Source organism: Miscanthus floridulus, chromosome 2 (assembly GCF_019320115.1).
Source record: "Miscanthus floridulus cultivar M001 chromosome 2, ASM1932011v1, whole genome shotgun sequence".
Lineage (NCBI taxonomy): Eukaryota > Viridiplantae > Streptophyta > Magnoliopsida > Poales > Poaceae > Miscanthus > Miscanthus floridulus.
In genome coordinates this window covers 179,993,674-180,137,852 of record NC_089581.1, presented here as the reverse complement: position 1 = coordinate 180,137,852, position 144,179 = coordinate 179,993,674, and the positions used below count along the sequence as shown (strand labels likewise).

The 144,179-nt window shown below is 46.5% G+C and overlaps 6 protein-coding genes and 1 pseudogene across 6 annotated transcripts; 5 read left to right on the top strand and 2 right to left on the bottom strand.

Annotated features, from left to right (window-relative positions):
• Window positions 1–22,031: 22,031 nt before the first annotated feature.
• LOC136535925 (UDP-glucuronic acid decarboxylase 6) lies at window positions 22,032–25,891 on the top strand. Its single transcript, XM_066528370.1, has 13 exons — window positions 22,032–22,263; window positions 22,390–22,497; window positions 22,601–22,687; window positions 23,331–23,418; window positions 24,061–24,152; window positions 24,247–24,311; window positions 24,390–24,478; window positions 24,579–24,656; window positions 24,770–24,863; window positions 24,946–25,012; window positions 25,098–25,161; window positions 25,297–25,337; window positions 25,430–25,891. Exons 2-13 carry the CDS (start codon window positions 22,402–22,404, stop codon window positions 25,619–25,621), a joined length of 1,053 nt encoding a protein of 350 aa, XP_066384467.1. The 5' UTR covers window positions 22,032–22,263; window positions 22,390–22,401; the 3' UTR covers window positions 25,622–25,891.
• Window positions 25,892–29,288: 3,397 nt separating this feature from the next.
• On the top strand, window positions 29,289–33,349 carry LOC136535924 (trifunctional UDP-glucose 4,6-dehydratase/UDP-4-keto-6-deoxy-D-glucose 3,5-epimerase/UDP-4-keto-L-rhamnose-reductase RHM1-like). The gene is made up of 3 exons (XM_066528369.1): window positions 29,289–29,542; window positions 30,824–32,411; window positions 32,509–33,349. The coding sequence occupies exons 2-3, from the start codon at window positions 30,846–30,848 to the stop codon at window positions 32,959–32,961; spliced, it is 2,019 nt and encodes a 672-aa protein (XP_066384466.1). The 5' UTR covers window positions 29,289–29,542; window positions 30,824–30,845; the 3' UTR covers window positions 32,962–33,349.
• Window positions 33,350–42,012: 8,663 nt separating this feature from the next.
• LOC136535923 (trifunctional UDP-glucose 4,6-dehydratase/UDP-4-keto-6-deoxy-D-glucose 3,5-epimerase/UDP-4-keto-L-rhamnose-reductase RHM1-like) lies at window positions 42,013–45,401 on the top strand. Its single transcript, XM_066528367.1, has 3 exons — window positions 42,013–42,387; window positions 43,026–44,614; window positions 44,704–45,401. Exons 2-3 carry the CDS (start codon window positions 43,058–43,060, stop codon window positions 45,154–45,156), a joined length of 2,010 nt encoding a protein of 669 aa, XP_066384464.1. The 5' UTR covers window positions 42,013–42,387; window positions 43,026–43,057; the 3' UTR covers window positions 45,157–45,401.
• A 3,678-nt stretch (window positions 45,402–49,079) lies between these two features.
• On the bottom strand, window positions 49,080–51,562 carry LOC136535922 (THO complex subunit 4A-like). Its single transcript, XM_066528366.1, has 5 exons — window positions 51,236–51,562; window positions 50,960–51,103; window positions 50,235–50,303; window positions 49,966–50,144; window positions 49,080–49,437 (listed from the first exon to the last, which is right to left on the bottom strand). The coding sequence occupies exons 1-5, from the start codon at window positions 51,422–51,424 to the stop codon at window positions 49,257–49,259; spliced, it is 762 nt and encodes a 253-aa protein (XP_066384463.1). The 5' UTR covers window positions 51,425–51,562; the 3' UTR covers window positions 49,080–49,256.
• Window positions 51,563–65,273: 13,711 nt separating this feature from the next.
• LOC136537530 (uncharacterized) lies at window positions 65,274–67,939 on the top strand. Its single transcript, XM_066529468.1, has 4 exons — window positions 65,274–65,838; window positions 65,955–67,181; window positions 67,290–67,408; window positions 67,508–67,939. Exons 1-4 carry the CDS (start codon window positions 65,274–65,276, stop codon window positions 67,937–67,939), a joined length of 2,343 nt encoding a protein of 780 aa, XP_066385565.1.
• A 1,107-nt stretch (window positions 67,940–69,046) lies between these two features.
• On the bottom strand, window positions 69,047–71,867 carry LOC136535920 (probable ADP-ribosylation factor GTPase-activating protein AGD6). Its single transcript, XM_066528365.1, has 3 exons — window positions 70,959–71,867; window positions 70,208–70,297; window positions 69,047–69,779 (listed from the first exon to the last, which is right to left on the bottom strand). The coding sequence occupies exons 1-3, from the start codon at window positions 71,754–71,756 to the stop codon at window positions 69,291–69,293; spliced, it is 1,377 nt and encodes a 458-aa protein (XP_066384462.1). The 5' UTR covers window positions 71,757–71,867; the 3' UTR covers window positions 69,047–69,290.
• Window positions 71,868–72,012: 145 nt separating this feature from the next.
• On the top strand, window positions 72,013–115,468 carry LOC136535921 (polyadenylate-binding protein 7-like; annotated as a pseudogene).
• The last annotated feature ends 28,711 nt before the right edge of the window (window positions 115,469–144,179 follow it).

Here is a 144,179-nt window from a genome sequence, read left to right as displayed (position 1 = left end):
ATCCTGACCCTTCCGAAATTATTGAGAAGGAAACCCAAAGAATTCCTTTCAAGTCTGGGATTACCTCGCCAAATCGATGGCCAAACACGTTCAAGAATTGGCCATTTCCCCCAATCACCGGATGGCGTAACTGGTACAGGAGAATGCTGGAGAAAAGCAGCAGCCACTGGGAAAGTCAGGACATCAGTCATTGTCTGGAGTTATCTTTAGCAGAGACACCCAGGAATGACTCCCTTCTGATAGCAGCTTCTCATTTTTGGTCTGACGCCATCAATGCTTTATCTTCGGTCATGGTATTATGACCATCACTCTAGCCGACTGTATTCATGATGACTGGCTTGAATGTGTCATTGCCAGTATATCCCTACAAATACAAAAGCAAAAGTAACCAAAGAGCCGTCAGCTCTGGATGTGGATGGGTCAGACATATTCAGAACTACATGAATGCATCTGGCGCCTGTTTCTGACAAAGAGTTGAAAGCCTTCATGAATATGTGGCTATGCAGATTCATCTTCTGTGGAAAATCCAATGAACCAACCCTGAATCACATGGTAATGGCTGAAGACTTAGCTGTAGGCACTCAGATCCCACTAGGCAAATATCTCTTAGGGTCTGCTTATCATATGATGCATCAGATCACCCTTCAGATGCGCCAAGGTGGAGAAATTTCTTGTGTGAATGGTCCCTGGTGGCTAATTCAAATGTGGCTCCAACTATATATGCATCAGATAACCCCTGTGAGCCTCTTCAACCTAAGTTTCCCCTCAGTTAACTATGCTGAAGGCAGCACAACAAAGGTTAAGGCTTGTCAGACTTACGGGGAAGCAGCAGCATCTATAAGCATTGATATAGACATTGGTCATTTCTTCAAGCTATTTTTCAAAGGATTCGGCAATGTGCTCTGGTTTCCTTACAGAGAAAATGAAGATCTGACTTTGCCCTGCAAGTTTAGCTATGAAATTGGTTGTTCAGGCCAAGAATCCACGGAGATCTTCAACTCCTTTATCAAACCTTGCACTCTGCCAGCTGAATTTCATCATGGGAGATTAGTACAATCAACCTATGAATTCTATTACCCAAACATGGTGGCCTAGACAATTAGGATGCGGCCAACTGCCTCCAAAATTCCTCTTCTCAACAATCATAAAGTCAAGGGAAATAATAACAGAAGGAATGGAAGCCAAGAAGGTCTTTGAATTAGGATGGGAATTGCCAATATACGAACCATCTCCATTTGGGCTAATAGATGTTGCTCATCCCTTCTTTGTTTCTTGGTGGCAAGAATGGCATGCTCATATCTTCAATATATCAGTTCATTCTTTATGCAAAAATTTGCAACCCGATTTTGCTTCTGACAGTGAGGTAATTTCATTATGCCCATCATTTCTCGTTCTTGAATCCACTTCTCACTTTAACATCTGGTCATGCACAGGATCTTGAGCTTACTCCCCCTAGCCAAAGCAATCCAGTACTATTCGGCTGGTCCCAAGCCTGCTCTGGGGTTTGATGCTCCAGACTTGAAGGAATTCATGAAAACTCCTGTAACTTTGGATTCAGCACCTTTAAAGGCATTCATGAAAACTTCTGCTACTTCAGCTGCTGCATCTTCAAGAGGAAAAAGCAAAAGGAAAACACCTGAAAGTTTCCTCTTACCCAAGAAACCAAGGACCAAGAAAGCCAGATTACCTCCTAAGGTATGAACCTTTTATTTTCTTTATCAAGTTAACAACCTTACTTAGCAGTAAACTTGACCATCTCTACATTCACTTCTTCCATTGCAGCCACAAGTCGAAATTCCCACACTAGGGTAATACCTCAGCGCCTGCAGAACCAACCCCTGAAGTTTCTACTGAAGATGAAGAAATTCATGATAGCGAAATTTCAGAGACTCATGAAGCTGAAGGTTCAAGGGCTTATAAACCTGATGAGACTATAGGTAACATTGTTCAACCAATTCTCTTTTCCTTTCCTTCAATAACATCTATTCTCTTATGCTCATTATCATTTACTTTACTAAAAACAGATGAAATCTTTGATGAACTGGCAAGGGAAACCTCTCCTGATCAAGCTCCAAACCTGTCCCCTCTGAATCTTCAGCCAAGTTCCCCAGCAAGCCATGGTATAACCCATCCTAATGATCAACCAGCTCAGCAGGTAATCCTTTGTTTTAACCTATATTTTTAGCAAAATTACCCAATCGGCTAACACCTTCTTTCTTTTCTTTTCTTTAGAAGAACATCACTAAACCGACCACCAGCTACTCCTTCTCTATTAAGGACTACGTCATTGAGAAAGGTGAAGAGATCACTTCCCATCAAACCTTATCACTGGAAAATCAGGCTCGGCTAAAAGAAGTGATCATTCTGCTGAACAAGGATACCATCAGTCTGGTTCAGGATGCAGACCAGATAAAAGACCTCCTTGAACTCATTGATCAAGATATCCCATCTGCTCTCAAAGCTCCCCTAGAATCTGCAGCCCATCTTGACGACCATTTTGCTATGGTGAGAAGAGCAACCAAAAATATATCTTCGAGGACCGCTCTGCAGAAGGATAGATCTCTGAAAAAGTTGGAGATTAAAGATCTTCACTCTCATATCCAAACTACGAGAAATTCCTTAGCAACCTTGGAGCCTGAACTGAAAGCCATGGAGGATGAAAAAAGCAGACTAGAAGCTCAACTAGCCGAACTGAATGCCAAAATTCAGTCTCACAAGGCCCATATAACTAATTTGCCAAAGAACATAGAAGCAGCTTCACTGAAGATAGCTTCAACCATCAAAGAAGATCAACAGATCAAAACTAAGTTATCCAGCATCCAGAGCTTCCGAAGATGAAGATCAAAAGGTGCTAGATAATGTTAGCCGAATCAGAACTGAGGCTATAGAGGCAATCAATCACCTTCTGAACCAGTAGACATTGGATTTGTAATAAACTTAAGTGTGATATCTTCTTTCCCTCGATTAACCAGCTTTATGTTTACTTATTTTTATTCATTCAAAAGCAATCGGCCCCTTTCCCTTAAATTACTCGATTGGAATGTAGCCAATTGTCTCCATTCTTTCGATAACCGAACGAGTCCAATTCAAACATTGTGAGGGTATAACCGAACAACGTTGGCTCCAACAAACCAAGGAGATACTCGAGCGACGTTCGACTTAACCCATGCCTGGCCCAGCCCAGTAACGGCCCAGCCAAAAGGGAGAAAACCTACTCCGCCGTTCGGGATTCAACAAATAGTGCCATGATTTGGTACATGAGTAATATACACACAAGCAAAGTTTTTCTGTAGCCGAATACCTTGTTTCTGGGTCTAGTAGTTTTCGGCTAAGATAAGCTATGACTCTTTCTTTTCCTTCAAACTCTTGCATAAGGGCCGATCCTATCGTTAGGCCATCAGCCGCCACATACAACTTAAAAGGCTTGTCAAGTTGTGGAGGTACCAGCACAGGTGGTGCTTTCATATATTGTTTGATCTCATCAAAAGCCTTTTGTTGTATGTCACCCCATATAAATTTTTGATCTTTCTTGAGTTTTAATAAAGGGGAAAAGGGTAAAACTCTTTCTGATAGATTGGATATGAATCTTCTTACAAAGTTAACTTTGCCTAACAATGATTGCAATTCTGTAGATTAGTTGGCGGCACAACTTTGTCTATTGCTTCCATGCTCTTTTTCCCAACTTCAATTCCTCCTTTATGAACTAAAAATCCCAAAAACTCACCAGCCGAAACTCCAAAGGCACATTTGTTTGGATTCATCTTCAAGCCATGCTTTCTTGTGCACTCCAGAGTCTTTCTTAAATCGGCTAAATGTCTTTCATGATTTCTAGACTTGACTACTACATCATCGATGTAGATTTCTACCATCTTGCCGATCAGCTTAGTGAAAAATATAATTCATAGCTCTTTGATAAGTTGCACCGGCATTCTTTAACCCAAACGTCATGACTATCCACTCGAACAAACCAATATGACCAGGACATCTGAAAGCTATTTTCGAAATATCTTCTATTGCCATAAAAATTTGGTTATAGCCAGCATTACCATCCATAAAACTAATGACCTCATAACCTGCTGCTGCATCTACCAGCAAATCGGCAACTGGCATTGGGTAACCATCCATGGGAGTAGCCATATTAAGATTTCTAAAATCTATGCAAACTCTCATATTTCCATTTTTCTTGTATACCGGTACTATATTTGAAATCCACTCTGCATACTTGCATGGCCGAATGAAGTTTGCTTCTATTAACCTTTCAACCTCCTTCTTCACATCGGCCAATACTTCCTCTTTGTATATCTTCCTTGGAGGTTGTTTATAAGGACGAAATCCAGGTTTAATGGGTAATCGATGCTCAACAATGGAACGATCCAATCCAAGCATTTCCGTGTAATCCCAAGCAAAACAGTCTTTAAACTCTTTCAACAAATCTATCAACTTTGATTTATATTCTGGGTCTAACTTTGCACTAATATACATCGGCCTTGGCTTAGAACCATCACCAACATTAATTTCTTCCAATTTATCAGCCGACATAAAACCACGTCCCAACTTTCCTTTGTTGCCATCGACAGGATTTCCCATTAAAAATTGCTATGAGAGCCGACTGCTTGGATCGGCTGTTGGCCCTCGCTGAAAACATTTACAGGACCTTCTTTCCACACTTTTCCAGAGAAACAATCGACGCCCTCATATTCCCAATAGGTAGATTCTGTGGCAGCAACACTTACCGAATTATCAGCATGTACAACTTCAACATCATCTCCAATCCATTGAATGAGAATTTGATGCATAGTTGAAGGAATGCAACAATTAGCATGGATCCAATCTCTGCCCAAGAGTAGACTATATGCCCCCTTGCCATCAATGACAAAAAAGGTAGTAATCAGAGTTTTTGACCCTAATAGTCAGCTCGACATGGACAGCACCTCGGGTATCAGAAGGATTGCCAGCAAAGTCCCTAAGCACCATGTCAGTTTTCAACAATTCTTCATTATTCATCCCAAGTTTCCTGAAGGTAGTATAAGGCATGATATTGATAGCAGCTCCCTCCATCGACAAACATCTTAGTTAAAGGCTTGCCATTGACATATCCCTTTAAATAGAGTGGTCTCAAGTGACGATTCTTGATTGGTTTATCAAAAATAGCCTGCTGTGTTAATACAAGCTGAGCCATCAAATCCTGACATTCACTTTCATCAAAATCAGAGTACACCTCTTCTTGGACATCTTGGCTTTCGGGAGCTATAAATTCTGATGGGAGGAAGAAAGCCATACAAGCATTAGCCGAAGGATCACATCCATCAGGCTTCTTTTTTGGACGCCATATTTGTTTTGTTTCGGTAACTTCCAGTTCTAACTCCCTATTCCTCAACCGTTGCACTCTTCTTTTCTGACTTTTCCTCAGACCTGGAGGACACCACTATCCTTTTTGCCATACATATTTATAGAAGTCAGCTTCTTCATCATGCACTCTATCATGAATCCAACCTGAACCTACAACTCTTTTCCTTTGCTGACTCTCAAAGCCACCTATTTTTAAACGCCGATCATCCTCAGGAACCTTCGTTCCAAGTCTTTCATAGACGGGACGGCGGTTGACTCGAGATTGCCTATACTCGGAGTACTGAGCACTACACTTCGGACAATTATTTCTTGCAGGCAATCTCAAACCTTCATTCCAACAATGCCTAAAGAACTGAACAACCCCAATGAGACTGCTCCTGTTCTGTCATGTATTCTTCTTGCTCCCTTCGGTATACTTCTTCCTCATACCTCCGGCGTTCTTCCATAAACCATTGCTTCTTACAGTATTCCTTCTCTTGTTCCCTCTGCCACTTGTTTAGCAAAATACGTGATGTAACTCTGGGTTCGGAAGTTTGACCTTTCTCGGTTTGGCTATTCTGAAACCGAACTCTTTGCTGCAGCTCTTTACTGGTGACTTGCCGATCCGGGTCAACAGCACCACTCTCCTTTGCCCTATCAGAAGTCAATACCTTCACCTTGCCTTTACCCTTGAGATCATTGGCAGAGACCATATTCACAGAGAAAGAAATCATATTTTGTGGAAAAGGCTGATCATCAATTTTCATCTTGCCATCAAACCTCAAATGTCCCTCTTGGATAGCTTTCTGGATTCGTATTCTGAACACTCGGCAATCATTGATAGAGTGAGAATTAGTGTTATGGAAACCACAATACTTTTTGTCTTTCACTCCTTCAGGACGTAGCATAGGATGTCCTTCTGGCAGCTTGATGCGTCCTTCCTTTATCAACAATGCAAAAAGTCTGTCTGCTTTAGTAACATCAAAATCATAGGTTCCCTTTTGTTGTTTCAACCAACGTTGACTAACTTGAGTGGGTTCCTTTGCCCAATTTAACTCAGCTGCAGCTATTTCATCTTCATCAATATACTCAGTCGCTTCATCCAAAAAGCCTTGATACACCTCATTAGTGGCATTGTTTTTCTGAAAGCGATTATCTCTCCTGAATCCTTGGGCTTGATTACTCATAGCTGCTAAACGCTGTGCAAGTTGGCCTAAGATCATCAAACTCTAAACCGAACAACTTCTCCCTGATATTCGGCAACATTCCTGCTATAGCTATTCCAGGTAGTTGATCATCTGGTAAATTTAGAGAATAACACATATTCTTAGTCTCCCTAAATCTGCGAAGATACTCCAATGGTGTCTCATTTGTTCTCATCCTCAGACTCATGAGATCAACCAACTTCTTCTCATTGGTACCCGTATAGAAATATGAATGAAACTTCTGCTCTAGTTCTGCCCACGTACCAATAGAATGAGCTGGTAGAGACGTGAACCATGTGAAAGCTGGTCCTGTAAGAGACAAAGGAAAATATCGAATCCTCCAAGCTTCATCTGAAGTAGCTTCTCCAAGCTACATCAAGTACCGACTGACATGCTCTATGGTACTAGTATCATCTTGACCAGAAAACTTGGTCAAATCTGTTGGAGGCTTCACCCTTGGAGGCAATGCCACTCTGTTGTACCATTCTGGATAAGGAGACTTGTATGAATAGGATTGATTCTTTGGCTTTTAAGCCAAACTGATTTTGCATCATATCAGCCATCCTGTGCATCAAAACATCAATACCTGGATCCTGATTTCCTTGTACTTGCATTCCAGAAGGCAATCCTGAAACACTTCTATACCCTGGATTTGGCACAGCATTGATAGCACTGTAATCAGTGAATTCTTGATATCCATCTCCATACATATTCCTCTATAATCTGTTTGATGCTGGAGAAACTCTATAAGCTGAAGGTGGCACTTCTCCTGTGGTACCAAATGTCACCTGACCATAGGTGGGATGTGATTGCTTTTCAGTGTAAGTCAATCCACCTATATTTGAAGGCGACGCTACATTCTTTTCCAACAGGCTTCTCTTGATGCTTTGGAACATTGAAAAGCGTCGGCCCACTGAGTGGTCCAACATTTTCTTCGAAATATTTATCAACCATTGGACCAAAAGTACTGATCATGATTGCTCGAAAGGTATTCAGGAAAGCTGTGTGATGGTTTGTCATGGTTTCTCCCATAGCTTTATAAACTAGGGCTGCCATCTTCTGAGCATCCTCCTCTTCAGTGTAATCAGTTTGATGCAGAAGAAGAACCCTTGGCATTGACTGCTTTTGAAACACTTTATTGCTCTTGTTTTTGGAAAAAGACATCAAGCATTTCTGTTGGTATTGCTCACATGCTTGTAGCACTAAATCCTTGTAATTATCTGGCAATTCTGCCATGCTTACATCCAGAACATGATCATTGTTGATCTCAGACGCCATCTCGAACTAACAGATTGTCCCACCGGGCGTGCCAAAAAGTGTGTTGACACAAAATGTGACGCACTGTGCCTCACACACAGCAAGCCGAAAAGCGTAGCTTCAATCGGGTTCCCGGGTGCTTCGTTATCCGGAAGCGTGCCAGTCAGTTTGACCTGAAAAACTAACAAGGGATAAAACAATTAAATGTCAAACCGGAACATGTCGGGTAATACCAGACAGTTCCACATATACGGCCCTGAAGCCACTTACAACGACATACAGCTATAGAGAGCTGTCTGCCAATGAGTTCATAAACCGTTCAGCTAATCGTAAGATGAATACACGTTGAGACCTGATTGCCGAATACACGTGCATGGGAAGACATGTTTGAACAAGTGAAATTAATTATGAGTTAATGCATAACCAAGCTCGGCAGTTCAGCCGAATTGGGGTTCACGAAGAAGGAACGTGCAAATAAAAACGATTAAACTAATCTAAAACCTGCGTCTGCCGCACGACACCTGGTTTTGTTAAAGCTTAAACATGATTAACATGCATGAACCCGCAACATGTGACAACCTAGATTAAAATAATTCGGCCATTATAAGCACGCTATCTAGTTGCAAAGATATTATGAAAAAGCAATGATCGTTGAAACACGAATAAAACCACAAGAGAGAGAATGCCGAACAATATCAATCTAGATTGGGCAGAAGTGTGTTACAAATATATATATATATATATAAAATATTCTGTAACATGCAACACTGGATAACTTAATGAATCTATTTAGATTTTGCCATATCTAAAAGAGCCGATAACTATCTTGCTTTTACTGAGCATATTGAGCAAACGCCTGCCGCACGGTATCTACTCATAAACAAAGCATAAGCAAAGACTTCTTGATTGTCAAACAAAGATCCGCCGCACGACCATTGAAAACAAACAAGACTACTTGCATCATGTCTAAATCCACCGCATGATACTAAACATGATAGCAAGGTTGTCGGAACTTACGGAGGTCGACGGATCGATGACTCCTCTCGAAGAACTCGATGACACGACAAAAGGACTCGAAAGTTGGCACGGGGCCGGTTGTATTGATTTGGTTGTGAACCCCTATTACAATGGTCGAGGGTCAATATTTATACCCTAGACAAAACACGAGTCCTGGAGGACTACGATTTACAAAGGAACCTTAAAATAAACTTGGAAACTCATGATTCCTTACCCTAAACTCTTAGAGTCCTTTACTATTACAACTTTCACCTCTTCGATCGGCCTTGCCTGCCATCCTCTGTTTTTCCCGAATGGAATCACCGCCTTCTGGAGTAACCGACCGCAATGCATTTAGCCGACCGCTTGCCTCGTTTGCCGAATACCTTTCCCCCCGCACGTGGGTCTACCTGTCATCTTCCAGAATCGACCAAAATCTAGTGTTAACACAATCGGAGTGCACCATTATACCATCTTTAGCATCATGGTTAGCTTGATACCACTTGGAAACAACACTTGGAAATGAAAGTTATCTAGTGATTTCATTTCATCATTTAATCTTACAACTAGCATACATCACACAAGCATGGATATTTTAAACTTAGAACTTATGCCATGCAAGCAAACATATGAAATGCATATTCAAATGCACCATACAAGTTCATGAGCTTGCTCCCCCTACTTGTGTGCTCAAAATTTTAATTGATCCATTTCCTTTGTCATATCTCTCCCCCTATTACTTATATCTTTGTTTCTCTCCCCTTTGTCATCAATGACCACAAAGACTTAAATTATAGATAGGTTGAGATTTATCAATGTCAATGAATAGGGTGAGGATCATATTCCCAAATTTGGTCCAATCTAGATAATTTGCCAAAGATATTTAACTCGGTTTGATCCAAGGATAAGCTTCTTCACACCTCCAAATAAGGGTTATCTTGTACCATGTTGAGTTAAACACTTAGAGCTCATTTTCTAGATCAAACACTAGGTTTACAAGCCCATAAACATGTCATATGCTACCACTAGATCAAGTCAAGCATAGAAGCAATAGTGGTACTATATAAATATCAAAATAATTTGATTTTCATGAATGAGCCTAATAAAATGGAGAGATGACTAGATGCACTAAACATGTCCTTAGCAAGGATGTATGTCATGCCAATCATCTTTTATTTTGGATTGCTCGAAGGAGAGGCATGTCATATGAGTGGGGGTTGTATCAACACATATTTGAGAAATCCAATATGTTCAACTCATTCCTTAGCTTGCAAAACCTTTTCTCATCCAATGGCTTAGTGAATATATCGGCAAGTTGATCTTCAGTGCCTACACTCTCAATGCAAATGTCCCCTTTTGTTGGTGATCTCTTATAAATAGTGGCGGATATCAATGTGCTTTGTTCTTGCATGTTGAACCGAATTGTTGGTTAACTTGATTGCACTCTCATTGTCACATAGCAATGGCACTTTCTTGAACTTGATTCCAAAATCACTCAAAGTGGCTTTCATCCAAAGTACTTGTGCACAACAACTATCGGTGGATATGTATTCGGCTTCGGTGGTTGATAATGCAACACTATTTTGCTTCTTTGATGACCATGAAACAAGTGATCTTCCTAACAATTGACATGTGCCCGAGGTGCTCTTCCTTTCAACCTTGCATCCCGCATAATCCGAGTCAGAGTAACCAACTAGCTCAAACTTTGATCCTTTGGGATACCACAAACCAACATTTGGTGTATGCTTCAAGTACCTCAATATCCTCTTTGTAGCCTTCAAATGACTTTCTCTTGGTGAGGCTTGAAATCTTGCACACATGCATATACTAAACATGACATCTGGCCTTGATGCAGTCACATAAAGTAGGCTTCCAATCATAGACCGATACAATTTTTGATCCACCATGTTGCCACTTGCATCACTATCCAAGTTACCATTTGTTCCCATTGGTGTGCTAATGACTTTACTATCACTCATGTCAAACTTCTTGATCATATCCTTGATATACTTGCCTTAACTTACAAAAGTAGCATTCTTCATTTGCTTGATTTGTAGACCAAGGAAGTAACTCAACTCTCCAATCATGGATATATCAAACTCATTAGCCATCATTTTTTTCAAACTCATCACAAAAATCTTGATTGGTTGATCCAAATATGATGTCATCAACATAGATTTGCAACACAAACAAGTCTTTTCCAATCTTCTTGATGAAAAGAGTGGTGTCAACCTTGCCCATTATGAACCCTTTAGAGAGTAGGAAATCCCTCAATCTCTCATACTATGCTCTAGGTGCTTGTTTTAATCCATACAAAGCCTTATTCAACTTGTATACATGGTTGGGCTTCTTGTCATCTTCAAAACCGGGAGGTTGCTCAATATATACTTCTTCATTGATGTAGCCATTGAGAAATGCACTCTTAACATCCATTTGATAGAGCTTGATGTTGTGGGCACAAGCATAGGCTAGCAAGATTCTAATTGCTTCCAATCTAGCAACCGGGGCATATGTTTCTCCAAAGTCAAGACCTTCAACTTGTGTATAGTCTTGTGCTACCAATCTTGCTTTGTTCCTTACTATTATCCCATCTTGATCTTTCTTGTTTCTAAAGACCCATTTGGTTCCAATCACATTGTGTCCCTTTGGTCTTTCTACCAACTCCCATACTTGATTTCTTGTGAAGTTATTCAATTCTTCATATATAGCATTTACCCAATCAACATCCTTCAATACTTCATCTATCTTCTTTGGTTCAATGGATGACACAAATGAGAAATGCTCACAAAATGAAGCCAATCTTAATCTAGTTTGCACACCTCTTGAAATATCACCAATGATAGTGTCCAATGAATGATCCCTTGTAACATTGGTTAGTTGGAGGATTGAAACTTGATTGCTTGCACTTGCTTGATCATTGGATTGAGATGATGTACTAGCCACTTTATCTTGTTCATTATTATGAGATCCACTTGCACTAACTTGATTTGTATCATCTTGCATATTTGAGTTAGAGAGCACTTGCACTTGATCATCTTCATCATCATTCACTTGCCTAGGCCTCAATTCACCAACATCCATGTTCTTCATGGCATTTGAAAGTTGAATGTCTCTAACATCTTTCAAGTTCTTATTCTCTACTTGTGAACCCTTGGTTTCATCAAATTCATCATCATGAACTTCCTCAAGAGTACCACTATCCAAATTCTAAACTTTATATGCTTTACTTGTAGTGGAATAACCAAGTAGGAATCCTTCATCACATTTCTTGTCAAACTTGCCCAATGTAGTGCCTTTCTTTAAGATATAACATTTGCAACCAAAGACCTAAAAATATGCAATGTTGGGCTTTCTACTATTCAAGAGCTCATATGGTGTCTTCTCTTTCAATGGGTGACACTAGAGACGGTTGCTACGATCGCAAGCCATGTTGATAGCTTTGGCCCAAAAGGATTGACTCACATTGTACTCACTAAGCATAGACCTTGCCATATCAATGAGTGTTCTATTCTTCCTCTCAATAAGGCCATTTGACTGTGGAGTGTACTTGGCCGAGAATTGATGTCTAATTCCAAATTCATCATACAACTCATCAATTCTAGTGTTTTTGAACTCACTATCATTGTCACTTCTAACTCTCTTGATGGTTATTTCAAACTCATTGTGAATGCCCTTGACAAATGATTTGAATATTGCAAACACACCACTTTTGTCCACTAGAAAGAATATCTATGTGTATCTAGTGTAGTCATCCACTATCACAAAGCCATATTTGTTTCCACCGATACTAGTGTATTGTGTTGGCCCAAATAAATCCATGTGCAATAACTCAAATGCTTTGCTAGTGCTCATCATGCTTTTCTTAGGATGGGTGTTTCCAACTTGTTTGCCCACTTGACAAGAGCTACAAAGCTTATCCTTTTCAAACACAACATCTTTTAAGCCTTTAACTAAGTCATGCTTAACCAATCTATTCAATTGTTTCATTCCAACATGACCAAGCCTTCTATGCCATAACCAACCCATGCTAGACTTAGTGAACAAGCATGTAGATAATTTAGCTTCACTAACATTGAAATCAACTAAGTATAGATTCTCATATCTAAAGCCTTTGAAGATCAAATTAGAGCCATCTACACTTATGATCTCTACATCATCTACCTCAAATATGTATTTGAATCCAAGATCACATAATTGAGCCATGGATAGCAAATTGAAGTTCAAGCTCTCTACTAGCAACACATTGGAAATGCTCATGTCATTGGATATTGCAATCTTACCAAGCCCTTTGACCTTGCCTTTGCCATTATCACCAAATGTGATACTATCATAACCATCATTGTCATTGGTGTTGATTGAGTTGAACATTCTTGCATCTCTGGTCATGTGTTGAGTGCACCCACTATCAAGAATCCAATGCCTTTCTTCGGCTTTGTAATTAACCTACAAAAGAAGATTAATTCTTTTTAGGTACCCAAACTTGCTTGGGTCCTTAAAGGTTAGTCACTAAGCTCTTTGGTACCCAAATGACTTTCTTCTTTGAGCCCATCCATGGTTTACCAATGAACTTAGCCTTCACACCATTTGTACCCTTAGTAAGCATATAGTAAGAATCAAGCTTTATGAAGGATACATTAGCTTGTGATTTCTTGTTCATGCATTTTTGCTCTATATGACCAACTTGCTTGCAACTAGTACAAAACCGACCATTGTTCTTCACAAAACTAGTCTTGTGAGGAGCAAAGACCGCCTTGCCTTTCTTAGGGGTGTAGCCCAATCCCTCTTTATAGAGAGAAGCTCTTTGGCTACCCAAGCACATAAGCAAGCGGTCCTCACCACTATAAGCCTTAGCTAAGGTGTGAGTGAGCTTGTTGACCTCCTTCTTGAGGTTCTCATTCTCAACCACTAGTGAGGCATCACAAGTGAGACCGTCACTACTAGATAAGGTGGAGGTGGAAGTACTACAAGAAGAGTTAGTGGGAGCAACAATGATAGGCATAAATAATGATTCATCAATTATATCACAAGTTAAGCCTATATTGCAAGTTTCAACAAGCTTCTTTTTATTTTGCTCATTAAGCAAAGAAGAATGAGCTTTTTCAAGCTTCTTATGAGCCTTGCCTAGTTTCTCATGGGCTTCATCTAGCCTCTCATGAGTTGCTTTGAGCTCATCAAGGGCTTGCTTAAGGGCTTTTACCTCTTTATTCAAGCTCTTGCATTCTCTTCTCTTAATGTTAAAATGTTCTTTAGCATCTTCTAGCATGTCAAACAATTCATCTTTGGTAGGCTCATCATTATCACTATCACTATCATTTTCATTTTCATGTTCATTTTCATCATCATGTTCTTCATCACTTTCATCATCACAAGATTGTACCTTAGTGACCTTAGCCATGAAGCATGATGAAGATTTGAAGAGAGAAGGCTTCTCATTGATAGCAATGCTTACAAGAACCTTCTTCTTGGTGGTCTTGACATCATCACTATCAGCATCATCATCACTTGATGAAGCATCGCTATCTCAAGTGACTACATATGAACCACCCTTCTTCTTCTTGAATACCATCTTGTCCTTCTTCTCTTTCTTTTCCTTCTTGTCCTTCTTTTTGTTCTTCTTGTTGTCATCATCATTGTCTCTATTGTATGGACATTGAGCAACAAGATGATCTTTGCTTCCACACTTGAAGCATCTTCTTGACTTTTCTTTGTTCTTGGATGAAGACTTCTTTCTCCTAGCACGATAGCCCTTCTTCACCATGAACTTGCCAAATCTCTTGACAAAGAGAGCCATCTTCTCATCATCATCATCATCCCATGAATCATCATCTTCACTTGATGTTTCTTGCTTAGCTTTGCCCTTGGATGATGTGGCTTTGAATGCCAGGCTCTTCTTCTTGTCATCCTTCTTCTCATCTTTCTTCTCCTTCTTTTCTTCTTTCTCATCATCATCTCTATATGTATCATCAGTCATTATATCCCCCAATACTTGGTTTGGTGTCATGGTGTCCAAACCGCTTCTCACTAGAATGGTGACCAATGTACCAAATCTTGAAGGCAAACATCTCAAGAACTTATGTGAGAAGTCCTTGTCCTTCACCTCTTCACCAAGTGCTTTAAGATCATTGATAAGCACTTGAAGCCTATGGAACATCTTCAGCACACTCTCATCCTCCTTCATCTTGAAGCTTGCAAACTTCTCTTTGAGGATGTATGCCTTTGCACCCTTTACGGCTTGAGTGCCCTCAAATGATTCTTCCAACTTCTTCCATGCCTCATGAGCCATCTCAATATTCTTGATTTGCTCAAATATTCTTTCATCAATTGCATCATGAATAGCACTTAGAGCAATGCCATTGTTTTGGAGAAGCACTTCTTCGCCCGCAGTGGGATTCTCTGGATCTTCAATCTCAATTTTGATTTCTACCACCATCCACACTCTTCTATTGATTGACTTGATATGTGTGGTCATCTTTGACTTCCAATATGGATAATTTGATCCATCAAATTGGGGTGGCTTCTTGGTGTTGTTGATTTCAACCATTTTTACATCGAAGGTTGTTAAGCCTCAAATTATGGTGACCTCAGCTCTAATAACATTTGAAAGGTCCTAATGGCTAGAGGGAGTGAATAGCCTAATAAAAATTTTTACAATAACACTTAACAAATGGTTAGACAATTATGAGGCAAATCAAGTGTTGTGCTAGCCTACTCAAAATACAAGCCACCTACCATAATTCTAGTTTAGATAGTATCTATTCACACAATAGCTATGACACTACCCTATGTTAGTATGCTCTCAAAGGCTAACTAAAGAGCCACACCAACCAACCAAGCAAGCTCTCACAACTAACTACACTAAAGAGCTTGACAACTAGTTTGCGGTAATGTAAAGAAAGTGATCAAGAAGGTTATACCACCGTGTAGATGAAGGAACCAATCAATCACAAGGATGAATAACAATAAAGACCAATCACCTCGGAATTAATGATGAACACAATGATTTTTATCGAGGTTCACTTGCTTGCCGGCAAGCTAGTCCTTGTTGTGGCGATTCACTCACTTGGAGGTTCACGCGCTAATTGGCTTCACACGCTAAACCCTCAATAGGGTGCCGCACAACCAACTCAAGATGAGAATCACACAAGCCACGAGCAATCCACTAGAGTACCTTTTGGCTCTCCACTGGGGAAAGGTCAATAACCCCTCACAATCACTATGATCGGAGCTAGAGACAATCATCAACCTTCGCTTGACGATTCTCGCTGCTCCAAGCTGTCTAGGTGGCGGCAACCACCAAGAGTAACAAGCGAATCCCATAGCGAAACATGAACACCAAGTGCCTCAAGATGTAATCACTCAAGCAATGCACTTGGATTCTCTCCCAATCTCACAAAAATGATGAATCAATGATGGAGATGAGTGGGAGGGCTTTGGCTAAGCTCATAAGGTTGCTATGTCAATGCAAATGGCTAAAAGTGTGAGCTTCAACTGGCCATGGAGCTTAAATAGAAATCCCCATAAAATAGAGCCATTGTACCCCTTTACTGGGCACAACGCGGGGTGACCGGGCGCTCTAGTCCGATCGACCAGACGCTGGCCCTCAGCGTCCGGTCACATGATACACGCCACGTGTCCCCTGCTTTAAATATTGTTCGTCAGATTTCAACGGTCATCTATTGACCGGACGCAGTGTACAAACTGACCAGACGCTCAGCCTCCAGCATTCAGTCATTTCTAGTAAGGTTCCATAAACGAATTTCTTCGACCGAATGCATCCAGTCATGCTTGACCGGACCCTTTCAACGTCCGGTCACATAGTGACTTTCTTCTATGCTGTCCGACAATAGGACCAGACGCTGGACCTCAGCATCCGGTCAGTCCAAGACCCAGTATTCGGTCGATGACCTACGCTAGCGTCTACACTGCCACACTTGATCGGACGCGCCGGTCCCTCTGAGACCAGCGTTCGGTCACTCAGTGACTAGCAAGACTAACTCCTTTTCACCTATAACTTCTTCACCCTTGCTCAAATGTGCCAACCACCAAGTGTATCACCTTGTGCACATGTGTTAGCATATTTTCACAAACATTTTCAAGGATGTTAGCATTCCACTAGATCCTAAATGCATATGCAATGAGTTAGAGCATCTAATGGCACTTTGATAACCGCATTTTGATATGAGTTTCACCCCTCTTAATAGTACGGCTATCAAACCTAAATGTGATCACACTCTCTAAGTGTCTTGATCACCAAAATAAAATAGCTCCTACAATTTATACCTTTGCCTTGAGCTTTTTGTTTTTCTCTTTCTTCTTTCCAAGTCCAAGCACTTGATCATCACCATGGCATCACCATCATCATGTTATGATCTTCATTTGCTTCACCACTTGAAATGTGCTACCTATCTTATGATCACTTAATAAACTAGGTTAGCACTTAGGGCTTTATCAATTCACCAAAACCAAACTAGAGCTTTCAGGGGCTCTGCCACCACAGCTACCTAGAATCAAACGGTGAGCTGCACATTGTGGGTGCCATGGTGAGCATGTTCCACGAGACATAGAGCTTCACCTACAGCAGCGCTATCTACAAGTGCAACATCCACGACCGTACGCCGAAGTGGTCCAGGATGAGGGACATCGATGATCAGACATTGTTCGTGTCTACATATTTCAATGAAAGCTTTAGTAGAACAAGTGTATCCAAGTACAAGAAGAACAAAATCTACATGTCTGAGCCATTGTATGGGGAACCATACGACTTGGTCCATCGACTGGAGGTCATTGATATCCGAAGTGAATCCTGTCCAGGAAAAGATGCAGGGGTTCGAGGCTCTAGGTTGGATTTGACCTGATCTTTGGAAGTTCTAGAGTTTGTGAGACTACGACGCCACGCACTCCATGACTGTGTTAAATTCATAAACTTTACTTTTTGGATTAAATGTCACTTTAACATTGGTATTTAATTTAACAGTATTGTTATCTTATCGTGCGATCCATATGTTTTTAGTATAAATTGTTAGTTATCCTGTAGTAACATACAGACACGCTACCTAGTAAATAATAACACAAACCTACATAAGAACTGGCTTCGCGATCGGCGATCGCGATGAGTTGATACTTGCGGTGGGCACTGTGGTGGACCAGGTACAAGCGCAGCAGCACTGAACTCGCCTCTGGCTCTGGGTATTTTATCACCAGTGATAGTAGTATGACCTCGGGACCTCCCCAGGTCAAGCTCAGCGAGTCGGTGAAACACCCGAATTTTTTACATTTTAGCCCTTTTTTGAAAGTTTATCACAAATAGACCTCTAGCGGAAAGAATTCAGAAAATGGACCCTTAGCTTGGCATCATTGATGCTGGCGCCAAGTTGACATGTCTCGACGCTAGCGTCTCTGGCGCCGAGCTCCTGGGCACATGGCAGTGAGCTCGGCGCCAGTCACTCTGGCGCCGAGCTCGACGCCGTAGATCTTGGCGCCGAGCCTTTAATACCTATGGGCCCCACACCTCTCTTCCTCTTTTCCTTTCCCTCTCTTGCCCTAGCAGAGCCGAGCTCCACTGCTACCATCACCGCCAGTGCCATTGCCTCCACTGGCCGCCCTCGCCCGCGCCACCTCCGCATCGTGCCACCACGCCCGCATCGCTCCGTGCCACGCCGTGCCCCGAGCCCCGCGGCCGCCCTGAGGCTGCCCCGCACCGCGCCCCAGCGGATGGCCCATGCCCCGCGGCCACGCCGCCCCCCACGCCATGCCGTTACATATATCGCGTTGTCTAGCAAACTCACGCATCTTTTCTTGGGGGTTACATATACCGCGCTGTCTAGCAAACTCACGCATTTTTTCTTTGTGATGTTTAACGAATAGATTGACGTAGTCAGGTGCATATCCCCTCTTCTGTGCAATTACTTGCGTCTTTTTTAGTTCATCCAAGAACTTAGCTTGACCATCATAACATTCTCACCTGTATTTCCTAGTGCTCTGTTCAAATGGCAAATTCTATCATATGTCTTAGCAAAAGAAACAAAATACGATTTCATGTTTACCACAAAAATAACCAACCTCATCATACTCAACCATATGGCCACAATAATGGCCTATTCCAAGCTTCGAAAGGACTAGGCCATAGTTGGATTTAACACTACATTCGCACATGACAGGAGGTGCTTTGTAAATTACCCTTTCTTTCTTCTTTTCCTTAACCTTTCGTGGTTCTTCCGGCCATTGGTTCTTTGGACCATACAACCACTCCTTGAAACGACACTTCGCCATTGAAAACACCTAAATAAGTAGATATTAGTACATGAACACATATAGCTTAACATTTCAACACATACACTTTGCACTTACTTCATGCTTGTTTGGACACACAAACTCCAACGTATTCTTAGGGTTTATCACAGCTCGATCTCCATAATCGCATAGAGGAGGTTTCTCGAGTCGTCTAACTGTGTCTAGGTGCTTCTCCTTAGCCGTCATTGGCGGAGGGTTAGGGGGGTGGAACCCACCGCTTTGAAGTGCTCACGTGGATGTCTCCCTCTAAACCAATCGTCGAAAAGGAGATGCCTAGGATCAAACTTGTCTGCACCGTCGATCCACTGAAAAAAAAGCACCTCTCATGATCCTACACAACGAGATCCCAACAAAATATTAGTAGCATACTTACACAAATAAAGAAAAAGGATAGTGAAAATAATTTCATACATTAAAACGACTGCATGTGTAGAAGCAACGCGCCGCTATGTCCGGATGTTTCGATTGAAAAACATAGGGACAGGGAGATCAGGAGGGACGGGGGCATTTTTGCTAGACGCGTCGGGGTATAATTCTCGAGGACGACCCCATTTTCGCCAAAACTCCTCCCGAAACATTTCTTGCATCTAATAAAACGGATGTAATTTAACAAACATAAATCAAAACATCACAAATAAATGTTAATGAGAACTATAACTACGATACAACCAGTTTTGTTCTAAGAACCCAAAGCAGTTAACATTAAACCATAAACCTAGGGTTTCTCATTTGATGCACAACAATAAACCCATAACATAACTACATGCGCCTAGGTTTGCTAGCTTTTCTATGTCTTGACATCATCCTACGGTTGTATAATACATATATTGATGGATACAATGAAACCCTAAATGATGATGATTATTACGTTCAAAAATCTGACTAATACATACCGAATCGATGCGAAAAAACTAGGAGGGGAACGAGGATACCTTGCTCTCGAAGATCTACGGATCAAATCAAAGTTTCCAAGGTCCAATATGCCGATTCGCGAGGCAATGTTTTTCTAGGCGCTAGGCGCTCTCTAGGCGGTGACCCACCGCCTAGAGCCTAGGCGCGCCTAGGCGGGATTAGGCGTTTCAAGGCGTTTTTCTAGGCGGTAGCTAATATATGCATAAATACGTAAAAGAAAAGAAAAAAATAGCAGATTAATGGCCATAGAATGGGGAGAAAGAGGAGAGGCCCAATAACGGCCCAAGTCTCACACGCCAGTCTTATCCCCTCCCCTCCCCTCCCAGCCCCGTCTCTCACCCTCCCCGCCTCCTCTGCTCGCTCGCACTCGCTTCCGTCGCTCGCCCCGCGCCGCCGCCATCGCCCGACGCCCGACGTCGCCTCCTTCCCCACCAGTCGTTGCCGCCCCCGCCGACGTTACCTCCTCACCCAACGCCGCCTGACGTCCGCGCCGCCCCCACGCGTCCCTGCTTTGGCGGATCTGCCCGCCGCCACCGCCTGACGCCGCCTCTTCACCCACCGGCCGCCGCTGCCTCCTAGCTCCTCCCCCATCGTCTCCCGACCTCCGCGCCGCCCCCACGCGTCCCTTCCCCACCAGTCCTCTTCGCCCACCGCCTAGATGTCCGCCTCACCCCCTAGGCCCCGCGGGAGGCCTCCGCCCAGCGCCTAGTCGCGCCTAGGCGACCGCGGAATGTCGCCTTGTTTTTCACTGTCGCGAGGTATGGTGAAGTGGGGAGAGAAAAAACCCGAGAGGGAGCAGAAAGAAGAGGAAGAACGCTCGAGCATGAAGGTTGGCCGGAGTTAAATGACAGTGAGCTTGGCGCCAGTTACTCTGACGCCGAGCTCGACACCAAGATCTATGACGCCGAGCTCACTGCCATATCATCTATCGTGCCCAGGAGCTCGACGCCAAACACAGATGACGCATCACAATTCACAAGTCAAGGACGAATCGCTACTCACACCTACTCCTAAGTCCTAACAGAGAAATTGGAATCGCGACGGCCAGCACATGTGGCAACTGACGCCGCAAAAAAGTGGTTGAGGCAGAGCCCGGCTATAGACTGCGATTCACCCAAATCAATTGCAATGCAATCACGCGATCCTATTTTTTTCGTCACACGCCCCCATGCTATCAAGTTACATTCATCACTGTCCGTAACCACCCACTACTAATGCTAGCTTGGAAAAAGCTATATATGGCCTTTTATCGGTGGTTTAGGTTGGACTGTCCGATTGTGATGTGAATTCAGTGCAATAATTTGAGACTTCCCTTTAATCTCATGTGGTTCACTAATCTAATCTATCCCGACCCACGCAGCCAATCGCGGCCGCCCAGGTCTACCTATCTACGGGCTAGGCTACGGCTCATGATGCGACTCATGCGCCGGAGTATGTCGCAAGCAACGAGTCGCCACCACGTCTGCACGGAGCCACAGCCACCGCACCCTCCCCCGCTCCGTACCCGACAGCACGTACCGGGTCCGCCCCCGCAAAACAGCATCGGCTCGGAAGTCGGAACAATCCAGGGGCCGGCGACCGCGCGCCAGAAGCCCCGATCGCCCCGCGGCCGCGCTCGTGAACCTCATGGACCCGCCGTCCCACGGAAGTCAAATGCCTCGTGGCCCCACCTGCCAGCCACCCGATCGCCCCGCCTCGGCCGATCGCCGAGCACTCCGTGTCCGTGGTCCGCGCACCTAACGCCTGCCTAATGGCGGTAGTAAACAAAGATCGCGCGGTGACGGTCCGGGCGCGCTGCGCTGTCGCCATCTACCGCACGCGGCACTCGTTGGAATCTCGCGCGCGGGGGCACCGGCACCAGCACCTTTGCTTCCATTGGAAGCGCAAATGTCTGCTCCCTCCTCCACCTCGTCGCCCCTCCCCCCCCCCCCCCCCCCCCCCCCCCCCCCCCCCCCCCCCCCCCCCCCTATTGGCAACCAGATCGAAAAAGGGGAGGAATTAAATTGTGGAGTCGGGTGGTGAGATCTGATTTAGATTGGTTGATTAGCCCGGTTGGTAGCAGCAGTCGGTGGTGTGGTGGTGCAAGAGAGCAAGGCCCTGACCGACTGCCTCTTGCCTGCCTGCCTGCCTCTGCATCTCTGTTCGGGTGTGTGAAGCGCGGGCTCTATTAATACGACTGCCTGGGAGGCACCTCGTCCTCGTCCGCCCCAGTCTAATCCGATTCAAACCGCCCGTTCTTCGTGTCCGAGCCCAACTCCCCAGAGCCAGCTGCTCGGTGAGCGCCGCGCCCTTTCGCCTTCCTCACGCTTCGTTGCTTGCAATCGCGCGATCGTCTGGCCTCGCCTGGTTCCGGTGTGTGATTTCTCTGACGGGTGATTTGGTTTGGATCTGGTCGGACCAGGTGCTCCACGCGATGGCGCAGAAGGAGACCAATGGCAGCAACGGCGAGCACATCTCCACCCGCCCGCCGCCCACCCCCTCGCCCCTCCGCTTCTCCAAGTTCTTCCAGGTGAGAGCGCGATCTCAACGCTGGATCTCTATCTCACTCGCCGCGAGGTCTGTTCGCGTGTTGCGGATCCTGATTATTGGTGCCAAATTGCTGTTTGATCCAGGCTAACCTGCGGATCCTCGTCACTGGTGGGGCGGGCTTCATCGGCTCGCACCTCGTAGACAAGCTCATGGAGAACGAGAAGCACGAGGTACGTGCGCCCCGGACGAGATCCCGTATCATTTTGTTGCTTGTTTTGCGGGATCGGGCTGTTGGGCCAAATCCATTTTGATGGTGGCTGTCTAGATCTCATCTGAGTGGTAAGACCAGGAACTGAATGGGTCCAGATCCACGTGAAAGGGACGTGAGTTGGAGATAATTGTGCCAGATCTCCGGGGAGTTACATTTTGCATCATGTGGGGCAGTTGCTGTGTACAACTTTAGCTGGAAGCTTTGCTTGAGTATTGGGTACTTCTGTGGATCTGGTTGCTAATGTGAGAGATCACTGAACTGAGTGAGATCTAGCGGGACTGCTTGCATTACTCTGTAGAGCTTAATATAAGCTATAGCATTGCTATAGTCCTGAATGCTTGTTTCGTGGATCTGATTGGGAATTTGAGAAATCACAGAGATCTAGTGTCAATGCTTTAGAGATCTTGTTTCCTGGTACTTCATTTTCAGCTTCCTGACATAGTTTCTGGAAATCATGAGGAGTGCCATTGGGCTAATTACTGTAGAGTTGTTTCATGCTACACTTGGTTTGTGGGGTTGAACAACCATTGAATTCCAGGGTCCTTGCTATAGGTCTTGTCTTGCAGACATTTTGGATGTTGACTTTGTTCCTTTACGTTCAGGTCATTGTTGCTGATAACTTTTTCACTGGTTCAAAAGACAACCTGAAGAAGTGGATCGGCCACCCAAGATTTGAGCTCATCCGTCATGGTAAATAACTAGTTAGCTATGCATGCTTAAGATATTTTAAGTCTTCTCTTTCAGAGGATCCTGAAAGCTATGAATCCTGGATAGTCAATGATAAATAAACTGCTATTTGTTTATGTTGTCTCTGTGTTTGTCCTAACAAGTCCTATGTTGTTTGTGCAATGCCGTTAATAGTTTATAAATTATTATTGAAGCCCTAGTTGTTGATTACTATACTCTCTCACTTGGTATCTGTATTTATTTTTGTCTTTTTGAAAGGGATTGAATCATGTTTAGTCAATGCAATTGAAGTACCACATTTATTGTATCATATAGTCAATGCATGTCCTGAGTTGTCTGTTGAATGAATTTTCTTTCTTCTGCCCTTAATTGGCCATGTACTATTGATTTGTAACTTACTGTTGGCATCTCATATTTGGAGTGCAAGCATGTCATTCAAGTTAATTTCTGACACTGGTGGTGCAACTTCATTGCTGATCATTAAAATGTAATGATGGAACAGATCATTCACTCAAATTCATAGTTTCGTGTCCTCATGGGAAAGCCGTCTAACAAATCACTCTTCTCAGTTGTTCCTTTTTTAATTAGTATGTGCTTCCTCATGAGTTAGGCACTTATTCTGTAAATTCTTTCTATCTGTTTTAGATGTCACCCAGCCCCTTCTTGTGGAGGTTGACCAAATCTATCACCTTGCTTGCCCTGCTTCACCAATCTTCTACAAGCACAATCCTGTTAAGGTATGCTAGTTCTCTGCTCTATAAGAGGCGTTATATCGTTTCATAGTTTTTCCTGATATTTCCTGATATTGGTGTTCGTAATTGTCTGAAACAGACCATCAAGACCAATGTTATTGGTACCCTGAACATGCTGGGACTTGCAAAGAGAGTTGGAGCTAGGTCAGTGTTCATCATGCCATTGATTCTTCCAGTGCCTCATGTGAAAAACTCAATTACAGATTTTATTTTGAATTGCAGGATTTTGTTGACATCGACCTCTGAAGTTTATGGTGATCCGCTTGAGCATCCTCAGACCGAAGCCTACTGGGGCAATGTTAACCCAATTGGTAAATTTGTTCATCTGACAATTGAAATATATTTGCTTTGTTTTTCATAAATTATCTTTCAAGTTCTCTTACAGTTTTTATTTAACTTTTTTTCTATCAGGCGTCAGGAGCTGTTATGATGAGGGTAAGCGTGTAGCCGAGACGCTGATGTTTGACTATCACAGGCAGCATGGCATTGGTAATACTTCATCTTGCACTTAAACTTCAATATTAGCTTATGGCCCTCTTTGTTATGCGATAACTCTGGGCTTATGATTTGTCCTTAACAATATTTATCATCTATGTCTGTAGAAATCCGAATTGCCAGGATTTTCAACACCTATGGGCCTAGGATGAACATTGATGATGGCCGTGTTGTTAGCAACTTCATTGCTCAGGCTGTGCGGTAATGCTTGTTGTATTTCTTTTATTTTCTTCCCAGCTACTGCCAGATAGTTTTGGCAGCTAATCTTTTCACAATCTTGTAGTGGTGAGCCCTTGACTGTCCAGAGGCCCGGAACACAGACTAGGAGCTTCTGCTATGTTGCCGATATGGTTTGTCTAACACTGCATTCTCAATTGGTTTGTTGTTGGTCAAAACCCTGTCAGTGCATTATATCAACTTTACCATTCATTGCAGGTTGATGGTCTTATTAAGCTGATGAATGGAAACAACACTGGACCAATTAACTTGGGGAACCCAGGTAAAATCTATCTGTATTTTCACTTTTGTTGCTACACAGTGAGCTACTCAATCTGTGTTATCGTATATATATTCCTGTGTTAACCAAGTTGGGTCCCATCTTCTTTGTGCTAAACGGTTGTAACTCGTGCCGCAGGTGAATTCACCATGCTGGAACTTGCTGAGAATGTGAAGGAGGCAAGTTGGATTCTATATAATCGCAATGCTTTCTTCTTCCAAAACTTGGTAAATCTTGACCGGTTACTGACATGCCTAATTTAACTTTGCAGTTGATCAACCCAGATGTAACAGTGACGATGACCGAGAACACTCCTGATGATCCCCGCCAGAGGAAGCCAGACATCACAAAGGCAAAGGAAGTTTTGGGGTGGGAGCCCAAGATCGTCCTGAGGGACGGCTTGGTGCTCATGGAGGATGATTTCCGGGAGCGCCTGGCCGTGCCCAAGAAAACCAAGGCCTAAACTGCGGTTGGCGAAGAATATCCATGTGGAGCATACTCATAGTTGGGTTCGTCATTATTCGTGGCCACATTTCATTGCGGAATTTGAGTTCCAATAAACGGAATATACCTTTGTCGTTCACCTTGAAGGATTGTATTATTAGAATTTTCATACAGGGCTGGCCGTTTGAGTCTCTGCCTACGCAGATCTTGTGGTACTTGTGTTTGTAGCCTATATGTACTCCCTGAGTCGATTATAGCAATGTTGATGCCATTTTGAGCTTTTTGTTCCTTCCTTTTTGCTGCCTGAGACTGAGCGTTACATGGCTGCGCTGCACATTTGTGATTGTAACGGACTGCCATGGCAAGGTGTCGTTGTCTGTCTGAAATTCTGTATACTGAAGTACTACCAGACAACCAATCTAGTCTGGTTTCGGCGCTTTTCCAACACAAGAAGTGGTTCGGCGCTTTTCCAACGAGAAGCCAGAGTCCTAATCTAGTCTGGTTCGGCGCTTTTGCAACAAGAAGAGCCGTGGTTCGGCGCTTGTCCAACGAGAAGGGACGAGCAGCAGAAGAGCTTCAAGGAAAGTGCAGGCGTAGAAACACAGCTCGTGGCGTGGAACGACAGAACCTTCTTTTACCCGTTCGTGACAAGACGTTCCTTTTCCTACAAGAGCAACTCGATTGACAAAAACAACCAACTTTACCTAAAAACTGTGGTGTGTGTGTATATATATAGAGAGAGAGATAGGTAAAAAAACATGCTCCAGGGGCGGAACAGAGGGAACATTTTCTTATCCATTCACATGTTCTGGCTAAATTGTTGTGAGAGAAAAAACTATTCCGGCTAAATTGTTGTGAGAAAAAACACTGTTCCAAGTCGAACAAACCGATTTCTGGGCCGAACGGGGCGTAGAGTCCACATATAGAGAGGATATGGTTTTGTCAATCCACTGCAGGACCCATTGCTATGTTTGAAATTTTGTTTCCTCAATCCTCTCAACATAGGGAATTGAGGACATGCTTTGTTGCCAAAGATTTATAGCAACAAAAATGGCTAAAAGTTGGACAAAATATTTGCCATAAATTTGACAAATCAAATACGAGATGTTATCAAATTTCGATAGCAAACCAAATGGTAGTAAAAACTTAACCTGTCTAAGTTTTGTGATAACTAAAATTTGACCATTAACCAATCATGTTCTCAATCTGATGAATTGCTGCTAGCCGCGCTGAGAGGACAGATTTGACTGCCCGTTAGGCCGGCCGTTACGAACGGTAAACGAAAGAGGAGTGTCACGAAGTTTCCCCGTGCTGTCGACTGTCTCCCGCATCGGTCGCGTGATCCAACTGATGGATTGGGCCGCGTTTAGATCGCGTCGGATTCGGCATCTGCACGGTGCTTGATGTGATGGCAAGCACGGTAGTAATTTCATTTGTATTTGTGAATTATTGTCTAAATATTGACTAATTAAGCTTAAAAGATTCGTCTCGTAAAGTTCAACCAAACTGTACAATTAGTTTTTAATTTCATCTACATTTAGTACTCCATACATGTATCGCAAGTTTGATATAACGGAGAATCTTTTTTTTTTTTGCATAGTTGCAAAGTTGGGAGTTTTGGGAAAACTAAAAGGGCTTGGAGACGAGAGCATCCAATCATGGCTCCAGGCTTTTGCCAGTGTTAAGCCACCCGATACGCAGGTGACGCGACGACTACGCGAGACTAGTGAAGTGAAGCACGAGCAAGGAATGATCCAACGCTTCCGTTCCAAGCAACCACGGCACGTGCGCTGCCCGCTACGTGCCTAGCGCCCGGCAAGGGGAAGGGGTCGTGTTGGTGTCGGTGGCACTATCCGCCTGCCATCTTTTTTTACTCCCTCCGGAAGTATTTGCGATACGAAACCAGCGTCTAGGCATTTATAGCGCACAGAAAAAAAAAACATGATCACGTCCCAATGGCCCGGCAGTGTTCGGCTGAGCTATGAGCTGCGAGAAGACGCTACCAACTTCCCGTCGTGCCCCGTCTTCACGAACGCTCATGGATCGGGAAACGAGCTAACGAAATTTCGACAGGGTTTAATTCCTTTTTGGAAAAACAATAATTTCCACCTATTACCCTATTAAATTTAATAGTACTCAGCAGCACGACACGACTGCAGGCTGGCTATGACGTTAGCGCTGACGCAGGTGAGAAAACGAAACATTTATCTTAAATTGCATTCATTTTTAATTTTCGTCTACACCGGTATATTTTACACGACGAGACGAACAAAACTAGACTCCATTTGCATATGTTTCGAATATTTTTTTTTCTAGCAGCAACTTATATGTACTAACTTATACATATAATTTATGCAAAAAACTTGAAAACTCAAGAGTTATAAACACAGCTTATTTACAAAAGGTTATTAAACACAAATAAATGAATTAACTTATAACTTGTGTCAAAACTTGCAAACACAAAAATTATTATAACACACAAACGACGAATTAACTTATAAGTTGTTACAAAACTTAGAAACATAAAAGTTATAAAACACAAAGTTATTTTATACAACTTGTGTACATAAGTTATTTAGTACATACATAAGTTGAAAGTCATAAGTTATACTCCCTCTGTCCCTAAATATCTATTGTTTTTACTTTTCGAGAAACAACTTTGACTAAATATATATTAAAAAAATATTAATATTTATGTCATATAATTAGTTGAATCTAGTTTTTTAATAAATTTATTTTGAGATATAAATATTACACGTATTTTTTATAAATCAAGTCAAACTTGTGGCACGCATACTAACGGCAACACTTATTTAGGAACGAAGGAAGTATGTTACAAGTTAATTTACGTAAATTGCTACTGAAAAAAAAATTCTTCGAAACATATGTAAGTGTAGTCTAATTTTATTTGCCTCGTCGCGTAGAACACATCGATACAAATGGAATTAAAAACAGACCGAGTTATAACATTTTGAAATAAGTGTTTTGGTCTTTCAAACCCACATCAGCGCCATGCAGCGTTGGCTCCCGTAACACGCGCGCCTATCTGAGGCGCGATGGTGGGGCTCGTTTAGATTGCGAAAAAATTTCAAACTGATGAATAGTAGTATTTTCGTCTTATTTGATAAATATTGTTCAATCGTGGATCAACTAGGCTCAAAAGATTTATCTCGTGATTTCGAACTAAACTGTGCAATTAGTTATTTTTTTTACCTATATTTAATATTCCATGCAAACGGCTAAAAATTGATGTAACGGAGAGAAAGTAAAAAAACTTGAAATTTGGATGTCATCTAAACAAGGCCTGGGATCGTTTGCTGCACACGAAACGGATAAACTACGGCTCGAATGGAATTGGGCCCGTCGTGCCGTCCAAATACCTGAACTGTGGCCTGTAGGGGCGTATGAGCTTCGAGAAGACGACTGACTACCTACTTCCCGTCACGCCCCGTCCACGTTACCTGTCTGAGCTGTGGGGCGTGTGAGCTCCGGGCACCCGCACGACCACGGAGCTCGACCGCACCGGGGCCGCGTCTCCGGCAGCGAGGCTGCGAGAGCACGCAAGAGCAGCCGCGTGTGCTGGACGGACGGAACAGACCGGCGCGTCCACGCGGCGAAGGGGTCAGGGTCAGGGAGTCGGGGCTCGCACTGTATACGGCCCGCATTTATAAGTCGCCGGACCCTCCCTCCCGATATCGGACTCTCCTCCCCGCTCTCGCTTCCCATCCCCCACCCCTCCCGACTCTTCGTCGCGGCGGGCATCACCGTTGCCCAACCGTGATTTCCCGTCCTTCACCGCCGCTACCCGCACGTGACGCGCATCGCCGCGAGCGCGGTACCGTCCATCGGCTCGGCGACAGGCTTGCGCACCGGCTCGGCTCGTGTCGGTTCTGCCGCCACCGCGGGCCGCGGCGCTCCCGGATCTCGGTGACCGCTTCTCGTAAGTCCCTGCTCTCGAATTTCATCATGCGAATTCTCATATTGTTCCTGGGGGGGCGGTTCCCTGTTGGCTCCTTGCGGTGGCGAGCGCGGTAGATCTGATCCTCGCGGCTCTCCATCCCCAGGTGCGGTCGCGTGGGTGGGTTACGTGGGTACGCAGCGTGATCTGACATCTCCTGCTTCAAAGGGATGGCCATGGGTTTGGTTGCCGCGTGCGTTGGTCCTCTAGATTCGTGGATCATGATGATGGGCGGGCACCTTTTGGTGATTGCTTGGGCTAGGACATTCGCTGTCTTACCGTTTTAATGATGCTTATTACCATTACCGGTAGAGTTAATGATCCTTAGTAAGTACTCCTAGAGATGATCCTCACTGGTATAGTTAATTGCGCTCCTGACACACAAAACTCAAGTTCGTAAACCAACGTTATGGAGAGTTTGCCTGTTCTAAGCATAAATGTTACATTTGAGCAATTTCAATTTCAGGTTACATTCGAGTACTGCAATTTCTCTTACTACATTGTTTCCATATTTTCTACTCATTGTCTGTCAATGAAATAGTATTTGCTATGGAAAGCAACCAGATCTCTGCTTGAGCATTTGGATTTACGCCACGCTTTGCCTCGCCACAGCTGTGGCCGACCTTAGGCTAGCACTTGGTTCATGCACAGCTTTTGGCAGCCACAGCGCATGCACACTTGTTTTTCGCCACAACTGTGGCGCTGGATTTTTACGCCACACGCCACAGCTAGCCGCAGCTGGGTGTGGCAGGACGTGCCCAGAACCAAACGCCACAACTTTCCTGTCATTTCAAGGCTGTTTGTTGGCAGCACGCCACGCCACAGGTGCAGTCGCCATGCAAATTTTGTCGGCCATTTGGTTGATGGTTTCTCCAGAGCAAAAACTCGCCACACTCTGTGGTGCCCGATTTTCACGCCACAAGCTGTGGCACCGCTGCACTGCACCACACATAGGGTGGCAAATGATGGCTGCCATCCAAACAGCTCTGTGTTTTGAGATGATACTTTGTAATGATGTGTCTTACTTTGGTAGTGGCTTGTGGTAGAAGCCGGCGTAGTCTGTGTTTCTACATGCTTTTGTTCTAGCTACTTCTAGCGTTTCCTTTGCTGTCTGAACTTTCTATAACTCTGTATTTCCGTTATTTCGGTAATGGAAACAGGGATGGCCTCGGTTCAATTTTTTTTCACTTCCTCAACTTTAGAGGATAGGCAATCAATCTAAGAGTACTCCTGATCTCGTTGTGTTTTGTAACACAATAACAGGTCAGAGAATTAGCAGACAAAGATGGCGACTTATGAGCCCAAGAACATTCTCATAACCGGCGCTGCTGGTTTCATCGCATCACATGTCGCCAACCGCCTGGTTAGGAACTATCCCCAATACAAGATTGTTGTCCTTGACAAGATTGACTACTGCTCCAACCTAAAGAACCTCAATCCTTCACGGTCTTCACCAAATTTCAAGTTTGTCAAGGGTGATATTGCAAGTGCTGACCTGGTGAATTACCTTCTTATCACCGAGTCAATTGACACCATCATGCACTTTGCTGCTCAGACACATGTTGATAATTCTTTTGGCAATTCATTTGAGTTCACAAAGAACAATATATATGGCACCCATGTCCTTCTTGAGGCTTGCAAGGTTACTGGTCAGATCAGGAGGTTTATTCATGTCAGTACTGACGAGGTGTACGGTGAAACTGACGAAGATGCTGTGGTTGGTAACCATGAGGCCTCACAGTTGCTTCCAACAAATCCATATTCAGCTACAAAAGCTGGGGCTGAAATGCTTGTGATGGCATACGGAAGGTCTTATGGTCTTCCTGTGATTACCACTCGTGGCAACAATGTGTATGGGCCAAATCAATTCCCTGAGAAACTCATCCCCAAATTCATTCTTTTGGCCATGCAAGGTCTACCTCTTCCAATTCATGGAGATGGTTCCAATGTCAGGAGCTACCTGTACTGTGAGGATGTGGCCGAAGCTTTTGAGGTGGTTCTTCACAAAGGAGAAGTTGGACATGTGTATAATATTGGTACTGTGAAGGAGAGGAGGGTGATTGATGTGGCCAAGGACATATGCAAGCTCTTTGGTTTGGATACTGAGAAAGTCATCAGGTTTGTTGAGAACAGGCCCTTCAATGACCAGAGGTACTTCTTAGATGATCAGAAGCTAAAGAGATTGGGATGGGCAGAGCGCACACCATGGGAAGAGGGCTTGAAGAAGACGATGGAGTGGTACACCACCAATCCTGATTACTGGGGAGATGTCACTGGTGCGCTGCTCCCTCATCCAAGGATGTTGATGACTCCTGGAGTTGAAAGGCATAACTGGGCTGAAGAAATCAAGTCTCTGGCCTCTTCGCCAGCTGAAGCTTGTACAATAGCTCCTGCAACCAGTACCAAAAGCATCTCTGATGCCCCTCCGAAGCCTTCCTACAGGTTTTTAATCTATGGCAGGACTGGATGGATTGGTGGCCTCCTTGGCAAGATTTGTGACAAGCAAGGGATTCCATATGAGTATGGGAAAGGGCGCTTGGAGGAGCGATCTCAGCTGTTGGAGGACATTAGAAATGTGAAGCCAACTCATGTCTTCAATGCTGCCGGAGTCACTGGGAGACCGAATGTTGACTGGTGCGAGACCCATAAGCAGGACACTATCCGCACCAATGTTGTAGGCACTTTGAATCTTGCTGATGTCTGTCGTGAGCAGGGTCTGCTCATGATTAATTATGCTACAGGCTGTATATTTGAGTATGATGCTAAGCACCCTGAAGGGTCTGGTATTGGCTTTAAAGAGGAAGACACACCCAACTTTATGGGTTCCTTCTATTCTAAAACGAAAGCAATGGTAAGTTCGGGTTGTTTTTATTTTTTTTATCAACGATTTTTCTTCTACTTCTTCGTTATGCCTGAAGCTAATTTCTGTGCTTTTCATCATGGTGCAGGTGGAAGAGCTATTGAAGGAGTATGATAATGTCTGTACTCTTAGGGTCAGGATGCCCATATCATCAGATCTAAGCAACCCTCGTAACTTCATCACAAAGATAGCTCGTTACGACAAGGTGGTGAACATTCCCAACAGCATGACAATTTTGGATGAGCTTCTGCCTATCTCTATTGAGATGGCGAAGCGGGATCGCAGGGGAATATGGAACTTCACCAACCCTGGTGTTGTTAGCCACAATGAGATTCTAGAGATGTACAAGAAATACATCAATCCTGATTTCAAGTGGACCAACTTCACACTCGAAGAGCAGGCCAAGGTCATAGTCGCACCTAGAAGCAACAACGAGATGGACGCTTCGAAATTGAAGGCTGAGTTCCCTGAGCTGCTGTCGATCGAGGACTCTTTGATCAAGTATGTCTTTGAGCCAAACAGGAAGGTTCCTGTTAATTGAGGATGAGGTTATTTGTATTGGTTATTATAGGACACTAAATTAGCTAATGTTGCATGGTGGTCCGTACTAGTTGTGTTCGATTCGTTTGGGACAATGAGCCTGTTCGCTGGTTGGTTTCTGGGCTGATAAGGCTAGCTCGTGCTGGTTTGTTGTGAGAGGAAAACACTGTTGGCTGGCTGATAAGCCCAGGTTGAAACCAACAAGCGAACAGACTGAATAGCACGCTTATCTTTTTCTCGTCATTGATTATATACGCAACCTGTTTGTACAAACAGGTACATATTTAGATGTGTTCTATATAGTGGCTGATATGCCGAGACACTGTTATCGATGAACACTACGAATGTACTTAATACATTATATATTAACTACCAAGAGCAGTTGTACATGGTCTTGTAAATTCTATTCCTTTGTTGCAGTTTGCTCCTTTTTTTTGTTCTTGGTGTTTCTATGCCAAACTTAGTACCATATTTTCAATTGGTTGTGTTCGCCGTCAATCCTCAGTAGTGTATGCTTCAGTGTAGATGTTGCAAAGGATTCTTGTTGACATTGTACTTCCTGAGCCCCTGAAGGTTGTGTACGTTCAACTATCACCCCTTGCTACGAAAACGTTGTGTTTTGTCGAGCGCCGGGTTATGTCTTGCAGCTGTACCCTTCGGTGCCTGGTGACACCCTGTTTCTTTAAACAGAAAAGACCTGTACAACGATTTGGGAACACACTTCCAAGTGACAAAGATGTAGCTTACTAGAGTCGATACAAAGAGTTGGGCAAATGCGTTCGTAACGGACGGCTTTGAATGCAGAAATTTCACATTCATGTTATATAAATTTCATAGAAATTAATGAATAATTAATTTTATAGAAAAAGCATAATAAGAAAAATTTCCTGCATCTCAAACGGGGCTCAAACATGGACACAGAACAAACAAAATATTAAAAAGTCACATTTTTGTTTTAGCGAACACAAGTGATGTCTTCGTCGAGAGCTCTGTAACCACAAGAAAGATATTGAGGACCTTCATTCTCACACTTTGATAGTACAACTGGCCGCTCCTCTCGATTGACTGATCTATACGTTTCTTTAAGGATGCGAGATCTTGAGCCGTAAATATAAAGTGAGTTTCTGGACTCACCACACCAATCGATGTTGAATGTGATAACCAGCTTCGACGTGAACCGGGTTGGTGGCATTCGCATTGCCATTTCTATCCGCCTATTCGCTAGATCGTATTTGACTTATAAGCCATGCACCCTGTTCGTTTGTTGGTTTCAGTCAGTCAAAACCAGTCAGCCAATAGTGTTTTTCTCTCACAACAAACCAGCACCAGCCAGTACAAACCAGCCCAGAAACCAACCAGCGAACAGGCCGATGATTTATTAGCCAACGAATAGTATTTTTCTCTTACACCAAATCAGCCAACCGTATTTTCAACCATAGCTTATAAGCCAAACCAAACCAACGAATAGTATTTTTGTCTTACACCAAACCCACCAACAGTACTTTCAGCCATGGCTTATAAGCCAAACCAGCCCAAACGAACAGGACGCATACCTACTATCAGGCCCCCTTTGGTTTGAAGGAATGGCAAAAGGAATTTTGGGGGATTGAGATTCCTATGGTTTTATTCTTATGGAGCCCTTTGGTTCACTTGAGAAACAAAGGAATAAATCCTTAGGATTCCATTCATGTGGCCTCGTTTTACAGGAAACCAAAAATGAGATTGAAACTCTTGAAAACTTTCCTGGCGCGAAAAGGACAGCTCGCGCGCCTCACGCCCTCGCTCGTCTCCTGCTCGCTCGATTCGCTTCGCGCTTGTGTCTTTCAGAACATTTCCAGCCCAGTCGAAACAGAACATTTTCCCAATCCCCATCGCAAGCCAAGGGGCAACAGCGCCCGCCCCATCGCTGGGACGGCTGACGGACACCGTCGTCGCCGCAGGCGATGGCCGCGCCATCCCCGGTTGAGGTGCACGAGACGGCGCGAGGTCCTTCCCATCGCAGACCATCGAGTCGGCCTGCCTCAACGTCGGCGACCCAATCCGCCGGAACCCATCTCCGGCCACCTAGTCCGGCACTCGCAGCGACTCACCGTATGAAGTATCTGGTCAGAGCTCTTGAAGAGTTTGGAGGTGAGCTCGTTGTGTTTGGAGATGAACTGTGTGCTTGGAGATGAACAGGATGTGGTTTGTACAGGCGCGTGCGCATATAGGCGCATCACTTCCCTCTCTGCAGTAGGAGGCCACCGGGCCCAGGCGCGTAGGGCACGGCTGCCGTCTGGACTTCGATCGATTCGCGGTCCCGGCGCGGGCCAACAGTGGGGGCGGTCGGCGGAGCGGCAGCGGGCCAACGGCGGGGCGGTCGGCGGAGCAGCGCGGGCGCAGAGGAAGGAATGGACCCAGCGGATCGCGCGCGTCGCCGGCGTGCAGCTATGGAGGACCGGAGGCCGGCCGGCCAAGCGGACGAGCGGTGCGGGCGCGTGGGGCGGAGCCGCCGTGCGAGCGTGATTGGAGGCTGGGAGTGCGCCGTCACTGCTCTGCTACTGCTAGTCTGCTTGCCCTATCTCCTGAGGCCTTCGGCTGTGCGTCATGAATGGGCCAAGCCGCCAAATTGAGAACAGACCAGTTTAATTCAAATTGAGAGCAGCACGCTGTACAATTTCTTTGGTTTTCCTGAGTTATTGCCAAAGGGCTTCCAAGTCCATATTCCTATGTTTCTAATTTCATAGGATTGGAGAAGTAGTGCACTTCATTCCTATAATTTTCTTTTTCCTGTCCTTTTTCTACCCTCCAATCCAAAGGAGGCCTCAACCTGAAGACTAACGCCTCCTTTGGAATGGAGGATTTCCAAAGGAAAAACTCAGGAGCAATCCTTAGGATTAGATACCGTAGAGCCCTTTGGTTTGCAGGATTCATGCGCAGGAAAGGTTCAGGAATTTTTCCTTCACTGGTGACTTTGAACGTATTCCAACATCCACTCTAACCTCATTTTTTTACTCTTCCTTGTGTAGGACCTTGGAACAAGTGCATTTAAAGTAATCGGTTTAGAAAGTGATCTGCCAGACCATTAATTAAATGAATAAATGTGGGTTATGTAGTTCCTAATATTCCTATTCCTATGAATTTCCCGTGAGTATCCAAACATTTATCTTCTACAGTATTCCTATAGTTTTAATCCTCTATTTTACAATTGAATTCCTATAAAATTCCTATCCTTTTTCCCTCCCTAAGCTTTTGCTATCCTACATTCCAAAGGCGTGCTCCAGGCTTTACTCAAAAGAATTATGTGCAAAGTGGATAGTGTAGATGGTGTGATTCTAGGGATAGCCGGATTTATTGAACTAAGGCCGGTCTCAGTGAGAGTTTCATCAGAGTTTTATTTATATTTAATGAACTGCCACATAAGCGTTTTTGATGATATGGCAAGGTTTTTAATAAGAAAGGCACGAATATCAACTCTCTATGAGTCATAGAATTAAATGTTTATGAAACTCTAGAATGAAACTTTCCATTGAGAATATGTGTTTCATCTGTATTTTATTTCATTCTACATGACGTGACTGTCTTGAAAACAACGTGAAACTCTTCACTAAGACTGGCCTAAATCAAGTGTGACTAATGGATAACAACTTGATATAGTATAATTAATCGGAGGGTCAACAGGCATGGCGCACGATTGCCCCGGAGCATGTGCGGGTCCCATATAGAACATACAGTGGAGCTCGCACAGGAGTGGATCCCCAGTTACAATGAGAACCGGATGTAGACGACGACAAGAACGAGGACCAAGAGAATCAACCACTAAACCCCTAACGGTTGATTCTCCAGGGAACCAACCCAGTTTTAACAATCAACTTTTGAGCCAGCTTTAAGCATTCTTTCATATTTTAATAGAGAGAAAAGCTAGCTCTTGATCAAGAGCTAGGCTCTTATACACATTCCAAGATTATGTAAAAGTGTCATGTGAGCCTAATCATACTAAGAGTCATTATCAAAAGTTAACACTATTAAAGATGTTAGCTTAGAGCCAGTAGCTCTTACTGTTACGGTTGTCCTGAGACGTCATAAGAACCTTACACATACTACTTGAAGAAAACATAGGAGCTAACCTAGTCTCCTGATGGCACAGGAGACGTCAAGGGATCGGCCCACTCCCTCACATCGTCGCTAGGTTTGCCTTGTGAGACCCGGTTAGTCCCTTGCTTAAAAAAAACACATCAGCAATAGAAGGTAATGCTCGAGTAATGAACGGGGCATAAGCCCACGTGAAACAACAGTTTTACTTGGGCCACCCACTCCAACGTAGAGTGAGCTCCTTGTTCTAGGTAGTGATAGACGCAACTTGCTCTTCTAGCTTGATGTCCTGGGTTCAGAGGTGAATATCATCAGAGGAGCTTCTATGCTATTTGTAGCCTCCTTGAGAGGTGAACATTTTTTTTCTTCGAGAACACGACTTCACGCGTATTTTATTAAGAAGAAAGAGTGCCGAGAGAACGGCTTACACAAAGCATCTACGGGTACCCATAGTGCTGGTTACAGACAGAGAAAGTGCTTACGAACCTAAATGACAAACATAACAGAAAGAACGGCGGAAGGGGGAGACTCGTCCACCACTACCCTATCCGATTGGACTTGCAAAGGAGAAATACATCAACGCTAGGCTGCCAACAAAGGAGGTGAAGCCGCGGTGGCAAAAACATCCACCAAGAGAAGAACGGCGGCAAAGTATATCCACCCAAGCAACACGACGGCAAAATATCCGCCCAAGCAACACGGCGGCAAAGCATCCGCAAGTGGGGGCATCACGTGCACAGCGGAGCCCAAGCGACGTCGGCGGCAAAGTATCCACCCGAGCAACAATGACGGCAAAGCATCCGTCATCCGCCGAGAAGAGCGCAAGCGGCCATGTATCCACTGCGAAGAACCAGACAACTGCGGCAACACCGAACATCCGAGCTAGACAGACCAGAGCGAAGAAAGAGCTGAAGCACATGAAAGGTCCTAATGGCTAGAGGGGGGTGAATGGCCTAATAAAATTTCTACAACAACACTTAACAAAGTGGTTAGACAATTATGAGGCGAAGCGAGTGTTGCGCTAGCCTACTTAAAATGCAAGCCACCTACCACAATTCTAGTTTAGATAGTGTCAATTCACACAATAGCAAAGACACTATTCTATGTTAGTGTGCTCTCAAAGACTAACTAAAGAGCCACACCAACCAAGCAAGCAAGCTCTCACAACTAGCTATACTAAAGAGCTTGTCAACTAGTTTGCGATAAAGTAAAGAGAGTGATTAGGATAGTTATACCGCCGTGTAGATGAATGAACCAATCAATCACGAAGATGAATAACAATGATGACCAATCACCTTGGAATCAATGATGAACACAATGATTTTTACCGAGGTTCACTTGCTTGCCGGCAAGCTAGTCCTCGTTGTGGCGATTCACTCACTTGGAGGTTCACGCGCTAATTGGCTTCACACGCCAAACCCTCAATAGGGTGCCGCACAACCAACACAAGATGAGGATCACACAAGCCACGAGCAATCCACTAGAGTACCTTTTGGCGCTCCGCCGGGGAAAGGTCAAGAACCCCTCATAATCACCACGATCGGAGCCGGAGACAATCACCACCTCCGCTCGACGATCCTCGCTGCTCCAAGCCGTCTAGGTGGCGGCAACCACCAAGAGTAACAAGCGAAACCCGCAGCGAAACACGATCACTAAGTGCCTCTAGATGCAATCACTCAAGCAATACACTTGGATCACTCTCAATCTCACTATGATGATGAATCAATAATGTAGATGAGTGGAAGGGCTTTGGCTTAGCTCACAAGGTTGCTATGTCAATGAAAATGGCCAAAGATGTCAGCCACAGCCGGCCATGGGGCTATAAATAGAGCCCCAATCAAATAGAGCCGTTATATCCCTTCACTAGGCAAAACGCGCTCTGACTGGACGCTCTGGTCATACTGACCGGACGCTGGCCCTCAGCGTCCGGTCACCCGATGGACGCCACGTGTCATCGCCTTCAAACGCTGTTCGTCAGATTCCAACGGTTATGACGCTGACCGGACGCTCCGATCAAAACTGACCGGACGCTGAAGCCCCAGCGTCCGAGGCGGGATTCCAGTAAGCTCCCCGGGGCATGTTTTTCCGATCGAACGCGTCCGATCCACCTTGACTGGACGCAGCTAGCGTCCGGTGCTCAACCCTAGCCTACTGTGCCGTCTGACAGCTCGACCGGACGCAGCCTTTCAGCGTCCGGTCGCTGAGTGACCCAGCGTCCGGTCAGTAGACCGACGCCAGCATCAATTTGATCAACTCCATTTCAACTCTAACTTCTTCACCCTTGCTCCAATGTGCCAACCACCAAGAATTTTGCATCCAGCGCAATAGAAAATAGACATTTTATTTTCCCAAAAGCGCCGAATCAAGCTCGGCGGGAGGGAGAGAGGGACCCAAACCCATCTCAACCCTGCAAACACCTTGTGCACATGTGTTAGCATATTTTCACAAATGTTATCAAGGGTGTTAGCACTCCACTAGATCCTAAATGCATATGCAATAAGTTAGAGCATCTAGTGGCACTTTGATAACCGTATTCCGATACGAGTTTCACCCCTCTTAATAGTACGGCTATCAAACCTAAATGTGATCACACTCTCTAAGTGTCTTGATCACCAAAACAAAATAGCTCCTATGGTTTATACCTTTGCCTTGAGCTTTTTGTTTTTCTCTTTCTTCTCTTCAAGTTTAAGCCCTTGATCATCTCCATGCTATCACCATTGTCATGTTATGATCTTCATTTGCTTCTCTACTTGAAGTGTGCTACCTATCTCATGATCACTTGATGAACTAGGTTAGCACTTAGGGTTTCATCAATTCACCAAAACCAAACTAGAGCTTTCAGCACACGCAGGCACGGCACAACCAGGATCAAAGCAACTCTGGCGAGAGGCGAGACAGCGGCAAAAGTGCTCCAATGAGGCCTCCAAGAAGGGGATGACATCCACAGATGCCAACAACGTTGAACAAAGAGCACGAGAGGAATTTTTGTCCCAGAACCACCATGACAAAGAGAGACTTCAACGACGCCTTCAAGAAGGTAGATGGCACAGACTGTACCATCGTTGTAGGCCCGAAGAAAGATGTCGGGCAGAGTTTTCACCCAAGAAACTTGTTCATCGGACCGCCGACCTGGTACATACGGCCACAACTCGCAGACAATCCGGAAGCCAAATCTGGATGCAACAGGGGTAGGCCGGCCACGGCCCAGCTAGCTAGGCCATAGCCAAGCCGCCGCCTCCATGCCAGCTCGGAACCGGCCCTTGCCGCCAACTTGGTCCCCATCCCGGCCGAGGGCCGGCCCCGCCGCCCCGGCCCTGGCCACATGGGCATGTAGATCTAGCCGCCCTAGGCCGTTGGCCGGCCAGAGGAGGCTAAGTGACACTTTTGTTGGCTAGGGGAGCTGATGGTGGCAGTCATCGGTGGAGGTCGGGCCCCAGGCCGAGGGCCGGCTACATTTGGCCAATGGGCACCGCGCCCCTAGCCCCCGCCGCCAATCGCTCGCCAGGAGAGGCACCCGTCGGGCTCCGACGTCGAGGTAGCAGATCCAGCTTCAGGGTGCCCAGACCCGCTCGACCGGACGCCCAAGACGCTAGACAAGAAGTGGAGGAACAATGGAGAAGGAGAGAGAGAGAGAGAGGTGTGAAGGAGGAGGCTGCAGACGCACACCCTTTTTTGGGGCTCCCCCCGGACCGCCGCCGCCGCATGCCGGATGACGGCGATGGCGGCTGGGGGAGGCTAGGAGGGAGGTGCTCCTAGGACGCCTAGCTGGTTCCTCGGCAAGAGCCCCAAAACAAAAGAGAAGAAACAGTAAGAGGTGAACATCATTAGAAGAGCTTCTATGCTATTTGTAGTCAATGTTCTTGGTGTGGGGTCATCTAGATTTTTGAACAAGATTTATAGCATAGAAACTTTTTTGAGAGGAAAAAGAACATGGAATAGGATAACAAGGACAAATAGCTACTGGGCTATTCGGTTGTGGCTGCAACCGCTGCTGCTATACTACCGATGTGGCCTTTTCTAATCTCAGAATTTACTGTAGCAGTAGCGGCTGCAGCCGCAGCCGGGACAGTCCCTACATCAACGTAGAATAAGCAAAAAAAAAAAAAAAATAGGACAACCAGATAAGAAATAACAATTTTCAAAAATAAGATATATAAATAATACTTAAGAATTTAGCAAGGAGGAAAGAAAAGTTGAAGACAAGCAATTTTTGAACTTGGAAGAAAGTGTCGTTGAAATTTGACTTATGCTAATGCTTATGCTGATTTGTTGTGAGAGAAAAATACTGTTCGTTCGTTGAAAAATACTATTGAAGTAGTTCAAATGAACATGGCATAAACTTTAAAAATATATTTTAGATTTTTTATATTAATTTTTGTTCACCATGGATCCATACTCCATGCTGTGTCGTTGATAATATTTTGCTTATATGGCACATGGCAGATATTTTTATATTTAACTATGACTATGTTCGTTTTACTGGCTGAAAATACTGTTCACTAATTTATTATAAAAAAAATATTATTTATTTGTTGAAATAGTATGGCTCGTAACTCGAGCGAACTTAGCCTATTTCTCTTTTCTTCTCTCTATCCTTGCTTGTCCTCTGTTCTTCTCCACAGGTGCACAGCACAGCGGCGGCGGCATAGGCACATGCAGACGGTTTTATCTTGGCGTTAGAGAGTGAATATCCGTAGAGCAGCAGATTTAAAAAAAAAAGTCTATTCGCTGATTAATTTCTGGACTGATAAATTCTGTTAATACTAATTTATTATAAGAAGAAAATACTATTAATTGATCGGTAAGTCCCGACTCAAATCATCGAACCAACGGACTGAAAGTATAAAAGGAAACAAAAGAAAAAAGGGAAATTTTCTCTAGAAGTGGCGCCGCTGATATCCGCATCCCCATCCCCATCCCCATCCCCATCCCCAATTCCCCATCCCGCCATCCGCGTGGCGCGAGAGGCGATAGAGACGCCTCCCACCTACCGCCGTCACGTCCCGCCCGTGGTCCGCCCGTCAGAAGCTGAGGCTGAGCTGGGCAGCCGGGCACCGACTCCGCGTCTCCGCCAGCAAGAGTAGAAAGCACGCGGCGAAGCGGCCAGGAGTCAGGAACAGGGTTGGGCGCCCCGTGTCTATAGTCGCCAGCACGGCCACGGCCACGGCCCCTCCCTCTCGATCTCCTCCCCGTCGCGGCAGGCATCGTGATCGTCGGCCCGTGGTTCCCGCCCTCGCTCCACCCTCCGACACCGCCCGCACGGGGCGCGCGTGCCCGCCCGCGGACGTCCTTCGCCTCCGCGACAGGCTTGGTCTGCCTCCACTGCGGCCTTCCTGGATCTCGGCCACCGCTCCTCGTGAGTCCCTGCTCTTGAATCTGGTCCCTTCGCCGATTCTCGAATTATTATCTCGCGCAGTGGCGGTGACTGGCGAGCGCGGTAGATCTGTTCCTCGTGGCTCGCCGCGTGTGGGTGGGCAGAGTGCTCCGACAGACCGGCACTTCCTGCTTCCTCGTTTGCTTCAGTCGGCGGCAATGTGATCCATTCCTAGGCTCGTAGCGAAAGGGTGGCCGATGGAATTGGTTGCCTCGCGCGTTGCAGAGTTGGTTCTCGAGGTGACTAGGTTTGAGGATAGTATCGTGAGGGTGGTCTGTTTTTTTGCTCTGCCTAACCGAGCTAATTATGCTTACTTGTAGCATTAATGGTCGTTACTGGTATTGTTAATTGTGTAGCATGCAAAACTCTTAGTCTTAGGCAAGAGCGTGATACCCCACGTATTTGAAATGAACATAGAGTTTGTCTGTTCTGGGGGTCATTGTTAGTTTCAGATTAGATCCGAATAGTACATTTTATTACTATTACTTAATTGTGTCCATGTTTAAAACAATTCGCCTGTGATGGCAACCAAATCTCTTCTTTTTATCTGTAATTTCTGTACTTTACCAGATGAGCAATCCTTGTGAGAGTAGAACTGATCTCATTGTGTTTGTCAACAGATTATAATAGGTCAGAGAACTATCAGACAAGTATGGCGACTTATGAGCCCAAGAACATTCTCATCACCGGTGCTGCTGGTTTTATTGCATCGCATGTCGCCAACCGCCTGGTGAGGAACTACTTGCACTACAAGATTGTTGTCCTCGACAAGCTTGACTACTGCTCCAGCCTAAAGAACCTCAACCCCTCGCGGGCTTCACCAAATTTGAAGTTTGTCAAGGGTGACATTGCAAGTGCTGATCTGGTGAACCACCTTCTGGTCACAGAGTCAATTGACACCATCATGCACTTTGCTGCTCAGACTCATGTTGATAATTCTTTTGGCAATTCATTTGAGTTCACAAAAAACAATATATATGGTACACACGTCCTTCTTGAGGCTTGCAAGGTTACTGGTCAGATCAGGAGGTTTATTCATGTCAGTACCGACGAGGTCTATGGAGAAACTGATGAAGATGCTGTGGTTGGTAACCATGAGGCCTCACAGTTGCTTCCAACAAATCCATATTCAGCTACAAAAGCTGGGGCTGAAATGCTTGTGATGGCATACGGAAGGTCTTATGGTCTTCCTGTGATTACCACTCGGGGCAACAATGTGTATGGGCCAAATCAGTTCCCTGAGAAACTCATCCCCAAATTCATTCTTTTGGCCATGAGAGGTCTGCCTCTTCCAATTCATGGAGATGGTTCCAATGTCAGGAGCTACTTGTACTGTGAGGATGTGGCTGAAGCTTTTGAGGTTGTTCTTCACAAAGGGGAGGTTGGACATGTGTATAATATTGGTACTGTGAAGGAGAGGAGGGTGATTGATGTGGCCAAAGACATTTGCAGGCTCTTTGGCTTGGATACTGAGAAAGTAATAAGGTTTGTTGAGAACAGACCCTTCAATGACCAGAGGTACTTCCTGGATGATCAGAAGCTGAAGAGACTGGGATGGGCAGAGTGCACACCATGGGAAGAGGGCTTGAAGAAGACAATTGAGTGGTACACCACCAATCCTGATTACTGGGGAGATGTTACTGGTGCTTTGCTCCCTCACCCAAGGATGTTGATGACTCCTGGAGTTGAAAGGCATAACTGGACTGAGGAAATCAAATCTCTGACTTCTTCACCAGCTGAAGCTAGCACAACAGCTCCTGCAACTAGTACCAAAAGGACCACTGAAAAGCCTTTGTACAAGTTCTTAATCTATGGCAGGACTGGATGGATTGGTGGCCTCCTTGGGAAGATTTGTGACAAGCAAGGGATTCCATATGAGTATGGGAAAGGACGCTTGGAGGAGCGCTCTCAGCTGTTGGATGACATTAGAAATGTGAAGCCAACTCATGTCTTCAATGCTGCCGGAGTCACTGGGAGACCGAATGTTGACTGGTGCGAGACCCATAAACAGCACACCATCCGCACCAATGTTGTAGGCACATTGAATCTTGCCGATGTCTGTCGTGAGCAGGGTTTGCTCATGATTAATTATGCCACAGGCTGTATATTTGAGTATGATGCTAAGCACCCTGAAGGATCTGGTATTGGCTTTAAAGAGGAAGACACGCCTAATTTTACGGGTTCCTTTTATTCTAAAACGAAAGCAATGGTACGTTCAGCTTGGTTGTTCCTTTTTATCAATGATTTTACTTCTTCATAATGCCTGAAACTAGTTTGTGTGATATTGACATGGTGCAGGTGGAAGAGCTGTTGAAGGAGTATGATAATGTCTGTACTCTTAGGGTCAGGATGCCTATATCATCAGATCTAAGCAACCCTCGTAACTTCATCACAAAGATAGCTCGATACGACAAGGTGGTGGACATTCCCAACAGCATGACAATTTTGGATGAGCTTCTGCCTATCTCCATTGAGATGGCAAAACGGGACTGCAGGGGCATATGGAACTTCACCAACCCTGGCGTTGTCAGCCACAATGAGATTCTAGAGATGTACAAGAAATACATCAGTGCTGATTTCAAGTGGACCAACTTCACACTCGAAGAGCAGGCCAAGGTCATAGTCGCACCTAGAAGCAACAACGAGATGGACGCATCGAAACTGAAGGCTGAGTTTCCTCAGCTGCTGTCCATCAAGGATTCTTTGATCAAGTATGTCTTTGAGCCTAACAGGAAGGTTCCAGCTAGTTGAGGATTTAGGATACAATGGACATTGAGGTATTTGTTATTATTAGACACTAAATTAGCTATATAATTTTGGTTGTGGTATGTAGTTGTGGTCGATACTTCTGGAACATTGACAGGCATACCTCTTGTTTGTCAATTTTGTTATGCATCGAATTTTAACAGAACACGTAGATCCTTAATGTTCGATATAGTGGATGATATGCTGAGATGTGGTTACCGATGAACACGATAAAGTCATTCTGTTGTGCATTCAATTTCTTTGTTGCACTGTGCTTTCTTTTCTTTCCTTTTTTTCTTCAGAAGTTTGTTTATGGTGTCTGTAAGCCAAAATCAAATCATCTTCGTTTCGATCTGTTCTTTGTTACCGATCAATCCGCCCTCCGGAATTTATGCAGCAGCGTTGCTGGATTGTTCTTGATATTGTATATCCAGAACCCGTGGAGCTAGCCAGCGCCCAGCGTAGCCGCATGTTCAACTAGCCCTGCTAATGGGTAGAAATCCGTGCCAAACCCACACCACTCCTTTATACTAGCACGATTATTTTTTCAAGAACGTGCCTTGCACGATTAGAAACACTCCATTTGATTACCAGCACGGTTAAGAAACACTCACGATTAAGAAACCAAACCAAGCCACCTATTTCAGAGTTCTGGATTGGAGGGGTTTGAGGAAGATTTGACTTGTAGGGGATTTAATCCTCCTCAATCCCTCCCAGCCCCCTTTGGTTTGGAGGCAAACCGAACAAAGCGTTTCCACCCAAACCGATCAATATTTTGGTTTCAACTCATGGTTTATAGATATTTCCATTCAACGGTTCACTATGATGCCACCGTAGGCAGGCGCCGTAGAGGCTGCACATTCCCATCCACCCGCTGCAGCTCCGGCCGGCCGCACTCGGCGACCAAGGAGGTCTGCAGCGTGGCGGCGACCAGCGACGGCCCTCACACGGTGGTGGACTGGTGGTGGCCGCGCCCAACGACGCTAGGTTGCTGGCCATGGCGGCGGCGGCACCACGGCGTCTGCGCAGGATAGCTTGGAGTTCAACCATCATCCCCGACGTTTATATGGCTCCCGATTGTTGAATCGTTTGTTTGAGTCGCAACTTTTGGCCTTTAGTCTCAATAGCTGGGTTTTGGAAGCCTCAGAACATGCTTTTCGCTTTTAGTTGATTTACTCGAAAACTCGCTTTCCAGCTTCTCAAAAAATAACCCAAAAGCTTGATTGTTTCAGCTTCTGACTTTTAACTGGCAGAAGCTAGATAAAAGCTCAAACCACAAAAACCAACCCAAAAGCTAGGCTGTTTGAGATTCTTACTTTTAGCTGTCAGAAGTTAGATAAAAGCTGAAACAAACAGGATCTTAGGCAAGGGTACAAAGTTATTTCGTTAATTCAGCGCCATCGTCACGTGGTAGCAGAGTACCCAACCATCTCATAACCTAATGAGCCTCGTATACTTTTGGGTTCTGGCGAATACTCCAGAGAATAGTGTACACGTCTCCTCGACAGTTTTGTGGTGGCCTGCAGGCTGCAGCTGTACGTGCTTCGTGAGAACTACCTTGGTCAACATGCTGGGAGGCGGGAGCAGCAAATCGGCGAAGTCGGATTGTGATTTCACTCACCATTGGCTGCTCGAGTTCTCCATTCCGCAGTCTGGGAAATCGGGTTCTTGCATGGCCTAGCAGCACGTACACATGCACACATCTATCATCCCATAAAAATAAGGGTAGGGTTTGCATAAGTATGTTCCTAAAGGTGAATATACGTGCATGTTGAATGTCTGCGTCTGAGTACTATTTGAATGCGTAGAACTAACTAGTTGACTTTCATTCCTAAAAATCCAAACAGACTGACTAATTGTTAGTGCACTTGTCATGAACTAGTTGTCAGAATCCAAATAGGTCCTAAATGTGTCCATGCACTATGAATATGATCGGTTACTTGTATTAGCTTTAGTTTACACCAAATCTTATGCAGGCATGCAGATGCATCACAACTCAAGTCAACAGCAACATATGCAATGCATTAGCATTTCGTTTGTGCAAGGAGACGACACATTGAATAGGTGTCTACTTGAAAAAGGCATATCTTGAAGGTGTTTATTCAAAGAGGCACATGTTTCACAACAATTGCATCTTGAATCTTGAAGAGAGATTTATTCAACGGGGTGCATGTTTCACAACAGTTACCATCTAAAGCTCCGTCCTTTCCATCTCAAAAAGGATGAATTCTACCTCCCTTACGTCCCAAGAGACTGATACAATTCAATTCAATCACTATTTATCATCTAATACATCCGTCCTTTCCGTCTCAAAAAGATACACTTCTACCTCCCTTCTTTCCGTAGCAAAAAGGATACAATTCAATCACCATTTATCATCTATACGACATCCGTCCTTCCGTCTCTAAAAGGATACAATTCTACCTCCCTCCGTTCCATCCATCCCAAAAAGATGCAGATCCTACAAGTTTAACTTGTTTATAGAAAATATATATGGCCCCGAATTGGCATACATTAATACATTAGGTACACACAAATCTTATCTTTTTATGCTTATTTGGTCAGACTTCAGATTGTAATAACGACTTTGCACTATTCTGTTGCATCCTAGAATTCTAAGACCGAGGGAATACAATACAAAGGAATCACCTAGTTGCTTAAGAATCCAGAGCTCTCCACGCAGCTCTTCCCTCTCGGGTCTTTTCATACTTGTGGACTTGAAGCCAGAAGCTTTAATTTACCAGATAGAACCACATAGCATTTCACACAACAAGGTGACTTCACCAGATAGAACCATGTATCATTAAGCAGTAAAAAGCGCAACAGATTGACATGTTTTGCAATAGAACTGAACCAATAGTAATAGGAAACAAATGAAAAGACTCCAACCTCATCCAAGCAACAGCTATTATCAACAGTCCAGATGTTATGGGAAGAAACAAAACTCTTATGAGTACCTAATATGATATACTATATCAATGCCATCACGGTGGCCAAGAATCCCAGGATTGGGAAACCAGGATGATTCAAACCACCGCCACTGGGGATCACACAGCCAAGTTTGATGTTAGAATAAGTTCCACATCTGGCATCACCATTGACAAAGTATGAAAGCAAGCAAAAGGGAAGAGTTTCAGTTAGAAACTGATTTTCTGGGCAGAGGCACATGACTCCATTTGTGTCATCAAAGGCTCGCGAAGTTGAAAGGAACTCCAAAGCGCAGTATATGAGATCAATCATTATAGAGGATGCCCCCATATGCTCATATACAGCATAAATACGCAAAGATGGCCTAGAAGTCCAAAATGATGTAGAGGCATTGACAGTACAGCTATATCTAAGCTATCAATAGCAGATCTTGATGCAGGATTTGCACCATGATGCTTCAATCAGACTAGTGACAGCCAAGTCAACAGTTAACTCGGACTTTGAGGACACCTGAGGTGAAGATTATGCAAGGAATCAACTTTTAAAAGAAAGGCACCTTGAAGCTCATGAAATCATTAATGTGCCAGAGTAGGCCCAAAATAATTATCACGATGTTTCACAATATGCAACAGCCACCTGCAATATGAAAAAGGGTGGGCCATTAACCTCATTGCCACAAAGCACAAATATTAACCTAGGAAAGGACTTGAGCAGCTGAAAAAAACACATACCTCGTACTTAGATGGCTGGAGCATGAACCGGACAACAGCAGAGAAACGTCTGAGCAATAGCAGAATGAAAGCGCACAACTAGATCACCAGGGAACATCTGAAGCCAAGTCTCTTTTACCTCCAAGATACATTATATGGTGGGGAGTCAAAAGGAAATGTGGGCACCTTCATATATCACCAACTTTCACATGTTGAGCAACTTGGATGATTCTTGTCTCCTCAGCATTAGGTACAGAAACTAAAGGCAACCAAGTAATTTCCATAGAAGTGTTCAGCATCACCCAACTCTAGTTCTATTGTAAACACATAAAACCCACAAATTCAGTAAAGCAATACCCCCCACAAACATAAGGTTTGTTGTCCCCTGAACATAGTAGCACATACAGCTGGAATGAAAGGACTAATGCGCTTCATATTTGATGTCGAATATCAAATTTGTGAACGTATTTAGTTGGTCTGCATCGCATCAGCATGATACTTCTCCAAGTCAGCATCGAGTTCTTCAGCCGACTTTGGCTTGCTGCGCTCTTTGCCACGACGACCACCACCAGATCCACCACCACGCCTCCCACCCCTCTGATTGGGTCCACGCTGCAGCATACCTGCTGGGGTGGCACCCCTCGGTGCACTGTGATATTTAAATGTAATTTAGTAAATTTTATATAATGACAATAGGCTAGATTAAAAAGAAATAAGAAACATGGCATCTATGTAGGTGAAGCTAAATTATACATAAGTCCACATCTAACAGCATTCTGGGTGATCAAATGCACCATACCAAGGTTAACCAACTAGGGAAATATCCACTGACGTCAAAATTTTGTTAGATGAACTATAACATGATACAAACGCATACATTTTCATGCCTTAAGTTTAGCCCATGTCAAAATAGCCTACTGTACAATGAGAATTATCATTAAGAACTTATAAACAATAGCTGTTACATAACAAAATCATATCATTTTATTTGCCATGTTAGATTGACAGAGATGAGTTGGAACTGGACAGGAGAGCTGTTCTTTGACACAATTGATATAACAATGAATAACTAAAACATGATAACCTCTAATCATTTCGAATACTGCCAAACATGCTCCTACAGATGATATTGATATGGACTGATAATTCAGGATGAATAATCAGATGAGAAATATACCTCCTCACAGCATTCCTAGCATGGCCACCATTAGAGACGGGAAGAGCAGCAGCTGCAGTTGGAGTATTGGTCCCAACTATCTCTATCTTCATGGGCTTACCATCAAGTTGGACATTGTTATATTTCTTAACCGCCGCTACAGCATCAGAACGCCTTGCGAATACAACTTCCGCTGTACCCTGTGAGGTACAAGGTAAAACAAATGTAAGAGACCCAGAAATTAGGTGTATGTAAGAGACAGGTAAAAGACCGTAAGATAGCATCTGCACCTTAGACCTCCCACTTCGATCATAAATTATCGAGTAGCGCTTTAGAACACCTAGCTCAGAGAATAGCTCCTGCATCATAATGCATACGAAACTAGTCAGATAATGTTTAACAAGGCATTCAACTTTACAAAGAGAAGTAATAGACTAATTGATCCACATAAACTTCACTGTAGTTTGAGATCTTAGAACATAACTAAATTTAAATATCAGGCATAAGTTAAATCACAGTTAAACAGAACTAGCACCAGATAATAAACTTAACCGATGTCACCCCAAACTGGTACAAATTTGTGGATAAAACATGAGCATATTTTTACATGTTTCAAGCAGAGAGCATATTATGAAAGCTTTAAATCCTATAGCGTTCTGCAGAGCCACTAAGTTATTAGAGAAAAACATATAACAATCAATACACAGATATGGATCTCCACTGGATCTAAACACCTCCATTAGGAAACACAAGAACAATATCTAAACATGTTAACCAAAGTCACAGCAAAACGCCACAATTACAAACCATACATGCGACAGCTACCAACTACTGATGCCCAGTGTAACCACAATAGATCTGCGGTAGTACATAGCCCCAAAAGGCAAATATGTGCCGGGCTCGATCTTCAGGAGCGCGAATCTAGCCAATCGCACTTGTGGCCAGCTATTACGGGCTCCTAAAGTTAAATTCAGAAGCAAAAACAGAACTCTCTTCAACCCGGTGAAGTATATACCTTGATATCCTCGTTCGAAACTCCAAAGTCCAGGTTGGAGATGTAGAGCTTGGTGCCGGTCTCGAGACCCGAGACCCTCCCGCCGCCGCCTCCTCCTGCGGTGACCGCAGGGTACATGTCGTGCTGCCACGCAGCGTCGGGGGCCTGGATCGATCGCGTCACACCACAGTGAGAAAACCACCTGACCATCTCCTCCCGCCCGAGTCAGCGAAGTCCGAAGCCCCCGCATCCTCCGCCGGGCGACGCGGAGCAACAGCCCGTTCGATTCGTTCGTACCTTCGGCGGCTGGTAGGGCGCCTGCCTGTTCCCGGACCTCTTGAAGGGGCGCCTGGTCGGCCCGACCCCGCCGCCGCCGCCGCCAGGGGCGGATCCGCCGCGGCTGCGGCGGCCCCCACCGGAGGAGGAGCTACTCTTCTTGTTGTTCTTGATGATGTCGTCGAGGGTCATGTCGAGCGTCTCCGCCATGGCTGCTCGCGCGGAGCAGATCTCGGGGGCTGGGCTAGGGTTAGCTGGAGGGAGATGGGGGAGGTCGACGGGGAGGAAGCGGCGAAATCTGGTTAGGGTTAGCGCGTTGGGGTGGGGAATTGTAGATTTTTTTGGGGGTGGGAAAGGCGGGCGCCAGATAAAATATAGGCGGGGATACGCGTAGAGAGAACGCGCGCTGAGGCGGTGGGGGCGCACGGCCACGGCCCACGAGAGCGTGACGCGGACGGGCACTGCCACTCCTGTTCGACGTGAACTGCACAAAGCTGCTTTATCACGGTTCATGTCTAATATGAAGTTCTCAGATCTCATGAGTCTGCGTTCGATTAATGGGTTCAGTCAAAAAAATCATAACCCCTGATACAATACATGGGCTTGTCTAGTATATATTATTATACATAAAAAATATATAATACATAATATGGTGGTGGTGTCATAGAGCTAGTCAAATTGCAATATTGTTAATTTTGAGGTGGACACATTATTTTTATATGTTGATCAAAATATTGTATACAACCGCGGCACTTCTTGTTAGGGTTGAAGCCACATCCAAAGATGGTGCACACGTCCAAGTTAGGTCATTAGCATGCGCATTCATAGGGTTCGTGTCTTCACGATATAAAATAACGAAATGCATTTGTAAATAAAATATCAGCTTAGCAAGAGAATCATCACCAAGTTGTTTTTCTTGACCGCTTTAAGAACATCTCTAACCGTGCCTTGATAGCTCATCTTGTCCGCATAAAAAGTATTCCCTCCGTTCTAAATTATAAAACAATTTGGCTTTTCTAAATATGTCGTTTTTATTATGTATTTAGACATAGTATATAATTAAGTACATAATAAAAGCTATGTATGTTAGAAAGTCAAAACATCTTATAATTTAGAACGAAAGGACTAGGGAGATATGTATTGCTAAGAGGTGGAGCAGGAGCTTAAAAAGATTTGGTGGACATGGGAATAGAGTCGTGCCAAAAAGAAATAACTCAAAGAGGGGAAGGAGAGACTACTGACACGTGGGGTGAATATTGAGGGAACTATATTAGAATACTAGCTTCAACTCTTTTAATAGTTACAAATCGAATTCGGCTGATGGTTTCTGCGGTTGATAAGTGAAAGGATCTAGGATACCGCCTAGAGAGGGTGAATAGGCGTTTATAAAAACTAACACATTTAAATGCGAAAACAATTAGAAAAGGGAGTTTCTAAAATGGAAACTCTAAATTAAGAGTAATACCACCTCTCACAAGTTAGCCACAGAGTTAACAAGGTATAAAAATATATCTAGAAGCTACAACACTGCAACACAAAGTTAGAACATAGATCAAATAATATTCAGCCCTGAGCTCTAATACTGGACGTGTCCGGTATGAATACCGAACGTGTCCGGTATACACGATTTCTGCAGATCAGCCCCGAACTTGCTCCTTTCGATTTCTATCTTCAAACCAAACTACAGGCACCTACTAGAGATGACAATATACACAGAGAACCTGCACAAGAGCTGGAGCAACACAAATATCAAATAAAATGCGAATTGAGACACGATATGTGTTTTATCGAAGTTCAGACATATTCGAGAACTACTCTCCGTTGAGGGGGCTACGAGCGACCCAGCAAAGGTCAGCCCTAGAGGGTACCACGAAGGTCACTCTAGCCAAAGTCTTTTTCAACTCCTTTTCTCCTTCCACTAGTTGATTCCAAGGTGGTGGAATCGACCGTTACAAACTTTCTGAGGCATACCACAATCTCTCGGGTGCTCTCCGGCGACGCCTAGCCGTCTAGGACCAAAGAGTACAAGAGTAATAAATGAAAATCATGAGATTGACAATATGCACAAGTGCTCGAGTGGTTGGATTGCTCTCCTTTTAAATTTCACTCAACCCACAATTTAATTTGGTAAATTTGATCAATCACTCACTAAGAGAGGGTTGGGAGAGTTGGCAAGGCTCAAAAATATGTATGTGTATCAACAGAATCAGCAACGTCCAAAGGTGGAGGCTTGGGGGTATTTATAGCCCCCCTTAAAAAACTAGTCGTTTTATAGCTGTTGCCATATCGGACACGTCCGGTATGACTTATATTGCCCCAATGGTAACTAAGTTACAGTGACAATGTGAGGCGTCGGAACTCTCGATGAATGTCAGAACTTCTGACCGTCGGAACTCCCGACACTCAAGGCATTTGAAAACTAGCCGTTGGCCTCTAGTCGTCCATACCGGATACGTCCGGTATGACTAGGGCAGTGAACCATCTAAGTCAGTTAAGTACGAGATGTCGGAACTCCCGACCTATGCCAAAACTCCCGACCGTCAGAACTCCCGACTTACGTCAGAACTCCCGATGAACCAACCCAAGATCAACAATATTACCATTTCTGGGTAAATACCGGATACGTCCGGTATCAATACCGGACACGCCAGACCAGCAAAAACAGATTCGCTCTTTAGTCTCTCAAACACTCAAAACTCACATGGGTTGGCTTGAGCACTTATAGAACATTATCTATCAACATGATGCATCTCTCTTAATAGTACGACATTCCTATTAACTCAAATTTAGAAAAGTATAACAAATTTAAACCTTTTGAGTTGATCTCTTTCAACCGAAGTCGTGTATTCCAATCTTCATCAAGTGAGGGTGCCAACATGTCACTTTGATCTTTTTCACTTGAGCATAGCCATCTTAAGCACGTGACTTGATTCCATTCATCAAATTCTTGAATAATCCCAAATATATCAAGTCATTTCCATCAAGCACTCCAATAGTGATTTGATCCTTCACATTAACATGACCATCATAGCTTGATTAGTACCTCAACTAAATGCAATTACTTCATTCTTCACCCTAGCTAGGTTCTTCAGCCGTCAAGCCATCGCTTGCCCTTCACCCTTGCTTAGTACCTCGAAGCATTTCCTTGCTATCTTCACCATCTCAAGCCATCAAAGTCACATCTTGCGTTGAATCATCAATTCATTTGTATTATTATCTTTTTCATTTCAATTTAGCAAGCTTCAAATATGAGACCATTCCATACGCAATCCCTCATGTCTCATTAATTAATTCTTATGAGCTTGCTTTCACACAGTACATGGAAATCCCACAATAAATAAGTCTTTGCATAAATTCTATTTGCATTGTTGTCTTCTGCTTGAACTAGATTGTTTATACAACAACATATCATTTTGGTTTTCATTAAGTACCTGTGAGATAACCTATTACCTATCTACACTTAGCAAACAAGTTAGACCTTTAATCATATTGTTATTTAATCATCCAAAACCCACTAAAGGGCTAGATGCACTTTCAATCTCCCTCTTTTTGGTGATTGATGACAACTTGATTAAAGCTTACAAAAGAATATAAACATTTAAACTTTTGGGTTCAATGATTTATGAGAGGCTCCCCCTTAATATGTGCTTTTGATTAGAATTCATAAAATAACCTCAAATGTCAATTGCACATACTAAAACATATAGGAGACTCCCCCTAAATTATTGCATCCATGGGGTGCATGTGTGTGTGACAAAGTAAAACCGTGATGCATATGATAAGATATGTCACACAAGAATAAATATAAAGGCATCACATCAAGTATTTTCATTCTAGCATGCATAGTCCTTATGAAAATAAATATAACACATGTATGTCACACATAGCACTCATTACATATTTTCTCAAGTCCATAAGCCACTAATATATAAATAAAGATCATGTCTCAAGAGATACATAGATAAAGCATACGTAAGTCTCATCTCTCACATGATACAATCTATCTCAAACTCCAGATACATCAATGAAGCTTAGAAATTGAAATGAAGCTCAAGAAACTACAGCCTGCAGTACATATCTTTAGGTACAAAGATAAGCAAAAAAAGTCCTAAAGCTTTAATCAATCTCTCTCCCCCTTTGTCACATATCACCACAAAGGTCCAATAATGGCATACGAAGCATAAAAGGGGCTGCAAGCTGTATCTGATCTCTGACATCACTCATCGCCATCACCATTGCCCTCGTCGTCTGAGCGTGAAGCACCGGGTGGGCGAGAAGAACTCTATCCTAGAGCACCAAAACCCCCATAGAGATCTTAGCTACTAAAGTCATAGTCACTAGTAGAGTACTTGGGGTCACTATCGAAGATGTCCTGCTAGAAAGCAGAACCCATCTCCTCTCCCGCACTAGGGTGTGGTTGCTGCTGTGCCTGCTCCTGAGGCTACTCCTATAGAGGCTACTATCGCTAAAAGAACTTAGCAAACTATCTGTCATATCTAGCCTGCTGCTACTCCTTAGTCTCTGGCTCACTAGCTACTAAGACTGCTCCATCTGACAGAGGAGACCTAGGAGGATCAAGCTCAAGTTGGGTAGCCAACTACTTTAGAGTCCTAGTGTCCTTCCTCCTAGCCTCCCTCTCCTTTCTCTGCCTAGACTCAATGCCCCGCTGCCTAACCTAAATGTCCCAGCATATCCCAAAGATGGAACTGAAGAACTTACGGATAGGCGAGGGAGGACTGCCATGGCCTGAGGAAGAACGTGAGTGAGAACCATGTGGCAGAAGGGAAGCTACTCCTGCTAGTGCACCACCGGCAGGTGCATCTGCCATAGCTGCTGCTGCTGCTTCCCCTGGACCTACCGGAGGTATCCCTATCTCAGGCAAGTCTGCAACAATCTTCAAGGCCTTGTGAATCTTGTCATACTCGAATGTGTGCCCTATGACCTGCTCAATCATATACATGATATAAGGAGCAAATCCATAGCCCGAGGGGCCTCTCACCTACACTCCGGATCTCACACCAGATAAAGTCAAAAATGCTAAAGGGCCAAGCATCAGGTGCCATCCTATGGAGCAGGTTCTTGGAGTAATCTGTGATGTTTCCCTTATCTCTACCCTTGCAATCAATGGTCTTTCTAAACATCTTGTCTAGGTATCTATAAGTAGGGTGAAGACCTAGAACCTTGCCCACTGCTCCTCTCTCACCTCCTGGTGGGTACATGTAGGCCAGCTGCTCTAGAGAAAGTACCTGTTCTATGTGAATCTTATCCCTCTAGAGATCATCCTCTGAGAAGCCAAGCTAGGTGACGAATACATCATAATCAACACTATACCACTGGCCCTCAAGCATCTAGTGCATCCGCCTCTCGTCCTCCTCAACAAACAGAGTAGCATAAAACTGAGCTACCACCTCTATGTTCTAGTCATGCTGGAACTCCATGATCTCATAAACTCCTATGCACTGGCAAATGGCAATATCATGATCAACTAAGGCCTTCTACAACTCTCTAACATACTGCCAGTCTATCCACTGAGATTTGGCTACCACAGGGTTCCTGGTGAGAATCACATTGGAGTAGAAGTCCATGTGAAAGGCTATCTAGAAGCGGTGATCAAACTGAGCCTTAGGTAAGCCTATCAGATCTACTCTTCTCTCATCTCTAGCTTTCCTGGTCACGCCCTTTCCCCTATAGTCAACTCTGGAAACATAAGAGGGCACATTAGACAGACGTGTCTCAAGAAGACCATAATGCATACCCTGACTAGGCTAGTGCTGAAATGGAGGTACTAGCTCCTCCTCCTTAATCTCCTACTCTTCATCTGAGCTATCACCTTCTGAGCCTCTATCAATGCTCTTCCTCTTTCTATCTTCTCTAGGCTCTACTCTGAACTCATTAGTATCAGTGTCAGAAGAAGAGCTCCCTGACCCCTCTGCATACTGAGGTGCTGCACTAAAGGTAGCTCTAGTAGACCTCCTGCTGGTTGGTTCAAATCCAGGATGCATTTCCTGTCTTGCCTTCTTATATTTCTCTAGTGCTAGATCATGCCTATGCTTGGACCTAGGCTCCTATCTTCCACTCATGGCTGTTGTCCTATATCCAAATATTTACAAGAAATTTTAGATACATGCCCAAAACTTAATCTCAAATTGCAATCAGACGTAAAATCTTTTATCCATGGTTTTACAATCATCTTGACACTCCACTATCAATAGGTTTGCAAAATGTAGATACAAAAGAAGCTAAGCCTAATAAACAATTCTCAAATTGGATTGAATCAATGGGAAGCAGAGGTCCTGCTCTGCTAGGTCATACCAGACACGTCCGGTAGGCATACCGAACACATCCGGTATGCGCTCCCAGCAACCCTAACCAGGGTCCCTAGATTCAAACCATCATGGATCAATTCTAAACTTTGGACATTGCTTCTAGATCACCAATGTAGCATATTGACCGAAGGAATTTCAAAACCATGCTCTAACCACGTAGATCGGACGAGGTTCAGGATTAGGGTACCTTGAGAGAAGAGACAAGAAAGCGATGTGAAATCCAAATCCTCGGCCCTTCAACCTTGATGCAAGCCTTCTCTAGTGCAATTTCCCTCTCTCCCTTTTCTTGGTGAAATCCTCGATCTTCCTAGGAGAGGAGGAGGGCATCGGTTGGGTTGGTTGGAAAGAGACAAAATTGTCTTGGCCGAAAGGGTACGCTCTGTCTTATAGCCCCGCTCGTACCGGACATGTTTGGTATACGCGGGCTGACCCAAGTTATTCCAAAAGGTGTTTTCTCTCTTCCAATCCCCTTATATGTGATTTCTAAGTCCAAAAAGGTATATAATCTTGATCCAAACTGAGTATCATCACTTTTCTTATCCAATGCCATGAATTGATTTTCTCTTTTCCAAATATTTGGCATAAACATGATTTTGCTTACTTGAGAGAGATATAGAGAGACATAGTAGAATGTGGACTTAAGAAAGCCATGTCATGTGTAATTAGCCAATCAAACAATCAAGGAGAGCTATAATTATCACATGACAAGGCTAGGTCACAAAGACCAAGATTCAAATAGTTTTTCAAATTCACACCACCTACACATGCTAGTAATGAGTTTTGAAAAATATCTCTCCTATGTCACACAAATGCACATTCTAACATATAAATGGCCTTAGATGCACTTACAATGCATGTATATAAAAATATACCTTTGCCTTGAACCTACAATAATACCACTAAGAAGATACATAGCATGATAATCTTTATGTTGACCTTAATTGCCAAATAATCATGCTAGATACGAAATCAATTTTTCATCCAAAGGACTACAAAGCATGCTAGATAAATTTGTTAGTCCACAAGGTGCAAAATAGAAACTGAGCTCCCCCTAAATAAGTGCTTTAAGTAATTTGAATGACTTTTGTCTAGCACTTTATTTTATTAAGAATTTGGGAGTCAATCTTCTATTTTGAACCACAACCAAATAATTTGCCATATTTAAAGTTGAGTTTAAGGGATGCTCATAATCCACTTAGATTTGGTAAACCACAAGCTTCTGAGTAAGTTGAGGATATATGAAAAATATATGAATCAAAGACTCAGTTGTAATCTTATTAGTGTTCTGGTTCCTGTAATACCGGACATGTCCGGTAGGTATACCGGACACGTCTAGAATACGCATAATAGAAACACCTTTTTTCTATCCATGGCTATACCAGACATGTCCGATAGTAATACCGGACACGTCCGATAGGTCCAGGACAGAAATAATCAATTCTCTACTTGTGATTCTTCGTTTAGCTCTATTATTTATTGTATACCTGCAACTCAACAAATGAATTGCTCTACTAGAGAGCTATTAAAAGCATCATATGTCAAATATGATATTATTAAGTAAAACTAATTAGCCACTTTCAATTTTTCACAAAAATACCTATTTATGAGTCATTGAGCATAAAACAAATAAAGTGGCTATCCTATAAGGTTTAGGTACTTGTTACCAATGGTGAAGATGAAGTAAATGATATATTCATTAAATTATCTTTGGGTCAACCATATAAGAGATTATGATAAGAATTAGTTGATAGATTGAATGAGTATTATCAATTTGCTTGCTCAACCACTCCGAAGCCTTCATCTCATCACCAAGTACATACATCATTAACCTAAGCACACTTTGGTACTCAACTCTTGTTGGGTCCTTTTGAGTTAGTCAACAAGTGCTTAGGCACCCAAATGGCTTTAGCATTAGTTTATGGTGAACATATCACCTTGCTAGTGCTAACTTCATTTGTGGTCTTCCTAAGCATATCATTATAAACAAATATGTTCAACTTAGGTGTGTTATCATTTAGGCATTCATAGCTTAAATGCTCCTTTCTTCTACAAGCATAGCATATGCGACCTTTGTTTTCTCTATGCTTGTTTTGCTTGTATGGACATCTATCAACCTTGTGGCCCATCTCATTGCATCCATAGCATCTTCTTGTTTTAACTTGGACTTCCTTTCTTGCCTCTTTGTACATTGCACATTTCTTGGTAGGATGACCTAATTTCTTGCTTATGAGACAAGTGCTTTGTCCATCACTTTTCTTTTGGTTGGCCAACTTGTTTGAGGCCTTTTATTCGGCCACTTCACACTTGTCGGCCCAACTCTTATGTGGACACACGGCCCACTCATGTCCATATAATCCACAACCATAGCATAACCTTTTTCCATGTTTCTTGCTCTTGGTTGTGTTGGCCTTGCTTGAGATGTGATTCTTTTGTTAGGTTTTGGAGGAAGCAAGGTTTGAACCCTTCTCAAGCTTCTTCACCATGTTATCACGGTTATCTTGAGAAGGTTGTGCTTTCTCCTTACCCTTCAACCGAATCACATCTTTCTTTAATCTTTCCACCTCTTCTTTGAGCTCTATGTTTTCTATGAGATTTAGCTCAATCGAAGATTGGCTTGCTTGAGGAGCACATTCATTAGTACAAGAAATATTTAATTGAGATGATGTACTAGTGAGTGAATGTGTGAGAGGTTGAGAGAATTTTACCGATGTAATCACAACCTCATGAGCTACCTCAAGCATGATGCTTGATTCTACTACTTCCTCATGAGAGCACTTTAGATGAACATAGTTTGCTTGTAGCACATTATACTTGCTTGATAGTTCATCTAGCCTTGCCTTGAGCTCAAAGTTTTCCTTCTCTAGTTGTGAAACACTAGAAGAGGAGTTAGTAACTAAAGCATGCTCAATTGATAATTTTTCATACCTTTCACTTAGAGCCTTTAGTTCTTCTATCTTAGAGATGAGAAACAATTCTTGCTTTTGAAGTGATTGTTCTTGCTTCTCAATCTCTTCTTTAAGCTCATCATTCTTTTCAACTATCTTCATGATGATGAACTTGTCCTTGCGGTTGAGATGATCAAGGTTGTAGTTGTCTTCAACTTCAACATCACTCTCATCTTGATCATCTACTCATGCTTTCTCCTTTTCTTGATCTTTCTTGTTACTCTTCTTCTTGCTTTTCTTGGCCATGAGACACAAGTGATGAGTATCATGAGAAGATGATCAAGATGAGACAGGCTGCTCATCATCACAGATAGGCTGCTGTCCTGCTGCCATGGCCATACCGGACATGTCTGGTAGGTATACCGAACACGTTCGGTATGTGCAGGCAGACAGTATGTCATTCGTTGCTTGCACTTCTTGCTCCGGCTCGACGCTCTTAAGGTCTTGTGAGGCTTTTTCGCTGCATGAAGACACAATGAACATACTTTCTATTGACTCAATCTCAAGTGCATCATCATATTTGGATTTTCTATATAAATCAAAAAGTCTAGTCCAAATAAGATGAGCACTCTTCGGAGGTGGTTGTCCATTAAAGATTGCCTCATCTTGAACCTCTACACTTAATGTACTCAAAATGACATTAATAGCTTGAGCATTGAGTTGCACACATATCTCTTTCTCTTTCGACAAATTTTTGTAGTTGCTCCAATCAACTATAGGAAGAGGTATGCTTGTATCCATAATATGCTCAATAAGAAGACTAATATCCCTAAAAGTATTGAGTACATAAATTGACCAAGGTAGAAAGTTTGAACCATCATTTTAGAGAAGCACCGGCTCCAACTCGATAGGCGTCGACATCATTTTCTCATGGTTGTGAAGCTTTAGGTGAGAACATCGCTCTGATACCAATTGAAAGGACCTAGGATGCCATCTAGAGGGGGGGGGTGAATAGGCGTTTCTAAAAATTAACATCTTTAAATGTGAAAACAATGGAAACTCCAAATTAAGAGTAATACCACCCCTCACAAGTTAGCCACAACGTTAACAAGGTATAATGAATATATCTAGAAGCTACAACCCTGCAACACAAAGTTAGAACAAAGATCAAATAATATTTAGCCCTGAGCTCTAATATCGGACGTGTCCGGTATACACGATTTCTGCAGATTAGCCTCGAACTTGCTCTTTTCGATTTCCATCTTCAAACCAAACTGTAGACACCTACTAGAGATGACAATATACACAGAGAACCTGCACAAGAGCTGGAGCAACATAAATATCAAATGAAATACGAATTGAGACATGATATTTGTTTTACCGAAGTTCAGACTTGTTCGAGTCCTACTCTCCGTTGAGGGGGCTGCGGGCGACCCAGCGAAGGTCAACCCTATAGGGTACCACGAAGGTCACTCTAGCCGGAGTCTTTTCCAACTCCTTTTTCTCCTTTCACTAGTTGATTCTAAGGCGGCGAAATCGACCGTTACAAACTTTCCGAGGCATACCACAATCTCTCGGGTGCTCTTCGACGACGCCTAGCCGTCTAGGACCAAAGAGTCAAAGAGTAAAATGAAAATTACGAGATTGATAATATGCACAAGTGCTCAAGTGGGATTGCTCTCCTTTTGAATTTCACTCAACCCACAATTTGATTTGGTAAATTTGATCAATCACTCACTAAGAGAGGGTTAGGAGAGTTGGTAAGGCTCAAAACATGTATGTGTATCAGCAGAATCAGCAGCCTCTAAAGGTGGAGGCTTAGGGGTATTTATAGCCCCTTGAAAAACTAGCCGTTGCCATACCGAACACGTCCGGTATGACTTACACTGCCAACGGTAACTAAGTTACAGTGACAATGTGAGGCGTCGAAACTCCTAATGAATGCCGGAACTTCCGACTCATGTCAGAACTCCCGACACTCAAGGCATTTGAAAACTAGCCGTTGGCCTCTAGTCGTCCATACCGGACACGTCTGGTATGACTAGGGCAGTGAACCATCTAAGTCAGTTAAGCGCGAGACGTCGGAACTCCCGACCTATGCCGAAACTCCTGACCGTCGGAACTCCCGACTTACGTCGGAACTCTTGACGAACTAACCCGAGATCAACAATATTACCATTTCTGGGCAAATACCGGACACGTCCGGTATCAATATCGGACACGCCAGACCAGCAAAAACATATTCGCTCTTTAGTCTCTCAAACACTCAAAACTCATATGGGTTGGCTTGAGCACTTATGGAACATTATCTATCAATATGATGCATCTCTCTTAATAGTACGACATTCCTATTAACTCAAATTTAGAAAAGTATAACAAATTTAAATCTTTTGAGTTGATCTCTTTCAACCGAAGTCGTGTATTCCAATCTTCATCAAGTGAGGGTGCCAACATGTCACTTTGATCTTTTCACTTGAGCATAGCCATCTTGAGCATGTGACTTGATTCCATTCATTAAATTCTTGAATAATCCCAAATGTATCAAGTCACTTCCATCAAGCACTCCAATAGTGATTTGTTCCTTCACATTAACATGACCATCATAGCTTGATTAGTACCTCAACTAAATGCAATTACTTCCTTTTTCACCCTAGCTAGGTTCTTCAGCCGTTAAGCCGTCGCTTGCCCTTCACCCTTGCTTAGTACCTCAAAGCCTTTCCTTGCTATCTTCACCATCTTAAGCCATCAAGTCACATCTTGTGTTGAATCATCCATTCATTTGTATTGTTATCTTTTTTATTTTAATTTAGCAAACTTTAAATATAAGACCATTCCATATGCAATCCCTCATGTCTCATTAATTAATTCCCATGGAAATCCCACAATAAATAAGCATTTGCATGAATTCCATTTGCATTGTTGTCTTGTGCTTGAACTAGATTGTTTATATAACAACACATCATTTTGGCTTTTATTAAGTACCTGTGAGATAACCTATTACCTATCCACACTTAGCAAACGGGTTAGACCTTTAATCACATTGTCATTCAATCATCCAAAACTCACTAAAGGGCTAGATGCACTTTCAATAAGCCAGCTGAAGCTGATTTGTTGTGAGAGAAAAACATTGTTCCATGACTGATAAGTCAGGCTGATAAGCTCAAGCAAACAGGACAGTAATAAGGCTATCCAAAATACCTATCCAAATAGAGAATTTCCTCTTGTCCAATGTAATACATAGGCTGAAAACTACTGTTAATTGACCTAATTCTAGTTGTATTTAAGGGTTCTCGAGATGATCCTGTTTTTGCCCCTGCCAATAACCAGCCTGTTCGAGAGGCCGTATCGTATCGTGGATTATTTACTGCTGGCTGGTTTGGTGTGAGAGAAAAACACTATTCCCGGCTGGAAATTTACGATCGTTTACGAGCAAGCGAACATCGTGGGGAAATGAGGGGAAAAAACCCAACGTGTTCCCCGTAACATGCAGTAATGCACTGACCCACCGAGCATCTTGTGCATCTGACGAGAAGAAAAGAATTCCAGGCTAGTGCGGCTTCACATAGATAGGTCTAGAATACAAGTTGGCATATGCATGTGGACATGTGGTAGAACTAAGCAAGCTTGGGAATGATTCGTCTATTCGCTTGGCTTATAAGCCGTACTTTTTCAATGAACGAATAATATTTTTCTCTCACAACAAATCAGTATCAGCCAAACGAACAGGACAATTGTTATATCTGTAACAATGCTTTCGCATTCAGGTGCAGATGAGACCTCTCTTGTCTCCTATACTCTTCAGTGTTGTTGTACGCTGAAGTGTAGTACGTTGAAAAAAAAAGAACTAGAAGGGGAGGATGTACACGAACCGGATTCATGGCTCAAAGCATTTCCCTCCAGAGAAGGCCTAAGAGGTGATGTGACGATATATAATCTAATATAACTATGTAGGCATAGCTATATGTAGACATAGCTATATTAGATTATACTATGCCTACATAGTTACATTAGATAGGCCTCAGGTCTAACACAGCAGTTACAGGATAAGATAGCTGAAATCAAGGTTCAAAAAAATGTTATTAAACGCTGTTTAATCGAGTTTAGTCGCTGAACGGTGGCCCAACGTCTCGTTTAGGGGGTAGGCATTCAATTAGACGCTAGGCGGTCCTAGGCGCTCGTCTACACGCGTTGCAGTGAGTAAACGTCGCGGAATCGGAGAAAAAAACGTCGCTGGGCGGTGGAAATCGCGCGCAGAAGCGCGCGCGGGGGGCGGGAAGTCGTGCGCGCAAGGAAAGGAACGGGGGCAGGAAATCGCGCCCTTGCGCGCGGAAAAGAAGAGCGGCGGGCGCGAAATCACCTGCTAGCGGGCACGGAAAGGAACAGAGAGAGGCATCGGGGATCTGTGGCCGTCGCCCGCATCTCGGCTCTCGCGTGCCTCCTCCTCCCGCAGCCCCGCCTCCTGCCGGTGAGCTGCTGCCTCATCGCCGGTCCCAAGATTCGACACAGAGGCCGACGGACGCCCAGTCGCCAGTCCCGACACAGAGGCCATAGTTGCTGCGTTCCGCTTCTCCACTGTAGGAGCAGCCACGTAGGGGTCTCCACCGCCGGCACAGCCTCTGCTCCTTCTCTCCAGGTGCTCCATCGGTCTCTCCCATCTTCCCTTGCTATGTAGTCTACAATTTTGATTTGTGCATGTCAATCACTCAATTGATGAATTGGATTAGGGATTTAGGGTTAAGATTGAATGTGTATTAGTACATGTCTGCTCAGTAGCTCCTTAGTCCTTATGATGGGTTCATCTTTGGTCCTTATTATGCCTTCTAATCCTATTCTTGGATTGGGATTAGCATGGCAACATCCGAAGTTGCAGCTGCTGCTGGTACTGAGGCAGCGGCTCCAGAAGTCAATGAGGTTGACAACCACCTAAAGAGGAAATCATCTGATATAGGCTGGGAGTGGGGGCGTCTCTGTGATCCCAATGACAAGAACAGAGTCAAGTGTCTTTTTTGTGGCCAAGAGAGCACAGCAGGAATTTATCGCCTTAAGCAGCATCTTGCTCATGTTGGCACATCTATTGTGAAGTGCTCAAAAGTGAGTGAGGAAGTGAAGCAAAAGTGCAAGAGGAATCTTGATGAAACAGCAAAGAAGAAAAGAGATAAGCAGCAGCATGACAAAGAGGTTAGGGAGAATGTGCAGCTTTCAACAGCTGAACAGGAAGTGGTAGAAGTTGAGTCACTTGTTGGAAGCTCAAATACGCCTCGCAAGCTAGGACCCTTGGACAAATTTGCAAGACCGATTGATCCCAACTTAAGCAATGCCGAAGCTAAGAGGCAACAAAACATAAATGATGCACTTTGGAAAGAGAGAACACACAAAGTGCAGCAATATGTTGCTAGATGGGTGTATACACATGGTATGTTTTGTACTTCACACTAATTGATCATTCCTTATTGTTGCAACCTTCATAATTATTGTAATCCATTCATGATTAGTTGCTGGAATTTAATTTTGTACCAATCTATTCTGCAGCTATTCCATTCAATGCCTGTGATAATGATGAGTTTAGGGAAATGGTTGAAGCTATTGGGCAATTTGGTCCTGGTTTCTACCCTCCAACTCAGTATGATCTTCGGGGGAAATTATTGGAAGAGGAGCATGCAAGAACCAAGAGCTTGCTACAAGACCGTGAAGATGAGAAGATTAAGCATGGCTGCTCCATCATGACTGATGCTTGGACAGATATGAAGAGAAGAAGTATTATGAACCTGTGCACAAATACTAGTGAGGGAACAACTTTTATCAAGTCAAAGGAGATGTCAGATGTGTCACACACTAGTGAAGTTATATATGAGCTGGTTGATAAGGCAATTGAGGATGTTGGTGCTGAAAATGTGGTGCAAATTGTGACAGATAATGCTTCTAACAACATGGGAGCAAAGGCATTGCTGAGCCTTAAGAGACCAAACATATTTTGGACTTCTTGTGCAACTCATACTGTCAATTTGATGCTGCAAGGTATTGGCAACCTTCCAAAGTTCAAGAAAACAATTGATCTTGCGAAATCATTCACTATCTTTGTCTATGGTCACCACCGACCTTTGGCATGCTTAAGGTCCTTCACCTTGAAGAGAGAAATCATTAGGCCAGGGGTAACTAGATTTGCTACAGCCTATCTTACATTGCAAAGTATGATGGAAAAAAAAGATTGTCTGAGAAAGATGGTGGTTGATTCAAAGTGGTATGACTTACCTGATGTAAAGTCCAAGAAGGGCAAGGATGCTACAGCTACGGTGTTGAACATTAATTTTTGGAGAGATGTGTCCCTTTGTTTGAAGGTCTTTGAGCCCTTGGTGAAAGTGCTACGCTTAGTTGATGGGGATGTGAAGCCATCTATGGGTTATGTGTACGGAGAACTTCTCAAGGCAAAGAGGGAGATAAAGGAGGCATTTGGAAATGTGGAAAAGAACTACAAAGAAGTCATGGCTATTGTTGACAAGAAAATGAAGGGTAGGCTTGATTCTCCAACTCATGTGGCTGCATATATGCTGAATCCCTACTACAGTTATAGCAATGTAGCAATATTCTCTGATCCAACTGTGGTTGAAAAATTCATGCAATGTGTGGAAACCTTTTATTATGGTGATGATGATAAGGAATATAGGACTGTTAATGAGGACTTGGAGAAATTCCAAAAGAGACAAGGAAACTTCTCAAAAAAGATGGCAAAGAGCTGTGAACGCTTTGAGTTCAATCCGGGTAAGCTTTTGCATCAATTCTGTCCATATATTTCCTTCAATCAAATCTGTCCAGATTTTGTTGCAATCAATTCTACACATATTTGATATATTTCACTTCATTTTGTAGCATCTTGGTGGAGGCTTTATGGAGGTGGAACACCAGATTTGCAAAGAATGGCTATTAGAATCCTCTCATTGACTTCTAGCGCTTCTGGATGTGAAAGGAATTGGAGCACTTTTGAACAGGTCAGTTTGTAGTCTACCACTTGCTCTTTATTCCCAATTTGGTGTACAAGTGCTGATCAGCTGATGTGAATTCCATGGTTTTTGGTTTGTAATGTATAGCATCATACAAAGAGAAGGAATAGGTTGACAACAGAGCATCTCAACTCTCTAGTATTCATCCAATTCAATAATATGATGTCCAAGAAGGAGAAGATCGCTAGAAAGAGTAACTATGAAGTGCTTCTAAGTAAGGATGCTTCTGAAGCTCAAGGATTCTTCTTTGACGGCGGGGATGATCATGCATTGGTTGTGTTTAGAGATGAGGAAGATGAGGGAGAAATGCCGGGTACCGGGATACCATGGAGTGTCCTTGGAGAAGCAATGGGAACTAATGAACAGCTCCAACCTCGTAGGAGTGCAAGAGTGGCTAGAGAGGTGGATGAAGAAGAGTGGGAATCTGAATCGGATGATCCTGATTATCAAGATGACATTGACTATGAAGATGAGGAGGATGAAGAAGCAATTCTAAACTCCACCACATTTGCGGAGTAAGGAGATTGCATTATGGAAGCATGCTGCCAAGTTATCTAGATATTAATATCTAACTATTTATCTTGAATTTGTGTGTGGACCATAAGACCATTATTATGTGCTGTACTTCTATTTAATTTGTGGACCATTAAGGTAAGTGATGATCTGTTAGTGTTGTCTATATATTTTCCTGTGATCTTGTGACCTGTGCTGCTGATTGGCTGCTGCTCTGTTGTCTAGAAGCTTGGTTGTGCATGTACAATATTGAGCTGCCCCTCATAGATGAGTTTCTACTCTTTGCCTATCATTTGATTGTCTGGTTTTCAGATTATTAACTTGTCTCTCTTTCATGGTTAGCTGATGTTGGATGCAAGAAGCCAAGGAGGAGAGGAAATTATGTCAACAAGTGTGCAGAAAGAGCAAGATGTATGTTCATTACTCCAAGTTATTACTGAGTACTATTTAGTATTTATTATTTACTACTCATCTTGGTCTCAGCAGCACAAAAATATTAAAATAATTAAAAAACACACAAACGATTAATCACGTTTAATCTACGTTTAATCTTCCTAGGCGCTAGTCTGCCTAGCGCCTAGCGTTTTTTTGAACATTGGCTGAAATGGGCAATTATAATAATATACAGTAATAGGAATCAGCTGCAAGATACAGCTGACATCGATTCTGTTAGGAACGTCGAGGTAGAGGTTGGTACCATCCGGGCTTCTTCCTCCAAACAACCTCAGTTCCTCAACAGCACCAGTGGTCAGTGGATTCCAAAAGTAGAGGCACGTTATCCACTTCTTTTTTCATCCAAAACAGTGTTTTCTTCTCACAAATTTCAGCTCCTACCTGGAATCAACCACCCAAAGACCAACAATCAGGGGTCGTGTCTCATCAAAGGCTAGGAAAGTAGCCAATACGAGAGAAAGCACCCTAATTCAGTGCCTTATCAGTTGTTGAGTGGACACCATACTGCCTCCAAGTAAAGACACGATCAGAGAATTGTATATCCAGTTCACTGGGCGCTACTGTGGTACAAGCTTGCCACCAGTCCCCACAATACCCATCACTCCAAATTTCGGCAAGGCTCATGCCGGGTACAAAACCAACGAAAATCAATAAGGAATATGCTACAAAGTTGTGTAAATTACAGTTTCAAATCGACATTTCTTAGTCATTTGAGCAGTTTTGAATGGGCATTGACCACAGAAATATATCTCACTAGATATAATAACAGTTGTAGACATGGTACAAAACACAAACCCTTTCACCCGACGGTTTCAGTATCCCGAATAATACCAACCACTGGACCCTCACGTTTCCTGGCATGTAACAACTCTGAAAGTATAGCTCTATGGAAAAGAGACCGGTTTCAGCGGAAGCCGCCTTCCGTCCAAAATGTGCCACCGGATGTCCCGTTCTGGTTGCTCCCCTTGTTGGAGGTGCTGTGATTGTTGTAACTAGGACTATCAAAACCATCATCCTTCCCATCATCCCAGCCAGCCCAGGAGTCACTGCTCTGGTGCGGTTTCGCAGGCTCATCCTTCTTGCCTTGGTCGTCCCAATCATCCCAAGAACTGGAATTGTTGTTCTTTGATGAAGAATTTTGGGAGGAATTCCAACTATTGCCATTGGTCTCGTGCTCAAACCTTTGGTAAGGATCACTGTTCTGCTCGCTGCGTTGCCAATCCTCTCCCCAGCCGCTCATTCCTCCCTCCTTGGCATATTCCTCAACCTTTTGTGAGGCCAACGCCATAACTCCTCTCATGATCCCCCAGGTCCTGCTCCCAATCTCTGCAGTTTTATTGGCAACAACACTGACAGTTTCGTTCACCTTCTGGTCATAGCCCCCATCCCTCATCTGCATTCCAGACAAGCACAATCATCAGACAGAAAAAACAGTGATGTAAAACATGTGGATTACAAAAAAGTTCAACAAAAACACGCTTTGATGTAGTCTAACACCAACTAAGATTGTTGATCAAGAAGCAATGATGTGTGATAAGGTTTGTTCAATGAAATTCATGCTACAAAACGAAGAATGGATATTTAGTGTTGATAGATAGAAGAATATTGCATACAAATAAAATGCAGCATCCCTAAAATGTAACATAAAAACATTCCTGCACATGACTTCGTCCCAAAATGTAGTGTTGTTGCAATAAGATTCAAGCAAAGCTATATGAGCTCGGTGAACACCAAAGAGGGGTTCAAACTCCACAGCCAATGCATAACTAGACCCGGGAATCAATTGTTGCGCAGCAGAATAGGTAATCAAGTATTAGTCACCTTTGATTGGATTTCTTTTGTGCCGACTTGGACAACACTGGCAGCAGACTGGGCAGCAGATGCTGCAACTAATGAAAGGCGTCCAAATCCCTGAAAAAGGTGTTAAGTGTTATAGTAAGCAACTATATCAGACCAATAAACAATTACAAAACAAGGTATAATGCTGAAGTCACCACAGCTAACTCAATATTCACATGACCAAAGTAAGCTGAGGGCAATAATGCATCAACTGCTATTCAACTACAACATACTGGCTGAGCTCAAACACATGCCAACATGCATATCGAAACCTATTTTGCTTAAACAATTCAAACAAGTGGTGCTGGCCTTCTGTAAATATGTTGCAGGGGAGCTCAGTATGTTCCTGTACTACCCAGTAAATGGAATGAACAAAGCATCATCAGTCATCACTATGTTGAGGTGGTCAATAGGCTTCTAAAACTTGATTACAACACAATACTAACAAATTCCTTATGGTCAGCAACCCCAGATAGAGCAATTGATTTGTATGCAATGTAACAACAGTTGCAAGTTGTAAAATCCTCCATTTTTACTGCCGAATAGTAGTGAGGAATAAAATTCAGAGCCCTATCATTGTAGGGAAACATATACTCCATAGTAATTGTTTTTTTTTCCTACAAAATTGATGATATATTGTTATCCAATCAATGGAAAATATGCATCTTGTGATGAATAGCGTCTGAAGTGGACTTGTTCATTACAAGTAGCGATAGCTCAAAGATCCTTTTACCTGAGAGACGACCTGCAAGACATCGCCCTGGGCAGCACCGCCATTCCTGTTAGCCGACGGCGCTGGGCTGGATCCGAACCCAACGTACTTGCCGCCCTGGGCTGGCGGGATCCCCTCAGGCTTGGACTCGTTCTCCGCCATCCTCCTGGCGAAGAAGTCCTCCTTATTAGCCGCCGACGCCTCCAGCTGCTGCCTCGTGTACATGTCCTGCGTTGATTTGGACCTCGGCGGCTGCCTCCCTGACTGCGCCCCCGCGGCGGCGAATGATCCAACCGACTGATTCCGCCTCATGTCCGGCCGAAAATCGTCGTCCCAGTCGTCCCACCCGCCGCCGCCGCCGCCGCCGGAGGCGTCGGAGGTGTGCACGGGCGGCTTTCTAGCAGGGGCGGGCGCGCCAGATCCGGGCGTCTCCTTGACTACGGGCGGGTCGGTCCACGGCTTGCCCTCAGCGAGCGCGGCGATGCGGTCGCGGTAGGCGGCGGCGGCGTTGGAGTTGTACTTGGCGACGTGGGGCGTCTCCTTGGGGACGCCGCGCGCTGTGAGGAAGGCGTTGAGGCGGTCGTTGCCGCCGGTCTCCATCTTGCGGAGCTGCGCCTCGGTCCAGGAGTCCATGGTGACCGAGCGCACGAAGCTGATGTGCACGCCGAGGCCCCGGTGCTTGCCCGAGCACTCGAGGCACATGAACACCCCGTAGGAGACGCTCGCCCACTGCGGGTTCCGCTGCGCGCAGTCCACGCAGGTCTTGTTCCCCGTCTGCGCCTGCAGCTCCCGCAGCCGCCTCGCCGCCGTGGACGCCATCGCCGGATCGGATCTGCGCCTCCGGATCCGCGGCTGGGTGGGTGGCGCCGGGCTGGACGCGGAGGGGAAAGGGGGAGGACGGGGCAGAGAAGAGGAGTCGCCGACACGGGACGGGGGAGGAAAGGTCAAATACGGTGACGCGGACGCTTCTGCCCCTGGCTGCGCGTGGGCGGTGCTCAGGGCAGAGCCGTAATATCCCTCATCGCCAGAGGGCAGCGCCGGGACCCTGGCTGGTGGGGCGTGGCCAAACCGAACAGGGGCCCACTCCTGAGACCGACAATATGGGCCCAACGCGCAGGGAAGGAGAAGAGCGTGAGCCGTGAGGCGTTCGGGACACCGAGACGAGCGGGCGGCCAGCCAGGCGCGGACGGTTTCCCGTATCCGACGCGCTCCCCGCAGATTAAAAGGAGGCGGCGGCCCACCTGTGGCGTCTCTTGGCCCTCGTCCTCGCAGAAACCGTCGCGTCGCCGAAACCCTGACAGACTCTCGCCGGTTTCGCTTCCCCATCTTGCCGTAGCGCGCCCCTGGCCGGCTCCAGGTCTGTGCTGGGAGCTTTGATTATGCCGGCGTCGGAGATGGAAGCGCCTGCGTCCGCGCACGCCTCGGCGGCGACCGCTGATAGCCAGGAGGAGTCGGCGCCCGCGCCAGCTGCGGCGGCGGCGGCAAACGAGGAGGCGCAGCCGGCCGCAGCTGCGGTGCCCGCGCTGTACGGCGGCGATCTGCACGAGGACGTGGCGGAGGAGCACCTGTTCGACGCCTTCAGCAAGATCGGCACTGTCACGTCCGTGCGTGTCTGCCGCGACAACGCCACAAGCAGATCTCTCCGCTATGGATTCCTGAACTACTTCTCTCGGGCCGACGGTATGCTCGATCGATCGCGCTTGATCCGGGCGCGCGCACGCTGGTAGAGAACAGATCTTGATTCTAGGTTAAAATGGGTTTTAGTTCTAGTATTTTTTTTCCTGGAACCTTTAGTGTTGGTTGATGGTTTTAATCGGGACTAAAGGACTCTGTCCAATGGCTACTGCGTTAGACAAAGGTGGTAGGGACCTTTAGTTCTAGTTGTAACCACCAACCGGGACTAAAGATAAACTTTTACTCCTGGTTGATGGCTCCAACCGGAGTAAAAGTCTACTCTTGGCCGTAACTACGCCGGAGGTTAGAAAGTTACCTTTAGTTTCGATTGGAGCTACCAATCGAAACTAAATGTTCCCTTTATATCCTATCGTCTCCTTCTTACTCTCCGAGCCCGAGCTCTTCATATTTTGAAGCTCATTGTAGTAGTATTCTTGCTTCCTTCCTCTATTGTTCTTTCATTAATTCTTCGATTCCTTCGTCGATTCTTCAATTGTAAAGGTTATTTATCTCATACTCTCATTTTTTATTATTGGCTTATCTCATATTGTTCACTATATATATATATTGTTTTTATGGTGTATTTTTTTATTTGTAATCAATTTGAGCTCAAAATAACTTATAATTTAGAGATATAGATAATTTTATAGTTTCTTAATTTTATTTGTTTATAAAATGAGAAATTTATAGTGTATTAAAAAATAAGTATAGAGAGTAGATGACAACTGCTTCCGGGTCCTCGGTCTTTTATGGGTTTTTAAAGCGACTTAGGTCGGGCCTCCCTCTTATTTCATGCAGCAAGTGTCATGATTAGATGAAGATTGTGATAGAGTACCGACTGAAGAAGGAGGGTTCCAACAAGGATCGTATCTTCTACGAGTGTCCGAATCGCAATGCGAATTATTTTATCGTATTTTATGATTATGGTTAGTTTATACCTATTTTCATGATGGTTGTGATTAAAGTTCTAATTTTTTGTTTTAATTTCAGTGGGATGACAGTTGTCGGGTATCATAAAATGGGGTACCCCAAGCGTATACCAAAAGAGTCACTTAAATTCTATCGACAACAAAGCCAGAAGGTAAGCCATGGATTCATCACCGGCCCCGTCCGAGCCCGCCGGCTCTCCGCCTCGCCTGAAGCCTCGCATGGAAGGTCTCGACGCCCTGACGAATCTCCGCCTCGCGCGAGGCCTCTCGCGGAAGGTCTCGGCGAGGAGCCCAATCTCCGTCCCATCCGAGGCCCCGTGCGTACAGCCTCGAACGAGACAACGATTCTCTGTATCGCTCGAGGCCGGCTTGTTAATAGCCCGTTGCTCCCGCCTCGACCAGTCTTTCCGACAGCGTGTCATGTCCCATTAATGCGCCAATCACTCCCGCAATCTCAGCCGGACGACGGCTCGACACCACGGAGCGGCCGACGGGACATGGAGTCACATCAACGCCATACCGGCTAGGATAAGGCACGACGGGGATTACTGGCCACTGTGTTCTGGTGCTGTGCCCACGATCAGCTCTTGAACTGCACTGTGCCCCGTAACCCCTGCCCTGAAGACAACGCAGCATGGGAAGTCTGGTCTGGGTCATCATCGCCTCCGAATCAGCGTACAAGGTCGTCCGCCCCCTCCGAGCCTCGGCACCCTAAATCAGGGTCTCGGCTATCTCGGGATTCACGTCTACCGAGGCCCCCCACCACGGTTCGGCCTCGGCACCAACCGGGCCTCGGCTTTGCGCGCCGACAATCTACAGCGACCCACACATCGACCGTCGTGCCCGCTTCGAGGTAGCCCTGGAGCTCCCATGACGCACAGGATCGGATGTGACCAGCACGTCGCTCCAACGCTTCAAGGACAGACCACTCCGACGACCACGCCGCCACAGGAACAGGCTACAGGGCTCGAACACGCCGTCTCTGTTCGCACGACGTTGTATAGTTAGCACACGTACTATCCTTGTCCTCCCTTCAACTATAAAAGGAAAGGACTTGGGCCATTTCTAGGGGGAGAAGAGACAAGCACCCACCAAAAGCAACACTCTGTAACACGCATACTTCCCTACTGCCTGAGAGCAACGCCTCAAGCAGTCCTCATCACTCCACGCCGAGACCTAGGACTAGCTCCCTCTTTCACCCAGTTTGTAACCCCCTACTACAAGCATTTCAGTGCAAGGAATACAAGATCGATCTCTCAAACCAGATGTAGGGCACTAATTGCCCGAACCAGTATAAACCTTCTGTCTCTTTGCATCACCATCCAGGATCGGGAACACGCGGTACAAATTTACTAGTTGGTTAAGGATCCCCCAGTCCAAAACATCGATAGTTGGCGCGCCGGGTAGGGGCCTCTGCGTGTCAGCTTCGTCATCCCAACAAGTTTCAGATGGCAGACCCCATATGACCACTGCATCTCGGCACGGTGGTCTGGTTTGGGAACCTAGAGTTCATGTCTCTAGGGCATGAGTACAACATGTTACTCCTCACACCCCGAGCCCCGCCTACCGACGACGATGTCACGCACCGGCAGCCTAGGCGCAGGCGGTGCCTGGGCTGCCGCTCTCGCCACACTCGCCGAGCACGACATGAGCAGGATCACCCCGATGCTACACGAACCCAGGACGACACGCCGCGCTCCGCCGATATCCCGTGCCCAGCTGTGGGCACAGGGCCCTGGTTGGGGACCTGTCTGGCCTGAGCCTAGACAAGGGAGAGACGCCGATGGCATGCGGCACCGCCCCATCACCGAGCCCTGCTCCGCCACCCCCTGAGGCGTCGGCTCCGGCAAAGCGGAATCCGGCAATGGCACTATCTTCATACCCCTTCGGGTTGAGAAATGCCGCCGTCTCTTATGCTTACGCCTACGCTTCTGCTCATGCGGATCTCTCGGGGCGCTGCCAGCGCTTCGCTTTTGACTTCGACACCACCGCGTCGACCCACACCCACGCCAATTCCTTAGAGGAGGACGAGGCATGGGCCAGAGCGGATTTCTTCGACCTCCACGACTGCGAAACCATGCGTCGCTTCTTGGCCGCAAGTGACTATTGCTTTGGCTACTCTGATTCTGACGATGAAGGTACTTACGATCCCACTTGTGAGTGCTTCCACGTCGAACTTGGGATGGCAAGCACGGGCGACGAGGATGAGGGGGTAGGCAACCACACTCCGCTTCATCAGGGAACAGGCGATGCCACGCCTTCACGCATTGTCCCACTGGCAGCACAGAACGAGAACCTTGCCCTCGAACAATTTCGACGCCCAGACCTAGAGCAGCTCCGTGAGCTTCAAGCCAAGGTTGAGCAAGATTGACTCCTTCTACAACAGCTCTGAAACACTCTTGAGCAGGAGCAGCAGGGCCACGGTGACGGCGGAGGAGCCCGGCGACGGGCTCGCGACGTGCACCACCGCATCAACGACGACGAAGGGGACGATCGTCCCCTGACCTTCAATCGCGCTAGCCAGAATGTCGCGGCTACGGCGATGCTAGTGCGCGCGATGCCCAAGCCCTCCACCATGGAAGGGCGACGGGTTCACGGCGAGCTCTGGGATCTCGAAACCGCCGCGGTGCAGCAGGCCGAGAGTTCCACCTCCTGGCGGCGCGGAGCCGTCTCGGACCTCCCCTCAGCACCGCATCGACAAGATAGGGAGGCCTCGGTTTGTCCCGAGCCCGCTCGGGCGCCGACAATCAATAGGGTCCCCTCGGTCCGCGACTGCCTCGACAACCGACGCGAGGCGCAGGGCGACCATGAGGTGGTCGGCCGACGACGGCGCCACAACAGTGAGGGGCCCACTCGAGGCTACCATCCGCATCGAGGCAGCCGTTATGACAGTGAGGAAGACCACAGTTCTTCTCTTGAACCACCTGGCCCTCGGGTCTTCAGCAGAGCCATCCGCAATGCTCAGTTTCTAGCCCAGTTTCGCCAGCCAGCCAACCTCACAAAGTATAGTGGCGAGACCAACCCCAAGCTTTGGCTTACCGATTACCGCCTGGCTTGTCAGCTAGGCGGTGCGGATGATGACCTGCTCATTATTCGTAACCTCCCCTTACTCTTGTCAGACTCAGCGCGAACCTGGCTCGAGCACCTTCCTCCCTCTTAGATCCACGACTAGCGCGACTTGGTTAGGATCTTCGTCGGGAATTTCCAAGGCATATACGTGCGCCCTGGAAACTCCTGGGACCTTAAGAGTTGTCGCCAGAAACCAGACGAGTCTCTCTAAGACTTCATTCGGTGCTTCTCTAAACAGTGCACCGAGTTGCCCAGCATCGGCGATTCAGAGATTGTCTAGGCTTTCCTCTCCGGCACCACCTGCCGAGACTTGGTTCGAGAGTTAGGCCGAAACGTGCCGCGCTCGGCTGCCGCGCTCCTCTACATCGCCACCAACTTTGCCTCGGGCGAAGAGGCTATAGGGGCCATCTTTCTCGAGAACAACGCCAAGGGGAAGCGGAGGGATGAGGCCCCCGAGGCCTCGGTTCCCCACCTCCCCAAAAGAAAGAAAAAGGGTCGCCAGGGGAAGCAGGCCGTCCTTAAGGCCGATCTGGTCGTGGCCGCAGAATGCAAGAATCCCCGAGGCCCCAGGGGCCCTAGGCCCTTCGACGACATGCTTAAGAAACCCTGCCCTTACCACCAGGGCCTGGTAAAGCACGCCCTCGAGGATTGCTCCATGCTACGGCGTTACTACGCCAGGCTCGGACTCCCCGACGATGACGCTAGGCAGAAAGGCGCCGGCAACCGGGACGATGACAAGGACGACGGGTTCCCCGAGGTGCACAACGCCTTCATGATCTTTGGCGGACCATCGGCGTGCCTTACGGCGCGGTAGCGAAAGAGGGAACGCTGAGAGGTCTTCTCGGTCAAGGTGGCCACTCCTCGGTACCTCGACTGGTCTTGGGAGGCGATCACCTTTGATCGACATGACCACCCCAACCATGTCCCAAATCCCGGGCAGTACCCGCTCGTTGTCGACCTGATCATGGGCAACACCCGGCTCACTAAGGTGTTGATGGACGAAGGCAGCGGCCTCAACATCCTCTACGCCATCACCCTAGAGCTCTTGGACATCGATCGGTCGAGGCTCCGAGGCGACGCCGCACCTTTCCACGGCATCATGCCAGGGAAACGCACGTGACCCCTTGGGCGCATCGACCTTCCCGTTTGCTTCGGCACCCCCTCCAACTACCGCAAGGAGGTCCTTACCTTCGAGGTGGTCGGGTTCAGGGGAACTTACCACGCCATCCTGGGGTAGCCGTGCTACGCCAAGTTTATGGCAGTCGCCAACTATACATACCTCAAGCTCAAGATGCTAGGTCCTAACGGTGTCATCATGATTGAGTCTATGTACGAATATGCATATGACCACGACGTCGAGTGCATCAAGTACGCCAAGGCTCTCGTGGAGGCCGAGACCCTCATCGCCAACCTCAACCAACTCGGTGGCGAGGCGCCTGACTCCAAGCGTCGAGTAGGGGCATTCGAGCCCGTGGAGGCCATCAAGCTCGTCTCGGTCGACCCCGCCTGCCTCGATGACCGGGCGCTGAGGATCAGCGCCACCCTCGACATCAAATAGGAGGTCGTGCTCATCGACTTCCTCCGTGCGAATGCCGACATGTTCGCATGGAGTCCCTCAGACATGCCGGGCATATTGAGGGAGGTCACCGAGCACGCCTTGGATATCCGGGCTAGCTCTAGACCGGTGAAGCAACGCCTGCGCCGATTCAATGAGGAAAAGCATAGGGCCATCGGTGAGGAGGTGCAGAAACTCTTGGTGGCTGGGTTCATCAAGGAAGTGTCCCACCCAGTGTGGTTGGCTAACCCCGTGTTAGTTAGGAAGAAAAATGGGAAATAGAGGATGTGTGTAGACTACACCGGTTTGAATAAAGCCTGTCCAAAAGTCCCCTCCCATTACCTCAAATCGATCAGATCGTTGACTCCACTGCGGGGTGCGAGACCCTGTCTTTCCTTGATGCGTATTCTAGTTACCATCAAATCAAGATGAAAAGGTCCGACCAGCTTGCGACTTCTTTCATCACCCCATTCGGCATGTACTGCTACATGACTATGCCTTTCGGCCTCAGAAACGCAGGGGCCACGTACCAGCGGTGCATGACCTAGGTCTTTGGCGACCACATTGGGCGAACCGTTGAGGCCTATGTAGACGACATCGTGGTCAAGACCAGAAAGGCCGAGGATCTCGTCGATGACTTAAAGATAGCCTTTAGATGCCTTAGAGAGAAGGGCATCAAGCTCAATCCCAAGAAGTGTGTGTTCGGGGTCCCCCGAGGCATGCTCTTGGGATTCATAGTCTCGGAACGCGGCATCGAAGCCAACCTAGAGAAGGTCTCAGCCGTAACCAGCATGGGACCAATCAGAGACCTCAAGGGAGTGCAGAGGGTCATGGGATGCCTTGCGGCCCTGAGCCACTTCATCTCGCGCCTCGGCGAAAAAGGCTTGCCTCTGTACCGCCTCTTGAGAAGATCCGAACGCTTTTCCTGGACCCCTGAGGCCGAAGAAGCCCTCGCTAAGCTCAAAGCACTGCTCACCAATCCTCCCGTCCTGGTACCACCGGCTAGAGACGAGGCCCTCTTACTCTACGTCGCTGCAATGACCCAAGTAGTCAGCGCTGCCGTAGTAGTAGAAAGGCAGGAAGAGGGGTATGCTCTGCCCACCAAACGACCTATTTACTTCATCAGTGAAGTGCTCTCCGAGACCAAAACACGCTACCCCCACATCCAGAAGCTAGTCTACTCCGTAGTCCTAGCTTGGCGCAAGCTGCATCACTACTTTGAGTCCCACCCAGTGACCGTGGTATCGTCTTTCCCCTTAGGAGAGATAGTCCATAACTGGGAAGCCTTAGGCAGGATAGCCAAGTGGGCCGTCGAGCTTATGGGGAAGCCTTGACTTTTGCGCCTCGGAAAGCGATTAAGTCTCAGGTCTTGGCCGATTTATTTTGTGGCTGAGTGGACCGACACCCAATTACCACCTGCTCAAGTCTAGACAGAATGCTAGACCATGTACTTCGACGAGTCTCTGATGAAGACCGGGGCAGGCGTGGGTCTCCTCTTCATCTCGCCCCTCGGAGTACACATGCGCTACATGGTGTGGCTCCACTTTGCCGCCTCCAACAACGCGGTCGAGTATGAGGCCCTCGTCAACGGCTTGCAGGTCGCCATCGAACTTGGGGTACGGCGTCTTGACGTCCGGGGTGACTCACAGCTCGTCGTCGATCAAGTCATGAAGGAGTCAAACTGCCTCGACCCCAAAATGGAGGCTTACTGCAAGTTGGTACGTCGCCTAGAAGACAAGTTCGACGGTCTCAAACTAAACCACATCACGCGGAAGTACAACGAGGCCGCTGATGAACTGGCAAAGATGGCCTCGGCATGGGCTCCGGTCCCCCCGAACATCTTTGCCAGGGACCTCCACAAACCTTTCATTGACTACACCTTGGTAGCAGAGGAGGACCCACCTGTCGAACCCACAACGGGGCTCGACGCCCTCTCTGCTGCCGAGACTCTCTCGACCAAGCCTGAGGTCATGGAAGTCAACACCGAGCCTCCCCAAACTGACCAGGACATGGACTGGCGAATCCTGTTCCTTGATTGGCTTGATCGGGGGGAGCTTCCTAGTGACAGGACCGAAGCCCGATGGCTTGCGTGGCGAGCCAAAACTTACATCCTCTACAATGACGAATTGTACAGGCGAAGTCCCTCCGGTGTCCTCCAACGATGCATCACCGTTGAGGCAGGCCGAGCCCTGCTTCGGGACTTGCACGCAGGGGCCTGCGGGCACCATGCGGCGCCTCGGACGCTCGTAGGAAACGCTTTTCGCCAAGGGTTCTACTGGTCGATGGCGGTTGCCGACACCACCAAGCTAGTACGCTCCTACGAAGGATGCCAGTACTATGCTCGGCAGACACATCTCCCGGCCCTGGCCCTCCAAATCATCCTCATCACGTGGCCGTTCACCGTGTGGGGGCTCGACATGGTTGGGCCTCTGCAAAAGGCCCCCGGGGGCTACACCCATCTACTAGTAGCAATCGACAAGTTCTCCAAATGGATCGAGGCTCGTCCTATCAATCGAATCAAATCCAAGTAAGCAGTGCTGTTCTTCACTAACATTATCCACAGGTTCGGGGTCCCTAACACCATCATCACCGATAACAGGACACAGTTCACCGGCAAAAAATTCTTGATGTTTTGCGATGACCACCACATCCATGTGGCCTGGTCGGCCATAGGACACCCAAGGACCAATGGCCAAGTAGAACGTGCCAACGGCATGATCCTACAAGGCCTCAAGCCAAGAATTTACAACTGGTTGAAGAAGTTTGGCAAGAAATGGCTCGCTGAACTCCCATCGGTCATCTAGAGCCTAAGGAACACTCCAAGCCGAGCCATGGGGTTCACGACTTTCTTCCTGGTCTTTGGGGCCGAGGCCATCCTCCCCACTGACTTGGAATATGGTTCTCCAAGGATACATGCCTATAACAAACGAAGCAACCGCACCACCTGAGAGGACGCCCTCGACCAACTAGAGGAAGCCCGAGACATCATGCTACTGCACTCGGCTAAATACCAGCAAACCCTACGGCGCTATCAGGCCCAGCGCATCCGAAGCCGAGACTTGAAGGTAGGCGACCTGGTGTTGAGGCTGGTGCAGAGCAACAAGGGCTGCCACAAGCTGACCCGCCATGGGAAGGACCGTACATCATCGCCCAAGTGCTGAAGCCCGGGACCTACAAGCTAGCCAACGAAAAAGGCAAAATCTTCACCAACGCTTAGAATATAGAACAGCTACATCGCTTTTACCCTTAAAATTCCAAGCATTGTATATATTGTTTCTCGGAATATAATTGAAAAGCGTTCTTTAGTTGTTCTAAATTTTTTGAGAAACCCCCCGAGCCCATCATGGGTCCCGGCAATACGATGACACTATAAGGGAAACTCGGCTCTGCCTCCGCAGAATCGAATCTCCCTCGGGGGCTAGATGGGGGATTCCCCCTAAGTCCCACGCACCATTTTTAGTCGTTTTTCGATAAAATTCCTACGCCAAACCCTCTAGTACGCTCTGACAAATCAGTTGTGAAAAACTCACGGACCGAAAGCCTGTCTCAGGGCTAGAAGGCTGGGAGAGTCGCGAGATGGCCTAAGCCTCCGGGCTATGGTGCTCCCTCACCACCTTTCGCTCGGGGGATGGCTTAGGCTCCAAGAGGGGTTTTTTGCAAAGAAATCAGATCAGAGACAACAAGAGGGCAGAGGCTCAGAAATACAAGACAAACGATTAAAGAAACACGAGTACTTCCAAAGAAAGGCCTCCACGGCCACAAACGTTACGATACATAATTAATTCCTATCCTATTTACATGGCCGCTTGGGCCTAGGTCAAGGCTCAGGACCTCCGGCATCGGCAGACGGCGGGGGAGGGACCACCTCCTCTTCAAACAACGTTGCCAGCGCCATGCCAGGGCCTTCCGCCGCCTCCAACAACTTTGTCACCACCTTGTCGGCCTCATCGTCATCATCGGGCAAGACGTAGCCATTGCTGATGGCTTGGAGGTCAATACCGATGTAGTGCGAGGCGATGATGGCCAGTGCGCGCTTGACGCCCATATGTAGTGCTCCTCAGAGCCGCTCACGCACTTGACCGCTCAGTGCAATCAGACAGCTCCCAAGGGAGCTGCCTGACTAAACCCTCTCGACCACCAGGGCCTTGCAGGCGGCATGGGCGGCACCCTTCAGCGCGTCGTGCTCCTTGATCTCAGTCTCGAGCACTGTTTGCACCGCGATAGAAGCCTCGGCTGCCCGGGTGACCTCCGCCTCCGACTCTACACCACTAAAAATAGAATGGGGTTGAGCAAGAGGAAAAAACAAGCTAAATAGGGACGGAAGCCTATGGAACTCACCCTTGGCCTTAAGCTCCCAGTGCCCGGCCTTGACCCGAAGGGCCTTGGCTTTCTCCTTTAGGTGCTGAGCCTTGACTCGAGAAGCCTCAGCCGCCCTAGAAGCTTCACTCCCTAGCTTTGCGTCACACCAGGAAGTTAGGGAGCGAACATAAGGAAAACAAAATAAAATGAGGGGACTAGGGCTCACCCTCGGCCTTTCCCCTCCAAACCATAGCCTCGGTTCGTGAGGCCTTAGCCGCTGCAAGGGCCTCATCCAAAGCACCTTTTGTCAGCTAGTGCGCACTCTGATCCGCTCCTAGCTGCCCAGCAAGAGCCTTGCCTGAGGCTGTGGCTTCTTCGGCTCGAGACCTAAAGGCATCCCGATCACTGGCCACGCAGGTGAGCTCCTCCTCCAACTCCTTGACCCGCGCCGCTAGAGGGGCAAGCTGCTCCTGAGCTGTGGCCGCCTCGACCTTCGCATCAGCACAACGAAGGTGGAGGTCCTCCACCTCTGCGCTCCACGCCGACAAGAGCTCGTTGGCGCCTGCAAGAAGGCCCTTCTACCGCTAGAGCTGGTCCCAGACGTCCCTCTCCCACCGGAGAAAGACTGACTTCCCAAGAGACCGGGTCTCGAGCTCCTAGGGGAAACAGAACAGTGGTCAATCCCTACAAAGAAAAACTCAAAAAAAGACCACCGCATGAGAAAAGAAAGCACGAACCTGGGCGACTCCGGGCAGATCGGTGGCCACCACGGACAGCGCCGTCCATAATGACCGCTTCGCTAGCTAGCGGTACTGCTCGAACGTGTCCTAGCGACCGCCCTCGGCCGCGTCCTCGAGGGCAAATAGGGGCTCATCCCCAGGGTCATCCTGGCTCTGCCACAGGACATGCGGGTGATCCCACCCGTGGGGCTCGGGTCATACTCGCGCGAGGGCCGAGGTTCCCTCGCCTAGGGTTGGAACTAGCTGTTCCACGACACCGGCCACCTCAGCACCGGCCATCTCCTGCACCCGGGAAGTGTCATCGGAGGAGATCGGAAGGACCTCCACCTCCCGAGCGCTTTCCCGCAACAACGACGGGCCTTGAACCAAGGGTGCCACCAAGGCCTCCACCGCCTTCATCTCCACTTTCTGGGCCGGCAACCTCGCCACGATCACGTCAGCCTTGGTGGTTCTGGGGGCTCCGGCCTCTGTCATCGTGGCCTCGGTGGTCTCAGGGGCTCTAGCCTCCACCATCGTGGCCTCGGCGGTCGCGAGGGCTCCGGTGCCCACCGCAGCGGCGTCGATGGTCCTGGGCGCCGCAGCCTCTGTCGCCCTAGCCTATGAAACCCTAGGGACCTCGGTCCCGGTGGTCTCAGTGGCCAAGGGAACCTTGGCTGCATCCGACCCGCAGGCCTCGCCATCGCGGGAAAGAGGCACACCCTCTCCCGCCTATGTCGGGGCTGCCTCAGCAGCCCCTCCTTGGATGGCCGGCTCCTTCGGGTCGACCCTCGTCAATGCTGCGCCATGCTGTAGGGTGGCTTGCACCTCTGCCACCTAGTGGGCGGTGGAACCAGGGTTAACCTTGAGCGCTTTAAGGGGTGCCAAGGTAGGCACCTCCGTAGGTCGCTTCTGGCTAAGGACAAAACGTTCACAGGGTCAGTACATGACAAAAGAACGAATGGAAAGCACTGCGACCCCACCAAAAATACACCTACCTCGAGCGGGGCGACAACCGCTTTGGCACGACGACCCTTGTCCACAAAGGCGGTGGCGGCAGCAGAGGCACGGCCTCCGTGTTCATCGGCACCGGTTGGTCCTCAACGGACCCTGGTGCCCCCTCGGTCCTCTGCGGGGGCAGTTGCGTCGCCTCCACCGCCACCTGCCCCACCGCTGCCGTCGAGCCCAATGGGCTGACGGCGCGTTTGCCCAACGCCCGCGCCTCGGGCGTGTCGGCCTCGGCCCCGGAGCGGGCAATTGCCGACCCTGGGTCTGCTCCTCCTCCTAGGAGCGCCGGGCTGCTGCCCGATGCCCCAGGCACTATCTCCCCTTTGTTAGGGAGATGGTCCAGGGGACCTTGCCCCATCTTGCCCTCGTCATCCCTGTCCGAGGCCTCCGTCGATAGCGACGGCGACGGGGATTCCTCCAATGGGAGGCCATCCTTTCTTTGCTGTCGGCGGTGCTTATCCAGTTCCTCGCGCGCAAGGATCTTCTTCGTGCGCTTCGCTGCCTTGGCGTCCTTCTGCTTTTTTTGTGTTTCAGTGTGCGCCCGGTTGATCGCCCGCCACCTAGCATCCTCGGGCATGAACGGCGGAGAGGCGCGCACGTCCCTCATTCCCTGCAGGAATGATAAACGCGCATAAGGGAACGAGAAGTAAGGAGAAACAGAGGAGGCTTGGGAGCTGCAGCGGCGTGTGACTTACCAGCGAGAGGAACCCCCGCGATGGGCGCATCGCGATGGGGGTTAGGTTGCCGCCCCTCAGCTTCGCCTCTACCATCTCCCCCACCCGGTGAAGAATTTCTTTGCCAGAAAGGGCGGAGGAGGACATCCGAATGCCCTCATTTGGCTCGCCTGGCCTCATCTTGAATAGACGCCGCTACCGAGCCATCAGCGGCAGCACCCTCCAGCGGTGGAAGGCAGCCACGACCACGGCCGTAGTAAGGCCATGGCCCCATAGCCTCTCTAGCCCCTCTAGAAGCGGCTGTAGCTTGGGTTGATCCTCCCTCAGGACGCCATACTTCCACCTCTCCGGGCAGCTCCCCACAATCCGCCCAGTGTAGGGGGGAAATCCGCCGTCGTCGTTGCGGAGATAGAACCAGCTCATGTACCATCGATGATTGGATGACACGAGCTGGGCCAGGATGTAGAGGTGCTGGCGGTCCTGACGCACTTGGAGAGTGCAGCCGCCGGCCCTCACCGCTTTCCTCGTGCCCGACATGCCCATCGTCTTAGTGGTGTGCCCTGCCCGAAAGAGATGGAGCCACAACTCCCAATGGGGAGCAATCCCCAAGTACCCCTCGCAGACAGCGACAAAGATGGCCGCCTGCGTAATGGAGTTGGGGTTGAAGTTGTGGAGCTCCACGCCATAGTAGTGCGGGAGCGCCCACATGAACCGATCCGCTAGGACACCGAGGCCACGCTTGTGAAAGGAGATGAAGCTCACGACGTAACCGTCGTGAGGCCTCGGCTCTGGCTCACCTGACGGAGCGATCCACTCTAGCCTGTTGGGGTCCATCACCGGACAAAGGAGTCCACCATTGACGAGCGACTGAAGCATCTCCACGGTGACGTCGGACGGATCCCAAGGGTCTGCCTCGATGACAACAATGTCGCCGGCCATGAGTACGGTGGAGGGCTCGAATGTGGTGGTGAGTTTGTCTCTCTCTCTCTCTCTGGCTCGCCCTTCTCCCTTCTTCCCGGCGCCCGCTGCTCTAGCGACAGCTCGATGGGGGTAGAACTAACACAGGCAAGGTAAGGTGAAGAGGGGCAGGGCCCGTTGCGTATTTATGCAGGGTAAAGGCAAAACGGACGGGCGATGAAATCAGGGAAGTTTCCCCCAGAATCCAGCGCGGTTAACCCCGATCCGATTTTACCGCCCATGTGCCCACCTTTTTCTCATTAATTGTGGGAACAGTTACGTCCCATCCGCTGACACCACGTTGCGCTCGACCGCTACGGCAGGAGGCGTCGTTCCGTCTCCCTAGAAAAACTGCCTCAAAAGGTGCGCCAGCCATTGCCGAGCCGATGAGGAAGATATTCCCCACGCCCTATTCCTTTTAGATGAAGGAACTAGGCGCTCAGCCTATTATGGTCTAGGGGTTCGAAGGCTAGGCCCCTAGGGGTTTCGACAGCCACCCTAGGGCAGCAGAGTCAGAGACAACCACGGGCAAGCCCACACGGGGCCGAGACCCAAGCAAGCAAAATGCTTGGGACGCCCTAAGTCGTGTCTGAGACTGGCAGGGAGGTCTCTGAATGGGATCCCACTGTTGGGAGGCGCCGAGCCACCAGGGCCCAGCGAACGGCCTCGGCACCCACTCGAGAAACCCTCCGGTACTCTTGGAGTGCGTCTCTGGACCACTAGCCGTCCCCTAGAGAATAGGGCATGGGCCTCCACTCGGACTTACCCGATAACAGCTCACCGGAAGTGCCATCGCTCGTGCCCATCGAGGGTAGCCTAGCACATTCCACCCCTCCTTTCGAGCGAAAAGGAAGCATGAGGGTCGTACAAAAAGCCAGGGGAACCCCTGACGGACCTCTTGCTCCAAGTAGAGGCTAGGGGGCTCTTCCTGCAACCTTGCTGAGACCTAGCGACCTCGGCTCGCACTCGAGGGGGCTCGGCAAAAACAACCCCTCCTTCCGAGCGAAAAGGAAGCGCGAGGGTCGTACAAAAAGCCAGGGGAGCTCTTGACGGTCCTCTCACTCTATGTAGAGGCTAGAGAGCCCTTCCTGTAGATATGCCGAGACCCCGCGACCCAGGCTCGCACCCAAAGGGGCCTCGGCAAACAAACCCTCACGCGTAAGGGGCGTACAAAAAGCCAGGGGAACTCCCAACGGCCCTCTTGCTCTGGGCAGAGGCTAGGGGGCTCTTCCTGCAACCTTGTCGAGACCCAGCGGCCCGGGCTCGCACCCGAATGGGCTCGACAAACAACCTCCCCGTTCGAACGAAAAGGATATGTGAGGGTCGAACGAAAAAGCCAGGGGGACCCCTGACCGCCCTCTCGCTCCGGGTGAAGGCTCGGGGGCTCCTCCTGTACCCAAGACAAAGACAAACGACCTAAGCCCGCGCTAGAAGTTTTGTTACAAACACGATAAAGGGCACCGCCTGTTATGGTCTAGGGGTTCGAAGGCTGCCCCCCTAAGGTTTCGACAGCCGCCCCAGGGCAATAGAGTCAGGGATGTCTATGGGTGAGCCCACGTATATCCAAGGCCCGAGCAAATGATCACTCGAGACGTCCTAAGTCGTGTCCAAGACTGACAGGGAGGTCTCCAAATGGGATCCCACCGTAGGGAGGCATTGAGCCACCGGGGCCCAGCGAACGGCCTCGGCACCCACTAGAGAAACCCTCCGGTACTCTTGGAGCGCGTCTCTGGACCACTAGCCGTCCCCTAGTGAATGGGGTACGGGCCTCTACTCGGACTTACCCGATAACAGCTCACCGGAAGTGCCACCACTCGTGCCCACCGAGGGTAGCCTAGCACATTCCGCCCCTCCTTTCGAGCGAAAAGGAAGCATGAGAGCTGCACAAAAAATTAGGGGCACCCCTCACCGCCCTCTTGCTTCGTGCTGAGGCTCAGGGGCTCTCCCTGCGACCTTGCCGAAACCCCCCGGCCCGAACTCACACTTGTGGGCTCGGCAAATACGATAAAAACTCCTCACTCAAAACACGAAAAAGCCCCTGGAGGAGTGACTCCACTCCTCTAGGGCCTCGGGGGCTACACCCGGTGGGTGCGCTCGCGTGCACCCACCGAAACCTTAAGAAGCAAAACACAATCCCTACAGGAGCGGCTACAAGCCAAGTCTCGACAAACACTCAGGAGAAGTGCTCGCACTCCTCCTAAGGCTCGGGGGCTACTGTCGGGTACCATAAAATAGGGTACCCTGAGTGTACACCAAAAGAGTCACTTAAATCCCATCGACAACAAAACCAGAAGATAAGCCGTGGATTCATCACCGGCCCCGTCCGAGCCCACCGGTTCTCCGCCTCGCCTAAAGCCTCGCACGGGAGGTCTCAACGCCCTGACGAATCTCCGCCTCGCGCGAGGTCTCGGCGAGGAGCCCAATCTCCGTCCCGCCCGAGGCCCCATGCATATAGCCTCGAATGAGATAGCGATTCTCCGTATCGCTCGAGGCCGGCTTGTTAATAGCCTGTTGCTCTCGCCTCGACCAGTCTTCCCGACAGCGTGTCACGTCCTATTAATGTGCCAACCACTCCCGCAATCTTAGCCAGACGACGGCTCGACACCACGGAGCGGCCGACGGGACAGGGAGTCGCATCAACGCCATACTGGCTAGGATAAGGCACAGTGGGGATTACCGGCCACTGTGTTGTGGCACTGTGCCCACGATCAGCTCCTGAACTACACTGTGCCCTGTAACCCCCGCCCTCAAGACAACGCAGCATGGAAAGTCTGGTCTAGGTCATCATCGCCTCCGAATCAACGTACAAGGTCGTCCGCCCCCTCCGAGCCTTGGCACCCTAAGTCAGGGTCTCGGCTATCTCGAGATTCATGTCTGCCAAGGCCCCCCACCATGGTTCGGCCTCGACACCAACCGAGCCTCGGCTTCGTGCGCCGACAATCTACAGTGACCCGCACGTCGACTGCCGCGCCTGCTTCGAGGTAGCCCTAGAGCTCCCATGACGCACAGGATCGGATGTGACCAGCACGTCGCTCCAGCGCTTCAAGGACAGACCACTCCGACGACCATGCTGCTACAGGAACAGGCTACAGGGCTCGGACACGCCGCCTCTGTTCGCACGACACCGTATAGTTAGCACACGTACTATCCTTGTCCTCCCTTCAACTATAAAAGGAAAGGACTTGGGCCATTTCTAGGGGGAGAAGAGACAAGCACCCACCAAAAGCAACACTCTGTAACACGCACACTTCCCTACTACCTGAGAGCAATGCCTCAAGCAGTCCGCATCACTCCACGCCGAGACCTGGGACTAGCTCCCTCTCTCACCCAGCTTGTAACCCCCTACTACAAGCACTTCGGTGCAAGGAATATAAGATCGATCTCTCAAACTAGATGTAGGGCACCAATTGCCCGAACCAGTATAAACCTTGTGTCTCTTTGCATCACCATCTAGGATCAGGAACACGTAGTACAAATTTACTAGTTGGTTAAGGATCCCCCGGTCCAAAACACCGACAGCAGTGGACGATGTTCAGGCTTCTACTAGGAGGAAGAGTATGTTGAACTCGTGCAAAAATATCTTGCACAACAGGCAGATACGGCGACTAATGAGGCTGTGATCCAGCCAAAGAAGCCCAAAGATGTTGCACAATCGGGGGATCTGTCTGTTTTAGTTGAGATTGGTCGCGAAATCCTTGTGCTCCTAAAATGTATTTTAGCTTTAGTTCTTTTAGTGGTAGTTGTGATTATCTACATTGTAGCGATGCTTTCATAAATTTGTACCTTTTGTGGTGGCACACATGTTGTATAAATAATTAATTATGATCTAGGTTTTAATATGGTATTTATGTCATGTAATGCAGATAAGCCGGCATTGGATGTACAATGCTGATCGCCGCTCCTAAGAGTTCATTGATGGCGTGCATTATTTATTACGTGCGGCCGAGGCAAACAAACGCGACGGTTTCATGTGCTGCTCATGTGCCATATGTAAGAATACGGTGGAATATCCTTGCTCAAGGACTCTTCATTCACACTTGTTCAAGTCGGGTTTCATGCCAAACTATATTTGTTGGACGAAGCACGGAGAAATCGACGTTGTAATGGAAGAAGGTGAAGAAGAACAATAGGACGACAATGATATTATTCCCGATGGTGCGTGCTTCAATAATACTGCAATGGGAGAAGCTGAAGAAGAGGTAGCCACAGAAGATGAGTCTGCTGATGATCTTTGTCAAGTCATTCATGACGCACAAAGAGAATATAAAAGTGAAAAGGAGAAGATCAAGTTTGAGCGGATGCTAGAAGATCACAAGAAATTGCTGTACCCAACTTATGATGCAGAGCAGAAAAAGTTGGGAACCACACTAGAATTGCTGCAATGGAAGGCAAAGAATGGTGTATCTGACAAGGAATTTGAAGAGTTACTAAAAATCCAAAAGAAGATGCAAAGAATGTAAGGCAAAGAATGGTGTAATGCAATTTTTTGTAATATATGCACATGAAATAATATAATGTAAAATACACATATGCATGCATGCATGTAAAATATATATATATATATATATATATATAGTTCTATGCTTGAATTGTATCATTTAATACGTTCATTGTGCTTGAACCGAAACATACTATACGCGCGTATAAATGTATTATTAGCAGCGTACAATACGACTTCGAAAACCTATTTTGAAAAGAAAACAAAAAATGAAAAGAAAAAAAAGAACCTTTAGTCCTGGTTGGTATTACCAACCGGGACTAAAGGGTGCCGACCCCGTGGCATGTCAGGAGGCACCTTTAATCCCGGTTGGTGTTACCCATCGGGACTAAAGGTCCCCCTTTAGTCCCGGTTGGTGTTACCCACCGGGACTAAATGTCTCTCTTTAGTCTCGGTTCTTGACCCGGGACTAAAGGACCTCTTTAGTCCTGGATGTTTGCTCTCGGATGAGGAACCGAGACTAGAGGAGGTTCCCCATCGGAAGTAAAACCCGTCTCTGTACTAGTGGCAGCAAATCCTATTTTTTTTTGTTCCGTCCAGCTATTAGACCAGATTGATTGCGAGGTTTCCAATGCTTTTGCTCGGGGATTGGATTTTGATTAGTGAGGAATAGGGTAAAATCAGATCTAGCAAAACATGGAGGCGGGTAGGAAGACCTCATGCTTCCTGCATGCATCCATGCAAAGCTTTCAGCTCAGTCTACGTACTTTGGCATTATTGCTTTCCCACGCAGCCACGCTGTTTGCCTTACGTGATGTATGGAGCTTACCACAATATAAGCATTGTAGATTCACGGATACGATACTTGAACAGTTGAACTAGGGCGAAATTTAATAGTAAACTGACTGTTGATTGTTTGCATAATAATTTTGGGCACTTTTCGTTTTTTTTTCTAGACTAGTTTAGTACCCGTGCTAACGCTACGGCTTCATTTAGGGATGCTAATGGAAACAACCAAACAACAATTTTTTTTCCAGAGTTTAACTTTCACACAATTGTATATGACCATGTATATACAATCCGGGAAACACTTACACATAATAAGGCATAATAAAGTTATTTCTTGCATTAACCATATAATTTACAATATGCCTAAGTCCTTAAACATGTCTTGGAGATCTTCATGACCACTTCATGCAAACTTCATCTCAAATAATCAAAGATGCCGTACCAAGCTTCTTAAAGTAGATATAGCTTCTTAAAGTAACTCTATAATTCACTTTTGATAAATGAAAGAAAAAATTGTATTTGATCTTTTTTAAAATTAAATAGTAGATATAGTCGTAAATATATGTACACAACCGCGATGGATATTTATCTGGTTGTTCCTCGGTTTCTCCCTCTCTCTCATCACGTTTTTCTTTCTTCAGATGATTTTCGGGTATTAGAAAGCTAACTAATAAAAATTATTGGACAAAAGGAAAACACCATTTCTTCTTGGCATAATCAACTGATTTATCAAGTAAGTTTTAAGTACTCCATCTATTTTAAATTATAAGTCGTTCTAGCTTTTCTAGATACATACTCTCTCTATTCCAAATTATAAGTCGCTTTGACTTTTTTGTTTATCCATTTTGCTATGTATCTAGACATATTATTATATTTAGATGCATAACAAAATGGATGTACCAAAAAAATAAAAGCGACTTATAATTTGGAATGGAGGAAAGTAGTTTTTACTATGTATATAGATATAATGTATATTTAGGTGCATAGCAAAACCTATATATCTAAAAATTAGAACAAAACTAATTGTCTCTAGCCTATGTGTTCTATTTTATAATGGCCTTTTATTTTCATAATCATGTGTCAAGTTGGTTCGTTTATTTTGTAAACTCGGTCGGGGCGTGTAGTGTGTTTCTTTTATAACACAGTGGTCTAACTTCTCTCTTTGTAACACAGTGGTCTAACTCTTCTCTTTGATACCAAATGTGCTAAACCTCTTCATGTATCTCCTCTCTGTGGGCCCAGACTGTAAGTGACCCATTTTGCTTCCTTGTCTAGGGTGCCGCCGTTGGTATTTTATGAGAAGAAAGGGGTAGACCTTTCCAGTTTTAGCCACGCTGCAGACGCTCCACTGCTCCTACTGACGTGTGGGCTCACCAAACCAGGTCCCACGTGTTCTTGACGAAAACATGCGAGTGAGTATGTTGGTAGGTCTGTCGCCATTCCTTATTGACGCAATACTAGAATGGCACGAAGAGTTTTGGAAGGGGCGCGTCAGATGGGGTCGGGCTTGGTGTGGGTTTTTCTATTATAATGACAATTCTGGAAATTGCCTTGATCAGAGTCACGGATCCCTCCTTCATATTTGCCTTGATTGACTTCCATATTTGCCTTGATTGACTTCCATTGGTTTCCATTTTACTGTAGCCTACGGGATGTGTGAGGCGTGCGTTGAAGCCTGGGCGGGGGAGATCCAAATAACGTTGGCCATCATATCAAGTTGAAGCCTATGAGAAAGGATCAAGAGCCATAGATTTTAATGATACGGTAATCCTGGGTACAATTTCATTAGTGCACAATGGTTGTAGTCTCTCAGCGGGGGACTTTTTTTGGGAGACATAGTATAGTTTTGATTGGTCCCTTATAGTAGAGATTCTAGATTGATTTGTGTGGGGGTATGACCCCGGATACTCATGGCAGACTACATGGGCCGTGCCGCCAGAGGCGGTCCAGCCTACAAGATGAAGACTTACAGTGCACAGTACTGCTCGATGTGTACCGCAAGACATCAAGGGCGATATCTTGAAGATGCTACGAGATCTGTTAGGATATGCTTGATCCCGTGATTCCTGTAATCTGTTATTACTTACCGGTTATCTCCTAGATCTAACCGACTTGTAACTCTACCCCTGGCTATATAAGGCAGGTAGGGGACCCCCTCAAAACGCATGTAATATCATACGATAACCAATATAAATCAACAGACCACAGGAGTAGGGTATTACATCGTGCTGACAGCCCAAACCTATCTAACTCTTATGTCTCTATTGTCTTCTTGTTCTTGATCTCGCGCATCCCTTCGATCAATCTACCATCATGGGGATCCCCCTCAGTGGACTTCCAAACATATTTAGTTGACAGTTGGTGCGCTAGGTAGGGGTGTGCATGCTGTTTCATGGCGAACAAGATGGTATGATTTTTGAGCTCTCTGCTCTCCCCAAAGCCCGACCAAATCTTCACAGTTGGGTCAATCTCTTGGTTCATCAACGACAACGGTGATGGGGAGATCATCGAGCCAGCGTAGAACTCTACTGTGTCAAATACGCCTATGCCTGCGCTAGCAGATCTAATCTCAGAACCACCTCCGAGGTCGTCTTCACCAACAACTCATCAGTCGCTCCCTCGCTACCTGAGGAAGCAAATCGACAACGACGACTTGGTCGCATCTATCGATCAGGTAAACCAGAAGCTTTCCAACTGCTTGTCCATTGTCGAATTGTCCCTTGTCTGACCTACAGACGACGAGGAGTTTTTGCCATGTCCACATCGTCGAACGACATGCTCTGACCACTCCATACACTCCCGCCATTGTAGGTGGTCTGAGGAACCCCTTGTCATCACCGTGATGCAGGAAGCGCGCATGATCCATCGCCAACCAGCCGCTCAGTGTCAACTACCTCGTAGATCCAATCTACCTAGGGCCGATCAGCATAGCCAAAGATATGGTGCCTTAATGGCCATACCCTTTGGGCTCACTAGCATTGCCGTCTCCTATCAAGATGCCCTCAGGGGCAAATTTGCCGACCAGATCGGTGGAATTCATCCAACCACCGATCAGCTCGGTGATGTTCATCCATTCACCGACCTCACCACCAACCAGGCCGGCAATTCACCAATTTGATGAGGAATCTTTCCACACCATCTTGGAAGAGACCCCGAGCCCTGAATCCTAAGGCTCCATGAAAAAGATCTCCGAGAACCCCTCTGATTTTCCTCCTTTCCCGCCAAGGTTTGGGGGAAGGATTTTTCACGTCAGTGCCAACAAGCCATCCCATGATGAGGAAAACGATGAGGAGCGCCAATAGCGCCTCAATAGAAACACCAACCATGTGCAGCGCCGAGCGAATGAGGTCACCATTATGTTAGCCGAGGCTGTTCGCAATGGAGAACAACTCAACTCGCAAGGGAGGCCACGCCCACTGCGCCGCAACCTCGATAATGAATTCATCCGTATTGATGACCACGATGTCTACAAGACCCCAAGCGCTAACTTGGCCATTGCCACCAACGAGCTTGCTCGGCTCAAACAAACGCCAGAGGTCGCCAAGGTCACCACAATGCTTAAAGCTACACACTGCTAGGTCAACGAGATCCGCCAAGATCAGGGACCTTCCTACTCGACAAGCTCGAATCGCTGATCCGCCATGCCAAGATCCAATCACCACCCCAACAAAAGCCGTTTCGCCAACCAACATCGTGATGATAGATAACCCCACCAGGGGAGCTAGGGGAAACCATATCAACAACCCTCGCCAACACAATCAAGAAGTCGATGAAGATGTCTGAGAACACATCAACAACCTCTAGGATGCGTGATGTCATATCGATGGGCGTTGTTTCTCTTAGCATGAGGAGGAAGTACGCCGGCGTCAAGAATATGAGGAAGAATTTGGTAATCTGGATGCAGCCCTCCATCCACGTAACATCGGCAATGCTCCTGATCCCAACGGTGATGATCCCAAAGGGCCCCAAGCATTCACGAGATCACTCTAAACACTCTAGTGCCCCCATGGTTTCAAAATCATCGAGGTCAAGCCCTACGAGGGGCAGATGAATCCCACACAATGGCTATATGCTTATGCCATTATTGTGCGTGCCACCATGGGAGATACTAGTATCATGGCGAACTATCTTCCTGTCATGCTCACGCCGACCGCAATGAACTGGCTCACAAGCCTCGCCCTAGATTCCATCGAATCTTGGGAATAGTTGAAGGTCTTCACCGATAATTACATGGCTACGTGTACTCGGCCGGGCACCAAGCATGATTTAAATCGTATTTATTAGAAATCGTCCGAGCTTTTTCATAGCTACATCAAACGTTTTTCCGAGATGAGGAATTCTATTCCCAATATCACAGGAGCAGAAGTCATCACCACCTTTGTCCGAGGACTCCATTACCGCGACCGCCGCCACGATGATAGGCCAAAAAGCTTGAGGGCCACACAAATTCATCAACGCTGACTAGATAACGCCATATGCCACCAACTAGACGTTCTGTCTAAAGCTAAGTCATGCTTTAATATTTTTCTAAATATTACCCAACCTTCATATATCTCCATGATGTTTCTCTGAGTTGTTTTCTTCATGTTTGTTCTCCAAATGATTTTCTTTCATGTATACCATCTTAAAGATGACATACAGCTAAGCCTAAGGCAAATCCCCGAATAGTCATGTTGATGCTTAGATGTTCCTAGAGACGACCCTATCTCTAGCTTCTCCCTACACGTGCACGAGTGCCTACCCTCTACATTAGGGGTGGTCGACAATGGCTCCTTAACAACGCCCTGCTCTTCCTACACATACACGGGCTCCGCGCTCCGTGTTATGGTTAATGGGCTAGCTAGGGCTGGAGACTCAGCTACACACTAACTGGTCGGACGGTTCATATTAAATATGAACACATCTTCAGAATAACACTAAGTGTTTACACCAATTGATTGTCGAGCTGTATATGCTATTTCATCACTGTTGATTTTTCTTTGGACTTCATATATTTTATTTTTGCATCATGTACTACCCATTCTACACATTTGTTTCATAGGGCACTGTTCGGTCAATGAGCTTACGCTTAGGGACTAGACATGATGATCATTGTCTGGGTGGTCGGACCACCTATCGGATGGACTTCACTACCAACCAACTGGTCGAACTGCTCGACACTCACTCTTGCTCGGTGTTCACTTCACCGCCGACCAGTTAGTTGGATTGCTCATCGCATGGGCTTCATCGTCAGCTACGCTGGGACTCCTCGGTGTTCGGATTCTTTATGCAAGCGTCGCCAGCTAAGCTAGGGACTCCCTTGGGGGTTGGATCTTGCTACGTATCATTGGTGTGCTATCAAGTTACTCCATGCTATTCGGATCACGGTGCTGATCTTGGGCAGCACATCTAGGGTCTTGTGAAGTACATGGCAGATGACGTTGGCATGGTTTCATTAAAAATTCTTTGACCCTGCTACAAGATATCTTCAAAATCTTTTAGTAGGCTCGGGGACTACATCATCATTATGATTCGGTTTAATATACTAGGGACTTTTTTCTAGTTACTGTTGTTTCTGACCCTGGCACCACATGACCATGTCACCTACTATCAGACTCAGGGATTAAGTGGGCACACTTCACCTTGTGGTGAATGTGCGCTTTTCATTTTAGGGTTCAACCTGTGGACTGGTTACCTGTTCGGCTAGTTTTTTATTTTTCTTCTACTTTCTGGACCCTGGCACCATGTGACTACATCACCTACTGTCAGGCTCGGGGACTAAGTGGGCACACTTTACCTTTCGGTGAGTGTGTTTTTCTTTAATCTGTTCATTGGAAGACTCCATGCCTTTCGAAGTTGAAGAAGATTATCTCCCTTTCTCGTGGCCGGACTCTAAGTGGGCACACTTGGTTCACAGCGAGGAAATTTTTGATTTTGAACTTGAGCTCCTTACATCATTCTAGCAAGCCTTACTTGGGTAAGCCCGGGCTCGGTCGGATAGTTAAGCTGGTCGGTTATAGTCTACAACTGCTCGATGACTCATTAGGGTGGTCGGACTATGAGTCTGATCGCTCAGCTTTGTTTACACCTGCTCGGATAAGCTCAAGAAGGCGTTGCATAGCGGATACAAGGCGTTCGGGGATTAGCTGTGGGGATACGACACTGGATACCCATGACAGACTGCATGGGCCATGCCGCCAGGAATGGGCCAGCCCATAAGACGAAGACTTACGGTGCACGGTACTGCTCGGCGTGTACCGCAAGACATCAAGGGCGATATCCTATAGATGCTATAAGATTTGTTAGGATATGCTCGATCCCGTGATTCCTGTAATCTGTTATTACTTACCGATTATCTCCTAGATGTAACTGACTTGTAACAGTACCTCCCGGCTATATAAGGCGGGTAGGGGACCCCTTAAAACACACGTAATATCATACGATAGCCAATACAAACCAACAGACCACAGGAGTAGGGTATTACGCCGTGCTGACGACCCGAACATGTCTAACTCTTGTGTCTCTGTTGCCTTCTTATTCTTGATCTCATGCATCCCTCCGACCAATCTACAATCGTGGGGATCCCCTCGGTGAACTGCCGAGCATATTTAGTCGATAATGAGAAAGTGACCCCGCATAACTTTTATGATGAAGTGGCCATATCTCTTGTTGCATGGTCTTTGAACAGTGCACATTATTTTATTTTGCTTAAATTAATAATAAACTGATGGTTGATTATTTTCATAACATGAATAGTTTTTTTGTTTTCTTCTTATAGAATGATTAGAAAGTGATCTTTATCGTTTCCAAGTGACTCTTAGACTTGCATTGGTGCGCTATAGTTATGAGCAGTATTCTGCTTATGTTATGTGTTGCATCGTCTTGGACAACGCATTTTATTTTATTTTAACTTTGTTGATGCCAGTGGTGTGCAATGCTACAAGTTTATTTGTATCATTCTAGTACGAGGATTTGTGCAACAGGGAGACTATCTAAAGAGATGTGGACGTCTTTTTTAATCTTGTCACCAATCACCACTAGTTTCCTTTTGTTGATTTGTAGAGAAGTGGTATTTTATTTGGACAAAGTTATCTTTATGATTTTATACCAAGTGAAAATTTGAAGCTTCTTGAATAATTCTTGTGTGTTGCATTTTGCTTAGCCATCCACCTGTGTCTTGCCCTTATTGTTTTGTTCAACATTTTTTTCATGCATTTTGTTTTTCTAGATAAAATTAGATTGATATGCTTTTTAATATTATCACTCTCCCGCATAGAGCTTGTGTTGTTGCACGCAATCTTCTATATATAATTTGTGCTAAAGTTTAGATGTTTGCTTTATATTAATTTAATTTTTTCTTTGTCATAGCCAAGTGCAACTTACCATGTTATTTACTTTTATTATGTAATTTGTTATCCATTTTGTAATTATTCTTATGGATAATATCATAAGGTATTTGTTAACTAATTAAAATTTTTCATCGAGGGGATATAGTAAGATTTTGACTAGCTAGCTAACATTTGTTAGCTATTGTTGGGGACCGAATACTGAGGTACCCAAATAGAAGGAGCTAATAACTATCAAACGTTGATGCTTCCAAACAGACAAGACATGCCTCCACCTAACCCAAGCACCTTTCCACGCCATCATGCTCGGAAAGCAGGCCATGCCACTTGGGCAGATCGATCTGCCCGTTACCTTAGGGGATCCGTTCAATTATAGGACGGAAACCCTCATCTTCGAGGTGGTTGGGTTTGCCGAAACTTTCCACGCCATCTTGGGACGTCCATGCTACGTGAAGTTCATGACCGTCCCCAACTATACATACCTCAAGCTAAAAATACCAGGCCTCGGTGGGGTCATCACCGTCGGCACCTCCTTTCAGCGCGCCTATGAGTATGAGGTCGAGTGCTGCGGTCATGCCACAGCAATCATCGCCTTCGGAGAGCTTGCCGCCATCAAGAGGGAGGTCACCAAAGAAGCACTTGACACTAAGAGGTCGACTGGGTCCTTCGATCCAGCGGAAGGCTCTAAGGAAGCCCTCATAGACCCCAGGAGCACCGACGGTAAAATGATGCGTGTTGGTACCACGCTTTTCTCCAAATAGGAAGGCGCGCTCGTCGGCTTCCTCTGCGCTAACAGAGACATCTTCATGTGGAAACCCTCAAACATGCCAGGCATCTCGAGGGAAGTCGCCAAGCACACCTTGAAGATCTGTCCAGGCTCCAAACCGGTGAAACAACGCCTATGCCACTTCAACAAGGGGAAATGCAGGACCATCGGTGAAGAGATAGCCAAATTTTTGGCGTCCAGATTCATCAAGGAAGTATATCATCCAGAGTGGTTAGCCAAACCTATTCTTGTATGAAAGAAGAGTGGGAAATGGAGGATGTGTGTTGACTATACGGGTCTCAACAAAGTGTGCCCAAAAGATCCATTTCCTTTGCCACACATAGACCAAATAGTCAACTGTACCTCAGGGTGCAAAACCCTCTACTTCCTTGATGCGTACTCCGGGTACCATCAAATCGCAATGAAAGAGTCTGACCAGCTCGTAGCATCTTTCATCACCCCTTCGGATCATATTGCTACGTCTCAATGCCGTTCGGTCTGAAGAACGCTAGGGCTACATACCAGCGTTGTATGCTCAAATGCTTCGGGGACCTCATCAGGTGGACTGTTGAGGCCTACGTTGATGACATCATGGTCAACTCCAAATGGGCTGACCATCTCGTAGCCGATCTAGAGCAAACCTTTGCAAAACTCTGAGCCAACGACATCAAACTCAATCCCAAGAAGTGTATTTTTGGGGTCCCAAGGGGTATGTTGCTCAGCTTCATCATCTCTGAGCATGGCATCGAAGACAACCCAGAGAAAATCTCAACCATCACAAGGATGGGCTTGATTCAGAACATAAAGGGGGTTCAATGAGTCATAGGATGCCTCGCGGCACTCAGCTAATTCATCTCGCGCCTCGGCAAATGAGGTCTCCCCCTTTATCGACTCTTGAAGAAAGTTGACCGCTTTGAATGGACATCTAAGGCCTAGGAGGCACTTGACATGGTCAAACTACTTCTAACAAAGGCCTCAATCTTGGTTCCTCCAATCGATGGAGAATCCCTTCTGCTATACATAGCGGCCACCACGCAAGTGGTCAGCGCCGCCCTAGTAGTGGAGCGAGAAGAAGAGGGGCATGCCCTCAAGGTGCAGCACCTTATGTACTTCATCAGTGAGGTACTATCCAACTCTAAGACCTGCTACTCCCAAATCCAGAAGCTCCTGTACGCCGTCCTCATCACCAAAAGGAAGCTATGCCACTAGTTCGAGTCACACCCGATGACGGTCGTGACATCGTTCCCCCTCAGTGAGGTCGTGCAAAGCCAGGATGCCATGGGGAGAACCATGAAATGGGCACTTGAGCTAATGGATCAAGGCATTTCGTATGCCCCTCGGATGACCATCAAGTCCTAGGTGTTAGCTGATTTCATCACGGAGTGGACCGAGGTCCAAATGCCGCCGGTGGTCATCGATCAAGAGTACTAGATGATGTACTTCGATGGATCGCTAATGAAGAAGGGCACCAATGCGAGGCTGGTCTTTGTGTTGCCCCTCAGGGTACGCATGAGGTACATGGTTTGTCTCCATTTCCCCTCCTCAAACAATGTGGCCGAATATGAGGCGCTCATCAATGGCCTACGCATCGCCATCGAGTTGGGCGTTTGATGTCTTGACATTCGAGGAGACTCCTAGCTAGTCATCGATCAAGTCATGAAGGAGTCAAGCTACCATGATGCCAAGATGGCTACATACTACCAAGAAGTTCGATGGCTAGAGGGCAAATTCGATGGCCTCGAACTCAACACATCCCAAGGCGCCTCAATGAGGCGGCCGACGTGCTTGCGAAGGTGGCATTCGGCCAAGAGCTAGTGCCAATAGGTGTCTTCACCAGTGACAAACACAAGCCCTCGGTGCGCTATGAAGGGTCAAAATAGGCTAATGATGGTTCACCCAATCTAGCCTCGGGGGTTGACCAGCCGTCGGCTCCGTTAGGTCCCGAAGTCATGGAGCTCGAAGAAGACCCCGCGATAGAGCTTGAACCTCTCATCGACTGGAGGGTACTCTACCTCGACTACCTCCTCTAGGACACACTACCGATGGACAAGATGGAAGCTCGATGGCTCGCTCGTCGTGGCAAGTCCTTTGTTCTTGTGGAGAACGAACTCTACAAGTGAAGCCACACCAGGATCCTATAGCGTTGCATCCCCATCGAACAGGGGAAGCGTTTGCTGAGTGATATCCATGGTGGGATATGTAGTCACCATGCCGCACCTAGAACCCTGGTTGGAAACGCATTCCAACAGGGCTTCTACTGGCCCACTGTAGTAGCCGACGCTGAATAGATCGTGCGCACCTACGAAGGGTGTTAGTACTATGCTTGACAAACTCATCTCCCGGCCTAGGCACTCCAGATGATCCCTATCATGTGGCCCTTCATAGTCTAGGGGCTCAATCTGGTTGGACCTCTCAAGAAGGCGCCTAGAGGATACACCCACTTGCTCGTCATTGTAGACAAGTTTACTAAATGGATAGAAGCTCGGTCGATCTCTACGATCAAGTCTGAGCAAGCCATGCTATTCTTCCTTGACATCATCCATTGCTTTGGAGTACCGAACTCCATCATCACAAACAATGGCACATAGTTCATAGGTAAGAAGTTCCTTAGATTCTACGATGAATACCACATTCAGGTCGATTGGGCCACCATCGTGCACCCCTGAACGAATGGGCAGGTCGAGCGCGCAAATGGCATGGTCCTTCAGGGCCTCAAACCTAGGATTTTCAACCGGTTGAATAAGTTTAGCGCACGGTGGGTCACCGAGCTCCCCACCATACTCTGGAGCCTAAGGACAACTCCTAGTCAAGCCACCGGCTACACGCCCTTCTTCATGGTCTATGGTTCCAAGGCCATCCTCCTAACTGACCTTGACTATGGAGCGCCAAGGATCAGGTCATATGATGAATAGGGAGCCGAGGCATCCTATGTGGACACCATGGACCAGCTAGATGAAGCACGTGACGTCGCCCTCCTCCACTCGGCCAAGTACCAATAGGTGTTGCAATGGTACCACAGCCAATGGGTGCGAGGCCGAGCCTTCAACGTCGGGGACCTGGTCCTTCATTTCGTATAGAGCTACAAGGACCGCCACAAGCTCTCCCCACCCTAGGAGGGGCCGTATGTTGGCGTGGAAGTACTTTGGCCTAGAGCCTACAAGCTAAAAACCATCAACGATGAGGTCTACACCAATGCTTGGAACATCAAGCAACTACGTCACTTTTACCCCTAAATAAATGCATACTTTCTTTTATTAGTTTTGTTATCGAAATCTCTGATCTTTCATGACATCCGACCCCTACAATAGACAAAGGGTCGGACCTCACTCAGGGGCTGATGTGAGCTCATTTATTCGACAAACATTCTCTACGCATGCCCTCCTTTTTCACATTAAGTCCTAGGAGCTAGACTTATGGGAACAATTCCTAAGTATGACTGGTACGACTATGGGAAACCCATGTCCCAATGGCTATGGTCTCTTTGCTCACTAGCATGATTAGAACTGGCTCGCCCGCTCTCCAAGCTTTTATGAACTTAACTATGGGATGGGCCAGAATGCACTAAACCTCTATTGCAAGAAGAGGGAGAAGAGCTGAAAAGCTGTTTGCTGTAACAAAATTTGAAAGCTCATCCATTTATTACAAGTTTCGCTGCCTGGCTTCCCTACTTAACTAAATTCTTGCGCAGGATGTCCGCATCCTTTATATCTGTAGGAAATTCTTGTTTCAATAGGTAGCCCGAATCGACCGAATGGCATGACCATTGCCAAGAAACGGATGGGACGAGCTTCCCCTTATAAAATGATTTCATCATGAAAAGGGGCCGATGTATTCATGAATACAAAAAAACTATTCACATGGGGGCTCCCCCACAACTTAAATGGATACATTTGCAAATCACTTCTACTCTAAATACTACTGCGGCAACCGCGCCACGGTCTCCATCGGCAACGTCCTACCGCTCTGTGGGATCCCTGAGGGTGCCATCATCTACAATGTCGAGCACCATGTCGGTGACCGTGGTGTCTTCACCAGGGCATCTAGGGACTACACCATCGTGATCAGCCACAACCCTGGCAATGGCACCTCGTGACGAGGCAGCTCCTAGATGGGGATGCTGCCCGTCAAAGTATGGCCACCATGGCTGGTGGATGTCTCCAACATATCATCAAACTTTATGAACTGGCTGACCTGAGCAGCTATAGGGGCAAAACCCCCATCGGTGTAGTCCTAGGTGGCTTCCCCACCAACAAGGCTCGCCTAGAGAAGATTCACTAGAAGAGGCCTATGTACGGCTCCATCCCGATGAAGACCTCATAGATGGTGACAAAGCCAGTGACGTGCAGCACCCTTCGGTGCGCCTCCTCCTTTGGCGGAAGCGGCCCCTTCTCAACAAAGGTGGCTAGCACCATCTCATCTACATTGGATGACCTCTAGCTCGACATCATGCTCTACATTCATGAATGAATCTGTGAGTTCTACTCTCCCTCACATTACCCTCTCTCACTTAGGAATCACCATGATGCACGAACGCACTTGGCGAGAAGGAAGAAGAAGGAGAGGTAGCAGCTCAAGAATAGGTAGAGGAATGGGATGAGAACCCTTTCCCTTGCCCTATTTAAGGAGATGCAACAGTTGGAGAAAGGCAAAGGGTTGGGGCAGAAAACCTTCTCCCTTCCCCTATTCAATGCGGATGGGAATTCGATGGGATGCGTCCTGACCGATGGGATGCGCCCTGCTCGACGAGACGACACCTGGTCAAATGGGATGTGGCTTGGGTATGGCCCACCACTACCACACGCCGAGCACGAGAAACAAGGCGCAGCCGCATGTAGGCGGCTCTCCGCCTTCCCATGTAGGACCTGGAAGGGCCCAATGATGGAACCTCCATCAAGGGGAGACCAATAGGCCTCCTAAGTCGATCGAAGGGCCTGGGTGAACGCCGAGCGATGGGGTTGAGGAACCAAACAGTCGCCGAAAGATAAGCACCCTTATTTACTTACTTTACGTATCGATTTCACTACCGAGGCTCTGACCCCAGCAACGGCAGGGGCGTGAACATCGCTCGGGGGCTACCGAGAGTGTCTACTTGTTTAGACATTCTCTTCGCCCACCCCCTCCTTATGTTTAAAAACTAGAGGCATGGTGTGCAGGTGTAAACTTTGAGTAAAACTAGTCGAACCGCTAGACCCTAAGCCCCAGCGGCTATGGTGTTTTTATTCACCAGCGTGATCCAATTCTTTGTCCCCGCACCCCAAGCTTTAGCATCCGCCTTCTCGAGCAGGGTTCAGAGGGGTCTACCTATAGAATCTACTTGAAGGAGATGCTATCAGGTCACCCAAGTTGATCGAACAACTTGGATCGCTGCCAAGAGACAGAAATAAAAAATTGCAATGCTCATGCAGGTTACACCAGCCCCATCGCAAACGTCAGACCCGAACCCTGCATGGACATGTCCGATAAGAGCTCTCCATCACTCATGCCACCAAGGTAATATCACCAACCCCTATTTTCATTTCCATTATATCATATATTCATCTCATACATCCGAGCATTGCATATGCAATTGCTGCATCTCAACGCTTCGCATCACGTCATGAAGCGATAGTTGTCTCATTCGATATGAGCAACAACTGATCGAGGTTGAAAGGCTGGCCTGTGAAGGGCTCAAGGCTGCCTCATGTCAAATAGAGCCAGGGGAGAAAAACTGAGATGAGCCCTAGTGGCCCTACCCGACCCCGCTCAGAAGTAGACAGGGACTCTCGACCCTTCTTGTTTGATTCTAACCTCAAGCCAAGCCCACAAAATCTCCATCGAGGAGAGGCCAATGGGCCACCCAAGCCTATCGAATGGCTCGAGCATCTACTGGGAGATGGGTTAAGAAGTAGTGGAATGCCACATGAGGGCTCTGTCTACCCCATCAGCGAATGATGGACTCGGATTCCACTCGAACATGCCCATTAGTGAGCTCATTTAGCACAACACTCGAGCCATCGAGGCAAGTGTTGTTAGCTCAGCCCCTTTAGTTGCGGAAATCGAGGATAGGGTGATGCGTGAAACACGACCGACCCCTATCAGACCCCAAGGGGCTCCAAGATCGAGCCGCTCGATCCTAGATCAAGAGACCATGGTTCGAAGGCTAGCCCACAAAGGGACCTAGGCCACCTCACGTTGAACAAGAGCCAGGGGAAAAAATATAGATGAGCCTTAGCAGCCTTTGCCCAACCTACATAGAGGCAAATAGGGTTATCTCAACCTTCTCATTCGATCCAGCCTCTAGCCGAGCCCATAGAATCCCCATTGAGGGGGAATCTATTGGAAGGCGGGTTAAGGAGTAATGAAATGCCACCCGAGGGCTTTGCTGACCCTATCACAAGCGACGGGATGGGATTCCGTTTGAACATCCCTGTTAGTGAGCTCATCAAGCACATCACTCAAGCCATTGAGGCAAGTGATGTCGCCACAACCCCTCCGATGCAAAAACCGTGGACAGGGCAACGGTCACAAAAATGAACCGACCCTTGACCAAATCCCCGCCACGCGCGGGGGCTTGAGGAAAGTTGGACTTATAAAGAGATTCTGCATGTGATAGGCACTGATGATCCTTGACCCCTCACGCCCCTCTTCTTTAGGATTCAGACGGCGGTGAGATGGTCCTGGATTTTCTTCTTGTCTTTCTTTGGAACCCCCACTTCCTCCATGATTTTGGGACCTCTTTGATGAGGCACCCGGTGAACTTTGGCAAGGGGTTGGCCACGTCGTTCCTAACATAGAACCAATGCGAATGCTACCCCTTGTTGGAGGTTGATAGACGCATCGATGGGTACTCATTGACCCAGTTGTTGCGGAGCTAGATGTCGGTGCATCCCATTGACATGTTCAGCTCTTGCCTCTTCTCCCGCTTCTTTAGGAGGGTGACGGCGCTGAAATGCCGCCATAGGTTGAAGTGGGGACTAATTCCCAAGAACCCCCCACATAGGGCGATGAGCATCGCAATGTGCTAGATCCCATTAGGAGTAAGGTGCTGCATCTCCACATTGTAGTAATTCAGCAACCCCCAAAGGAACTTGTGGGTGGGGGTGGCGAATCCTCACTCGTGGAAGTGAGCGAAGGACACAATGTAGCCTTTGGGAGGCGATGTCACGTCCTCATTGCCGAGCAGCCACCACTCCTTGATGATAGTCCATGCGCAAAGAAGGCCATGGTGAATAAGGCCCTCTAGGAACTAGAGGGTGACATCGGATCTGCACCACGGCTCCATTAAACGATTGGGGTGGATAGATGTGAACTTGACGGTGGCTAAGATGCAGATGTGGGAGGCTTAGGTGATTGACAGCGGAGGTTGTAGATGCAAAGGCAAAGAGGCAATGTATGAAACCCTAGGGGTAAACCCTTTGGTTTTATAGGGGTGATGGATGCGAGGAAGGCAACTGTCCACTTGGATCTCCTTGCCTGCCATGATTCACCACCACATGGGATATGCGCCCCAATCCCTACCCTTTTCTACCAAAGCCACACCGGACGTTTCGCCTTCCCGTAGAAGGGATATGGGTCAAAAAGCATTTCTCTAGCCCGCCTAGGCCCAGGAGTTCAAGGGCTAGCCCAATGGTTTCAACGGCCATCCCAACGAAGGATGGGCCCACAAGCAGCCAAAACTTAGGCGCACGAGCCTCAAGGGAGTCTTGATCCATGATCGAGTCTCAACCAGGTTGACCCTAGACGAATCCCCATGAATAGGATACCAAGGTTCCCTTTAAGTTATTCGACTAACAAAACCACCAAATCTCATAGCCATACTCGCGAAGGGTCCAAATTACCCCCTAGATGATTCTATTCGAATCACCTAGGGGCTCAGGGGCTATACCCGACTGGTGCGCTCGTGCGCACCCTCTAGCGAATCAAAATACCCTCAGACAATTCTATCTAAATCACCCAGGGGCTCGGGGGCTACACCCATCGGGTGCGCTCGCGTGCACCCTCTGGCAAGTCAAATTACCCCCAAGCGATTCTATCCGAATCACCCGGGGCTCAGGGCTACTATCGGGGACCGAATACTAGGGTACCCAAAGAGGAGGAGCTAATAACCATCAAACATTGATGCTTCCAAACAGATAAGAACACAACTACACTTCTTACCCAAATGACCGAAGGTTGGCTCTGCCTTGCTCGACCCCTAAGGGCTGGCTTTGCCTCGCTCGACCCCCGAGGGCTGGACTCCACCTCGCCCAACATCTAGCGGTAGACTCTGCCTCACGCCGATGTTCATGGGCTGGCTCTACCGTGCCCAACCCCTAAGGGCTAGACTCTACCTCGCCCGATATTTGGGGACAGACTCTACCTCGCCCGATGACTAAGGGCTGGCTCCTCCTCACTCGATGTCTGAGGGTAGGCTCTGCCTTGCCCGACGTCTGAGGGCTAGCTCTGCCTTACCCGATGTCTGGGGGTAGGCTCCACCTTGTTCGACATTTGAGGGCTAGCTTTGCCTCGCCCGATGTCTTGGAGCTAGGCTCTACCTCGCCCGATGTTCGGGGGCAGGCTCCGCCTCGCCCAACGTCTGAGGGCAGGCTCCACCTCGCCCGATGTCTGTGCACTGCTCCTTCGTAACTACGCGTGTAGATAAGATGGGGCACTCAAGTCAATTGCAATACTGAGGACCATACCTTGCACACCTATAGGAAAGTACTATCAAGATATGACTAGATGGGCGCTTTAAGCCCTTCTAGGCATGTTAGAGCCCAAACAGTGTTGTGGGCACCGATATTTGTTCTATAGTGTTATGGGCGCCGGCATTTGCCCTCGAACATGAATTCTGACGAAAACATACGACAACCACTATAGTCTAGGAGGAAACTCATGTCATCTACAATAACAAACATGGGGCCTCTATGCCATCTGCTCCCTATAGGTTCGTGGCTCGGCACCCTAGTGCGCCGCATCGCCTATCGGAGTGGGATGGGACGTGACCACTTGCTGAATGAAGCCAGAGCATGGCCCTATCAGGATCAATGAACGTGCTATCCCTGGCACCATCTGCCATGTCAGCAAGGCAGGCTCAAAGGAAAATGAAGACCCAGCACCTTCGAAGGACCTTCTCCGCCTCTAGTTTTTCCTCTTTCTCCCATCTATAATCCCTGCTCCCCCTTGATCTATAAAAGGGATCGCAGGGCACCCCACTAAAAGGACAAATCAATTTGACACACCACGCACCACATAACACATAGCTGAGCAGCAACCAAGCTCTCAATGTCCTTTCAACCTTTCCATCAGAGACTTGGGACCTATCCCTCTCTCGACCGTTTGTACCCCCTACTATGAACCTTTCAGTGCTAATAACACGAGCAGCAGTAGCAAACTAGATGTAGGGACATTCTGCCCCAAACCAGTATAAACCTTGTGTCTTTTAGTACACCATCCGGGCCCAATGCACAACAAATACAAATTTACTAGTTGGTGTTTACTTGAAACACCGACAGTTGTGATGGCTCTTGATAAGTTGAATCATAGCTTGGTTTTGGATAAGCCAATAAGGGTGATGTGGTCCAACCGATATCCAGATGCTAGGAGAAGTGGCGTTGGTAATATTTTTGTTAAGGTACAATTGCAATATCTTCACCATACATAAGCATATCTCCTCCATGTGTATTATAACTATATATACTATACATAAGTGCTAATTGGTTGTGTTGTATGAAATTCACCTGTTGACAATGCGAGCCTTCAAGAATTGTTCTCCAAGTTTGGAGATGTTTTATCTTGTAAAGTCACCAAAAATGAGGATGGGACTAACAGAGGATATGGGTTTGTTCAATTTGCATCACAGGAGTCAACAGATGAAGCAATTGGGAACCTCTCTCCTCCATGTGTATTATAACTATATATACTGTACATAAGTACTAATTGGTTGTGTTGTATGAAATTCACAGAACCTTAGTAATTCTATTGATAATGTGAGCCTTCAAGAATTGTTCTCCAAGTTTGGAGATGTTTTATCTTATAAAGTCACCAAAAATGAGGATGGGACTAGCAGAGGATATGGGTTTGTTCAATTTGCATCATAGGAGTCAGTAGATGAAGCAATTGGGAACCTTAATGGCTCCCTTTTCAATGATAGAAAATTGTATGTTCATGTCATTTGCATTAATTATTATCATTATTTATAGTATGTTTTACATATATAATTTTCTCGACAATTTATGTAGGCATGTAGCTACTTTCATTAAGAAAAGTGAACGGTCTGCAAATATTGATGACAAGTTTACAAACTTATATATGAAGCATCTAGATGATGACATAATGGAGGAACTTGTTAAATTGAAGTTCTCTCAGTTTGGTTCAATAGTTATTGTGAAGATTATGAGGAGACCTGATGGGTCATTTTGGGGTTTGGATTTGTTAGTTTCCAAAACCCTAAAAGTGCCATTGAAGCACAAGAGACCATGCATGGGATGCTACTTGGTATGTTCATTCCCAAAATAATATAATTTATATTAAATAACATTATAGTCTATTAAATAAAATCTTATAGATATATATATGTGTTTATCTTGTCCTAATTTTTAAGGATCAGAAGCCTTATACGTGGCGAGGGCTCAAAAGGAGGAAATGAAACAATATTTGCAGTGCTTACACGAGGAAAAGAGAAATGAAATAATAACTAAGAGCAATGTAAGATGCACTCATATGTTCTGATCTAATGCTATCTCATAAATTCACATGCTTGGTATTCTTGTTTCCATTGACTAAGTATATATATATATACTGTTGTTAGGAATCAAATGTCTATATAAAAACATCCATGATGAAGTTGATGATGATGCTCTTCGTGCTCGCTTCGCTGAATTTGGTAACATCACATCAGTAAAGGTAATGCATGATGATAAGGGCATTAGTAGAGGCTTTGGATTTGTATGTTATAGTACCCTTGAGGAGGCAAAGAGCGTCGTAAATAGCATGCGAGGTAATCCCATGTTTTTTTCTAGACCCAAATGAAAAAAATATACTCAATTGTTTCAATAAAAAATCAGTAACATGGTTACTTTAATTTGGTTAAGCAGGTGTTATGTTTTTTTTTGGAAAACCATTGTATGTTGGTATTTTCCAAAGAAAAGAGGAGAGAAGAGCCAAGTTGCAGCAACATTTTGCTCAGCTTGCGAGAATGGTTGGACCTACGAACTCTATGATCCCCACTGGATATCCACAAGTTTATTTTGCCCATCCAAATACTCATATCCCTCAAGGTCCTCCAAGACATGGATTTGTGTATCCACCCATGGGGCTTAGTCATGAATGGAGACCAAATATGTTCCCCTCAGCACCAAATCTCCAACAAATACATTCACTAATGGTACCTTCCTTGCCTGATTAACCAAAATTTTTGGTTAGTCTGTATGTAAACTCTTATTCATTCGTATTATCATAGATGCCAAATTCACCAAGGCACTATAGAAGCAATCAGGGAAGGATGGGTGGGAACATGATGCCTCTTCCTCATGCAGTTCATGCAATGAACTATGTGACACATGCACATCCAACTAAAGAATTCATGTCTATGTCTCGACAGGTATTTGTTCTGTACCTCCTCATCTTCAATTAATGACATGCACATTGGATTTTTATACATATTATATGGTACATTACAAAGAAGCTTGGTTTGTTGCTATGGCAGAACCGCTCGAAATAGCACTGCTTCCGGAGGAGCTCGTCTTCCACCAGACACTAAGCACCCTGAAAAGCTAGCTACATCAGACGGTTCCATTGAGCACACCCCAAGGGAGAACTCGAGCAATCCACGTTTTTTCTCTAGGATCCAATAATGAGAACAAGTTTACATTACTTAGTCTATTTCATACAACAAAAATTCTTAGAAATACATTATTACAATACTAAGTTCAGAGCTGCAAAATTTAAACAGCGGAATTAAAATAAACATCTAATAGTGAGATATAAGGATCCATCTATGCCCACTAGAAGAATCCTCCACACAACTAGTCATTCCTCAAGCTGCACCTACAACAAGGGTAACAAACCTTGAGTATACAATGTACTCACAAGACTTACTTGACTAGTGAAAATAATTTTTTGACTCCAAAGGATATGATAAGCTTTATGGTTTGCTAGGTTTCTATTTTGTAAAAAGCCTTACTAGTTGTGCATCCTTATGTATGTTTCTTATTAGTAGTCATGATTAGTTCATTATCTAACCATTCTATGTAAGCACCTATGCTACTTTCAAGCAAGTGGTAAGCAATCAGATCCAATTCACCATCTTTTATCTTCTAGTTCTTACTACGGTGCTAGATCATAAACAAGTCGTACTGTATTACTTGGTGATTCATGAATCAATGTAGCCTAGCTGGATACCCCAAAACACATGTCCTGCTTGTACCCTAGGCACAAGTAGGACCAACCCACCACTCTCCTGTCAAGGGGTCTAGGTCCTCGTCCAAACTTAGACTCCAAGCCCCCACACCTGATTCCCAGACTCAGTGTGGTGCTTAGACCTCTACCATCCCTACCCCCAATTTGTCAGTTCAGAAAGAGCCGAAACCCATAACAAGAGAGCAACGAGCCTTCCCTGCTCCCATAAATAAGTATGTGCTTAGGATAATAAGTTTATGACCTGACTAGAATCCAATACAACGGCTGATCCTTAACCGATACGGATAGGAAAAATAGTGTAACCAAGCTATGCCCCGTTGGCCATGGGACACAACCTCTTACACCCACCAATACCCATACCATATCCCTGCCCAGTCTCTATTTCTTTTCACCATTTTATCATGAGAGTGATAATAATAATCACCTACTGTGAGTAACAGCAGGTTACTCACGCTACCAAAAAACCTAAGCATAGCAGCTACTCGACCTAAGCTAGTAGGACTCATAGGTAGGTATATCTATGATTGTAGTTTCCACAATAATCCTATAACATAAATGCACATCACATATATATATTAAGTGATTATTCAAAATAAGGGTTATGCACCGAGGCTTGCCTTGGGCAGACACGGTGTCAGCTTAGTCAGTCAGTGGTGGCTCCAGGACCTCCTCCTACACGAGGATCTCCTCCTTGTACTCCTCAAACTCATGATCTCCGATGGTCACGATCTCCGCCAATTCGTTCTCTACATGCATGCGATTATGATGCAACACATTAATATTAAGGCAATATCAATTCTTAAAATAAGAATACATCTACTAAGCCACTAAGCTAGCTCTAATGGTTAAGATACTAACTACTTATCATTTCTACCAAAAACATGTTTGGATTCATCTAACGGATCTTAACTTAGCAACAAAAATGTAATCTTACTCTTATTAGCGATTTAACTTATATTACAACAAGGAGCACCTTACTACGCTAGTACTTAGCCTAGTCTAAGGCTACAAAAATTACAGGGAGAACATAATAATACCATAAAGCTACTGTAAAATTTTCAAAGCCAAAGCTATCACCAATTTACCACAAAAATTCCTACAATAATTAACTTAATAATATTGAGCACTCTCAAATGATTTAATAGATCCTGGTATCAACAAGTATATATGAACTGAATATACTAACAGATAGAGCACAATTTTAGGAACTTAACAAAATTAGTTTCATAATTTTTGGAAACGTACATGATTTTATATTAATTACCAAAGTTTAGCTCAGAAATACAAATGAAAAGCTATTTCTATTCTCTATGAAAAAGCTAAACTGATTTTGGCCCAACATGGCCCACATGGTGCGGCCCACACGGCACTGATCCACGCACGCGAGGCGGCCCATGGCGAGGAAGCTTGCGCGCGCTGGCACATTAGCGAAAACGCCCCTAGACTATGAGAAAAACAACCCGTAATCCATGTTACTATTTTTGTAGTCGGCGACTTTGCAACAAAAGCCTCAGATCTTCTCCTCTTTACAACGGCAAGGCCCTCGACCATCCCCACGCATGCTGGTGTGGCGAGCGGTGGCACTAGCGCTCATGCCGGCCACACTAGACCGACACTGACCTATCTACGAGACCGACGCTCACCTAGGGTTCGACACGAGACGATGGGTGGCAGTTGCACAAGCCGAGATGCCATAGAAGAACCTCTCCATGACGATGGGCACCCTACAGCAATGGCGATGGTGTTCAGGTGAGCCACAGCAACAACAAGGCGGTAGGGGTAACGGGTGAGCAACAACAACTCACCAGTGACCCTACTAAGAAGCCGGCTCGATCGGAGATGACTCGAGTGAGGCTAGCCACGTGCGTGTGGCGAGGTGAACGGCAGACTACAAAGGCACATCCACATCAATGGCGAGGAGGCCGCACTAAAGCTGTGACTAGCATGTGCAGGACGAAGAGAGAGCCAAGGCGAGTTAGTGGTGCAGAGGAATTGGCACGGGGCGAAGTGGTGGAGACTGGCCATGATGCGGGCGACGACGGGCCTTAACGGCAGGACGGCTGCAAAGCTCCAAAATTGGAGCTTGGCATGACGAGAGACAAGGTGGGGTGGGGTCGGCTAGAGAGGAGACATGAGGGCAGAGATGCAAGCACAAGAAATTGATGATAGGTGCTCGCTCTATGGTTCACCGTGACGCAACCCGATAGCGGCGGAAAATAGAGGGAGAGAGGGACGGGGCACATCAGTGGGTTCGGCTCATCCATGCCTTGGCGGGACATGGTCGATCGGACTTAATGTGGCATCTGTGCACCCACTACACAACAATGTGGCCAAACCACATGCACGCGCAGAGGCAGGTGGGGCGTGGCAGGCATGGCTGCAGTGCCATTAAGGCAGGACGACGGCGTGGGGCAGCCCATGTGCAAACTAGGAAAAGGCAAGCAGCAGCAACACAACATCGTAGTGGCATTGGTAGTGGCAGTGTTGCGACACGAGGTGGGTCGGTAGTGCAGACGTGACAGCGAGTTGATGGCACCGGCAACGGCTCCGTCGCAACGCGTGCGGGGCAGTCGGCAGCAAAGACCTGGTTAGGCCAGAGGCGGCCACAGTTGGCTATGCACGGCAGCACGCGCACGCACATGCACGACCAACACGGCAACGCCGAGCGCCCGAGCGCGGTGATCATGGCAATGCGGCCAACCAGCCCGAAACCGTGACACACGAATTTTAAAGCGCTCAACACGACTAAACGGTTGCTCCTAATCCTAAACCATCTTCACCATGCCAAAGATGGCACATGAGACTACCAAATCGAGCTATAACACTACACCACTCCTTAATCCAATCTCTCACAATAAATTGCTAAATATAACAGTGTCTAACTGTTGGCAGACTTAAAAATTTCTAAGTTTTTTAGCTGAATTTGATTTGAAGTACCATTTCTAGACTATTAGAAATACCAGCTAGTAACATTATTTTCTGATCGCAAGTATTTCACTATCATCTACAAAGTTTGTACTTCAAACTTTATTAAGGTGACCCATATATGTTCTATAGCATTTTTGCTTAATAAAAATTGGCTTTCAACCTTAAGTGATATAACATGACTATCGAATCAACTTTCGTTTCGCAATTTTAGTTGATCGTTTTGAGTTACAGAATTGATCTGCACACTTTATCACATGCATTAACACATAAACATGATGCTCATGACATATTTTAGTAAATGATTTATGGTGTAACACTGAGGGTGTTACAGTTGCATGGCTTCTTTGTCATCTATGCTTGCACATGAAGCATTTCCCCAAAATATCTCCCCAATGTGATAGCATTTTTGTGATGCCTACATTCATGATTTATTATTGTTAGACATATTTGTTTGTTTCTTTATTTCTTTTTAACTAGGCAACTTAACTTAATTTATATTGACTTATTATATGATGGAGCTTTTGCAGCGATTCAACCATCCGAAGTACTTCTCGAATGATGTTATGGCCAATGGTTTGGCCATCCATCAAAGTGACCCTATTTCAACAATGAATGATTCTTTCAGCAGCTATTTGGCTTCTTCTCCACCCGTGGAACAAAAAAACTTGCTTGGGAACAGGCTCTATCCACTTGTTGAGAGGCATCATGTAATCCTCTTTCTAGGATCAATATCTCATATGTTTTTTCTTAACACATATTTTCCATCCATAACAGAGGGACTGGGCTTTGGTACTTGACAAATGTGCCACTTGTTCGTTGTAGCCTGAACTCGCGAGCAAAATCACTAGGATGTTATTGGAGATTGATAACTTCGAGGTGGTCATGTTGCTTTGCTCATCGGAGATGCTGTCAGTCAAGGTCGATGAGTGTGTCTAGCTATTGTAGGCAACCAAGCCTAAGACGGAGGACCATGAGGCACTATACCTAGGATTCATGCTAGAGTCTCCTAGTGTAAATGCCAGCTGATGAGTGTTTCACTCATGAGCAAGCTTCTGGTTGCTTTTGTGTTTAGGGATGGTAACTAGCTAGGCGCTAGTTGTTGCGTTTCTCATTCTAGTTTGTGAAGTTTTGCTGGTTGGATTAATTAACTGAGTTATTGCTTGCTATAGAATTTAATAATAATAAGAACTATATTCGGCTAGAAACTTTTTATCTGGACATGTTATATGAATATAATTCAGTTAGAACCTTTATCTTTATCCAACATTAGGAATAGTTGTCCATGTCCTATACCTTTCATTTGGTATTTTTTATCTAGACATGTTATAGTTAGAACCCTTATCAATATTAGGAATATTTGTCCATGTCCTGTACCTTTCATCTTGTGTTGTGAAATCATTATTCATTGATTTTGTGAGTTATATATGTTCATGGATATTTGAAGGTAGGTGACATATTTTGTGGTAAGCTTTTCATGTCAATATAAGGCAACTAGGTTCTGAAGGTTCCTAGTAGGATGGCATTCTACCTATTCTTAAAGTTGCTACCATTGATATCTGTTATGTAGTTGAAAGTGCATTTGCCCCCTATGTGACATCCAAATTAGGGACTAATGAGATCTTAATGAGATATATTGCAGCTTTAGTCCCTTGAAAGTTTCAAAGAGTTGATTTAGGATGAAATGGTATCCCTCAATTCTTTCAGTGCAAAAGGTGAACGAACCCAAAACACGCTTCAAGCATTTTTAATTTTGTTTTGGTTTAGGTATGCCATACTATAAAGAGGGATGCAAGTTCAGGTGGTCTGAGGAAGATAGAGTGCTCAAGCATAAAAATAAAATCAAAAGAGAGACACAAAATCACCTCATGAACACTTAGATATAGTTCTTGGACTTTTGGTAGTTGGAAGTCCCGACATTTGGTGCTAGAAGTTCCATCACTTGAGGACTTAGCCGTCAGCCCGCCTACGCTCACTCGCCCATCGGAAGTCTCGATGGGAGACGGGAGTTCCGGGTGCCAAAAGTTCTAGCTCCCGCCGGAAGTCCTAGCGCTTTCAGACTTAGCCCCCTAGCTCGGCTCTAGGTCGGGAGTTCTGACATGAGTCGAAAGTCCCGATTCCTAGAAGTTCTAGCTCCAGCTTGGTTGACCACCTTTGACTACACCTTGAATAGTGTTTTATAGAAGGGCCAGAAGTTCCGATGATCTATGTCGGAACTTTCGACCCAGATCAGAACGACTGGATTTCACTATAAGTATAAATAGCTCTCTCCTCTCTTCTAACTATGAACCACTCATTCATTGCTCACTAACCTTCATCCAAAATAGCTCCCAAGCATTCAAGGCACCCCTCTCCTCTCTCCTTTGCTCCAATCTTTGATTCCCCTAGGGTTTTGAGTGAAAGGAGAGTGGATTGAGTGAGAGAATCACTTTGGCAAGCTTGAGCACTTGATTTCTTCATTAAGCCGGTTGGATTTGCATCTATTACTCTTGGGTTCTTGGAACCCTAGCCGACTAGGCATCGCCCAAGATCTTCCATCTTGTGGAAGAGCCTTGGGAAGTTTGTATTACTCTTGATTTCTTAGTGAAAAGCTCAAGTAACCTTTGTGATTGCTTTGAGAGAGGCAAGGAGGTGGAAGAGACTCTGACCTTGGTGGTCACCTCAACAATGAGGATGTAGGAGCTCCTTTGTGGGGTTGCCAAACCTCGGGATAAATCCTTGTGTCCCGCATGCTTGTTGTTGTGATTTGTTCTATCATATTTGTTCTTGTTGGTTTGTTTTCCTCTCCAACTCTCCTCTTAGGGTTTGGACTCGATCTATGGAGTGGTGACCTTTCAACATCAAAGGAGCAACCCCAACACTACACCTTACTACTATGGAGTGGGGTTGTAAGATATCTTTCACTCAAAGTTCATTTTTGCACTTGTAGTGAATTTCACGTAGGTGCCGGAACTCCTGGTTGTTTGCGTCGGAACTTCCGGTTGCCGGAAGTTCTGGCCCAAACAGTCAGAACTTCTGACTATCACTGATATTTGACTTTGAATTTATGTACAAACTTTTAGATATGCCTATTCACCCCCCTCTAGGCATTGTTTAGATCCTTTCAATTGGTATCAAAGCGAGGTCTTCTTTCAGTGCTTCACCACGTGAGAAGAAACAATGTCGGAGACCGACAAGATGCAAGCCGATGCCACCAAGATGGACAAGAAGATAGTTGAAGAGTTGATGACTGCTCAAGTCAAGTTCTTTCAAGATGAAATGAAAAAGATGGAAGATGAGATGAGCAAGATGAAGGAAGAATTGAGCAAGAAGGTTGATGATGCAATAAGTGGCAAGAATGATGCAACAAGTGGCAAGAATGAAGCAAACAAAGATGCCGCTAGTGATATTAGAGCCGGTGAGCATGCTCATGGAAAGGGAATATATTCGAGCATGAACTTCGACTATGGACTACTCATCAAAGGTTCACCTCTACATACCCCTTCTATCAACATTAGCAAGCCACCTCACTTTGATGGAACGAGATACATCGATTGGTCCTACAAGATGAAGATGCATCTCAGTGCCGCAACACTTTGGGAAGTTATGAATGTTGGTGTGATGATTCCTACCGATGAATATAGAGATAACTCCGGAACAAGTGCACAATCTCCATCAAAATGCACAAGCTGTAGCTTTGCTTGTGTCAAGCTTAAGTCCGGATGAGTTTAGAAAGGTAAATGGAACAGAAAGTGCAAAGCAAATTTGGGATACTTTGAAAGTGTCATTTGAAGAAGATAAGAGTATGAGAAAAGGCAACATTGAGTTGCTTCATGGTGAATTGGAAAGATTTGTGTTCTTGCAAAATGAAACTACACAATCCATGTTTGATAGGCTTATGGCATTGGTCAATCGCATAAGAGCTCTTAGAAGCACCTCAAAAAGTTCTTTCAAACCTCAATCATCATGAGTGTCTAGATGAAGATGCAATCAATGCTCACAATCAAAATCCTAATACAATGGGATACAACAAGAATGCAGCCCTAAAGGCAACTCAAGCTCATGAAGGCAAACCCTTTAGTCAAGAGAAGAAGAAGAAAGTGAAGGATGATTCCTCAAGTGAAGAAGAAGAGTCCGATGAAGAAGTTGCACTCATCATTAGAAACTTTAGAAAGTTTATAAAGAAGAAGAGCAACTGGAAGACTTACGGTGATGGGAAGAGAAGGAACACGAAGAGGTTTTGCTATGGTTGTGGCCAAACGGACACTTAATAGCCGATTGTCCTAATGAGAAGAAGAAGCACAAGCATGACAAGGATGAAGACAAGAAGAACAAAGGCAAGAAGAGAGGTGAAGCTTATCTTGGTGAAGAGTGGGAGTCAAATGATAGTGACTCAAGTGATGATCAGAAGAAGAAGGGAGCTGCAAACATCACATCCAACGCTCTTCATCACCGACCATGATCTTCCCCGACTTGACTTCACCACCAAAACTCTTCCCCAATTTCTCATCATCACCAAGGCTCTTCTCCAACCTCATCAACAATGACTACTACACTCTAACTTGCCTCATGGCTAAGGGGGAGAAGGTACATGTCTCATCCGCTCCCTCTAGTGATGAGTATGATAGTTGTGATGAGAACATAGAACTTGAAGCAACCATGATAAAGAAATTTGGTAAAAAGGCCTACACTAAAATAAAAACGTTAATGAAGAAATTAGAGAATAGGGATAGATGCTTGGAGATGTAAGGAGACATAATCACTCAAGAGAGAGACAAGAACCTTGCACTTGAAGCATCTATCGCCGAGGAAAAGATGAAGGTTGAAAAGTTAACCGTTGAATTGTCTTTAGCCAATGACTCAATAGGAAAATTGACTAAGGAACATTCCTCGATTAATGATCTAGTAGCTAGCCTCAAGAATGAGAAGAGTATAGATCAAGAAAGCCTCACAAACTTGGAAGAAAAATACCAAAATCTTGAGCTAAACTATAGTACTCTTTGGGCTAGCACTTTAACTTCTCCTAAGGCAACCAAAGACTCTAACGTCTCCACTAGTAATGGTTGTAAAAGATGCTATAAGATTGATGTAAATGCATATGCAACTAACCTTGTTGAGCTAGATAAGAAAGACAAGGAGATTCATAGGTTGAAGATGATCTTGAAGAATGGGCACCAATGTCAAGAGCAATCAAACAAGACTATATACAAGTCATCAAGGCACCCATCAACCAAAGAAGGCATTGGCTATAATAGGTATGATGAAAAGGCCAATGGAAGGAACATGATCAATGGTGTGCCTTGTGTGAAGTTCAACAAGGGTGTTGCTCTTGATGAGCTTATATGCAAGGCCAACAACAAGGTCTACATTCCTAAGATCCAACCTACAAGTGATAAGACAATCAAGACGAAGCAATTTGAGGCCCCCAAGCCACAAGCACCACTTCCACAGTGCTATGCTAGTGACTATATGTGTTGTTGGGGTAAGGATGGCAAGATTGTAGTCAAGTATGTTGGTGCCCAAAAGAGGAAGGAGATTATGAGGAGTGTTTGGGTGCCCAAGTTTTATGTGACTCACCCCTAGGACCCAAATCCATTTGGGTACCTAAAACCAAAGCTTGATTTGTCTTTGTAGGAATATTCCCCTGGTAGAACAAATTGGGTGGTGGATAGTGGTTGCACCAATCATATGACTGGAGAGAAAGACATGTTCACACCATTCCAACCTAGTCATAACCAAAGTGGGAACATTATGTTTGGTGACAATGGAAAATGAGAAGTTCTTGGTTTGGGTAAAATTGCTATCTCAAATGATAATTCCATTTCCAATGTTTTACTTGTGAATTCGTTGAGATATAATTTATTGTTCGTTTCGCAACTTTGTGAGATGGGCTACAATTGTCTCTTTACGAATAAGGGTGTTGAAGTCTATAAAAGGGAGGATTCCTTTGTTGCATTTATGGGCCATTTAAAAGGGAAACTCTATCTAGTTGATTTCACATCAAATAGAGTAAATCCCAAGACTTGTTTAATGGCAAAATCTAGCATGGGTTGGTTATGGCATCACCGACTTGCCCATGTTAGGATGAGAAACTTAGCCAAACTTCAAAAAGGTGAACACATCCTTGGACTAACAAATGTTTTTTGAGAAAAATAGGATTTGTAGCGCATGCCAAGCGGGAAAGCAAGTTGGAGTTAAACATCCTGTCAAGAATGTTGTGACAACCGAAAGGCCATTAGAATTGCTTCACATGGACATATTTGGACCTGTTGCTTATATAAGCCTTGGTGGTAACAAATATGGTTTCGTAATTGTTGATGATTATTCTCATTTCACTTGGGTATTCTTTTTGCGTGACAAGAGTGAAGTAATTGGCATCTTCAATAGGTTTGCAAAAAGAGCCCAAAATAAGTTTAATGTAAAGATCAAGAGAGTTAGAAGTGACAATGGGATGGAGTTCAAGAACACCAACATTGAGGAGGTCCTTGACGAAGAAGGAATCAAGCATGAGTTTTTGGTTCCATACACTCCACAACAAAATGGTGTTGTGGAGAGGAAGAATCGAACGCTCATTGAAGCTGCAAGAGCAATATTGGATGAATGCAAGACTCCAACCAACTATTGGGCGGAAGTGGTTAGCACGACATGTCATGCTATCAACCGCTTATATCTTCATAAGAAAAGGGACAAGACCACCTACGAACTTCTAACCGGTAAAAAGCCTAAGGTGCACTACTTTAGAGTTTTTGGATCTAAGTGTTTCATACTTAACAAGAAATCCAAAAGCTCAAAGTTTGCACCAAAGGTTGGTGATGGTTTCATGCTTGGTTATGGTACTAATGAACATGGATATCGTGTGTTCAATAAAACCACCGGTTTGATTGAAATCGTGATAGATGTGACATTCAATGAAACCGATGGCTCTCAAAAGGAGCAAGTCAATGTTGACATTGTAGGTAATGAAGAAGCTCCACATAAAGCCATCAAGAAGCTTGCAATTGGTGAAGTAAAGCTCATCAAAGATGAAGATGATGACAATATTGTGCATGTTGATCTTGATCCAGCCACTCATCATGTTTCATCCAATGAACATGGTGAAGCTTTCGCAACAAGAAATGGTCAAGATAGGAGATCAAATAAAACACAAGGTCATTCTCATGAAGATGATGTCAACAATAAGCAGGCTCAACCTCAACTCAACAATGAAGAAAGAAGTGAAGACAACCCTCCAATCGATCATGACCATGATGATGGCCACATTCAAAGATCAACTCAAGTGCCACATCCTAGAGTGCATCAATCCATTCAATGGGATCATCCTATTGAGAACATATTGGGGAGCATCCGGTGAGGGATAATGACACGTTCTCGTTTAGCAAGTTTTTGTGAACATTACTCGTTTGTTTCTCCTTTGGAACCTCATAGGGTGGAAGAGACACTTTATGATCCAGATTGGATGATGCCATGCAAGAGGAGTTGTACAACTTCACTCAGAATGAAGTCTGGTCCTTAGTTGAAAGGCCTAAGCAAAATGTGATTGGAACCAAGTGGGTCTTCCACAACAAGCAAGATGAGCATGGTGTGGTGACAAGGAACAAGACAAGGTTGGTGGCTCAAGGATTCACTCAAATTGAAGGGTTGGATTTTGGGGAGACCTATGCACCGATGGCTAGGCTAGAATCAATTCATATTCTACTTGCCTACGCCGCTCATCATTGCATTATTACGCGTCTGGCTCAGATGGTGTGCGAAGAGGACATGAGGTTTATACTGGTTCGAGCAGAATGTCCCTACGTCCAGTTTGTCACTGTTGCTCGCATTACAAGCATTGAAAGTTTGTAGGAGGGGTTACAAATAGGTGAGAGAGGGACATGTCCCAAGTCTTTGGTGGAACAAATGAATGGGTGCCGAGAGCTTGGTCGCTGCTCAGCCATGTGCTTGTGTCATGCTCTAATCAGTTTGGGGTTCGATGGTTTTTTTCCTCGGTGGGTTCATCTGATGCCCCTCATGGGACACCCTGCTTTCCCTTTTATAGGCTAAGGGAAATCATGGGTTACGGTGGAGGGAAAGAGAAGAACGAGAGAGCCAAAGGCCTTCAGGGTCGCTGGGTCCTTCCTCTCCTTTACATGGGTTCCGCTGACCCTATAGATGTCAATAGGAATGATGCCACGTCATGGCCCTATCCATCACTGGTGCCATGCACATGCATCGTCTACCGATCATGGTGCTCCACTCCATCTAGACGGATGTTGTGGTGAACTAACGCGCCTATCAGTGTTCATATGGGTGTTAGGCAGAACAACACTGGTACATCTGACGTTGTTCCTAATGTGAATCCTTCGGTATGGCCTGTCATGGCCATGGGTTACATCGGGGCTTGCCGGTCTCTTCCCTGGTGTCAGAGCTTTGATCCAGCACCATATGCTTGGACCTGGAGTGGTTGGCAGCGGTATGGGTCTCCATCAGGTGAGACAGAGTCTGCGACCTCAGGGTTAGGCAAGACAGAGCCCGTGGACTCAGGTCAGGTGAGGCGGAGCCCACCCCCAGAGGTCAGGTGAAGTGGAGCTCGTGGCCTCGAGGTTGGGCACGGTGGACCCTACCCCTAGAGGTCGGGTGAGGCAGAGCCATGACCTTGGGGTTGGGCGAGGTAGAGCCCATAGCCTCGGGGTCAGACGAGGCAGAGCCCGCCCCTAGAGGTCGAGCAAGACAGAACCCATGACCTCGGGGTCAAGCAAGGTGGAGCCCTTCCCCAGGGGTCGGGCAAGGCCGAGCCCTCCCCTAGAGATCGGGTGAGGTGGAGCCCATGGCCTTGAAGTTGGGTGAGGCAGAGCCCACGACCTCAGGGTTGGGCGAGGTGGAGCCCATGGCCTCGGTGTCAGGCGAGGTGGAGCCCGCCCCTAGAGGTCGGGTGAGATGAAACTATGGCCTTAGGGTTGGGCAAGGCGGAGCCCTCCCCCAGAGGTTGGGCGAGGTAGAGCTTGCACACCTGAGGGTCGGTTAGAGTTGTAGTCATGCTCTTGACTACTCAGATGAATCAATGTTGATGGTCATTAGCTCCTCCTCTTTGGGTACCCTAGTATTGGTCCCCAATAGTAGCCCCCGAGCCTACATAGGAGTAGAATACTCCTTTGTAGGCTTTTTTGAATGTGTGGACTCTGAGGGCCTGGCCTTCTTTTGTCACCCATGGCGTGACCTAGGGACGGTGATTCCCTTTTGTTGAGATTAGACCCCTTAGGGGTATAGCCATGAGATTTGGTGGGTTGGAAAAGGTCTTTTCTGATTTTGACCCCTACGGGGGTCTATTGTTCTATGACCATGCATTCGGTCTTCGTTTGAGTCCAACTTTCCTCAAGCCCCCACATGTAGCGGGGGTCCGATCGAGGGTCGGCTTATCTTTGTGATCGTCACCCCATTAGTGGTTTCTGCAACCAGAGGGGTTGAGCCGTGCCATGATTTTCCTCTATGGATGAGCCATGGTGCTCGGTGAGTTGTTAGCTGGCTAGTCCGAGTGGGGCCCGACATCCCATTCATGGGGATCCAGCTTGAGTCAGCTGGTGACCAACTCTAGATTCTTAGTGGTCAATCCATATAGTTCTCGGGTCTGTTCGACCGATCCCAAGGGCTCTCTGCCTTTCTTTGAGAAAAAATCATGGATTGTATCTGGCTGAGACTCGAACATGGGGCAAGATGCCCATGGCGCTCATGTGCCCGGGTACTGGCCTCTAGCGAGCCCATCCCTTTCCACCCCTCACTCTTAGGGTGCCTCAGATCGGCCATGAACCCGTCGGTGGGCCAGCCTTCGAACTCTAGGGCTTGAATGGGCAGTAGGAGCATTTTCAGCTCTGCACCCTTCCTCACCTATGATGGTTCTTGGCTTATCGATTGGACAAATCATTATCCAGTGTGTCCTTTGAGGGCATGACCAGAGATTATGTGTGCACTATCTTCAGAGGGAGGTGTCAAGTCGTGGTGCAGCAGGCATGTGAATCTAGATGGATGGTTTGCCTTTTTGCCCTACTCTGCCTTATAAATAGCGGCCTTCCCCTTGATGTCTCTACACATCAAAATCGCAACCTTACCTTCTTTGTTTCTCCATAGCTGCCGTTTCAGATCTATCGCGCTTGCTAGTCTACCGCAGGAGCCCTAGATCCATAGCCTCTACTCCTCCACCATCGCTGAGCTTGCATCCATCTGCCCCCATCTCCAGTGGATCCATGGTGCTGTTCCAACATCACCTTCCAGCACATAGAGGGCCTCATCCATCATGGCCTTCTTCGTGCACAGAGCTCAGCCGAGGAGTGGTTGCTGCTCGATGAGGAGGATTTGCCATCGCCGCCCGACGGCTACGTGGTGTCGTTCACCCACTTCCATGAGCGCGGGCTCATGACCCCCACCCACAGATTCCTCTAGTGGCTGCTACACTACTACAAGATTGAGCTACAACATCTTAATCCTAATGGGATCCAACTCATGGTGGTGTTTGTCGCACTGTGCGAAGGATTCCTGGGGATTAGCCCCCACTTCAACTTGTGGAGGTAGTCTTCGCCATCACCCTCTAGAAGAAGAGAGAGAAAAGTGGCGGGCAAGAGCTGCACATGCCGATGGGGTACGCCGGCATCCAACATTGGAACAATTGGGTCAGCGAGTACCCATCCATGTGGCTTTTGATGTCCAACAAGGGGTGGCACTCGCAGTGGTTCTATCTCAAGAATGACACCGCCACCCCTCTACCGGAGTTCACCGAGCACCTGATCGAAGAGGCCCTAGAGCAGTGGAGGAAGTGGGGCATCCCGAAGAAGGACAAAAATAAGATCTGAGACCACATCACCGCCATTCACATCTTGAAGGAGAATGACCTAAAGGAGTTAGGCATCATCAGGGCTTACCACGCAAGGAGGGTGGCGCCATTGATGATGCACGCACTCCCGCTATATGCGATGGCGGCTAAGGCGTCGTTCGACGGAACGGCGCTCACCGAGGGGATGCTACCCAACTCTGAGATCACGCAACACATTAAGGAGGCAATGGAACCTTTGTGGGATGATGCAGGTGCTGCCCACGACTTCGTTTACCTGGTGCTAAGGGATCCTTTGATGCGGCTAGAGTCAGACTATGTCGTCTTCGTAAGTTTCCCTTCCTCTTGCCTTCTCTTCAATTGATTTCCCGACCCCTTGATACTAACTTTGAGAGGGCCAGGACCAGCTGAGGGACCTCATCCTCATGGATCACCTGGCACCATTGCCGAGGGATTCGGCCATGAGGATGGTGAATCACGCCGAGGGTGAGCGACTGAGGAAGGCAAAGGAGGACAAGAAGAGGAAGAAGCAGCAGAAGCTATAGGCGCAGGAACAAGGGGAGGACACTGACAGCGATGGTGATGATGATGATGGAAATGATGATAAGGTAGTCAATGATATCGAGTGGGACAACCTGGAGAATGAGGATGCGCTGATAGGTATCGGTTTGTCCTTGCAGGCATCGGGACCCTTCCCATTCCATGGAGGGGAGGGTACATCCGGGGAGCATGAGGAGGTGGGCCATACCATCGGCCTGCCCTAGGAGCCAACAGGGGCGAGCAGCTCTGTCGTCGCACCTGAGGTTCCAACGGAGGCAGGCTGCCCCGCCATTGCACCCCAAGAGCCAAGGGGAGCGAGCCCCTCTACCCAAGAGCAGGGGTGGGCTTGACACGGCCTTGTTTTAATGAGGCAGAGCAAAGGTTGGGGGTTCACCCCCCAAATGCATCTGTCGCCCGACGGCGCTGAGGTGAGTTATCAGTTCCTCTATTTTTTCCTGTTTTGGTCGGATTTTGTCATGACTTATGCTTTTTGTCCCTTGCAGCGTTGGTAGACAGCGTAATCCTTTGGCGCTAGCGCCAAAGAAGAGCATCGCCCTCCAATCAAGGGGAAGCCATTAGCTAGTGTCATGCCCATTTTGGGTGGGAGCAGCGCCAGTGTGACAGCGTCGTTGGCTAGTCAGATGCTACCCATGGTGCCACCTATGCCCTTAGTGGGATGGGTGGACGCAGGGGCTCAAGGCGCGCCTTCGGAGGTTGCAGAGCAGCCGGTGATGGCCGCGATATCGCTACTGACGGCTAGGCTGGTGGGGCTACCGACCACGCTCGTGGCGCCGACCGTGGTGGGCACGGCACAGCCAGTCATGACCCCGCTGATGCAGGTGGAGCTGGTGGCGGTCGTGATAGATGGGTCTCAGCCAGGTGCAACCAAAGCTTCGCTTGAGGCACCGGCCTGACCCGTGCCATCGGTGGCCCAAGCGATGGCGCCTAGCATGGGCCAAATGGAGGGGGACGTGGCCAAGGGGTTCCTAGGAGTCATGGTGCTGGGAGAGGGGTCGGCGATGCTTGGAGCTAGCAAGGAGTCATCCCTGGCACTAACGTCGGCGGGCAGCGACTCGCCTGTGTAGGGCGAGCCCCTGCTCTAGTGGGTAGATCCATAGGATCCGACGTTGATGCTTTTTACCTTAGATAACGCCGCAGAGAGCATGGAGCGGGAGAGCCTCGACGTAGGGATCGTGTCCATGCTCGAAGCCCTAAACCATGCTATGAGCATATTGCGCGACGTCGTTGTTCCCTCCGGCCAGGTATTTCTTGGTCCTACTTCTTGCCCTTATCTTCCTTTATATACTTTTTGTGTCCTAACCATCATCTTTATGTAGTCCTTTATAGCTCACAGCTGGGGGAAGTCTTGGTTCATTCATTAGCAGAAGGAGGCCTGGGACCGCCTCGTCAAGGAGGCATGGCTACATGGGGAAGTAACAACTCAGCTTGTTGCCGCCCGGCAGAGGGTGGTCGAGCTGAGTCCCCTCACCATAGAGGTAGACAATCTTTGATCGTGGGTGGCTGAGGCCCGTCAGGATGCTGATGAGGCCGAGAAAGCGTTCGAGGCCCTATCGGTGAGGTCATGGAAGGATGATGAGGAAGCCGCTAGTGTCAAGAAGTAGCGGGATGAGTTACTCTATAAAGACATTGAGACCCGCCAGTGGATCCTTGACCTTCTGGCCGAGGTTGAGAAGGAAATGGATCTGAAGCTGGAGGCCAAGGAGAAGCTTGTGGCCCAAGAGAAGTGGGTGAGCCTGGATGCCGTGGCGGTCGCTCGGCTATGCAAGGAGCAAGATGAGCTACTCCAAACCTCAGAGAGGCTTTGCTTGGAACATGGCGTGTCTTGCGAGGAGTGTGACTAGGCTTTCCGAGAGCGTGACCAGGCCTGCCAAGAGCACGACAACGCGCAACAGAAGGTCAGCTCCCTCTAGGCTAAGCTCAAAAGCGCGATGACCCAGAAGATAGAGGTCGAGAGCATTTCTGCTGGGCTGGCCGTGGATCTCACTAAGGTGAGGAGGTATCTTCAGGCAAAGAGTGATGAGCTTGGTATCCTGAGCACCGACCTTGGAGTGGTCTACGATGACCTTTAGGTGGTGCAGACAGAGGGGACTAGCTCGCTCATGGCTCGTGCCATCGAGATCATGGCTTAGGTGCACCAGCTCAAGAGGAGTGCCCTTCGCACTGAGGTCAAGCAGTCCTTCATGATTGCTCATTCTCATTATGGGGACAGCATCGATCTGGAGGTGATGAGCCATGGTTACGCGCTCGACTATGAAGTCCACGAGTTGGAGGAGATGGTAGCGGCAGTGGCTCCCCTTTCATAGGACCTAGCAGTCAGGATAGAAGACATAGTTCTTCCCTGGAGGGGCTAGTTAGTTTGATAGGTTGGATGATCATTTTTGTAATAATCGGACAAGTTCTGACCCATTTGTTTTGTTCAAACAAGCCTGTTCTTTTATTTCAGTGTGAACAAATTTGTTTGTTTCTCCCTTTTTATGTGTGAAAAGGGGTTGATGTGTCCCAACCCTTCTGTTTGTTAAGACCATAGAGTTTAAGGTGTAGGTGGGAAACTTTGATCATGCTGGTAAGCAAGAGTGCCATAGCCACTAGGGCGTAGGTTTCTTGCAGCCCGACCAGCCTTACTCAGTCATTCGTTTCCACAAACCTTGCCACTAGTTTTTTTAATGTGAGGAAGGGGTCGGGCATGGCGACTATTTCAGAAAGGGATATATATACCCTTATCAGCCCCCGAGTGAGACCTGACCCCTTGCTATTGTTGGAGTCAGGTGTCACTAAAAATCGAGGAGAGGATAGCGAAACTAGCAGGAGAAAGCATCTCTTATTTTAGAAACATTATTCTTAGTTTTCACATGTACCCCCTCCTTAGGATCTAAGACATCATTCTATGACCATGCATTCGGTCTCCTTGTGAGTCCAACTTTCCTCAAGCCCCCGCATGTAGCGGGGGTTTGGTCGAGGGTCGGCTCGTCTTTGTGATCGTTGCCCCGTCCATGGTTTCCACAATCAGAGGGGTTGAGCTAACGTTACTTGCCTTGATGGCTCAAGTGACGTGCTCGGTGAGCTCGCTAATGGGTATGTCTGAGTGGAATCTAGGTTCGTCATTCATGATGGGGTCAGCATAGCCCTCATGTGGCATTCCACTACTCCTTAACCCACCTCCCGATAGATACCCGAGTTGTTTTGGAGACCGACTTAGGTGGCCCGTTGGCCTCTCCCCGATAAAGATTCTGTGGGCTTGGCTCGAGGTTAGGATTGAACGAGAAGGTTGAGATGACCCTGTCCGCATCTAAGTGGGTTGGGCAAAGGCCACTGGGTCTCATTTGCATTTTCTCCCCTGGCTCTATTCAATGCGAGGTGGCCTCGAGCCCTTCGTGGGCCAGCCTTCAAACCTCGGTCAGTTGAATTCCTAAGTTGGGGTTGGGTGGCTCGAGCCTCCGAGCCTCGTCGGGCTTGGTAGGGGTCGGTCAATTTTCATGCGTTACCCCATCCACGGTTTTTGCAATCGGAGGGATTGAGCTACGACACTTGCCTTGATGGCTCGAGTGTCGCGCTCGGTGAGCTCACTAACGGGCATGTCTGAGTGGAATCCAAGTCTGTCATTCATGATGGGGTCGGCATAGCCCTCATGTGGCATTCCACTGCTCCTCAACCCGCCTCCGGTAGATGTTCGAGTCATTCTAGAGACCGACTCAGGTGGCCCGCTGGCCTTTCCTCGATGGAGATTCTGTGGGCTCGGCTCGAGGTTAGGATCGAACGAGAAGGTCGAGATGTCCCTATCCACTTCTGAGCGGGGTCAAGCAAGGGCCGCTGGGGCTCATCTATGTTTTTCTCCCTGGGCTTTGTTTGACACGAGGCAGCCTCAAGCCCTTCGTGGGCCGACCTCCGAACCTCGGTCGAATACTGCTCATATCAAATGAGATGACTACCGCTTCATGACGCGACGCAAAGCATTGTGATGCAGTAATTGCATATGCAATGCTTGGATGTATGGGATGAATGTATGGATGAATGCAATGCTTGGATATATGGAATGAATGTATGGATGAATGATCATGCACTAGAAAGTAGAAGCGAGGGTTGGTAAAGTTACCTCGATGGCTTGAGTGATGGGTTCAGGGAGCTCTTACCGAATATGTTTGAGTGAAATCCGGGTCCATCGTTCGTAATAGAGTCAGCCTAACCCACATGGGGCATCCTACTGCTCCCTACTCGTCTCTTGGCAGCGGCCCAAGCTATCCGATTGACTTGGGTGACCTACTGGCCTCTCCTTGATGGAGGTTCTGTAGTTGGGGCCCTCCAAATCCTTCCTTAGAAGGTGGAGGCTAAAGCCTAGGATGCAGGGACAAAAACTCTGATCATGTTGGTGAGCAATAACGCCGTAGTCGCTGGGGAGTATGTTTTTTGTGGTCCAACCAATTTTATTTAGAATTTGTTTCCACACACCTTGCCTCTAGGTTTGAGCGTGAGAAAGGGTCGGGCATAGAGAATGTCTACCGAAATAGACACTCTTGCTAGCCCCCGAGTGAGGCCTGACCCCTTGCTATTGCTATGGTCGGGGGCTCGATAGCGAAATTAATAAGAGAAAACATGTGTAAATTAAGGGTGACCCATCTCTCGGCAGTGGCCCAAACTGTTCGATCAACTTGGGTGACCCGCTGGCATAGGATTTACCTTGATGGCACAAGTGACGGGTTTGGGGAGCTCTTACCAGATAGAGAATGTTTGCCAGGTGGATATACTCTTAGACACGAACCGACTCTTTTCGTAGCTAAGGCCAAAAAGCTTGGGCTATGGAAAAACTCTAATCACGCTGGTGAGCAAAGACGCCGTAGCCGCTGGGGCATAGGTTTCTCGCAGTCCGATCAGTTTTAATCAGCGTTCGTTTCTACAAACCTCACTTCTGGGTCTTAACATGAGAAAGGGTCGGTCGTAGATAATGTCTACCGGATAGATACACTCTTATTAGCCCCCGAGTGAGGCCCGACCCCTTGCCGTTGCTGGGATCGGGTGTCACTAAAGATTGGGGAGTTGATGGCAAAACTGATAAGAGAAAGTGTGTGTATATTAAGGGTAAAAGCAATGTAGCTGCTCGATGTTCCAGGCAATAATGAAGACTACACCGTCGATGGTCTTGAGCTTGTAGGCACCTGGTCGGAGCACCTCTATAATGATGTATAGTCCCTCGCAAGGCGGAGAGAGCTTGTGGTAGTTCTTGTTGCTTTGGACAAGGTGGAGCACTAGGTCACTGATGTTGAAGGCCTGACCCCACACTCGACGGTTGTGGTACCGGCGCAATGCTTGTTGGTATATGGCCGAGTGGAGGAGGGTGACGTTGCATGCTTCATCTAGCTGGTCCATGGCATCTTTGAGGGATGCCTCAGCTCCCTGTTCGTCGTATGCCCTAACCCTTGGCACTCCATAGTCGAGATCGATCAGGAGGATATCCTCAAAACCGTAGACCATGAAGAATGATGTGTAGCCGGTGGCCGTCCTTAGGCTCCAAAGCACCATAGGAAGCTCTGTGACCCACCATTTGCCAAACTTATTCAACTGGTTGAAGATCCTAGGCTTGAGGCCTTGTAGGACCATGTTGTTTGCATGCTCGACCTTCATGTTCGTGCAAGGGTGCGCTGCGGTGGCCCAATCGACCTGGATGTGGTATTCATCACAGAATCGGAGGAACTTCTTTTCGGTGAACTACGTGCCATTATCCATGATGGAGTTTGGGACCCCAAAGCGATGGACAATGTCAAGGAAGAACAACATGACTTGCTTGGATTTGATCACGGAGATCGATCGAGCCTCTATCCATTTTGTAAACTTGTCTATGGTGACAAGCAAGTGCATATAGCCCCCGAGCGCCCTTTTGAGAGGTCCAGCTAGATCGAGCTCCTAGATCATGAATGACCACGTGATGGGGATCGTCTAGAGTGCTTGGGCCGGCAGGTGGGTCTACCAAGCATAGTATTGACACCCTTCATAGGTGCGCATAATCTATTCGGCATCGGCTACTACGGTCAGCTAGTAGAAGCCTTGTCAAAATGCATTTCTGACCTAGGTTCTAGGCATAGCATGGTGACCACAAACCCCACCGTGGATATCACTCGGCAACCGCTTCCCCTGTTCAATGTGGATGCAACGTTGTAGGATCCCAGTGTGGCTTCACTTGTAGAGTTTGCCCTAAAAAGGACAAAGGACTTGGCGTGACACGTGAGCCACCGAGACTCCATTTTGTCCATTGGCAGTGCCTCACAGAGGAGGTAGTCGAGGTAAGGCATCCTCCAGTCGGCCAGAGGGTCAGACTCTATCGCTAGATCCTTGTCAAGCTCCATGACCTCAGGGTCGGATGGAGCTAATGGCTGGTTAGCCCCCGAGCCCACAGTAGGTGGCCCATCACCGGCTTGTTTTAGCTCCTCGTAGTGGACCGAGGGCTTGTGCTAATCACTGGCGAAGACAACCATTAGCACCGGCTCTTGGCTGAATGCCGCTTTCGCCAGCGCATTGACCGCCTCATTAAGATGCCTTGGGATGTGATTGAGCTTGAGACCATCGAACTTGTCCTCTAGCTAGCGTACTTCTCAGCAATATGCAGCCATCTTGGTATTATGGCAGCTTGATTCCTTCATGACTTGGTCGATGACCATCTAGGAGTCACCTCAGATGTCAAGCCATCGGATACCCAACTCGATGGCGATGCGCAGGCTGTTGATGAGTGCCTCATACTTGGCCACATTGTTGGAGGAGGGGAAATGGATGCGAACCATGTACCTCATGTGTACCCCAAGGGGTGAAACAAAGACCAGCCCCACGCTGGCACCTTTCTTCACTAGCGATCCATCAAAGTACATCGTCTAGTACTCTTGGTCAATGCCCGCTGGTGGCATTTGGACCCGGTCCACTCTACAACAAAATCAGCTAGCACTTGGGACTCGATGGCCATCCAGGAGGCATACAAAATGCCTTGACCCATCAGCTCGAGCACCCACTTCGTGATTCTTCCCATGGCGTCCTGATTTTGGATGACCTCACCGAGAGGGAAGGACATCACAACCATCACCGGATGTGACTCAAAGTAGTGACACAACTTCCTCTTGGCGATAAGGACGGCATATAGGAGCTTCTGGATTTGGGGGTAGCAGGTCTTAGAATTGGACAAGACCTCGCTAATGAAGTACATAGGATGCTACACTTTGAGGGCGTGTCCTTCTTCTCGCTCTACCACTAGGGCGATGCTGACCACCTGCGTGGTGGTTGTAATATAGAGCAGAAGCGGTTCTCCATCGGTCAGAGAGACTAGGATTGGGCCTTCGTCAAAAGCTGCTTGACTATGTCAAGTGCCTCCTAGGCCTTGAGGGTCCATTCAAAACAGTCGGCCTTTTTCAGAAGCCGATAGAGGGGGAGACCTCGTTCACTAAGGCACGAGATAATGCGACTAAGCGCGGCGAGGCACCCTGTAACTCGTTGTACCCCCTTTATGTTCTGAATCAGGCCTATCCTTGTGATGGCCAAGATCTTCTCTGGGTTGGCTTCACTGCCACTCTCGGAGATGATAAAACCCAGTAGCATACCACTCGGGACCCCAAAACACACTTCTCGGGGTTGAGCTTAATGCCGTTCAAAGGATCAAGATGCCCAAGAGGGGGGTGAATTGGGCTAATTCTAAATTCTTTGCAATAATTAAGTCCTACACTTAGCCCACTTCACCCCTTGTGCCTAGAATGTGCTTCTATTGATATACTGTACAAAAGTTTTGCACCCTAAGTTCCAATCCTACTCTAGCATGGAAATTCTAGGAATGTAAAGATAAGAAATGAATTGCTCAAATATAAATGCTTAAAGTAAAGAGAGGGAAAGGAACGCGACGATGTTTTGCCAAGGTATTGGAGAGTTGCCACGCCCCACTAGTCCTCGTTGGAGCACCCGCGCAAGGGTGTAGCTCCCCCTTGATCCGCGCAAGGATCAAGTGCTCTCTACGAGCTGATTCTTCGACACTCCGTCATGGTGAATCACCCACAACCGCTCACAACTTGAGTTGGGTCATCCACAAGCTCCACCGGATGATCACCAAACTCCCAATCATCACCAAGCTGTCTAGGTGATAGCGATCACCAAGACTAACAAGCACAAACTCTCACTTGACCATGACAAGCCTAATGAGAAGGGTGGATGCACACTTGCTACTCTCCTTGCACTAATGAGGCCTTAATCTTGGATTCTCAAATCTCAATCACCTCACAAGGCTCTTGCTCCCCTTTGCACTCTCAAGGGTGTTTCTCAGCTGAACAAATAGACAAGAGGCCTCCCTTGGATGAGTGGAGTAAGTATTTATACCCCCTCATTCAAAACATAATGTTTGGAGGCTGAGTCATCACTCTGCGGGGTGACCAGATGCTCCGATCAGGGTGACCGGACGCTCTAGTTAGTTATCCGTACCACTATGTCTGAAAGAGCCATTAAGTTCTGACTAGACTCTGACCAGCATCCAGTCACAAAAATGCTCTCTAGAACCTTACTGATGTTGACCAAACGCTGACACCTAGAGTTTGGTCACTTCGCTGTTCAACGTCTAGTCAGTTACCAGATCCTGATCAGCGTTCGATCAGGAAACTCCCTCGCTGGAACCTCTCTGGAGTTGATCGAACATAGGCACCTAGCGTCTGATCACTTTTCACTTAGCGTCCTATTGCAACCAGACGGCTCTAGTTGATTAAATGAACTGACCGGACTCACCCTCCAGCGTCCAGTCAGTCATTTGACCCTCCATTCACTTCCAACTCAAAATCCTATGTGAATGAAGTTTACTCTAATTGATCTTAGGGCTACTCCTGAGCTACCTAGTGCTAGATTTGATAAGTGTGCACCACACCTAACCCACTAGACTCACCTAGGTCAAGCTACTAGTCCATACCCCCCTTAATAGTACGGCCAAAGGAAAAACAAGTTCTAAACTACTCTAAGTGTCTCTTCAACACTAAACGACACTTAGAACTAGTCCATCCTTAACCTTATCTCTATCCTTTGAAATCCAAAACAATTTCCATCGATAGGGGAATGACAACCATGATTGCCCAATCAATTGCCATTACCATGACCTAACTTAAATTGCCTCTGCAAAACACACGTTAGTCATAGTAATCTCATGTCGTCGTTAATCATCGAAACCCAACTAGGGGCCTAGATGCTTTCAATCTCCCTCTTTTTGGTGATTGATGACAACACAACCTTGAGTATGTAAAAGAAATGAGTGAGGTTTTCAACATGCTTGGTTCATATAAGATTTTGACAATAAGAGCAAAGGAGTTAGACATGCTTATATGACCCAAGCCAACATGGTGTACACAATAGATATGAATTAAGCAAGAGTACAAGAAGTAAAGTTCATTTGAATCAGAGTAAAATGTGGAAGCAAAGTAAATGAGCATAATCAAGTGACATGACATATATTTAAGTATCAATGTAGAGAGCACACATGCCACAAGTCTCACCATCACAAGTATGTAATGCAATGCATGAAGGTAAACGTGAATGCATAATGTATCACACATGAAGAGCCAAAAGAAATGAATCATATGCTCCCCCTAAATGTACCGCCCCCCTAGATCTAACATAGTCAATCCCTCTCCCCCTTTGGTGTCAAGCACCAAAACCTAAGGGTCGAACGGTGGGACTAGAGCAGTTGAGTCAGGTGCTAAGGTGCGGTGAGAAATCTAGAATTGAGCAGCATCATCCTCGAACCCTGAACTCTAAGCGGTCTGACCCTCTGTCACTAGCAGTGAAGGTGAAGCAGTCTAGGTCTGCTCAGGAACTGGCGCAGCCTATGACTCTAGAAGTATCATTGTAGGAGGTGGCTCTGATGATACAACAGATGATGGGAGCATCTCAGTAGTCCCAGTAACTAGAGCAACTATGGTAGGGATAGGGACTCACAACTCTAGCGGTGTAGGCTGCCCTGCAAGCTCACTGAAAGTAGCACCAAGGCTCCTAGAGACTAGGGTGTCAATCACTAGCACTAAGGAACTCTATGGCGGAGTGAAACCCATAACAATGGGAGTGAAGTGACGACCCTGGGCTATCACTGGCGAAGCAAACCACTGGGACATCTGCTCTGTAGGTGAAGCAAACTGAGTAGCTGGCTATCCCTGACTCTGAAGCCCACTGGGTTGTACAGCTAGAGTCACTGAAGTGGTGGCAAGCTGGCCTATCTGAGGTGTAGACTATGGAGGAGCCGCCTCGATAGTAGTAAAGACATGCTGCATGAAACCAAGTAACTGTTGCTGGATCATAAGCTGCTACTGCTACATGGCCTGCTGCTGCCTTTGGAACTCATCCTATCGAGCCTGAACCTACGCAAGTGTAGCTATGGTCTCCTATGCTAGGTGTGCCTGATGCTATCTCATCCACTCAAGTACTGCAAGGAGTGCTGGATCTATCTACGGTGGCTGTGGTGGAGAGGAGCTGAAGCCACTGACCTCTCTATTGTATGGTTAAGGAGGCATATGAGGAATTGGCTGATAGTCATCACCAGAGCTATCACTAGGGTCGCTCTCGACCACACCCTCCTGCTGAGCATCTAACTGCTCCTCCTTTGTCGCTGCAATGCCCCTGATGATCTCATCCTGCTAGGCTACTATCTCTAGGACCTCTAGGAGATGGCTCGGCTGGCGAGGTGTCCTCGCACTACTATGGTGGAACATCTGGGTTATGTTATATGGAAGAAACTCTATAGTAGCACCTGTATACTCTGTCATCGTCTCTAGGGACTTCTGTGTAACTGTCGTGCGAATAAAGAAGGTGATCCAATGGGCATACGATAGCTGACGGTGACCTCTGAAGTCCTCTGCAAGTGTGTCCTCCATGTCTGAAAGTATGACATCCCAAATATCAAATACGGTCTGAGACACCAGAGAGTTCACTAACCACAACTGAATGCAAGTCAAACCCTCATGGTAACCCATCCTCGGGAGCAAAGTCCTCCTCATGATAGCATCAAGTAGCCGAGCTATAGGAGTAAGGTCATGTGGTGTCCTGCTCGACCCCTCGTCAAATGGCTCTAGGAAGCATGGTTGGACAAGATCTATGGGAGGCACAAGTCCACCATGAGGGCATCTTGGAGGCTCTGTTAGACCATAGCAAACCTCATGAAGGTGAATGGGTGACTCTAGAATCATGAGAATCTCTCTAACCCTCAAGCTCTGGAGCCTGTAGTCATGGCCTCTGAATGTAAAGTGTATGAATATGTGCCTTGGGTCAATCCAGAGAGAAGAGTAGAACCCACAGACCCATGATGGAACATAGCGACCAGTCTATCCTAGAAGATCTATCAACCCTAGCAGATATGAGAGGTGAGGACAAATCTGCTCGCCTACAGCTATAATAAGTGACTCAATGGAGCAAACTCTCTGAGATCTGAAGGCAAGTCCACTGTTTAGATAAGCATTATAGAAATCCTCCTGCAGTACTGTATAGAAGTGCTCTAAAGCACGCTCATCCCGCCTCAGTGGAAACTAGTCCTCAAACTACATGAAGCAGAGCTACTGCACCTGTTTGGTTGTGGCTGCCCTCAAGTCAAGGTGAACCACCGGAGGCGGACCCTATGATCTGGGAGGTGGATGAGAACCCCTCCTCTATGTCTCAGGCCTTGGTGACACCTGAGTGCGTGTACAGCCATATCATCAAAGCTATGGCTGTGCTGCCTGCTCTATCTCCTTAGTCTACTCTGCCTGCCGAGTATCCTGTATCTGCTTCGCTGGCTGTGTCTGCTGCTCTATCTCCCCCTGAGGCTAACTTTCCTCTAAAACGACACGTCGTCCTCCAAGCATGATAGTCCTAGCTAGACTACCATGATGACTCTCAACCCTCTCGACGATGGCCCTCTGAGCTGGTGATAGATGATCGGCAATACAGATACCACTCCTAGCTCCACCTCTCTCCGCTCGCTCAACAGTGGCTGCAACTACTGCTGCTCTCTCAGTCTCCACATCAATGAGCTTCCACTTCTTCGTTGTAGTCTTTTTCACCTTCCCCTTTTCTTAAGCAGTTAGGCGAGGCAGAGGCCTTGGATCCTCATCATCGGGACCACCTTTGGCATTCTTGACTCGTGCCATTGCTGGAGCTGAAGATAATTACTACCACGGACAAGAACCAACTATCAACTGACACTTGTGAGGCTTGGCCTTGATCCATACTCATGGGCTTGGCCCTGAGTTAACTGACCACTACCAAAACAACCTCAAGAACACTAACTCGCTGCACAATGGAATAGATAGGATATATAAATAATCACAATATACATCTAGAGGTACGAAACCCTAAGAAGCAAGCAGTAGATACAAAATTGAAAGCGATGGCTTGCTACCTGAAGAAATCCGATGATCCGGTGACCAATCAGCAAAGGAAAGGACCATGAGGTACCACTGGGACAACAATGGCTAGGGTTAGGGTTCAGGCATCGTAAGTTGGTGCGGCGGCCGAGCACTATAATGTAGGCGCGGCTAGGGCAAGTGATGGCATAGGTATGGCTAGGCAGTGAGTGCTGGCGCTGGTGCACGGTCTGGAGCATGACAGTGAGCTTGCTGCTCTTGGCATGATGGCATGGTGGCTAGGGCAGAGGTGCTATGGCATGACAACACTATGTGGGTGTGGTGGCACGACTGCAGAGCAGGTGTGGCGGTGGATCCGCATCTAGGGCACGGGGGCGCGGGCACAGGAGCATGGAGCGAGCGCGACGGTGGAGGCATGACTAGGGCACGGGCGAGATAGTGCAGTGGTGAGGCTAGGACAAATGTAGGCATGGTGGTTAGGGTAGAAGAAGGAGCGGCGCAGCGTACGATGGATTATATGGTGGCCCCCCGTGTTGGATAAGAAAAGGAAACATAAATAGAGTTGGAGATCCACCCAATTTCTACTGACCAGATGCACCGGTGGCAATGACTGGACGCTGCCACCTGGAGTTCGGTTGACTACAGAGAGGTCCAAAACCCCTCAAGTCATGACCGGACACATCCGGTCCCACATGATCGAACACATGTAGAGTCCGGTCGATTCAGACAGCTTCTTCTTCGATTGTCCGGACGCAGGGACTCCTTCACACCGGATGTAGGATGATTATTGTTCAACGTCCGGTCACTCCTGTATGCTTCTGTTCACCTCCTATGAACTGATCGGACGCTAGAATCCAGAGTCCGATGCAACATCCGGTCGCCCTTTCTCAGCGAATCTTCAATGTTCCTTTGCGTTACCTGTTCCCAATCAAGTCCCAACTTTAATAAGACCCAAATAAATACTAATTAGGACTAATGTGAGTGACCTCTCTCAAACCCTCAAAATTTTCAAAATATTTTGCCTTGGGCTATAATTCTTTTTAAGAAAATAGGCAATAAACGGATAATCGAAAGGAAACGACAAAGCAACACACATGCATATGCAATGCAATACTTGAAAGTAATTCTAGTTGCTTATCAAGTTTGATCCAAGGTTAAGCTTCTTCACATGCTTTTCGACGGTTTATCTTAACCATGTTAGACAAGCCCTAAGTGCATTACAAAAAAATAAACATGTTGTATGTTACAATGCAATGCAAGGGACAACACAAGCTCATTTTCTAGTGAAGTTACTAAAATCAAGCACATTGAGCTCATTCCTCAACCGACAAAATGTAGCCTCATCTAGCGGTTTAGTGAAGATATCCGCCAATTGATCCTCGGTCCTTACACCTTCTAGTGATATATCATTTTTAGCAACATGATCTCTAAGAAAGTGATGGCAGATATCTATGTGCTTGGTGCAAGGGTGTTGAACCAGATTATTAGCAAGCTTTACCGCACTCTCATTGTCATACAAAAGAGGTACCTTTTCTAGAACTACACCATAGTCTAGCAAGGTTTGCCATCAAAAGGGAAGTTTTGGAGCTTTTAAATGTTGAGAGACAACTAATTAGTTACCAATAGGAAAGTTAAGTTATAGCTAGGTAATAACTCTTTGGTAGCTTCGAAGGCTATGTCTCATAGAACAATGTTAAGCAAAGAAACAACAAAGCCGGTCAGCAATGCAAGTACTGCTTTCTTCTCCAGGCCCTGTGTCATCAAGTCAAATCCATCTTGGACAATCACAAAGATAATGTAAGACGCTGTCTCAGCTAAGTAAAGAGCTAGAGAAAGCACGTCCCTAGTTTCGATTAGCATCATTATGTATATGGTGCTATCAAACAATTTGTTCAGGACTCTATTAGATAAGGCACAGAAAGGTAGTTAGAAACAATCCCTTATCTTGTAGGACTGTCACTCCACATGAAGTATGTATTGTGCCCTGCAAAAATAGCCCACTAGTCCAATGCTTGTGCATCGTCGAGTTGGTGTCTAAATCAACGGTTGAGGTTGTTTCCTAAGAGGCATGTAAGGAAAAACCCGAGCCTCCATCATCAGTGAGAAAGCTACTGCTGCTTTTGTACAAAGAGTTAGAGAGTGCAGAACACACTCCACAATGTGTGATGCAAAGAAAAAGAAGAATGGGAATTCTATCTAGATTTCATGGCACCAAAACGGTTATCCTTAAGCCAGTGATTAGAGGCCCAAACATAGTTGGATTGTCACAAAACTTGATGAGCTCATTCCTCGCTCAGGATACTTTGATGCCTTAAGTTGGTTTGAGTATTGGTTGAGTAAAGCATCGGATTTGAGAGATGTTTTGTCAGTTCAGGTCACAAAAATTTTAGAACCAAGCAGTTTTGGTAGATGATTTATTTGGATAGACAAACGGTGTCCATTTGAGCCAAATTTTGGTTAGTAATTAGAGGACTCATGGGTCTATATGACTACCAAAATTTGTGCACAATGGAGCATTAGTTTGTGAGATACGAACTAAAAACCAAAGTGTACAGAATCTGCGATTTCTCGGTGGACTGCTATCACCCCTCAAAATAGAAAGTGTTGTGTTGTAATTGATGCCAAGATTTGCAACATGGTCAATGTTTTGCCATTTGATAATCCTTTAGATGCCCTAGAGAAGACTCCTTGTACCCCTTTGTGCCTTGCTTTTGCCCTCTCATATAGGCAATGTTGAGCAGTCAAGTTGTTCTACAAGTCAATTTGTACCATTACGAGTCCAAAACAATTTGAAAGTGTCAAACAATAGATTTTTTATTATGATTTTGAGTTGTTCATTGACATTAGAAAGGAAGCCTCAATGTCAAAAGTAGTCCAACCAGGCTAATTTTGCGATAGTGCAAGTCAACCCAACTTACTGTGCCACTGCACCATGAAGGCAAATTGTGCTCAACCTACTTGGTGGTGTACTATTTCTCCAGTTAGTGAACACTTGCAACCTTTGTTGTCCTCCAGACCTCGCTATCATCCTTCTTTAGCAAGGATTTCCAAGGTGGACTTGTCCTTTGGTACCTTCCATGTGTTTTTACCCAAGACGTTGCATCAAATTCAACCTAGATAACTGTTGCCGCTTGGATACAAAGATTCCCTCAAATAATGATCGTCGAAACACTGAGTCAACAGAGTCATCTATCACATTCACCGCTCACTCAATGAACTCAGATAATATAGTATTATCATTAGAGAAAGGGAACCGCGCACATGGAATATTATGTAGTTTTCTATCGGTTGGCATCTGAGTGATTGAATAGTTATGACTGGCATAGACATTGTATGTTGGTTACTCAGTTTCTCACAGCCTCAGAGGATGCTTACCCTATCTATGATCTCATCCCTTATTAAAGGTTATACTCAAGATACTTTGGTAGAGGACTTCTTTTCGAACTTTGTGGACGAACATGGAACCATTGTAATGAGTAGCTTTTAGAAGCTTGTAGTCTATTACAAAGTTCACATGGTCCATGCTATATTCACTAGGGAAATAGATATTATGGGTAGTTAGTTTATGCCCCATAGTACTCTTTGTATCCCGAGAATGAAGTACTGTGTTGTCGTGGATTCCTCCCAAAGTAACAATGCTTCATGGAAGTCAATGAAGGAAATTCTTCAGACAAAAGGTTACTATGAAGAGCAAGTATCAAAAAGTTGTCTTGACCAAATTAGTCTCGCTGATGGTCGAAGCTAAGTAGCCTAATGCTATCGCTGATATTGGAAAATGGATGACATGCTTCTCTTCCCTTAAAAGTCTTTCGCACCGAATCTCAAGGCAAGATTCCCATAAGGGGAGAGGGCTATAACACCCTGGGTATTAGTCACAAGTTAAGCAACGAAATTAGACTTAAGTAGGATATATAAAGCAATGATGATGATCTGTAGTTCATAATCTAGAAGTAATGATGAAGGTATCAAGGTCAAACCTATGAAAATGAGCCCCAACTTGGACTCGGACAATACACTTTGCTTACATGTGGACCCTTGTTAAGATTATGCAAGAGTAATGTTAAACATGCAAATTTCATGTACATTACATCAACATGCATCCATCTTGACCAGTGGAAAAGTTTCATTAAGTTTGGAACCAAAATATCACACAAAAAGATAAGTTACATTTTTACTTAAATTGCTTCATCAGGTGAATGGTAACATGGGATGTCGACCAAACCTTGCTACCTTTCCCAACTGACTCTAATTGAACTCTACAACAAAAGTCATGAAGGGTTCGTGTCGAGCAAATATCAAGAAAATGCTTCTATGTGTGGGAATAGCTAAAATTGTCTTTTTCATTATATGGTTTTGACCTGTGTTGACCAACTATTTGGATTGCTTGCATGGAGTTGGACCTTAAATAAAAGTCGCAGTTCTGCTTAGGTAGAACAAACTTTATTTTTGGCCAAGCCCTGATTCAACTCCTAAGTGGCTCAAACAATGGCCTCAAATTTGGACACAATGCTATTTTGGTCCCTCTAGGATTTTTCCTGTCCCTAATCGATAGCAGCGAATTAATATGTTAATGAATTTTTATCTTCTAGAATTGTGTGACAACTCAATTGGATTCCTTAATATGAGTTGAAGTACACTTCGTGAAGAAAACAACAGAATAAGTCTCATCACTTTTGGAGCACGTTTGGACTTTCAAAAGTTATAGCAAAAACATCAAAAAGTTTATTGAATTCAGCCCTTAACTTAATTCAGTTTTTAGTTTCGCATACCCTACTTTGGAGGCTTGTATCTTTGAAACCTGGCTGAACCAGTCCATGATCCTATAACCAAAGTTGCAGAGCATGATGTGCACAACAAACTTTGTTTAAGGGTGAAAGGACCTAGGATGCCGCCTAGAGGGGGGTGAATAGGCGTTTCTGAAAATTAACACCTTTAAATGCGGAAACAATTAGAAAGGGGAGTTTCCAAAATGGAAACTCCAAATCAAGAGTACTACCACCCCTCACAAGTTAGCCACAAAGTAAACAAGGTATAAAGGATATATCTAGAAGCTACAACCCTGCAACACCAAGTTAGAACAGAGAATAAATATTTTCAGTGCAGGCAGGAAATACCGGACGTGTCCGGTATGAATACCGGACGTGTCCGGAATACACGATTTCTGCAGATCAGCCCCGAACTTGCTCCTTTCGTTTTCTATCTTCAAACCAAACTGCAGGCACCTAATAGAGATGACAATATACACAGAGAACCTGCAGCACAGCTAGAGCAACACAAATATCAAATGGAATGCGAATTAAGACACGATATTTGTTTTACCGAAGTTCGGACTCGTTCGAGTCCTACTCTCCGTTGAGGGGGCTGTGGGCGACCCAGCGAAGGTCAGCCCTAGAGGGTACCACGAAGGTCACTCTAGCCAGAGTCTTTTCCAACTCCTTTTCCTCCTTCCACTAAATGATTCCGAGGCGGCGGAATCGACCGTTACAAACTTTCCGAAGCAACCACAATCTCTCGGTTGCTCTCCGGCGACGCCTAGCCGTCTAGGACCGAAGAGTCCAAGAGTAACAAATGCGAATCACGAGATTGACAATATGCACAAGTGCTCAAGTGGTGGCTTCCTCTCTTTTTCAAATTCTTTCTCAACCCACAAATTGATTTTGCAATTTGGATCACACACTCACTAAGAGAGGGTTTAGGAGAGTTGGCAAGGCTCAAAAACGTGTGTCTATCTCAGCAGAATCAGCAGCCTCCAAAGGTGGAGGCTTGGGGGTATTTATAGCCCCCTTGAAAAACTAGCCGTTTTATAGCCGTTGCAATACCGGACACGTCCGGTATGCATACCGGACACGTCCGGTATGACTCACACTGCACCAACGGTAACTAAGTTACAGTGATGTTGTGAGGCATCGGAACTCCTGAAGAATGCCGGGACTTCCGACCGTCGGAACTCCTGACTCAAGTCGGAACCCCCGACCCTCAGTAATTTTGAAAAACATGTAACTGAGTTAAAGTTAGTGAGGTGTCGGAACTCCCGACATATGTCGGAACTCCCGACCATCGGAACTCCCGACTTACGTCGGAACTC

Excerpts from the sequence above, each read along its gene's own strand:
- LOC136535925 (XM_066528370.1), top strand. The coding sequence starts at position 22,402 with ATGGCGCAGAAGGAGACCAATGGCAGCAACGGCGAGCACATCTCCACC. Across the intron at positions 22,498-22,600 it reads GCTTCTCCAAGTTCTTCCAG|GCTAACCTGCGGATCCTCGT; the intron begins GTGAGAGCGCGA and ends TGTTTGATCCAG. Across the intron at positions 24,312-24,389 it reads GCAAAGAGAGTTGGAGCTAG|GATTTTGTTGACATCGACCT; the intron begins GTCAGTGTTCAT and ends TTTGAATTGCAG.
- LOC136535924 (XM_066528369.1), top strand. The coding sequence starts at position 30,846 with ATGGCGACTTATGAGCCCAAGAACATTCTCATAACCGGCGCTGCTGGT. Across the intron at positions 32,412-32,508 it reads ATTCTAAAACGAAAGCAATG|GTGGAAGAGCTATTGAAGGA; the intron begins GTAAGTTCGGGT and ends ATCATGGTGCAG.
- LOC136535923 (XM_066528367.1), top strand. The coding sequence starts at position 43,058 with ATGGCGACTTATGAGCCCAAGAACATTCTCATCACCGGTGCTGCTGGT. Across the intron at positions 44,615-44,703 it reads ATTCTAAAACGAAAGCAATG|GTGGAAGAGCTGTTGAAGGA; the intron begins GTACGTTCAGCT and ends GACATGGTGCAG.
- LOC136535922 (XM_066528366.1), bottom strand. The coding sequence starts at position 51,424 with ATGGCGGAGACGCTCGACATGACCCTCGACGACATCATCAAGAACAAC. Across the intron at positions 51,104-51,235 it reads CGCCCTACCAGCCGCCGAAG|GCCCCCGACGCTGCGTGGCA; the intron begins GTACGAACGAAT and ends CGATCGATCCAG. Across the intron at positions 50,145-50,234 it reads ATCGAAGTGGGAGGTCTAAG|GGTACAGCGGAAGTTGTATT; the intron begins GTGCAGATGCTA and ends TGTACCTCACAG.
- LOC136537530 (XM_066529468.1), top strand. The coding sequence starts at position 65,274 with ATGGCAACATCCGAAGTTGCAGCTGCTGCTGGTACTGAGGCAGCGGCT. Across the intron at positions 65,839-65,954 it reads TAGATGGGTGTATACACATG|CTATTCCATTCAATGCCTGT; the intron begins GTATGTTTTGTA and ends TCTATTCTGCAG. Across the intron at positions 67,182-67,289 it reads ACGCTTTGAGTTCAATCCGG|CATCTTGGTGGAGGCTTTAT; the intron begins GTAAGCTTTTGC and ends TTCATTTTGTAG.
- LOC136535920 (XM_066528365.1), bottom strand. The coding sequence starts at position 71,756 with ATGGCGTCCACGGCGGCGAGGCGGCTGCGGGAGCTGCAGGCGCAGACG. Across the intron at positions 70,298-70,958 it reads TCTTGCAGGTCGTCTCTCAG|GGATTTGGACGCCTTTCATT; the intron begins GTAAAAGGATCT and ends CACCTTTTTCAG. Across the intron at positions 69,780-70,207 it reads CAAAAGAAATCCAATCAAAG|ATGAGGGATGGGGGCTATGA; the intron begins GTGACTAATACT and ends TCTGGAATGCAG.